At 47.7% G+C, this 141,602-nt stretch overlaps 31 pseudogenes; 1 reads left to right on the forward strand and 30 right to left on the reverse strand.

The window, feature by feature from the left end:
* Positions 1–13,193: 13,193 nt before the first annotated feature.
* Positions 13,194–13,312, reverse strand: LOC143953593 (5S ribosomal RNA; annotated as a pseudogene).
* A 317-nt stretch (positions 13,313–13,629) lies between these two features.
* On the reverse strand, positions 13,630–13,748 carry LOC143950797 (5S ribosomal RNA; annotated as a pseudogene).
* A 535-nt stretch (positions 13,749–14,283) lies between these two features.
* LOC143955266 (5S ribosomal RNA) lies at positions 14,284–14,402 on the reverse strand (annotated as a pseudogene).
* Positions 14,403–14,719: 317 nt separating this feature from the next.
* Positions 14,720–14,839, reverse strand: LOC143951493 (5S ribosomal RNA; annotated as a pseudogene).
* Positions 14,840–14,939: 100 nt separating this feature from the next.
* Positions 14,940–15,058, reverse strand: LOC143951064 (5S ribosomal RNA; annotated as a pseudogene).
* Positions 15,059–15,379: 321 nt separating this feature from the next.
* LOC143951295 (5S ribosomal RNA) lies at positions 15,380–15,498 on the reverse strand (annotated as a pseudogene).
* A 98-nt stretch (positions 15,499–15,596) lies between these two features.
* Positions 15,597–15,716, reverse strand: LOC143946343 (5S ribosomal RNA; annotated as a pseudogene).
* A 100-nt stretch (positions 15,717–15,816) lies between these two features.
* Positions 15,817–15,935, reverse strand: LOC143946673 (5S ribosomal RNA; annotated as a pseudogene).
* A 321-nt stretch (positions 15,936–16,256) lies between these two features.
* On the reverse strand, positions 16,257–16,375 carry LOC143955274 (5S ribosomal RNA; annotated as a pseudogene).
* A 100-nt stretch (positions 16,376–16,475) lies between these two features.
* On the reverse strand, positions 16,476–16,594 carry LOC143948089 (5S ribosomal RNA; annotated as a pseudogene).
* Positions 16,595–17,568: 974 nt separating this feature from the next.
* LOC143945889 (5S ribosomal RNA) lies at positions 17,569–17,687 on the reverse strand (annotated as a pseudogene).
* Positions 17,688–18,252: 565 nt separating this feature from the next.
* On the reverse strand, positions 18,253–18,371 carry LOC143954860 (5S ribosomal RNA; annotated as a pseudogene).
* Positions 18,372–19,040: 669 nt separating this feature from the next.
* Positions 19,041–19,159, reverse strand: LOC143956589 (5S ribosomal RNA; annotated as a pseudogene).
* Positions 19,160–60,572: 41,413 nt separating this feature from the next.
* On the reverse strand, positions 60,573–60,691 carry LOC143955289 (5S ribosomal RNA; annotated as a pseudogene).
* Positions 60,692–62,702: 2,011 nt separating this feature from the next.
* Positions 62,703–62,821, reverse strand: LOC143948851 (5S ribosomal RNA; annotated as a pseudogene).
* Positions 62,822–63,569: 748 nt separating this feature from the next.
* Positions 63,570–63,688, reverse strand: LOC143954530 (5S ribosomal RNA; annotated as a pseudogene).
* A 322-nt stretch (positions 63,689–64,010) lies between these two features.
* LOC143951306 (5S ribosomal RNA) lies at positions 64,011–64,129 on the reverse strand (annotated as a pseudogene).
* Positions 64,130–72,829: 8,700 nt separating this feature from the next.
* Positions 72,830–72,948, forward strand: LOC143943043 (5S ribosomal RNA; annotated as a pseudogene).
* A 25,342-nt stretch (positions 72,949–98,290) lies between these two features.
* Positions 98,291–98,409, reverse strand: LOC143953615 (5S ribosomal RNA; annotated as a pseudogene).
* Positions 98,410–98,726: 317 nt separating this feature from the next.
* On the reverse strand, positions 98,727–98,845 carry LOC143950808 (5S ribosomal RNA; annotated as a pseudogene).
* A 535-nt stretch (positions 98,846–99,380) lies between these two features.
* Positions 99,381–99,499, reverse strand: LOC143955297 (5S ribosomal RNA; annotated as a pseudogene).
* A 537-nt stretch (positions 99,500–100,036) lies between these two features.
* LOC143951075 (5S ribosomal RNA) lies at positions 100,037–100,155 on the reverse strand (annotated as a pseudogene).
* Positions 100,156–100,476: 321 nt separating this feature from the next.
* LOC143951317 (5S ribosomal RNA) lies at positions 100,477–100,595 on the reverse strand (annotated as a pseudogene).
* A 98-nt stretch (positions 100,596–100,693) lies between these two features.
* LOC143946354 (5S ribosomal RNA) lies at positions 100,694–100,813 on the reverse strand (annotated as a pseudogene).
* A 100-nt stretch (positions 100,814–100,913) lies between these two features.
* Positions 100,914–101,032, reverse strand: LOC143946685 (5S ribosomal RNA; annotated as a pseudogene).
* Positions 101,033–101,353: 321 nt separating this feature from the next.
* LOC143955305 (5S ribosomal RNA) lies at positions 101,354–101,472 on the reverse strand (annotated as a pseudogene).
* A 100-nt stretch (positions 101,473–101,572) lies between these two features.
* Positions 101,573–101,691, reverse strand: LOC143948100 (5S ribosomal RNA; annotated as a pseudogene).
* A 974-nt stretch (positions 101,692–102,665) lies between these two features.
* On the reverse strand, positions 102,666–102,784 carry LOC143945900 (5S ribosomal RNA; annotated as a pseudogene).
* A 565-nt stretch (positions 102,785–103,349) lies between these two features.
* Positions 103,350–103,468, reverse strand: LOC143954882 (5S ribosomal RNA; annotated as a pseudogene).
* A 670-nt stretch (positions 103,469–104,138) lies between these two features.
* LOC143956595 (5S ribosomal RNA) lies at positions 104,139–104,257 on the reverse strand (annotated as a pseudogene).
* A 33,696-nt stretch (positions 104,258–137,953) lies between these two features.
* LOC143953229 (5S ribosomal RNA) lies at positions 137,954–138,072 on the reverse strand (annotated as a pseudogene).
* Between the last annotated feature and the right edge of the window lie 3,530 nt (positions 138,073–141,602).

The following is a 141,602-nucleotide window of genomic DNA, read 5'->3' on the forward strand; positions in this document are numbered from 1 at the left end:
GTTGTAATACAAGACAGTTTGGTACATACAGAATATGACGGAGAGTCTAAGGCACCTCATTGGCCACAGATAGCTGACTCCATGTGCAGCAGGACAACTTGGAGTTAAAACATGCTACTCAGACAAACAACATTTCCACTGGTGCAGTTTCCAGTTTACTAGCAAAAGGTAACTTGTTAAGTAGGCTGCGGGTCAGAGGCTGTGGAGGCGTCGGCCAGCCAGCTGGACCAGACCTTGTCATATTTTTGCGGGCAACCCCTATTAACATAGCAGTCTTTGTAAAGAGGCATGCTGCCGTTGACCAATTTTTTCCACAGGGAGAGAGGAGGAGGAGTTGGCTTACGCCAGCTGAGGGCTATGACCTTGCGGGCATAGAACAGGAGAAGCCCAACCAGGGTGCGTCGCGCCACAGTGGGAATAATATGATCTATCAGGCCCAGTATGCAAATTTCTATGGAGGGCTGGAGCGATATGGAGGTGGCCTGTGCAATGACCCTCAGTATCTCCTTCCAATAGTCGACAATGGCCGGGCAGGTCCAAAAAATATCAGTGAAGTCCCCCGGTATTGTCCCACAACGCCAACACCCCGGGGGGGAAGCGGGGTTCATTTTGTGCAATCTATATGGGGTGAAATATGCTCGGTGGACCATCTTAAACTGTATTAGCCGGTCTCTCAGGGAGACCAGGGATCTGAAAGGGAAGTCCCACATGTCATCCCAATCATCATTATCAATGGTGGGAATGTCGCGCACCCATTTGTCTCTGAGTTTTCCCAAGGTAGGGAGCTAGGTCGTTATCAAATGGGAGTAAAGTTTCGAGGTGGGCTTATTTTCACATCTGGACGTGAGGAGGTCCGGACTGGACAACCTGGGGGGGAGACCCGGAGAACTGGCATCTGAAGGCATGGGAGAGTTGTAGATATCTAAAAAAATAGCTCTGCGGGACGTTGAAGTCAGAAATCAACTTGGGGAATGGGGCCAGCGATTGGTCGGAAATTATTTGGTCCGCTGTTTTAACGTTAAACTTAGTCCAAGCATGGGGTTCAGGTAGTTTGTAAAACTGCTCTAGGGTGAGGTTCAACCACAAGGGGGCAGCTGGAGAAAGTGCATTGGCAGGGTATTTTTCAAGTTTAAGTCCTGCCCCCCATGCACGCAACGTGGTGCGCATGGAGGGGGTCAGCGGGTATGTTGCTTTTGGGCCACGATACAGTAAAAATTTCAGCGCTTCCAGTGACTTCACCACCGCCGCCTCAACCAAGGTGGCAGGGTTCGTCCTATCAGGAGTGAGCCACCAAGCCGCAGTAACCAGCTGGGTGGCTAAAAAATATTTGTACAGGTCAGGGCACGCCAGTCCTCCCTGGGAGGACTGACGCGTAAGCGTTTACCATCCATACCTGGGGGACTGGCCCCCCCAGATAAAGGAGGTAAAAAGGCTATGCAGTCGGGAGAAAAATGATTTAGGGATCCATTGTGGGGATTGGCGAAGTAGGTAGAGAAATTTGGGCAGGATTTTCATTTTTATCAGGTTTATCCGCCCTAGCAATGATAGGGGTAGAGATTCCCATGCCTTCAGTCGCAGCCGTGTCTCCTGAACCACTGGGGATAGATTCAGAGGTAAGAAGTCCGAAGCCTGCCTCGAGACCACCACCCCAAGGTACTTGAAGCTCTCCACCCACTGTAGAGGTATATCGGGGGGGGGGGGGGGGGGCGGTGTCACTGGCTGCTGGGTCTATAGGGAAGAGAAGTGATTTTGACCAGTTAACCTTAAGGCCCGTGATCGTGGAGAATGAGTTCAGAATTTGTAATGCCCCTCTGAGAGAGGAGTCTGCGTCGTTAAGGAAGAGAAGGAGGTCGCCCGCATACAGGGTGACCCTCTCCTCCAGCCAGCCAACACGCAGGCCCCTAATGTGCAGGGAGGTACGTAAGGCCTCCGCCAGGGGTTCCATTGCGATGGCGAACAGGGCCGGAGAAAGAGGGCAGCCCTGTCTCGTGCCCCTGGACAGAGGGAAGGACCGTGAGAGACCCCCCCCCAGCTTAATGGCTGATGTGGGGTGCTGGTAGAGCGTCTGTAACCACGCAATAAATACCAAGGGGAACCCCATTCTACGGAGGACTTCCCACAGAAAAGGCCACTCCACAGTGTCGAAGGCCTTCTCTATGTCCAGGGAGGCCACCACCCGGGAACCCTCATTGAAGTGTTGTGCATGGATGTTGGTAAACAGGCGTCTTAAGTTGATGTCAGTGGCTCTATTAGGCATAAAACCGGTCTGGTCCGTCTCTATCACAGATGGCAGTAGGGGCTGTAGTCTCGTAGTGAGCAATTTGGTAAGGATTTTGAAGTCTGCATTTAGGAGGGCGATAGGCCTATATGAGGCGCAGGATGTGGGGTCCTTAGGGGCTTTATGGATTAGTATTATGTGTGCATGGCTCATGGAGGTGGGAAGGGTGCCCTCTGCCAGACAGTGAGTATAGAGCTGGGCCAGCTGGGGGGCAAGAAGGGCCCCGTGGGTTTTGTAGAACTCCATAGGGAGACCATCTGGACCCGGGGATTTTCCTGCAGGAAAGGAGCAAATTGCCCTCTGTACCTCCTCCGGGGTAATGGGCTTCACCAAATTTTCTCTCTCGGCGTCCGAGAGCCAGCCGAGTGCCAGGGGGTCCAGCCAAGGCGCCAGGTCCTGTGGCATGAGATCCGAGGGAAGCACAGAGGTATAAAGGGAACCATAGTATTGCTGAAATGCGTCCAATATGTCTGGGAGAGAGGAGACCGATTCACCCGAAGGGGACACCACACCCTAGTATCACCGTCATGGGCAGGTCGTGTTGAGCTAACATTGCCAGGAGGCGACCGTTCCGGTCCCCCTGCTCGAAAAATCTTTGCTTATTGCGGTAAAGATCCAGTCTGGTAAGCTCTGTGAGGTGGAGGTGTAATTCTCGTTTCGCCGCATTAAGGGCTTCAAAACTAGAGTCGGTGGGGTCAGCTGTGTAGGCCTCAGTCTGGGTATCTACCTTGCTCTGTAGCTCAGTCGTGGTGGCAGCTTGCTCTCTACGGATCCCAGCTATGGAGGAAATATAATGACCTCTACTGAAGGCCTTGAATGCGTCCCAAGTAACCCCTGGGGAGGAGGACCCTGCATTAATTTGCCAGTATTCGGCAAGGCGGGCGGGATAGTGTTGGTCAAATCGGCGTGGGAGAGCCAGTGGGTTCCCAGGCGCCAAAGGGCTGAGGTTCGGGAAGTGGGGGAGCGGACATTAAGGAGGAGGGGGCAGTGGTCCGACAGCCCGCTGGGCAAATACGTGGCGTCTAGCACGTATGATAGCATGGCTGGATTGGCAAAAGCTAAGTCGATGCGTGAGGACGTTTTATAGGTGGTGGAAAAGCAGGAGTAGGCCCTAGTCGAGGGGTGTTTCCACCTCCAGACCTCCGTCACTCCCATGGCCTGTGCCCAATTGGGTAGGTCTGAGGATCATTGTTTGGGGGGGACCGGCCTGTATAAGTCTGGGGCTAGAATAGCGTTAAAATCGCCCATAAGTAGCAGCCTAGCGGGGCAGTATGGAGTAACCTTTTCCAGGATAGTGTATAAGGTGGATGCTGAAAAGGGAGGAGGCAGGTATACATTTACCACAATATATCTCGTACCCCAAACTGTGAAAACTACTATCACGTATTTGCCCTGAGAGTCGGTGTGAATCTGCTCCACTGCACAGGGAAAGGATTTGCTGATCAGCACCGAGACCCCCCTGGCATAGGTAGAATAGGAGGCATGAAAGGCTCTCTGGATCCACGGCTTCTTTAGTGCCAACAGTTTGCTGCCCATGAGGTGTGTCTCCTGGAGCAGTATCATATGGGGGGAGTGCAATTTAAGATATTTAAACAGAACTGCTCTTTTAAATTTAGAATTGAGCTCCCGGACATTCCAGGATAGGATATTAAAAGAGGACATGTCACGTGTGGCCATCAGATGGTTCCGTTAATATTGCAAGGAGACGCCCATGGGTGTTAATATCATGTACCAAGAGCCGCCTAGACCCAGAGAGCCCATTGTAGAAAGAGTCATGACCAAACATTAACCATACAAACAAAAAAGTAAATACATAGACAAAAAACAAAAGTACCCTTGGTGACCGCCAGGGGTCAACCCTGCCCATATCTGGTGGCATCCCTGGAAACTGGGGAGCGATCAGATCGGGCCTATACCCAAAAAATAACAATTTAACCCCTTAAACTGTGCACGGCAACAGTGCAATGCCGCGTGTAAGAACGTGTAAAAGTCCTCCAGGGGGAAGTCCGCTGCAGGTTAGCAGCAACACTCCGTGCTAACCCGAGTACCTCGAGTGCGACTTAGAGAACAAAAAAAAAGGGAGAAGAAGGGGAACAGAAAACAAAATACAAAACCCCCCCAAAACAAGGGGGAAATATAGCTTCCACGGTGTATTCCAGCCGGGATGGAGAGGTATATCCCAGGCACAGCTACAATCGTCACCGAGACAAGCCAGAAGGGGGGGGAGCAACAACTTATCTTGTAAAGTTCCGTGTGGATAGCTCACTCAACATAGGAGTTCGCAGACATGTAAGGATGATGGGCCGATACTTGGGCCTGAAATAACATAAGAGTTCAGTGTGTCCATTCATGTTCATTGCCTTCCCCCAGTGAGCCCCAGACAACCCCCGGGCCCCCACGATGGAGTAATACACGCCACCTCAGCACAGCCCAGTAAGCCAGGCATCCGCCTCGGCCGGCGTGTCGAAAAATTTGACAGTGCCCTCGTGCTGGACCCGCAGGCGACTAGGATAGAGCATTCCATATTTAATGTTGCGGTCTCGTAGTCTGCGCCGAACATCAGTGAAGGTCTGTCGTCTTCTCTGTAGATCCGGGGAGAAATAGGGGAACAGCATGATGCGTGCATTACCATATTGCAGATTCGGGTGCTTCCTGGCCTCAGCGAGTATGCGATCTCGATCACGGTAGTTGAGGAAACGCACCAGGAAGGCACGTGGGGGTGCACCCGAGATAGGTCGACCCATCGGAACCCGATGAGCACGTTCTGCCACATACGTAGGGGGGATATCGGTCAGACCAAGTAGATCTTTGAAGAAGGTTTCTGCAAAGTCTGCCGGGTGGTCTCCCTCCGATCCTTCAGGAAGGCCCAGGACCAGAACATTGTTACGACGCATTCGGTTTTCGGCATCATCTGACTTCGCCACTAAAGCTTTAATCGTGTTGTGTAGGTCGGTGAGTTGGTCGGCATGTTGTCCCGTTCGATCCTCCACCTCCGAGATCCGGTGTTCAGATTCCGAGAGACGCCCCTGTATTTTATCCAGATCGTTGCGGATAAGGTTGCACTCCTCTGCCAGGTGATCGATCCGTACCAATACAGATGTCCTGCTGCTTTCGATTGCTGCTAAGATCATGTTGGTGTCACCTGTGGGAGGCTGGGGTGAGGAGGGCGTGGGAATGTCAGCCGGGGGACCGTCCTCCATGTCAACCAACAAGGCCTGCAGTTTCTGGAGTAAGGCGGGGTCCCCGCGGGGGGATGGGGCTGCAGCCGGTGTCCTGGGCTGTTGCACAGTCTTTGGAGGCTTCTTTGAAGGCATCATAGGGCTCTCGACCGGCAGCAGATCTCTGTAGCCGGAGCAAAGCAAGAGACGGGGACTGTGGAGACAGGAGGGCCAGCAGTTGGTATTATGGCGTAGTAATATGGCTGCTACGTGCAAGGCTGGCAGTGCGGACAATGTCCTGGTGAATCCAAAAAAAAGGGGGGCGGAGCCTCAGTTGTAGATGTTGCGGGCGGCAGTCCAGCCGGGGGGGCAGCTCTGGTGGCAGTGAGCTACAAGGGGAGGAGTCAGGGGGATCAGGATTGTGCACAGTACGGCTGGGTGGAGCAAGATGGACACTGCACGTGGCACCGGAGTCAGGGAGGAAGGCCACAAAAGGTCTGGAAGTGGAGGCTGATGCCCAGCACTGCGGGCAGGCCAGGGTGTCCTTAGAAGGAGTCCGGAGCAAGTGCAGAGGAGGCAGGAGATCCCCCGGGTGTAGCAAGATGGCCGCCAAGTGTCCGGCCGGAGCCACAGAGCGCTGTGCAGGAGGGCCAAAGCACGGGCTGCAGAGGGGTTATGGCACTGAGGGAGGCTAAGAAGCTGAGAACAGGCCCAGGGTGTCCAGGAGGCTAGGGGTGGATTCCAGGCCGCAGCCGGTTGTACCAAGATGGCTGCCGGACCGGGTGCAGGGCCCAAGACTAGGCCCAGCAAAACAGCGGTTGGAGCAGGAGGATGGAGGGTTGGCAGGGTGGCAGCGATCGTGTCCCAGCAACCGACGCCGGCCGCTGTCCGGCGGCCGGTGGTGTAGGAAAATCCGGTAGGCTGGAGGCTCTACTAGGCCGCACTAGGCCACACCAGGCCGCGGCCTTGACAGGCGGCACTGGGGGTCCCGCAGGCCACGAGGCCCCACCGGAGGTGCAGGGAAGCTGGCTGGAGGACAAGGGGGGGTCCCTTACCGCACCGCTGGTCCAGGAAAGGAGCTGCTTGCAGAGCACAGGCCTGGAAGATGGCGGCTGCCACTAGCACGCAGGCTCCCAGCCGATCGCGGGTCAGAATCCGCCCAATGGAGCCACGGACTGCAGCAGGCCACGGAGCAGAGCAAGGAGGTAGGGCCTCCGGCCGTTTTAGGGCTTTGAAAAAGAAGGATTGAGAAGGATTGAGTTCAGGATGTCAGGAGTTCTCCACTTAGACGTCCGTCGCCTTTCACATCCGGACACGCCCCCCTCTGTATACCCTTGGATGTCTTTTGTATACACTAGCTTCTCTTTATACATTAGCTCTCTGTATACCCAAGCCTCTCTATATACACTAGTCCGTCTGTATACACTAGCAAGTCTGCATAAACCACCCTCTCTGTGTAACCCAGCCTCGCTCTCTGTATACCCTAGCCTCCATCTCTGCATACCCAGGGCGTTCTTCTCTATAATCTAGCCTATTTGTATACACTAGCCTTTCTTTTGCACACATTAGCCTCTCTATATAAACTAGCCAGTCTTCTGTATACACTAGTTCGTCTGTATACACTAGCATACTCTAGCCTCTCTCTCTCTGTATACCCTAGCCTCCATCTCTGCATACCCAGGACGTTCTTCTGTATAATCTAGTCTATCTGTATACACTAGCTTGTCTATATATACTAGCCGGTCCTCTGTATACACTAGTACGTCTGTATACACTAGCAAGTCTGTGTAACCAAGCCTGTCTAGTGTATACATACGGACTAGTGTATACAGAGGACCTGCTAGTTGATACAGAGAGGCTAATGTGTACAAAAGACAGGCTAATGTATACAGATAGGCTAGATTATACAGAAGAACGTCCTGGGTATGCAGAGCGCTCAGATTCAAGGAATGGCCGACGTGAGTAATATGAGGGACACTCCTCACCCCCCCACCTACCACCTTTCATCCCCTTTCCCTCTCTGCCCCGGTCATCTGGTGGCAGTTTTATGCACTCCCTGGCCCCCACCCATTCATAATCCTTACCGACCTTTCCTTCCGCTGCTCACAGGAACATACTGGATGACTTGTCTAATTAACTAACTGTACAAGACAGCGCTATCCTCCTGGAGGAGGCTTTACCCCTCACTGTTTGGGTGGTCCCTGCCTCCCCCTGGATGCTCCACATATACCCCGACGACATTGTCGGAGGGGCACCACTTGACAGGACATGGGGCTGTCATGCCAGTGGCATCTCCCATTGGAGGAAGGGATGATGGCCCCAACCCCTTGGCAGCAGGTTCTTTCATGTACAGACCAGTTCCGCTCATCTTCCCTTCTGGAATCTTGACCTTAGAGGGGGGAGTTGCACTTTGGGGGGTCTGAGTGATACCTAGTGCGCTGTACTGGAAGGGCTTGACATTCCCGCATATGTGTCCCCTCCCCCTGGTTGCGCCCCTCTTCCCCCCCCTCTGGCCCCCACCTACTCTTTGCCGACATTGCCTTCTGCAGCTTTTGGGGACACCCTGGATGACTTATTTATTGAGCCTATTGGTACGAGACACTGCTTCCCTCCAGTTTGACTCTGGACCCCCCTGGAGGATTTACCCCTTACTGTTTGGGTGGTCCCAGCCTCCCTCTGGATGCTCTACACAGCCCCCAATGGGGATGCAGGAGAGACACTAATTGGCGGGCCCCAGGACTGCTGCTCGGGTGAAGTCTCCCATTGGATGGAGGGATGGTGGCCCAAGCCCCTTGCCTGCAGGATTTTCCATGCACCGACCAGGGCTGCTCCTCTTTCATCTTGATGTGGTGACCATGGAGGGGAGGAATTGAAATTTATGGGGTCCGGGTGGCTGCTGGTGTGAGTGCGCTAAAGGACTTGACATTTCCGTATGTTTGTCCCCTCTCCCTAGATGCCCCTCCTTCCCTCCCCCCTTCCCCCCCTTCCCTCCTTCCCTTCCCTCCCTCCTTTCCCCCTTCCCTCCCCCATTTCCCTCCCCCTTTTGCCCCTTCCTCCCTTTTTCCCCCCTTCCCTCCCCCTTATCCCCTGGGGTGTGGACGGGGGAGAGGGGGTAAGGAGAGGACAATCTGCCAAAGGGAGAAATGCATTTGTTCGGGGGCTGCATGTGTACTTTTGGGGTATCAGACGGGGGTTGGTGGATCCCATTCTGTGATGCCTTTTCTGTTGTGACGGGCTCCCTCATGCATGCCTACGTTTAGGGCAAGCCGAGGAGACCCCTCAGTGCTGATAGTTATATGCTCTACCTCGGTTTTGATTATACTATTGTTTTTTGGTTCTATGATGTTACTGATTGTCTTTTATTTGCATACCGGTATCAGACGTGACATTTACCACTGCCAGGACTGGGGGGACTGGGATCCGGGGGCTCCCTCTCTGACCTGTCTACCCACCAACCCAAGTAGGACGGCGCTTTAAACCCAGTGTACATCTGGTAAGCGCTATAGCATAATTGTGCTGTTTTAGTATACCCTTCCTGTACTGTTGAGTGCAGACAACCCTTAATTTCTCTCTCCCCCTGGGGTTGAGGTGCCCGGCCTCTTTTTCCCCTTACCTTTCCTTTCATTTGGCCTTCCTTTCTCCTCCTTAGTTCCCGCCATCCATTTCCTATCCAATACCTACCTTGGTTCAACTTTCTTTGCTTTTCTCTGACGTCCACCTCCCCCTCCCTGAGGAGCGATGGCAGACTCAGTCAAGGTCACCTCTCTAAACGTTAAGGGACTGAATTCCCCTGAAAAACGGCTGATCCTCCTGTGAGAACTGAAGACTTCCCGTACTGATGTGGCCTTTATGCAAGAAACACATTTTAATAATACTAGCCTCCCCTTTCTATGGTCGAGATCCTTCCCTAAGGTCTACCATTCTACTAACCCCTCCTCTAAGACCAAGGGAGTCTCCATTCTGATCTCTAGCAGGCTCCCCTGGGTTCTCCAGGATTCTCTGGGGGACCCTGGGGGTCGATATCTTTTTCTTAGGGGCCACATTGGAGAGCTCCTTTTTACATTTGCCACTGTGTACGCTCCCAATGATCACCAAGACACGTTCCTCAGAACTACCCTGCACAGATTATGTGACTTTCGGGAGGGCCAGTTTATATTAGGTGGGTTGACACTTCTGCCTCTTGCTCCTCGCTCCTCATTTCCTCTAGAAAGCGGATTACTAAGTGTTTACTGAATGACCAATTAGTTGATGTCTGGCGTCTGCAACACTCTGGGGAAAGGGACTACTCTTTTTGCTCTTCCCCTCACAAATCATACTTTAGGATAGACTTCTTCTTGATTCCACATGACCAACTGCACTTGGTGAGCTCTTTCTCCATCGGCCATATTACTTGGTCTGACCACGCTCCTGTAGCCCTTACCTACACCCTCTCTAGGAACCCCTCACCTTGGTCTCTCTTCTGGCACCTTAATGAAAGCCTCCTCCAGATACCGGAAGTTTTAGCAGATGTGACCAGGGAATTGGACTTTTATTTCCAAGAAAACTAAACGCAGGACTGCGACTCGGGGATAATTTGGGAGGCTCATAAGTCAGTATTCTGCAGGGTACTTATCAGGCATGGGGCGCGCATCAAACGAACACGGAAGGAACAGCTTGCTAATCTGTTTCGTGAACTTGCCTCTGTGGAAGCGAAACATAAACATGCCCCCTCATGGACCTTAGAGATTGAATTGGGGACACTCCATACCTAGATTACTGACCTACTCCATTATAAAGCGAAAGCGGCACTCCAGTTTTGTCGTAAACTGACGTAGGAGTCAGGGGACAAATGCGGAAAAATCTTAGCCAGGTCGGTAAAGGAGTTGAAATCTGCCTCTTACATACCACAGTTGAGAGATGAGAATGGCCAGAGGGCCTCTACCCCAACCCAAATAGCCGAAGTCTTTGAAAAATTTTACTCTGATCTCTACAACCTGCCCGATTCAGGGTCTGGACAGGACAATATAGACAGATATGTAACCGTTTCTGGTCTACCAACCCTCTCATCGGAATCACGGGAGTACTTGGAGGACCCGATTACACTGGAAGAACTCCAGACGGCCGTGGGACCTCCGAAGGTGGGTAAGCCTCCGGGCCCTGACGGATATACCGCACAATACTATAAGACCTTCCTCCCTATTCTCGGCCCGCGCTTGGTGAATTTATTTAATACTCTGAGCTCGAATGGGGATTTTCCTGAGGATACCCTTAGAGCCCACATCTCGTTGATACCTAAGGTGGGCAAAGACCCGGGCCTATGTGGGAGCTACAGACCCATTTCCCTCCTAAATTCGGTCCTAAAACTATTCTCTAAAATCCTCGCCACGTGATTGGCACAGCACTTGCAGTCCCTTATACAGATTGACCAGTTAGGTTTTATTCCCACCAGGGAAGATAGGGACAACACCATTAGGGTGCTTACCCTGGTCCATAAAGTAAAGTCATCTGGGACCCCTTGTCTTTTCGTGAGTACTGATGCCGAGAAGGCTTTTGATCGGGTCAAATGGACATTCATGTTCTCGGTCCTTCGCCATATAGGTCTGAGTGAACGGATGCTGGCATGGATAAGTAAGATATACTCACGCCCTTCAGCTCAAGTCAAAGCGAATGGGGTGCTCTCATCTCCCCTTGACATCGGGAATGGGACCAGACAGGTTTGCCCCCTGTCACCCCTATTATTCGCATTGTCATTGGAACCCTTTCTCTCCACAATTCGACAAAACTCAGACATAACGGGTACTTTTGAGTGCAAGGTATCTGCCTACGCGTATGACATGCTGTTCTCGCTGACGAATCCCAGAGTTTCCTTGCCAAATCTCCTTCGGGAATTCCAGATATACGGGATACTTCTTGAAATCAGAGGCCATGGGGGTTGCAGTCCCCCCGCAAACGTTACTAGACTTGCAGTCCAATTTTCATTTTAAATGGACCCATATTAGGTACTTACATTCCACCGGACATCGCGCGTACGTTTATGTTGAACTTCCTCCCACCCCTTGTCAGTAAGATCTGCAGTTTGCTTCACGGGTGGCATTCTGGCCTCCATTCCTGGTTCAGGAGATGCAATCTCATTAAAATGAACATACGCCCTAAATTTACCTATCTTTTCCAAGCTCTCCCGATCCAGATTCCAGTCCCATTTTTTAAGCAAGCTCAATCCCTGCTCACTCAATTTAACTGGGCCCAGAAAAATCCCAGACTTAAGCGGTCACAGCTGACATTGTCTAAACAACAGGGAGGGTTGGTTCTCCCTGACTTGCGACGCTACTACCTGGCCTCCCATCTGGGGCGTGTATTGGACTGGCATCGAAACAAACTTTCTAAGCTCTGGGTGCAACTAGAACAATCTCACTCCCGAATTCCGCTAAGAAGCGCCATGTGGTGCTATAAGGATTTACCCACAGAATTGACGTCACATCCCACTATAGGGGCTTCGTTGAAAGTCAGTCACCTGATCGCTACCCAAAACACACTCACGTCTTTGACTTCCCCCTTATTCCCTATATGTGGCCATCCGAACTTTGAACCGGGGACCCACTTAGAAATTCCAACCTAGACCATGCGTCTAAATTCGCCATTGATGGAAAATGGCCTTCTTTTTCAACCCTAAGAGATCCGACAGGGCTTTTCCAACAGCCTTTTTGGAGAGCGCGCAATGACATCATTTTCTCCATTCCATTCCCAATCCTCAAACTTTCGCCCGCCCTCAGATGGAGTTTGAGACTCTATGCAGGAGCGAAGGCCCTTTGGCCCACATTCTCTCTCAAACAGATCACCCACACTTAACCTGTCTGTCCAACTGGGAAAAAGACCTTAATTGCTCGTTTTCCCCAGCACAGAGACAACGCATTATCACTTTGGCTCTCAAAACCTCGCTGTGCACGAAGATACAGGAGACGAATTTTAAACTTCTCACCAGGTGGTATTTGACACCATCAAAGCTGCATAAATGTTTCCCCTCTTCCTCGAACATATGCTGGAGGTGTGGAGAAGAAGAGGGCACGTCGCTCCACATTTTTTGGTCCTGCCCCAGCTTGGTGGACTTCTGGACAGAGATCCGATGCATAACACAAAAATTCACAGACTTCTCCATCCCGGAAGAGGCTGCATTCTTTCTCTTGCACCATTCACAGATTCCCATTAAGAAGTACAAAAAATCAATTTTACAGCATGTGATAAATGTGGCAAAATCCTGCATCCCTCTCTATTGGAAAAAATGTTCCCCCCCCTTTCATTACATTTCAAACAAACCTGGGACATCTGGAATACCTTTATATTCTCGCTGGAAGGATGTCGCCTGCTATCGCCTTAGTGCTCTGAGCTTTCCTTGACTGGCCCCTTGGGCAGTGGCTGCCATCGTGTCTCGTCCCATTTTCTTCTTTCCTGATCTTTCACCCCTTCTCTTTTATGCCTTCCTCCCCTATCTCTCACCCCCTCTTTTGGAAAAAGTGGAAAATTGGCAATGACGGCCCCACACCCCCCTCTGGATGGATTATGCCGGAGGGACCTGGGGTTTGTGTGACCCTGGATCTTGGTACAGTACTTTATCCGTGCCTCGAATCATTATGATTGATGGAAGGCAGACTCACAGTTGCAAATATACCAGTATCAAGTATTGTTCAGCTGCTTTTTGCTTTGTATTTTTCTGTTGCATTATGTACTCGGGGGACCGCCTTCCCCTGTTTGGAGAAAAAATTATATTTGAAAAAATAAAAAGAAGCCTACGACACCTGGTATTCCCAGGTGGTCTCCCATCCAGGCATTAACCAGGCCCGACCCTGCTTAGCCTCCAAGATCAGATGAGAGGGAACAGATTCAGGGTGATGTGGCCGTAGCCAATATCTTCAGGCACTCTCAACTCTCTTGACAAACGCCAAGATGGTCACCTTGGGAACAAGCGGGAAAAAATAGGTCAACGGCAACAACATAAAAAGAAGACTACGGCATCTGGAAATCCCAGGCGGTCTCCCATCCAGGTACTAAACTGGTCCCAACCCTGCTTAGCCTCTGAGATCAGATGATATTGGGCTCTTTCAGGGTGATGTGGCCATAGGAGATTTCTTCAGGCACTCTCAACCCTCTTGACTAACGCCAAGATGGTCACCTTGGGAAACAAACAAAAAAAAACAAGTCAACGCCAACAACATAAGAAGAAGTCTACAGCACCTAGTATTCCCAGATGGCCTCCCATCCGGGTATTAACAAGGCCCGACCCTGTTTAGTCTCTGAGATCAGACGAGATCTGGTGCTTTCAGGGTTATGTGGCCATAGGCGAGCTCTTCAGGCACTCTCAACCCTCTTGCCAAACACCAAGATGGTCGCCTTGGTAAACAAACAAAACAAAAACAAGTCAACGCCAACAACATAAAAAGAAGCCTACTGCACCTAGTATTCCCAGGTGGTCTCCAATCCAGGTACTAGCAAGGCCCGACCCTGTTTAGCCTCTGAGATCAGAGGAGATCGGGCGCTTTCAGGGTTTTGTGCCCATAGGCAATCTCTTTGGGCACTCTCAACGCTCTTGACAAATACCAAGATAGTCACCTTGAGATACAAGCGAAAAAAAACAGGTAAATGTCAACAACATAAAGAGAAGAATACGGCACCTGGTATTCCAACGCCATCTCCTATCCAGGTACTAACTAGGCCCAACCCTTCTTAGCCTCCGAGATGAGAAGAGATAGGGCTCTTTCAGAGTGTTGCTGCTGTAAGCGATCTCTTTGGGCACTCTCAAGCCTCTTGACAAATGCCAAGATGGTCACCTTGGGAAACAAGCGAAAAAAACTAATCAACGCCAACAACATAAAAAGAAGCCTACAATAACTGGTATTCCCAGGTGGTCTCCCATCCAGGTACTAACCAGGCCTGACTCTTCTTAGCCTCCAAGATCAGACGAGATTGGGTGCTTTCAGAGTGATGTGGCCATAGGCAATCTCTTCAGGCACTCACAACCCTCTTGACAAACACCAAGATGGTCACCTTGGGAAACAAGCGAAATAAAAACAGGTCAACGCCAACAGCATAAAAAGAAGCCTACGACACCTGGAATTCCCAGGCGGTCTCCCATCCAGGTACTAACAAGGCCTGACTTTTCTTAGCCTCCAACATCAAACGAGATCGGGTGCTTTCAGGGTGATGTGCCCGTAGGCAATCTCTTCTGGCACTTTTAACCCTCTTGACAAACGCCAAGATGGTCACCTTGGGAAACTAACAAAAAAAACAAGTCAACGCCAACAACATAAGAAGAAGTCTACAGCACCTAGTATTCCCAGGTGATCTGCCATCCGGGTATTAACAAGGCCCAGACCCTGTTTAGCCTCTGAGATCAGACGAGATCTGGTGCTTTCAGGGTTATGTGGCCATAGGCGAGCTCTTCAGGCACTCTCAACCCTCTTGACAAAAACCAAGATGGTCAACTTGGTAAACAAACAAAACAAAAACAAGTCAACGCCAACAACATAGAAAGAAGCCTACGGCACCTAGTATTCCCAGGTGGTCTCCAATCCAGGTACTAGCAAGGCCCAACCCTGTTTAGCCTTTGAGATCAGAGGAGATCGGGCGCTTTCAGGGTTATGTGCCCATAGGCAATCTCTTTGTGCACTCTCAACCCTCTTGACAAATGCCAAGATAGTCACCTTGAGATACAAGCGAAAAAAAACAGGTCAATGTCAACAACATAAAAAGAAGAATACGGCACCTGGTATTCCAACGCCATATCCCATCCAGGTACTAACTAGGCCCAACCCTTCTTAGCCTCCGAGATGAGAAGAGATAGGGCTCTTTCAGGGTGTTGCTGCTGTAAGCGATCTCTTTGGGCACTCTCAACCCTCTTGACAAATGCCAAGATGGTCTCCTTGGGAAACAAGCGAAAAAAAACAAACGAATCAACGTCAACAACATAAAAAGAAGCCTACAATAACTGGTATTCCCAGGTGGTCTCCCATCCAGGTACTAACCAGGCCTGACTCTTCTTAGCCTCCAACATCAAACGAGATCGGGTGCTTTCAGGGTGATGTGCCCGTAGGCAATCTCTTCTGGCACTTTTAACCCTCTTGACAAACGCCAAGATGGTCACCTTGGGAAACTAACAAAAAAAACAAGTCAACGCCAACAACATAAGAAGAAGTCTACAGCACCTAGTCTTCCCAGGTGGTCTGCCATCCGGGTATTAACAAGGCCCAGACCCTGTTTAGCCTCTGAGATCAGACGAGATCTGGTGCTTTCAGGGTTATGTGGCCATAGGCGAGCTCTTCAGGCACTCTCAACCCTCTTGACAAACACCAAGATGGTCAACTTGGTAAACAAACAAAACAAAAACAAGTCAACGCCAACAACATAGAAAGAAGCCTACGGCACCTAGTATTCCCAGGTGGTCTCCAATCCAGGTACTAGCAAGGCCCAACCCTGTTTAGCCTCTGAGATCAGAGGAGATCGGGCGCTTTCAGGGTTATGTGCCCATAGGCAATCTCTTTGTGCACTCTCAACCCTCTTGACAAATGCCATGATAGTCACCTTGAGATACAAGCGGAAAAAAACAGGTCAATGTCAACAACATAAAAAGAAGAATACGGCACCTGGTATTCCAACGCCATCTACTATCCAAGTACTAACTAGGCCAAACCCTTCTTAGCCTCCGAGATGAGAAGAGATAGGGCTCTTTCAGGGTGTTGCTGCTGTAAGCGATCTCTTTGGGCACTCTCAACCCTCTTGACAAATGCCAAGATGGTCTCCTTAGGAAACAAGCGAAAAAAAACAAACGAATCAACGTCAACAACATAAAAAGAAGCCTACAATAACTGGTATTCCCAGGTGGTCTCCCATCCAGGTACTAACCAGGCCTGACTCTTCTTAGCCTCCAAGATCAGACGAGATTGGGTGCTTTCAGAGTGATGTGGCCATAGGCAATCTTTTCAGGCACTCTCAACCCTCTTGACAAACACCAAGATGGTCACCTTGGGAAACAAGCGAAATAAAAACAGGTCAACGCCAACAACATTAAAAGAAGCTTACGACACCTGGTATTCCCAGGCGGTCTCCCATCCAGGTACTAACAAGGCCCGACTCTTCTTAGCCTCCAACATCAAACGAGATCGGGTGCTTTTAGGGTGATGTGCCCGTAGGCAATGTCTTCAGGCACTTTCAACCCTCTTGACAAACGCCAAGATGGTCACCTTGGGAAACAAGCAAAAAAAAAATAAGTCAATGCCAACAACTTAAAAAAAAAGCCTATGGCATTGAGAAATCCCAGGCGGTCTCCCACCCAGGTACTAACCAGGTCCCAACCCTGCTTAGCCTCTGAGATCAAATGAGATTGGGCTCTTTCAGGGTGATGCGGCCATAGTAGATTTTTTTCAGGCACGCTCAACCCTCTTGACAAACGCCAAGATGGTCACCTTGGGAAACAAACAAAAAAAACAAGTCAACGCCAACAACATAAAAAGAAGCCTACAACACCTAATATTCCCAGGCGGTCTCCCATCCAGGTATTAACAAGGCGCGAACCTTTCTAGCCTCTGAGATCAGAGGAGATTGGGCACTTTCAGGGTGATGTGCTCATAGGCAATCTCTTTGGGCACTCTCATCCCTCTTGAAAAATGCCAAGATAGTCACCCTGGAAAACAAGCGAAAAAAAACAGGTCAACACCAACAACATAAAAAGAAGAATACGGCACCTGGTATTCCAAGCCCGTCTCCCATTCAAGTACTAACTAGGCCCAACCCTTCTTAGCCTCCGAGATCAGAAGAGATAGGATGCTTGCAGGGTGATGTGGCTGTAAGCGATCTCTTTAGGCACTCTCAACCCTCTTGACAAATGCCAAGATGATCACTTTGGGAAACAAGCGAAAAAAAACAGGTCAACACCAGCAACATAAAAAGAAGCCTGCGGCATCTGGAAAACCCATGCGGTCTCCCATCCAGGTACAAACCAGGCCCAACCCTGCTTAGCCTCTGAGACCAGACGAGATTGGGCGCTTTCAGGGTGTTGTGCCCATAAGCAATTTCTTTGTGCGCTCTCAACCCTCTTGACAAATGCCAAGATGGTCACCTTGGGAAACAAGGGAAAAAAAATAGGTCAACGCCGACAACATAATGAGAAGCCTACGGCACCTGGTATTCCCAGGCTATCTCCCATCCAGGTACTAACCAGGCCCATCGCTGCTTATCCTCTGAGATCAGATGAGATTGGGCTCTTTCAGGGTGATTTGGCCGTAGGCACTCTCTTTGGGCACTCTGAAGCCTCTTGACAAAGGCCAAGATGGTCACCTTGGGAAACAAGCTAAAAAAAGCAGGTCAAAGCCAACAATATAAAAAAAAGCCTACGGCATCCGGTATTCCCAGGCGATCTCCCAATCAAGACACTAACCAGGCCAGATCCTTCTATGGCACCTGGTCTTCCCAGGCAGTCTCCCATCCAGGTGCTAACCAGGCCTGACGCTGTTTAGCCTCTGAAATCAGACGAGATCGGGTGCTTTCAGGGTTATGTGGCCGTAAGTGTTCTCTTCAAGAAATGCCCAACCCTCTTGACAAACGCCAATATGGTCGCCTTGAGAAACAAGCGAAAAAAAACAGGTCAAAGCCAACAACATAAAAAGAAGCTAGGTACTAACCAGGCCCGACACTGTTTAGCCTCCCAGATCAGATGAGATTGGGCACTTTCAGGGTGATGGGGCCATAGGTGATCTCTTCGGGCACTCTCAACCCTCTTCACAAACGCCAAGATGGTCACCTTGGGAAACAAGTGAAAAAAAAAAACAGGTCAAGGCCAACAACATAAAAAGAAGCCTACGGCACCTGTTATTCCCAGACGTTCTCCCATCCTGGTACTAACCAGGCCCGACACTGCTTAGCCTCTGAGATCAGATGAGATCGGGTGCTTTCAGGGTGATGAGGCCATAGGTGATCTCTTTGGGATCTCTCAACCCTCTTGTTAAACACCAAGATGGTCACCTTGGGAAACAAGTGAAAATAAACAGGTCAATGCCAACAACATAAAAAGAAGCCTACGGGACCTGGTATTCACAGATGGTCTCCCATACAGGTATTAACCAGGCAGTACACTGCTAGGCCTCCGAGATCAGATGAGAGCTTTCAGGGTGATGTGGCCATAGGTGTTCTATTCAGACACTCTCAACCCTCTTGACAAATGCCAAGATGGTCATCTTGGGAAACAAGTAAAAAAAAAACAGGTCAACGCCAACAACATAGACCCTGGCGGTCTCACATCTGACCCTGACCCTGCTTAGCCTCTGAGATCGGGCGCTTTCAGGGTGATGTGGCCTTAGGCTAACGCTTCGGGACATACTCAAAACTCTTGACAGATGCTAAAATGGTCCCCTTGGGAAACAAGCGGAAAAAAAACATGTCAAAGCCAACAATATAAAAAGATTCCTATGGCACCTGTAATTATATACTATTTAGGCCGGACCCTGCTTAGCCTCTGAGATCAGTGATGTGGCCGTAGGAGATTTCTTTGGGCTCTCTCAGCCCTCTTGACAAATGCCAAGATGGTCACCTTGGGAAACAAGTGGGAAAAAAAAAAACATGTCAACGCCAACAACATAAAAAGAAGCCTACGGCACCTGGTATTCCCAGTCGATCTCCCATCCAGTTACTAATCAGGCCCGACAATGCTTAGCCTCCGAGATCAGACAAGATCGGGCACTTTACTTGTGATTTGGCCGTAGGCACTTTCTTTGGGCACTCTCAACCCTCTTGACAAACGCCAAGATGGTCATCTTGGGAAACAAGCGAAAAAAAACAGGTCAACGCCAACAACATAAAAAATAAGATTTTTATGTACAGCTTACCTGGAAAATCCTTTTCTTGAGAGTACATCACGGGACACAGGAGCTTTATTATATAGTGGGTTATATAGGCACCTCTGGTGATTGGACACTGGTTAACCCCCAATTAAGGAGAATTCCTCCCCTATATAACCCCTCCCATATGGGAGGCACCTCAGTTTTGTAGCAAAGCAATAGGAAACCACGTAAAACCCAAGAGGGGCGGGAGCTCTGTGTCCCGTGATGTACTCTCAAGAAAAGGATTTTACAGGTAAGCTGTATATAAAAATCCTATTTTCTTGATCATACATCACGGGACACAGGAGCTTCATTACATAGTGGGATGTCCCAAAGCAATGCTCAGATTGAGGGGAGGGAGACACAGATCATAATATATAGACCGCCAAGGACCGGAGGACCTAAACTGCAGCCTGCAGTACACTGCGCCCAAAGGCGATATCCTCTTGCCCTCTGACATCCACCTGATAGAATCTGGTGAATGTGTGGACTGATGACCAAGTTGCAGCCTTTCAGATCTGAGCCAGGGAGGCCTGGTGATGCACTGCCCAATAAGCACATACAGCCCTAGTTGAGTGCGCTTTCACTTGAAAAGGAGGGATCTTCCTTTTAACACTATAGGCCTGAGAAATAATCTGTCTAATCCACCTTGAGAGAGTGGAATTTGATGCCGCCTGGCCCTTCCTAGAGCCCTCCGGCAAAATAAATAAGCAATCAGTTTTCCTTATCTGAGCAGTTGCCTGATGATAGATACTGATTGCCCTTACCACATGCAAAGTGTGCAAAGATTCTTCTTCTGCGGACTGTTGGTCCTGAAAAAGTAATGGTAGGATTACATCTTGATTCAAATGGAATCCTGAAACCACCTTAGGCAGAAAGGACCTGTTGGGAGGCATTACCACCCGGTCCTTATGAATAATTAGATACGGCTCTTTGCTGGAGAGAGCTGCTAGTTCTGACACTCTTCTAGCCGTGGATATGGCTACCAAGAAAACCAATTTTTTAGTCAAAAGAACTAACGAAGGCTGATGCAAAGGTTCAAAAGGTTGCCCCTGCAAAGCTGAGAGAACCAAATTCAGATCCCATGGGCATACCGGAGGTTTGGCCGGCGGCCTTATCCGCATAGCCCCCTGGATGAAAGCCCGCACCAGGGAATGCGATGCCAGTGGCTTCTGAAAAAACACTGAGAACGCCGAAATCTGCACCTTGATAGTGCTTACGGCCAAATTAATTTCTAGGCCTGACTGGAGGAAGGCCAAGATCCTGCTAATGACATACTTTCTAGGATGCCATTCCCTGAGTTCACACCAGAAAACATATGCCCTCCAGATTTTGTAGTAAATAAGCCTGGAGGCCGGCTTTCTGGCATTGACCAGAGTAGAAAGGACTGGCCCCGAAAGCCCACGGTCTCTCAGAATGTGGGTCTCAGCAGCTAAACCATCAAATTCAGACTGTGTAAAGCAGGATGGTAAATTGGACCCTGTGAGAGCAGATCTGGCCGGAGAGGGAGGATTCACGGCCTGCCTACTGCCAACTTCATGATCTCTGCATACCACGGTCACCTGGGCCAAGCCGGGCTACCAAAAGAACCGACTTTGTCTCCCTCTTGACTCTTCCCAGGAACCGCGACAGAAGCGGGCACAGGGGAAAGGCATAAAACAAATTGTACTGATCCTAGGGAACTGTTAGAGCATCCGACTCCTGAGCGAGTGTATCTCTTGTCCTTGACACGAATTTGTCTAGTTTTCTGTTGAACCTGGACGCAAACAGATCTATGTCTGGAGTACCCCACCTGTGACATATGTTCCAAAACACGTCGGGGTGCAGAGCCCATTCTCCTGGGCACAACTGCTGGTGGCTCAGAAAATCCGCCTGCCAATTTTCCACTCCTGGAATGAAGACTTCAGAAAGGCATGGAACATGCCTTTCTGCCCAGACAAGTATGCGATTCACCTCTTTTTGCGCAACCAGACTCATGGTACCGCCCTGGTGCCACCTGCTGTGGCATTGTCAGACTGAACCTGAACAGGGAGACCCCGTAGTCTGAAAGACCAGTTTATGAGAGCCATATAAACTGCCCGGATCTCCAAGAAATTTATGGGCAATAGCTTCTCGATCGCAGACCATTTCCCCTGCGAGCACGTCTCCTCCAACACTGCTCCCCAGCCTGTCAGGCTGGCATCTGTTGTAATAATCTTCCATGGAAGAGGAAGAAAAGTTTTGCCTTTCAGCAAATTCTCGGTTTGTAACCACCAGATGAGACTCTTGCATGTCCCTGGGGATAGACGCATAGGAAGATCCAAGGACTGGGGCTTCCTGTTCCAAGCCGCAAGGATGCATCTTTGCAGAGGCCTTGAGTGCAACTGGGCGAATGGAACGGCCTTGAAGGAGGCGACCATTTTCCCTAACAGTCTCATGCACAACCGAATGGGGGAAGATCTTCTGCCCAGAATTAGGCGCACCAGATCCCCAATGGCCAAGGCTTTTGGCCTTGGTAGAAACACCTTGCCCTGAGCGGTATCGATAACCATACCCAGGTATTCCAACCTGGTAGCAGGCTGTAGGGACGACTTTTCTAGGTTTATAATCCAACCTAGTTGTTCCAGGTGTTCTAGCGTTCTGGTAACACTGTGGTTCAGGAGCGCTACTGTTTTCTCTATGAGAAGCAAATCGTCTAGATAAGCCATGACGGCTATACCCTGAGCTCTTAGGTTTGCCAAGAGAGGGTCCAGAATCTTTGTGAAGACTCGAGGGGCTGTAGCGAGCCCGAACGGCAAGGCCAGAAATTTAAAATGGCGCCGCTCTACCGCGAACCTTAGATAATTTTGGTGTGCGGGAAAAATTGGCACATGGAGATATGCATCCTTGATGTCTATTGATGCCATAAACTCTCCCCCTTGCAGGCAGGAGACCACAGTGCGAATTGACTGCATTCGGAAGGACCGGATGCGTAAAAACCGGTTCAGATCCTTCAGATCCAGGATAGGTCTGACACTTCCATTTGGCTTTGGAACGGTGAAGAGATTCGAGTAAAACCCTCAACCCTGTTCTTTTGGGTCCACGTCTACTATCACCCCCTGGGATAGTAAGTGATCTAAGGCCAGAAATAGCGGTCTTTGCTTTACTGGGTCCCTGGGGATCCTTGACCTTAGAAAGCGAGAAGGTGGAATCTCCTGAAATTCCAGCTTGTAGCCCAGAGATACTGAAGAGACCACCCACTTGTCCCGGATCTCTTCCCGCCAGGCTTCCACAAACTGCAGGAGCTTTCCTCCCACTCGGCCGAGTGGGGGCGCCCCTTCACAAGGAAGCTTTTGGGCTCTGCTTGGCAGGCTTTCGCCCCCAGGATTTCTTCTGCCCCTGAGCCCGGCATAGAGCCTTTCCTGTGGAGGGGGGTTGAGAAGGCCGTAGAAGAAACAGCCGCATCGACAAATGGGACCCCCCATTTCTTGGTGAAACTTTCCTCCAGAGGATAAAGCATAGAAAACCTTTTAGGAGGAGCAAACAGTTTATCAGGATGTTCCCAATCCTCATACAACAATTTATCCATTAAGGGATGAATTGGAAAGGAAAAGGCAGTCTGTGGGATTTTCCTGACTCCCAGGGAAGAAACAGAGGATGTAGCGATCTCAGCAGCAGGCATTCTGAATGTGGTACGCACCAATTCAGTATAATACTGCACCTGTTTTCTGAGCGCCTGGGAGGAGGGGACTCTCTCCTCTTCCTCTTATTCATCCGACTGCTCAAGATCCCTGTCCCAAGATAGGGATCTCTCCTCATTGTCAGAAGTGTCATCTGAAAGAGGAATCTCAGCAGAGGGAGGGGATCTACCCCATTTCCTGCTATCTTTCAGGGAAGCTGAAATAAAATTCATGATTCTCCCTTCAAAACCCTCCAATGTAGCCCTAAGGGAGTCCCCAGTGACGTATATCGGGGCTGAAAAATTAGGAGAGGCTGCAAAACCTGACAGGGGCACTGACTCATCCTGTGAGGCTGGCTCCAGTCTTGCAGGGGGGGATGGTAACCTACAGGCATTTTTAGAACCCCTAGACCTAGGCGGTGACTTACCAGTGCCCTTGTTACCTCCCACTGAGACCCTCTTACGAGGAGACATAGTCATAAGCTACAAAGCAGAGGTACTAGTACAAAGTGCAATCACTGTTGTGCTTAAAGTCTTACATAGTCTTATATATGCTTAAACTGCACAACCTGATGCTGAGTAGGTGTCTTAGATTTGCCTGGATCCAATCCCTTGGGATGCTTACTGCCCACAGCTCCTGTGTCTCCACTTACAGCCCCCTGACGCTCTGGGCTTTTTAAAACTGCCGCCTGGTGCCTGGTGCCACACCGACGTGCACGGCTCGCAACCACACTCCCCCTCCTCCATTAGCACGGGAGCGCGCTCAGCGCGCATGCACGATGACCGCCGCTATCCAGGGGGGAAGGGAATTGCCATCGGAGCTGCGTGGGACCCCTAGACTACGTGGGACCCCTGTATTACCTTCATTGTGGCAGAGATTGCAGTGGAGACGTGAATCATCTGGGAGAACCAGGCTTCGCTGAGCGTGTGTATCTGAAAGGCATGTAAGTATGCATCAGGCTGCTCTTACTCCCTCTAGTGGTGGAAACCAGGTAAGACATACAACTACTCAATGAAGAAATCCATAATATAATTTATAGAGGATTAACTTCCCTTACCTGTCCTCATCGCAGGAATTGCTGAAAACAGACAGATTCCAGCCTTCACCCATCACAGCGGGCAGAGTTGTGGAAAGCTTCAGGGTTTTTTTGGGGTTCCTTCTCAGAAGAACCTCCTACCTGGACCTTGTAAAAGACTCTGCCAGAAATTTTCGTGCCACTATGTAAATAGTACACCAAGTCTGGTTTTCCCAGAGCCCAGTCTTCCAATAGGAGAGGACTTACAGGCAAAACCTTGTTTCTTCGGATGATGAGGCCCGGGTACCATATCATCTTGGGAGTCAAAATATCGGCCCGAGATATGGATCCGGTTTGTTGTAGCCCTTAGGCCCCCGCAGGGACCTGCACAGAGCTTTCTTCATAGCACATGTTTTACGTGACCAACCACCATAGACACTGGCGAGAAAACTGAGGTGCCTCCCATATGGGAGGGGTTATATAGGGGAGGAATTCTCCTTAATTGGGGGTTAACCAATGTCCAATCACCAGAGGTGCCTATATAACCCACTATGTAATGAAGCTCCTGTGTCCCGTGATGTATGATCAAGAAATAAGCAAACGGCACCTGGTATTGCCAGTCGGTCTTCCATCCACTTACTAATCAGGCCCGACAATGCTTAGCCTCCGAGATCAGACAAGATCTGGCACTTTCAAGGTGATGGGGCCATAGACGATCTCTTCGGGCATTCTCAACCATCTTGACAAACGCCAATATGGTCATCTTGGGAAACAAACGAAAAAAAACAAGTCATTGCCAACATTGGAGGCTAAGCAGGGTTGGGCAATCAGTTTCCTTGCCTGAAATAGGCATCTCAGAACTGCCATCTGGCTGCTTCCCGGGTTTCCAACTCCTTCAACTAATCCCAGGAGACAATACTTTGCCTCCATGCTGGTGGAGGTTCCAAACACTCGATCAATGGTTCCTGTGACCTCCGTCCAGTAGCGGATCAACTTCGTGCATCTCCAAAACATGTGCATCATGTCTCCCCCCATGTTCCCGCACCGGGGGCAACTTGCGTCCGGCCGTTCGGCCAAATTGAAAAAGTGTACGAGGAGCATAATAAGTTCTATATAATAAGAACAGATGTGACATCCTCTGAGAGGAGAGCCACAATTGACCACAGGGAGGATTCCTGTGGCCAATTATATCTCAGGCGGCCTTGTATAGTGTATTGCGGCGGTCAGGGAAAGAGGACGATAGTCAGGGACAGTGTCTTTACTTCTTGGGAACCTGTTACAGTGGGTGTTATGTGCCTCCTGCACAGTACACACCTGAAGCTACCCTTTATTACTGGTGTTCAATTTCTGCAATACAGGCATCTGCGGTGCAGAAGTTAGAGTGGGTGTTGTGTGCCTCCTGCACAGTATAAACCTGAAGATACCCCTTATTGCTGGTGTTCTGGTTCTGTAATACAGGAACCTAGCACTGTTACAGTGGGTGTTGTGTGCCTCCCACTCTTGTCCTTATTTTCGGCAGCTGGACGTGTTGAGCCACATCATGCCGAACACTTGGTCGGATGTGGAAGACCAAGCCCTCCTAATGCTCCTCATCCTCTCTCACCCAGGCTCAGGGTACTAGCCTGTGTTCTGTATACACTAGGCTTTCTTCTGTATACCCTATCCTCTCTTTATACTCTAGCCATTCATTTATGTACACTACACTTCTTGTTTACCTCATAAATGGCAGTGTATATAGAAGGAAGGCTAGTTTATACAGAGAGGCTAAAGGTATACAGAAGGTAGGCTAGATTATACAGAAAACAGGTTGGGAATACAAAGTATGTATTTTATTTAGATGGCAGGCTATTGTATACAGAGAGGCTAGAGAATAAAGAAGACAGGCTAGTGTAAACAGGACACATTCTAATGTATACAGAAAACAGGCTTGGTTATAGAGAGAGACTGAGACTTTTATATTCAGAAGAAAAGCTAGTGTATATAGAGAGGCAGGCTGGGGTATACAGAGAGGCTAGTGAATACAGATAGAGGGATGCATACAGAAATGCTAGTGTATACAGAGATGCTAGAGTAAACAGTGAGGCTGGGGTACACAGAGAGGCTAGTTTAAAGAGAGGCTAGTATTTACAAAGATGTTAGTGTATATAGAGAGGTTAGTGTATAGAGAGAGTCAAGTGTATACAGAAAGGACAGTGCATATAGAGAAACTAGTGTATCCAGAAGACAGGCTTGGGTATACACCAAAGCTGTCAGTGTATACAGAAGACTGGGTAGTGTATACAGAGAGTCTAGTGGGTACAGAAGACAGGCTGGTGTATTCTAGCTAGTTTTTACAGTCTAGTGTATACAGAAGACAGGCTGTGGTATACAGAGGGTTTAGTGTATTCAGAGAGTCTAGTGTATACAGTCGGCGAGTGTATACATAAGACTGGCTAGTTTACACAGTGTTTACAGAGATGCAAGGGTGTACAGAGAAGCTGGTATATATAGAAGACTACAGCATACAGAAGAAAGGCTAGTGAATACAGAATACAGACTCATGTATGCAGATAGGCTTGAGTATACAGAGATGCTAGAGTAAACAGTGAGGCCGGGGTACACAGAGAGGCTAGTTTAAAGGGATGCTAGTATATACAAAGATGTTAGTAAATATAGAGAGGTTAGTGTATAGAGAGAGTCGAGTGTATACAGAAAGGACAGTGCATATAGAGAAACTAGTGTATACAGAAGACAGGCTTGGGTATACATCAAAGCTGACAGTGTATACAGAAGACTGGGTAGTGTATACAGAGAGTCTAGTGGGTACAGAAGACAGGCTGGTGTATTCTAGCTAGTTTTTACAGTCTAGTGTATACAGAAGACAGGCTGTGGTATACAGAGGGTTTAGTGTATTCAGAGAGTCTAGTGTATACAGTCGGCGAGTGTATACATAAGACTGGCTAGTTTACACAGTGATTACAGAGATGCAAGGGTGTACAGAGAAGCTGGTATATATAGAAGACCACAGCATACAGAAGAAAGGCTAGTGAATACAGAATACAGACTCATGTATGCAGATAGGCTTGAGTATACAGAGATGCTAGATTAAACAGTGAGGCTGGGGTACACAGAGAGGCTAGTTTAAAGAGAGGCTAGTATATACAAAGATGTTAGTGTATATAGAGAGGTTAGTGTATAGAGAGAGTCAAGTGTATACAGAAAGGACAGTGCATATAGAGAAACTATTGTATACAGAAGACAGGCTTGGGTATACATCAAAGCTGACAGTGTATACAGAAGACTGGGTAGTGTATACAGAGAGTCTAGTGTGTACAGAAGACAGGCTGGTGTATTCTAGCTAGTTTTTACAGTCTAGTGTATACAGAAGACAGGCTGTGGTATACAGAGGGTTTAGTGTATTCAGAGAGTCTAGTGTATACAGTCGGTGAGTGTATACATAAGACTGGCTAGTTTACACAGTGTTTACAGAGATGCAAGGGTGTACAGAGAAGCCGGTATACATAGAAGACTACAGCATACAGAAGAAAGGCTAGTGAATACAGAATACAGACTCATGTATGCAGATAGGCTTGAGTATACAGAGATGCTAGAGTAAACAGTATAGGCTGCGGTACACAGAGAGGCTAGTTTAAAGAGAGGCTAGTATATACAAAGATGTTAGTGTATACAGTCGGCGAGTGTATACATAAGACTGGCTAGTTTACACAGTGTTTACAGAGATGCAAGGGTGTACAGAGAAGCTAGTATATATAGAAGAGTAAAGCATACAGAAGAAAGGCTAGTGAATACAGAGTACAGACTCACGTATGCAGATAGGCTTGAGTATACAGAGATGCTAGAGTAAACAGTGAGGCTGGGGTACACAGAGAGGCTAGTTTAAAGAGAGGCTAGTATATACAAAGATGTTAGTGTATATAGAGAGGTTAGTGTATAGAGTGGGTCGAGTGTATACAGAAAGGACAGTGCATATAGAGAAACTAGTGTATAAAGAAGACAGGCTTGGGTATACATCAAAGCTGACAGTGTATACAGAAGACTGTAGTGTATACAGAGAGTATAGTGGGTACAGAAGACAAGCTGGTGTATTCTAGCTAGTTTTTACAGGCTAGTGTATACAGAAGACAGGCTGTGGTATACAGAGGGTCTAGTGTATTCAGAGAGTCTAGTGTATACAGTCGGCGAGTGTATACATAAGACTGGCTAATTTACACAGTGTTTACAGAGATGCAAGGGTATACAGAGAAGCTAGTATATATAGAAGACTACAGTATACAGAAGAAAGGCTAGTGAATACAGAATACAGACTCATGTATGCAGATAGGCTTGAGTAAACAGAGATGCTAGAGTAAAAAGTGAGGCTGGGGTATACAGATAGGACAGTGCATATAGAGAAACTAGTGTATACAGAAGACAGGCTTGGGTATACATCAAAGCTGACAGTGTATACAGAGAGTCTAGTGGGTACAGAAGACAGGATGGTGTATACAGAGATGCTAGTTTATACAGAGAGACTAATGTTCTAATGCTCTATTTTGCATATTTTTAATTCTCCACATCAACTGTCACATTAATATAACCACTGACGACACACCATCCTGACTTATTTTGCTTTATTTATTATTAGAAATACTATCTCAAAATCCGGTTAAATCTATTCACTTCGATGAGGTCTACCGCTAATTGTACGTTAATGTAAAATGTTCACAAAACCATCCAATTGCTACCAGACATGCTGCTAACGATGTAAACATTTTTTTTTGCTTTTCTGACATTAACCGAGTATCTCTGACATTAACTGAGTATCTCTCTGCACTAGGATTGTAATAATAATAATAATAATAATAATAATAGGATTGTGTAATGCAAAGATCAAACTAGTCTAATATAAGCTTTCTCAATGGTACCGGCATATCCTTTAAATTTAGACTAACGCAACTATTTTCTGCCATTCTCAAGCTAAGCTTTCAATCTCTTACCGTTGAAACAGCGATACTTTCTCCCTGCAACATTAAGCCATTTAAATGTCCTATTGGTCGCCTATATTATACAACTCTCTGAAAAGTATATATGTAGAGAAAACTAGTCTTACATCTTAATAAAACAGTTTTATTGCTCAACCAGTATCAGCTGTCATTACACAAGCAAATAAACGTTTCCACTGTTTGACTCTATTTTCTGTATTACAATTTTTCTCCACCTTAACTCTCACAGTTAAAACACAGTGACAAAACATTTCTTTTTACCGCAGCAAAATGTGAGAAAAGCAGTTTAAGCCGTCTTTCTGACATATGCTTCAGAAAAGTAATTAGCTTTTAAATCCATATCAATTCCACATCCTAATGTAAACCGTCTTACAATTTTAACATTTACTGATAGCAATAACTGATATTACATAATGATTATACCAGTGGAAAAGGACCGCGTAATTGAACTGTCAAATTAATCATAATCTCAGAGCTAACTTATCTGATAAATTTACGATTTACTCAAAGATTTAAACATAGATTTTTTCAAGCTAAATCAATTTAATCTTAAATAATTTATACTATATTCTACTGTACTCTTAAATTATGTACTGTTTTTCTGTATTTTAGCCGTGCTCATATTTCGTGTTATGTTGCAACCATTTAATCTCATTGCTATTCCGACATTCTGCCTTAATGAGGATATTACTTTGCAACTATCCCTTGATCCCTTTTGTGTATTCACTTTATCTCGACCTATATATACTGCCTCAATATTTTCCTAATTTGTTTTGCTATACTTATTATTATATTATAGAGATTGCTATTCCTAAATCATTGTAAAACTAACCATAGTTATAATGTCTACAGCTAATTTTACGTTAAAGCAAAATTCACACAAAACCATCTTTTTAAAACCTTTTACACACTGCACATTAAGAGTAATGCAACCATCTCTCGCTACCTCTATGCAATAGGATTGTCTTTCTGACTCTATTTTGTGTATTACTTCTTCTCCACATTAACTGTCACACTGATAACCTTTTGTAACACATAACACTGGCAACACATTTTTTAACAGCAGCAAAATGTGAGAAAAGCAGTGGGACGGTTTACTTGTTGTAGTAGTGGTTGCAGTAGCAAAGGATAGCAATAAAGTTTGATTACATTTAATAACACATAATGCAACTATTTTACATTCACATCAAGCATACATCATAATGTCTATCACTATTAATATTCAGGGTTACTGATACATTATGCCGATAACCAGTCAGTGTAAGCCGTCTTCGTGCGTAACAAAATTATATAGGATAATACAAAACCATCTTATTGCTGCTTTACACGCTGCACATATTAAGAGTAATACAATGCTACCGATGTGAACAGTTTAATTGCTCTTCTCACATTTAGCTCGTATCTCTCTGCTATAGGAAACTGAATTTGTACTACAACGATCACTGATCTAATATCAGTCCACTCAGTGCTACCGGGATTTTACATTTAGAGTAATGAAATTATTTCTCAGTCATTTTGAAGCAACTAACGCTTCCGATCTCTTTTCAACTGCAATACTTAATCTCTGAATATTAAGTAATATTTAGCTGCTTAGCTCACGCTTTGCTGTACGTAGCCGTGTTAACTGTAGTAATGGTTACCTGTAAGTAACCAATGGGGATTGACATTTCATCTCTAATTCACATTCACATTTCTAATGCAGTTTGTCTTTTTGCCATGTCATCCTCTGCCAGTTATTATCCTTTCTCATCCTTATCCTATATTTTGGGTATATTCACTACATGATTAAAGACACGTAATGAACCTGATTGATAAAAACCTACACACGTCGTTGCTGTTATTTCGTGTATTTCCACTTAAACCCGACCTGTATATACTGGTTCAATATTAATCTTTGTAATTTTGCTATATTTATTATTAGAATAAACACATTACTATCTCTAAATCCTGGTAAACCAACTCACACAAAACCATCTTATTTCTACCTTACACGCAGCAAATATTAAGATATTAGCCGGTATCTCTCTGCAATAGTAAACGAAATGTGTAGATCACTCATCTAATATCAGTCTTCTCAGTGCTACCAGAACAAAATAAACAATGTACTGCCAAACCAATAACGGCCAATTACTTAACGTCTATCAGTCAATGACTTAACAAAATAAACTTAGCACGCTTTTGCTCTATTTTGTATATTTGTAGTTCTCCACATTAACTGTCACATTGATATCACCACTGACAACACACCACTGACCTTTTAACAGCACCAAAGAATGAAAAAAGCACTGTAACGCTTTACATGATTCAGAAGTAGTTGCATTATCAAAAAATAAAGTCCTGTCTTCTTTTTTTTTTTAATTCTTTATTTATGGATTGCAGGTAATACAGAAGCAAACTGTAAAAGAAACAATAGACGCCCAGTCGTCTCATTACATCAAATAATACATTCAGTACATGGTGGGGAGCATTTGATAGTTTATCACAGTACATCTGTAGCAGACCTAGAGTAGCCAAGGCCCCAACCCTTACTGGGTTCTTTGAGTCTCCCGCTCGGTACTTCCTTTTATAGTAATGCGGCACATGGGGTGGTCCCTTCTAGGCCGACCCCGAGGGGTCTTCGTTAATAGCTTGGGGTCACTCGCAGAATGGGAAGCCCAGTCGGGGCCACTCCCACGGCCAGCAGCCATTTAGAAAGAAAACTGGGTAAATAGCGTGGTAAAGCCCTCGCAATCACTAGTTATTTTTATCGAGATTGTGGGGAGTGGAAGAGGGAATGGAAGTGGGGTGGGGGGCGGGGAGGCTAAGGAACAGGAAGAAAAGAGGGGGTGTTAAATTGGGTTAAAAGGTATAAGGGGAATAAGGGGGGGTGGTGTGGACCCTAACGGTCCTCAGGTGGAGGTACAGACTGTGGTGATCCCGGTGGTGAGCCCATACCGGAACTGTCTTTCTATTCCCATGCCAAGTATCACAAGTAAGTTCTGTATGCATCAGAATACCTAAACAGGCTCCAGGGCATCCATCGAGCGGTGTGTTCCTCCTCTCTATCATGCAGGGACGCTGTAAGCTGTTCCATTCGATAGATGTCGCAAACTCTCGCAAACCATTGAGACACCGTCGGGGCGGCCTGCTGCTTCCACATACTGGGTATGCATGCCCTGGCTGCGTTCAAAAGGTGTTTTAAAAGTGACTTACGAAACCTCTTACCAGAAAGTGGAGTCAGGTTAAGAAAGATTGCCGCTGGGTCATTCCTAAGATCGACAGCTGTGAGATCAAGTATAATCTTGAGAACTTGCCCACAGAAATGGGACAATTGCGGGCATTCCCAAAATATATGGAGCAGAGTACCTGCATGTGCACTGCATCTCCAACACCCAGGGCTATGTCCCGGGAACATGACTGCTAGGACTGTGGGAGTCCTGTACCAGCGGGTCAAGATCTTATATGTGATTTCCTGATACTTGCTGCACTTGTGTGCAAACAGAAGCACTCGAGCCTTTTGTTCCGTTGAGAACCTGACATCAAGGTCCCTCTTCCACTTTCCTATAAACGTCGGGTCTCCCCGAGATAGAAGGTCCATTAAGATCCCATACGATTGGGAAAGAGACCCACGGATCGGCCCCTCACCCAAGCACAGGTCTTTGAACGGAGTTAACGGTCTGCGAAAGCTCTCACTGTTGGGCAAGGACTTCAAAAAGTGAGAGAGTTGGGCCAGTTTCCACCTGCCCAGGGCAGTGTGCCCCAACTGCTCATCAACAGTCAGGACACTCTTCCATGCCCTCGGGCCCAAGAAGTGGGAAACTATGATCAGATCCTGGTCTGGAATGAGGCGAAAGGACTGGTCTACCATGCCTGGAGCAAATTGCGGGTGTCCAATAATTGGAGTCATTGGAGTCCGGTCTTCTTTACACGCTAGCCTTTCTGTATACATTAATCTCTCTGTGTACACCAGCCTCTCTATATAGACTAGCCTCTCTGTCTTCTGTATACACGTGCCCATAATCTATATACACTAGCCTGCCTTCTTTTTACAATAGTCTCGGTGTCCCAGCCTCTTTGCATACACTAGCCTCACTGAATTCCCCAGACTGTCTTCTGTATACACAAGCCTATCTGTACACACTAGCCTCTCTGTATACACTAGCCATTCTTCTGTATACACTAGGCTCAGGGGAATAACATTAGCCTATCTGTATTACCTTGTTTGACTTTTCTGTTTCTTTTCTAGGGTGTACCTCGCCGTATCACCCGAGCCAATCTTATTAATCCAGCCTCATTCCAATTATAATAGCCTCACCGTATACCCCAAGCGGTCTTATGTATACCCTAGCTTGTCTTTTATACACCTAGTCTCTCGGTATACCCAGGCCTTTATGTATACATCTTTATACACTAGCCTCTCTGTGTACCCTAGCCTCTCTGTATAATCTTACCTCTCATTATACCCCAGCCTGTATTCTGTTTACCCAATTTTGTCTTTTATATAAACTAGCCTGTCTACTGTATAACCTTTATACCCCAGCCTCACTGTCAGCTTGTCTCTGTACACTAGCCTCTCTGTTTTCCCTAGTCTCTCTGTATAAAATAGCCTCTCTGTATACACTAGTCTGTCTGTATACTCTAGCAAGTCTGCACACACTAGCCTCTCTGTGTAAAACAGCCTCTCCCTCTGTATAACCTAGCCTCCATCTCTGCATACCCAGGACGTTCTTCTATATAATCTAGCCTGTCTTTTGTACACATTAGCCTCACTGTATAAACTAGCCGGTCTTCTGTGTACACTATTCCGTCTGTATACACTAGCAAGTCCCCTAGCCTCCATATCTGCATACCCAGGAAGTTTTTCTGTATAATCTAGCCTATCTGTATAAACTAGCCTGTCTTTTGTACAAATTAGCCTCTCTGTAGCCGTTCCTCTGTATGCACGAGCCTCACTGTCTACTCTTGGTTGTCTTTTGTATACACTAGCATCTCTTTATACATTATCTCTCTGTATACCCAAGCCTCTCTGTATATACTAGTCCGCCTGCATACACTAGCAAGTCTGCATACACTAGCCTCTCTTTGTAACCCAGCCTCTCTCTCTGTATACCCTAGCCTCCATCTCTGCATACCCAGGACGTTCTTCTCTATTATCTATCCTATCTGTATACACTAGCCGGTCTTCTTTAGCCTCCCTGTATAAACTAGCTGGTCTACTGTATACACTAGTCCGTCAGTATACACTAGCAAGTCTGCATACACTAGCCTCTCTTTGTAACCCAGCCACTCTCTCTGTATACCCTAGCCTCCATCTCTGTATACCCAGGACGTTCTTATCTATAATCTAGCCTATTTGTATACACTAGGCTGTCTTTTGTACACATTACCTTCTCTGTATAAACTAGAAAGGTCTTCTGTATACACTAGTCCGTCTGTATACACTAGCAAGTATGCGTACTCTAGCCTCTCTCTCTGTATACCTTAGCCTCCATCTCTGCATACCCAGGACGTTCTTCTGTATAATCTAGCCTATCTATATACACTAGCCTGTGTTTTGTACACTTTAGCCTCTCTGTATAAACTAGCCCGTCTTCTGCATACACGAGCCTCTCTGTATACCCTTGAATGTCTTTTGTATACACTAGCTTCTCTTTATACATTAGCTCTCTGTATACCCAAGCCTCTCTGTATACACTAGTCCATCTGTATACACTAGCAAGTCTGCATAAACCAGCCTCCCTGTGTAAGGGGAGTTGCACTTTGGGGGGTCTGAGTGATACCTATCGCGCTGTACTGGAAGGGCTTGACATTCCCGCATATGTGTCCCCTCCCCCTGGTTGCGCCCCTCGTCCCCCCCCTCTGGCCTCCACCTACTCTTTGCCGACATTGCCTTCTGCAGCATTCGGGGACACCCTGGATGACTTATTTATTGAGCCTATTGGTACGAGACACTGCTTCCCTCCAGTTTGACTCTGGACCCCCCTGGAGGATTTATCCCTTACTGTTTGGGCGGTCCAAGCCTCTCTCTGGATGCTCTACACAGCCCCCGATGGGGATGCAGGAGAGACACTAATTGGTGGGCCCCAGGACTGCTGCTCGGGTGAAGTCTCCCATTGGATGGAGGGATGGTGGCCCCAGCCCCTTGCCTGCCTGATTTTCCATGCATCGACCAGGGCTGCTCCTCTTTCATCTTGATGTGGTGACCATGGAGGGGAGGAGTTGAAATGTATGGGGTCCGGGTGGCTGCTGGTGTGAGTGCGCTAAAGGACTTGACATTTCCGTATGTTTGTCCCCTCTCCCTAGATGCCCCTCCCCCCTTCCCCCTTCCCTCCTTCCCTTCCCTCCCCATTTCCCTCCCCCTTTTGCCCCTTCCTCCCTTTTTCCCCCCTTCCCTCCCCCTTTTCCCCTGGGGCGTGGACGGGGGAGAGGGGGTAAGGAGAGGACAATCTGCCAAAGGGAGAAATGCATTTGTTCGGGGGCTGCATGTGTACTTTTGGGGTATGGGACGGGGGGTGGTGGATCCCATTCTGTGATGCCTTTTCTGTTGTGACGGGCTCCCTCGTGCATGCCTACATTTAGGGCGAGCCGAGGAGACCCCTCAGTGCTGATAGTTATATGCTCTACCTCGGTTTTGATTATACTATTATTTTTTGGTTCTATGATGTTACTGATTGTCTTTTATTTGCACACCGGTATCAGACGTGACATTTACCACTGCCGGGACTGGGGGGACTGGGATCCGGGGGCTCCCTCTCCGACCTGTCTACCCACCAACCCAAGTAGGACGGCGCTTTAAACCCAGTGTACATCTGGTAAGCGCTATAGCATAATTGTGCTGTTTTAGTATACCTTTCCTGTACTGTTGAGTGCAGACAACCCTTAATTTCTCTCTCCCCCTGGGGTTGAGGTGCCCGGCCTCTTTTTCCCCTTACCTTTCCTTTCATTTGCCCTTCCTTTCTCCCCCTTAGTTCCCGCCATCCATTACCTACCCAATACCTCCCCGAGGAGCGATGGCAGACTCAGTCAAGGTCACCTCTCTAAACGTTAAGGGACTGAACTCCCCTGAAAAACGGTGGATCCTCCTGTGAGAACTGAAGACTTCCTGTACTGATGTGGCCTTTATACAAGAAACACATTTTAAAAATACTAGCCTCCCCTTTCTACAGTCGAGATCCTTCCCTGAGGTCTACCACTCTACTAACCACTCCTCTAAGACCAAGGTATTCTCCATTCTGATCTCTAGCAGGCTCCCCTGGGTTCTCCAGGATTCTCTGGTGGACCCTGGGGGTCGATATCTTTTTCTTAGGGGCCACATTGGAGAGCTCCTTTTTACATTTGCCACTGTGTACGCTCCCAATGATCACCAAGACACGTTCCTCAGAACTACCCTGCAAAGATTATGTGACTTTCGGGAGGGCCAGTTGATATTAGGTGGGGACTTTAATGTCCCCTTTCGCCATCGGTTGACACTTCTGCCTCTTGCTCCTCGCTCCTCATTTCCTCTAGAAAGCGGATTACTAAGTGTTTACTGAATGTCCAATTAGTTGATGTCTGGCGTCTGCAACACTCCGGGGAAAGGGACTACTCTTTTTGCTCTTCCCCTTACAAATCATACTTAAGGATAGACTTCTTCTTGATTCCACATGACCAACTGCACTTGGTGAGCTCTTTCTCCATCGGCCATATTACTTGGTCCGACCACGCTCCTGTAGCCCTTACCTACACCCTCTCTAGGAACCCCTCACCTGGGTCTCTATTCTGGCACCTTAATGAGAGCCTCCTCCAGATACCGGAAGTTTTAGCAGATGTGACCAGGGAATTGGACTTTTATTTCCAAGAAAACTAAACGCAGGACTGCGACCCGGGGATAATTTGGGAGGCTCACAAGTCAGTATTCCGCAGGGTACTTATCAGGCACGGGGCGCGCATCAAACGAACACGGAAGGAACAGCTTGCTAATCTGTTTCGTGAACTTGCCTCTGTGGAAGCGAAACATAAACATGCCCCCTCACGGACCTTAGAGATTGAATTGGGGACATTCCGTACCCAGATTACTGACCTACTCCACTATAAAGCGAAAGCGGCACTCCAGTTTTGTCGTAAACTGACGTAGGAGTCAGGGATCAAATGCGGAAAAATCTTAGCCAGGTCGGTAAAGGAGTTGAAATCTGCCTCTTACATACCACAGTTGATAGATGAGAATGGCCAGAGGGCCTCTACCCCAACCCAAATAGCCGAAGTCTTTGAAAAATTTTACTCTGATCTCTACAACCTGCCCGATTCAGGGTCCGGACAGGACAATATAGACAGATATGTAACCGTTTCTGGTCTACCAACCCTCTCATCGGAATCACGGGAGTACTTGGAGGACCCGATTACACTGGAAGAAGTCCAGACGGCCGTGGGACCTCCAAAGGTGGGTAAGCCTCCGGGCCTTGACGGATATATCGCACAATACTATAAGACCTTCCTCCCTATTCTCGGCCCGCGCTTGGTGAATTTATTTAATACTCTGAGCTCGAATGGGGATTTACCCTTAGAGCCCAGATCTCGTTGATACCTAAGGAGGGCAAAGACCCGGGCCTATGTGGGAGCTACAGACCCATTTCCCTCCTAAATTCGGTCCTAAAACTATTCTCTAAAATCCTCGCCACGTGATTGGCACAGCACTTGCAGTCCCTTATACAGATTGACCAGTTAGGTTTTATTCCCACCAGGGAAGATTGGGACAACACCATTAAGGTGCTTACCCTGGTCCATAAAGTAAAGTCATCTGGGACCCCTTGTCTTTTCGTGAGTACTGATGCCGAGAAGGCTTTTGATCCAAATGGATGTTCTCGGTCCTTCGTCATAAAGGTCTGAGTGAACGGATGCTGGCATGGATAAGTAAGATATACTCACGCCCTTCAGCTCAAGTCAAAGCGAATGGGGTGCTCTCATCTCCCCTTGACATCGGGAATGGGACCAGACAGGGTTGCCCCCTGTCGCCCCTATTATTCGCACTGTCATTGGAACCCTTTTTCTCCACAATTTGACAAAACTCAGACATAACGGGACTCCTAATGGGTACTATTGAGTGCAAGATATATCTGCCTACGTGGATGACATGCTGTTCTCGCTGACGAATCCCAGAGTTTCCTTGCCAAATCTCCTTCGGGAATTCCAGATATACGGGATACTTCTTGAAATTAGAGGCCAAGGGGTTTGCAGTCCCCCCGCAAACATTACTAGACTTGCAGTCCAATTTTCATTTTAAATGGACCCATACAGCCCTTAAGTACTTAGGTACTTACATTCCACTGGACATCACGCGTTCGTTTATGTTGAACTTCCCCCCACCCCTTGTCAGTAAGATCCGCAGTTTGCTTCCCGGGTGGCATTCTGGCCTCCATTCCTGGTTCAGGAGATGCAATCTCATTAAAATGAACATACTCCCTAAATTTACCTATTTTTTCCAAGCTCTCCCGATCCAGATTCCAGTCCCATTTTTTAAGCAAGCTCAATCCCTGCTCACTCAATTTAACTGGGCCCACAAAAATCCCAGACTTAAGCGGTCACAGCTGACATTGTCTAAACAACAGGGAGGGTTGGTTCTCCCTGACTTGCGACGCTACTACCTGGCCTCCCATCTGGGGCGTGTATTGGACTGGCATTGAAACAAACTTTCTAAGCTCTGGGTGCAACTAGAACAATCTCACTCCCGAATTCTGCTAAGAAGCGCCATGTGGTGCTATATGGATTTACCCACAGAATTGACGTCACATCCCACTATATGGGCTTCGTTGAAAGTCAGTCACCTGATCGCTACCCAAAACACACTCACGTCTTTGACTTTCCCCCTATTCCCTATACGTGGCCATCCGAACTTTGAACTGGGGACCCACTTAGAAATTCCAACCTAGACCATGCGTCTAAATTCGTCATTGATGGGAAATGGCCTTCTTTCTCAACCCTAAGAGATCCGACAGGGCTTTTCCAACTGCCTTTTTGGAGAGCGGCGCAACGACATCATTTTCTCCATTCCATCCCCAATCCTCAAACTTTCGCCCGCCCTCAGACGGAGTTTGAGACTCTATGCAGGAGCGAAGACCCTTTGGCCCACATTCTCTCTCAAACAGATCACCCACACTTAACCTGTCTGTCCAACTGGGAAAAGGACCTTAATTGCTCGTTTTCCCCAGCACAGAGACAACGCATTATCACTTTGGCTCTCAAAACCTCACTGTGCATGAAGATACAGGAGACAAATTTTAAACTTCTCACCGGGTGGTATTTGACACCATCAAAGCTGCATAAATGTTTCCCCTCTTCCTCGAACATATGCTGGAGGTTTGGAGAAGAAGAGGGCACGTTGCTCCACATTTTTGGTCCTGCCCCAGCTTGGTGGACTTCTGGACAGAGATCCGATGCATAACAAAAAAATTCACAGACTTCTCCATCCCGGAAGAGGCTGCATTCTTTCTCTTGCACCATTCACAGATTCCCATTAAGAAGTACAATTTTACGGCATGTGATAAATGCGGCGAAATCCTGAATCCCTCTCTATTGGAAAAAATGTTCCCCCCCTTTCATTACTCACTGGCTTAGGAAAATAGAGGACATTAAAAAAAATGGATGGGGGCGTGGCCAGCGGCGGACATGTAGACAGCGTGTCTTGAGAGCTCCTCCGGCACCAAAGAATCCTGCACAGCATCCGACCGCACCGACACTGTCCCTGTCTCGCAGACACCACCGGAACACCCACCGCCTTTGCCAGGACCCGTTAGAATGGGTCGGAATGGCCCGGCGAGTCATAAATCCGCCGCGGAGCGAGCGGCCTCACAGGCGGGGAACAAGGCCAAAGATGACGCCGGCGCATCCTCCTCTAATGGTAAGCCGCCGAAATGCAAGCCGCAGACGAATCCGGCCCCTCGGCCGGTACACAAACATCCTCTAGCAATGGCATTAAACCTAAGCCCCCGACGACCATTAAGGAACATTTTGCGGACTCCCCGCACAGTCAGCATACCCCTCCGCCGGTGATGCCACAGGCGGAGGAGGACATGGAGCCATGGGAGGAGGATGGGGCCTGGGAGAAGGATAGTGACCCTGGCGATCCCACACCATGGGCGGACCGGGGGATGGAGGCTGAGGGGACGGTGGAGGGAGAGGAAGAGCTTACTTTAAAACATGTGATGGAGGCTATACATCAATGCCAGACTACACTAACCACACAGATCGAAACAGTCAGACTGGATTTATCCATTGTTAAACATGACATGCAGAAGATTTGCTCTAGGATATCTACTGCAGAGCAAAGAATCAGTGATATGGAGGACAGTATACAACCTATGTCTGCTACTATCCGCATGCACCAACAGGAGCTTAAAGAGCATGCCACTAATTTGGGAGACCTTGAAGACCGAATGCGCAGGAACAATCTGCGATTCGTGGGGTTCCCGGAAGGCAGGGACACAGAGCAATTCCTGGAGCAATGGCTGGGTACTTTGCTGGGGCGGGAGGCCCTGTCACCCTTGTTTGCGATTGAACGGGCTCATAGGGTACCTATGCGCCCTATGCCCCCTGGAGCGCCCCCACGTCCCATCCTGGCAAAGTTGCTCCACTTTCGGGACAAAGAATGCATTATGCTTACTGCCTGGAACTTACAAGATATACAATATAACGGAAAGAAGATCTCCATTTTCCCTGATTTTTCTGCAAACACCCAAAAACAAAGAGCAGCTTTCCTCCACGTTAAGAAGCGTCTACGAGAGAAACACCTTCCTTAAAGCATGATGTATCCTGCTAAGCTGAGAGTGGTTAATGAAGGCAGAGTACAATTTTTTCTTTCACCCACAGAAGCTTCGGAATGGTTAGATGGACTGCAATAAACCTATCTTTCTAAGGCATTGCACAGACATCGCGGAGATTGCCCTTACCTATTATTACGGATGGATTTGTTGTTTACGGGCTGGGGCGAACATCGTGTGAGGTATCTCTGTGTTTTCCTACCCAGGAGTTATGTTTAATGCTGAGTTACCCTCACGTTTACCTGGCGGACCTAGATTTGGTGCCCATAACCCAACATAGGATGCGCACTTTTTCATTTTGTTACAACATCAGGTGCCTTTTATTTGCTATGATTTGCCGGGGGATGCCCAAGATTCCCCTTAACTGACCTGACAAGGTTTTACTACTAACTGAACCTGGGAGCTACGTCTGGTCACTCCCTAGACTGAACTGTTTTTCCTTTTTGGTTTTTGGGATGAAGCTCGTTACAGTTGGGGACAATGAGCAGGGAGGGGGGAGGGGGGAACCTGGATGGTTAAGGTTGGGTTGTTTGTTCTATTTTTCTTGCATAGACAATGCACGCACAAACTGGCAACGAAAATACTGGTGGAATAGACATGATCGATTTTTGAATTCCTTACACAATGTTCATGATATGTTGGTAGAGGGGGGGAGATGGGGGCTAGTTTTTTTCTGGCCTGTCCTCTCTCCCCTTTTCTGTTATATGGGCTCTACATCCCACCGATGAGTTTTAATTGTATTACTTGGAATGTCAGAGGACTAAATTCAAAGATTAAGAGATCACTCGTCTTTGATTACTTAAAGCGTACTAAGGCGCAAATACTTATGCTCCAAGAAACTCACCTGGTGGGATCACGGGTCATGGCCCTAAAAAAGAGATACATTGCACATGCTTTTCATGCAACTTATTCAAATTACTCTAGAGGTGTGTCTATACTTATACTGAGATCTCTACCAGTCCAGATACTGGAAGTCAAGACTGACCCGCAGGGCTGCTATGTTGTGGTAGTTTTACAATACCTAGGAGTGTTGTATACTTTAGTAAATATGTATATGCCGCCGCCGTTTGACTTGCAAAGGCTGAGGGCCTGTATGAAGGTGGTGCTTCCCATGTTACAAGGTCACCTCCTTATAGGAGGAGATTTTAACCAGGTTATGAGCGCAGATCGAGATAGGCTCCGATGCACTAGACCGTCGTCCACAGTGTTGAGTGATTGGGCCGCTTCCTATGACCTTAAGGAGGTATGGCGTTGGAAGCACCCGGAGTTGTGGGAGTTCTCTTGTGCATCGGCATCCTATAGATCTCTTTCTAGACTGGATATGTTTTTCCTCTCTGGGGCTGCGTTTCCCGGAGTAGAGGAGATTTCCTACTTACCGAGGGCAATATCGGATCACTCACCCCTGCAATTGACTATGAGAACATGCACTGCCTTGGGCGACCGGGTGTGGCGGATGAGCTCATATTGGCTGCAGGAGCCCATGGTGACATATACCTGCAAAGACGCAGTGACACACTTTTGGCAGGAAAACAGGGATGAGGTCCCCGAACTAATAACTTGGGATGCTTTTAAGGTGGTTTCTAGAGGGGCCTACATGAAGGGGGTACTGGATCTGAGGAGGGCAAATGGGGAGCGCCTACGAAAGTTGGCCTCTCAGCTAAAGTTGGCGGAGGATTCCTATGTCAGGGATCCCTCTCCCCTCTGTTATCAGAACTTACAGAGCATTAGTAGAGAATATGAACTTGCACTTCTTTCAAAGACCCAAAAAAAAGCCCTATACCAACGTCAGCGGATTTTTGAAATGGGCGATAGGAGCGGGAAACTGCTGGCGTTTTTGGCTGCACCGCTCCCTGACCCCATTTTCATCCCTTGTGTCTATGATACTTTGAATACACTCAAAGATACACAGGATGAGATTATGGAGATTTTCCAAAGCTTCTACACAAACTTATATCGTTCCCAGGCCCACTATACCATTCCTGAACTATATGAATATGTTGATACGATTGACTTCCCAGTGTTGCCCCTAGAACAGAAGATGTCCCTGGAATCGCCCATTTCTGCTGAGGAGATAACGCTCACCATTAAAAACTTTGCTAAACACAAGACCCCGGGTCCAGATGGATTCCCCATTGAATGGTATCTAGAATATCAGGATATCCTAGTGCCCAGACTGTGTAAACTTTTTTCAACCATTTTTGCACAGCGCTGCCTACCCCCATCCATGAAAGAAGCACTTATTGTATTAATTCCCAAACCCAACAAAGACCCGCATTACTGTGAATCATACAGACCAATCTCGTTAATTAATACGGACCTGAAAATTTTATCTAAAATTCTAGCCACTCGATTAAATTCTATAATTAGCACCCTAATTAACCCGGATCAGACCGGCTTTATCTCCGGAAGATCTACCTATAGTAACGTTCGCAGATTATATACCAATCTACAGACCCCCAATCCACTAAAGCCCCGTACACACGAGAGGACTTATGTCCGACAGACTTCCGAAGGAGTTCTGCCGGAGTTCCGACAGAGTTCTGACGGACTTTTCGAATGAGCGGACTTGGCCACACACAATCACACTAAACTCCGACGGATTCGAACGTGATGACGTACGACTGGACTCGAATAAGGAAGTTCATAGCCAGTAGCCAATAGCTGCCCTAGTGTCGGTTTTAGTCCGTCGGAATAGCATACACACGAGCAAATTTTTTGAAGGGACCGGGTCCGGCGGAGTTCCGTCTGAAAAATTTGAAGCATGTTCCATATTCTAAAGTCCGTCAGACTTTGGCGAATCAAAAGTCCGTTGCAGCCCACACACGATCGAATAGTCTGACGGAATCAGTCCGCCGGACTTTGGATGTTGAAAAGTCCGCTCGTGTGTACGCAGCATAACAGTCCCTAGAGCAATTGTGTCTCTGGATGCCCATAAGGCGTTTGATTCAGTGGAATGGCCTTATCTCCTATATGTTACGGAAAAATTTGGCTTCGGACACAATGTTATTACCTGGATTAGAATATTGTATGACCAACCCATAGCACGCCTTCGGCTTAATGGTGTAATTTCTAAACCCTTTAGAATTCATAGAGGCACCCGGCAGGGTTGTCCTCTGTCACCCCTTCTATATGCGTTGGCAGTGCAGCCTCTGGCAAGGTTGTTAAGGGGTTCCGCGGAGCTACAGGGCATGTGGATAGGGCTGTTGGAAGAGCGTATATCACTATATGCCGTGCTGCTTTATTTGTCGAATCCTAAATGTACGATTCCCAGGTTGCTGCAGTTGATCACTGCTTTTGGCGCATATTCAGGGCTGAAGATTAATTGGATCAAATCCATTATATTCCCAATAGACTCAGATTCCCCTGATCAATTACCACAAAACTGTCCTCTGCAGATTGCCACAAAGTTTAAATACTTAGGGGTGGTGGTTCGGCTACCAATCTCAAAGTACATCCCAGATAATCTTCTCCCTTGTATAGCTTCCCTTAAGGTTAAACTTAATAACTGGGTTAACTTACCCCTTACGTTGATGGGGAGGGCTAATTTATTTAAAATGGTGTTTTTTCCCAAACTATTATACATCTTAGCAAACTGCCCGGTATATGTGCCCAAGGCGATTTTTCAAGAGATTGACTCTTTAGTATCCACATTTCTGTGGTCTCCTAAAAACCCACGGATAGCAATGACTACTCTGCAATTACCCATAAATAAGGGGGGGGCTGGCACTACCAAACCTGAGACTGTACTACTATGCCTCACAATTGGTATATGTACATTGGTGGCTGTTCCCACAATTGAATAATGCTGCGACTGCGGCAGAGGCAGCATTGCTTTCCTCCTATGAGGCACTATCGAACGTTGTATTTAGGGGGGGAGTTGCTGGGAGGAGTGGTACAGACATGATCAAGGTCTCTCTCAAAATCTTTAAAGTATGTCAGACACTGGTGCCTGAAGCCCACCCTACGATATCACCCAATCAGCCCATATGGAACAACCCTTCATTCCCACACTTTCGAGATTTACCTGCTGCAGGCAGATGGGCTGAAAGAGGCTTAAAATACGTTCACCAACTGTACGAGGAGGGGGGCTTTAAAACATTCCCAACGTTGCGACAGGAGCTGGATATACCTGAGTCCTGGAGATTTAGATATTTACAACTGAAACACGCATCTGATTCTCAGTTTGGACTCAGGGATGTTTTCTTTCAGAATTCTACATTAGAGGGAGCGCTAGCACGACCAGAGCATGTTAAACTTGTTTCCACTTATTACAAGGTACTGAATGAACCTAGAGCTACTAGATTACAAATCCTGAAACAACAATGGACGAGGGATATACCTGAGCTTTCAGAGGGTAACTGGGAGGAACTCCTGGATACGTATTTTAGCACTGCTATCTCCGCCAGAGATAGAATGATACAGATACGTATTTTTCACAGGATATACTACACTCCTCTACGTCTTTTTCGTATGCGGAAAATACCTACCCCAGTGTGTCATAAGTGTGGTAGAGGGGAGGGAAACTTGTTACATATGCTATGGGACTGTGAGAAGATAAGACCATTTTGGTCTCAGATGACCCACTTTGCTGCGGTCACTTTTGACCTGCCCAATATATGTAGTCCTAAATGGTGTCTCCTCTCGGTATTTGAGGAGGTAGATCTTAGTAGTTACCGTAAGCAATTTTTGCGCTTTCTGCTATATTATGCTAGGAAGACTGTACTCTTACAATGGACACAAACCGCAATGATCTCCTTAAACAGATGGAAAGCCTTGATTAATCAGGACATACCGATATACAAAATAACATATGAGGCAAGGGGAAGGGCAGGAAAGTTTCTTAAAATATGGGGAGATTGGGTGGAAAAGGTAGAAACATGTGGAACTGCTGAATTGTGAACCTAACATTATATGAGAATACTACCATGAGACTCTCTTGACCTCAGAGGAATGGGTTTGTGCTTCGAACTTTTTGCCACCTGACTATCTTACATATGCGTGCAACAGTTTGTTTGTATGTTTGTTTATTGTTGTTGGGGTTTAGGGGGGGGGAGAAAAAGTACACACTTACTGAATAAATGAAGCACAGGGAAGCTAAAAACGTAAGACTTGATACTATACATGATGTCCTGTTTGTATTACACCCTGATGTACAATGTCTGTTATATCATACCTGTCTGTACCAATTACTAATAATAAAAAAAAAGAAGTTTAAAAAAAAAAAAAATAGGGGGCGTGTCCGGCAGCCGACCTGGAAGGACGCACAGTGTGAGTGCTCTCCTCCAGCCCGCCGCTACAAGGCCTTGAATCGGGGACCCCACCTGCACCTCATGGGGAGATCACGGGCCACTCGTTCCTCCTCACTCCGGGGAACGCCTCAGCCTCCGCCGGGACCCGCCGCGGCCTTCAAAAGCTACTTCCAGCCGCCCGAGGCCTTGCCGGGCGGAGGAAGCAAGATGGCACCGGACGGCGCGGAGCCTCACAGACGGCCTCCTTCGGCGCCCTCTGACCTCCGGACGGATGTCGCATATCAGCCCCTGCTCCCCCCGGAGATTGCGGGGGAGCGGGATGCCTTCTACCACCCCCCGGACCCTGCTTTGGACTGCCAGGAGGCCCCGGATGGGCCGGCCAGGGATCCTCTCCTTGCGCTAGGCCGCAACGGCAAGATGGCGCGGATCGGGCGCCCAGCGTCCTCTCAGGTATGCCAGCCCTCCCCCCTGCCTGCAACTGCACAGCCCCTGTCCCTGTCTGCCTTCTCCCAGGACCTTTTGCAGGGCAGGCAACCTTCTGGAGAGGCCACCCAGGGTTCCCCATCTCCCTCCCCCCCTCTGTGCTCTGGGAGGAGCAGGCCATGGATCCACCACCTTCCCTGCTGCATACCCAGTGCTCAGAGGCCTTCCCCCGCCTTCTCCGCTCAGCTCCTCTCCCGAGCAAGGCCCTCAGCTCTTCCTTGTCCCCCACATCCTTGGGCGTTATGGAGGACTCTCGGGAGCGCTCGGACTGTCTCCCTAGTGGGGATGCTGGAACGCCCCTGGCGGCTGTGGGGGGGCTCCGGTGGCATGGCCGCAGCCTGCCTCCCCTAAGGCGCAGAGGCCCCCCCGTTCTCGGGACTCTAGTGAAGTCAGGGACCGCTCAGATGCCATCCCCTCCTATGCCCAGGTGGCCCGGGCCCCTGGCCGCCTCCGAGGAACTGCCCAACTGGACCCCTCACCCTGCCCCCCCCATGCTACCTCCTGGGCTGACCCCAGGGGACCTTTGCCATCGTGGCCCCCCTCCCCTACCCGATGCCATGAGGCCGTTCGCCCTGACTGGCAGATGTACCTGCAATCTATGCAGACGAAAGAGGACTTTAAACAGCTTATCACGGAGGTACAGGCCACTTGCCGCGCTGAGATCCAGTCCCTGCACACTGGCCTCAAACATCTATCTGACCGTGTGGAGATGGTGGAAGAGGAGGTCCAGGAGACCAAGCTGGCGGTCCATCGTGCTCAGGTGGAGACCTCTGACCACCGCCTCTTGCTACGGGATATGCAACGCCACGTGGAAGACCTCGACAATAGAGGTCGCAGAAACAACATCCGCATTCGCGGTCTGCCTGAGTCGGAGGGCGCCGAGGACCTTCAGTCTTCACTGCAAACGCTATTCAACGAGATGTTGGGGGAAGATCCGGACAAGCACATTGAAATGGATAGAGCCCATCGGGCCCTGAGACCCAAAGGCCCGGCCTCCAAACCCAGGGACGTTATTTGCAGAATTCACTCCTTCCCGCTTAAGGAAGACATTATGCGCAAGTCCCGCGCCATCCGAAATCTGGCCTTCGATAACTCACCGATTCAGCTTTACCCGGACCTTTCCTGGATCACGCTTCAGAAACGGAGGCTGTTGCAGCCTCTTCTCCGAGCCCTGCAAGATAAGCACGTTCTCTACAGATGGGGCTTCCCCTTCAGCCTGACCGCGAGACATCAAGGAAAGTCGGCAACTCTCCGCTACCCGGAAGATCTTGTCCCCTTTTGTGACACTCTTGACATTCCTGTCCCTCAGCTGCCTGATTGGGATCTGGTCGCCTCTCCCCCTCCGATGCCGGTGCTCTGGCAGAAAGTCCCTTCAGCCAAATGGCGCAGAGGCCCGGATCCCCACCGCGGGTCACCCAAGCGTGACTGAAGCACTGGCCCTGTCCAACGGACGTCTCCCCTCTACAGTTTTTTCTTTTCCCCTATTTTTGGGGTTTTGTTACTTTTTTTCCCCCCGATTGCCGGAGCTACATATTTTACCAGTTTTTCTTCCTCGGGCTGGCCTAGGTTGAGTCTCGAACCGGATCGACTCCCGGGTTACTGCCCCCCCTGTGGTTTTGCACTTGTTGGTTCCTTTGGTGGAGTGGACTGTTGGTGCCTCCCTAACCCGATTTTTTTTTTTTCTTTTTGGGTTGGGGAGTCGATAAGGAACCGTACAGATCCGGTGTCCCTATAGGACCTCCGGACCTGTTACTTGATAATGTTTTCTTTTATCTTGTACTGTGTTTTTGTTTCTCTTTTTTCCTCTCTTTCTAGGCTTTTTCCTCTTCTTGCCTCCTCAGAAGTGCTATGCCAGTGGTTCTCCCGGTTGCCGTATCTCCTCCAGTGGTCGCTGCTCCTCCCGAGGCACCTGGGCCTCCAATGGACCGAGCTAAGTATGCCCTATGCTCCACCCCTACTTGACCATGGCTAGGATCCTGTCCCTTAACGTTCATGGCCTAAACTCCAACAAAAAGCGGCACCTGGCACTTAGGGAGTTCCGACAGGCGGGGGCGGATATAGTAATGGTTCAGGAGACACATTTCAACCGGGGAGACTCCTTTGCGTTTGCCTCCAGGCATTTCCCTCAGGTTTATCAGGCCTTCAACCCACGGAAGAGAGCGGGAGTGGCCATTCTTTTCCGGCGGGGAGTCCCCTTTACTTGTACCTCCGTGCACCTAGATCCACGGGGCCACTACATTATACTCCGTGGTCTGTGGCGTACGCAGGCACTGACCTTATGCGTCCTCTATGCCCCCAATGTCCATCAACATAAATTCTTGTCTAAGGTGTTTTCCCGTTTGTTTAAGACGCCCCCCGGGCTCCTGGTGATAGGGGGAGATTTTAACCTTACTCAGTCCACACTCCGAGATCGCCTAGCAGTGGGCCTCCGGATGCCTCAGGCTAGGACCTTGAGAGACTCCAGGCTCTTCCGCCAAATTACCAGAAGGCGGGGTCTTTTTGACGCCTGGCGAGCTCTGCACCCGCAAGACCGCCAGTACACCTTCTTCTCCGCTCCCCACGGCACACACTCGCGCATCGATCACTTTTTGTTAACAACGCGACACTGCGGGCGGTCCAATCTGCAAATATACTCCCCATCTCCTGGTCAGATCACGCCCCCATAACTCTAACTCTAGCACTGGACTCCCCCCTTTATAAGCCCTGCACCTGGAGGCTGAATAACTATCTCCTGCAGCATGCTCCGGCAAAGGCGGAGCTGGAGTCTTCGCTCCGGCACTATTTTGTTGAGAACGACACTCCAGACGTCTCCCTCACTACCCTCTGGGCCGCCCACAAGGCTGTCATCCGGGGGCGCTGTATAGCTCTGTCTTCAGCCTTAAAGTGGGACGCACGGACCGCCAGGTTACTGGCTGAAAAACGACTTAAGACCCTTGAGGCCCGTCTCTTGGTCTCCCCCTCCGTCCCCACCCTTAAGCGAATCGTCCAGACTAGGCAGACACTTCGGGACCTGGCGTTGGGATCGGTTGAGAAAGCTCTAGTCCGCTTACGACAACTGTACTATGACAAAGGGAACAAAGCACAGTCACTATTGGCCCGGAAACTGGCGGACCGTACGGCGACCTCTGCCCCCGCCCAAATTAAAAATAAGGGGGGGACCTTTTGACCCACCCCCAAGCGATGGTGGATGCGTTCGCGGACTATTATACTGACTTGTACAACAGACCGGACATCCCCCACAATCCCCCAACCTCGGACCAGTCCGCCCGCATTACCCAGTACTTGGACAATATAGTTCTACCCCGACTGCAAGACGCGGACCTCCGAGAACTGAACGCCTCTGTCACTGAAGAGGAGCTCTTGGAGACTGTGAGGACCCTCCTTGCCCACAAGTCCTCGGGACCAGACGGGCTCCCCTACGAATACTACAAGGCGTTTATACCCCTCTTAAGCCCGCACATGACCAAGCTTTTTAACTCCTTTCTCCAACAGACCCCGGTCCCGACCGACATGCTAGGCTCGTTTATTTCCCTTATTCCCAAGCCAGACAAAGACCCGACTGTTTGCGCTAGTTACCGACCTATAACCTAAAATTTTTTACGAAGCTGCTAGCGAATCGCCTTAACACAATCCTCCCTTCCCTAATACACAAGGATCAAGTGGGATTTGTCCCCTTGAGACAGGCAGGGGATAACACTAGAAAGATCATTGATCTTATTGACGTGGCGAATAGGGATAACCTAGGATCTTTGGTTCTCAGTTTAGACGCCGAGAAGGCGTTTGACCGCCTCAGCTGGCCCTTTATGGAGGCCACGTTACACCGCATGGGCTTCCGGGGCCCATATCTGCGAGCGGTGCGGCACCTCTACACCACCCCCTCCTCGCAGGTTAAAACCCCCTTCGCCACGTCCTCAACTTTCTCTATCACTAATGGCACCCGCCAGGGCTGTCCGCTCTCTCCTCTCCTTTTTGCTCTATGTGTGGAGCCTCTGGCGGCTGCCGTTAGAAGCAACCCCGATATTCGGGCGATCCCGGTCAGGGGCAAGGAATTCAAGATTTCGCTCTTCGCAGATGACGTTATCCTCACCTTGGCTCAGCCCGGGATCTCACTCCCCAACCTCCACTCCAAGCTAGACCGATATGGGGAACTTTCCGGCTACAAAATTAACCCGTCCAAATCGGTGGTCCTCCCACTAAACATGGGGGCGACTGAGACGACCCGCCTACGCGCCGCTTTCCCATACAAATGGGAAAGCTCTTCCCTTAAATATTTGGGGGTCCTCCTTACGCCATCATTCCACTCCCTATATCAGGCTAATTTCCCCCCTCTCTTTCGGGCGATTAGGGAATTACTACGTAAATGGAAGGCCCACCACATATCACTCATAGGACGGATCACGTCTATTAAAATGGTGATCCTCCCCAAGCTCCTGTATCTGTTCCAGGCACTGCCAATCCCGGTCCCGTATGCACAGTTACGCGGGCTCCAGAAGGATCTGTTGAAATTCGTATGGAACTACAGAAAACACCGGGTCCCGAGCTCTGTCCTGACGGCCTTGCGCTCTGACGGCGGTTTGGCGTTCCCCGACTTAGTCCGCTACTACCAAGCTGGTCAGCTGCGGGCCATAGCCTCCTGGTTTCCGCAGAAGTCTTATAATAGATGGTCAGAGATTGAAAAGATCTGGCTGGCTCCTGTACACCCGAACAGTTTCTTATGGGGAGCGAAGTTCGATATAGATTCGGGTCGACTACTGGGGCTGATGGCCCAGCTTCGTCTCCTCTGGCGGAAGCTCTCCCGCGACCACAGTCTCCACTCTGAGTTCTCCCTACTGACCTCCTTCCTCTACAACCCGACTCTACCGACCAGCTTGACCCACCAGATGTCCTGGCCTTGGGCCTCGCGTGACCTGTTCCACTTGGGGCACCTGGTGGACCCCAGAACACGACGGCTGTTGTCCTTCTCGGAGCTCCAGGCTAAGCATGACCTCCCCCATCAGACGTTCTACAGCTACCTACAAATTAGGCACTTTGCACAATCTAGGGCCCCTCACCTACGGTTCTCCCCGCCCTCTCCCTTTGAACTGATAATCCTGGCAGGATGGAATCGCAGAGGGTTGATTTCAGACATTTATCGCGTCCTCAACGCATACCACTTTCAAACGAAGGGGAAGCACTCCTACATGAAACGCTGGGAGGGGGAATTGGGTGAGGAGCTCCCCCTTGAGACCTGGCAGGGGGTGTGGCGCCAGGCAGCCAAATCTTCTCTGTGTACATTGTACAAAGAGAATTTCTACAAAATTCTTTTCTTCTGGTACCAGACCCCGGATATTCTCCACAGGATATACCCCTCTACCTCGGATCGCTGCTGGCGATGTCTGAGGGAGCGGGGCTCCCTGTTCCATATCTACTGGGCCTGTCCCCTGATTGCCCCATACTGGCTTACGACTCGTAGGCTGCTCCAGCGTCTATTCGACGTTCCTGTGCCCCACTCCCCCAAATTTTTCTTGATGGGCCGGTCCCAACCCGCTCTGACTAGGCCGGGCCGGAAGCTCCTTAGGCACATCCTGACAGCGGCCCGCTGCCTGATAGCCCTTAACTGGAAAAATCCATTGCCCCCGTCTAGGGAGGCCCTTTACTCCAGGATCAAGGATGTTGAGCTCATGGAGAAAATGACTGCCAGGGTGAGGGACAGGCTTGAGGAGCATGACCTGGTCTGGGGGAGATGGCGGCTGCTGGAGGACTGATGGTGAACCGGTGTGGACATGGTGATGTGGACCGTTGGCACTCTATTCCCTTTTCTATGTCTTTCCCTCTTTCTTTCCTTCTCTCTCCTCTTCTCTTTTCCACTCTTCTCGCTCATACTACTGATGGTCCTTGTTTTGTTTTAAGTTTGGCATATAAGCTAGGCAGCAGGCCCTGGGTGGCCTTTTGGTTTCCAGCACGGATAACTGACTTTTGGTGTCTTCCGTCCTGCTGTGCACCCTGGGTCGGTTGGTCTGATCCCGCTGCATTTCCCGGTACTGTATTCTTCTGCACTGTCTATTTACAATGGGCCTCCTGTGTTTTGGAAGCCATGTTACCACTGCTGTATGCCTGTGCTATTACTTTTGTTATGCGACCACGAAAACCAAATAAATTGTTATTTGAAAAAAAATAAAAAAAATAAAAATGGAGGACTCACATCACAAGGTAAACAAGAATTTTTTAAACAAACCTGGGACATCTGGAATACCTTTATATTCTCGCTGGAAGGATGTAGCCTGCTATCGCCTTAGTGCTCTGAGCTTTCTTTGACTGGCCCCTTGGGCAGTGGCTGCCATCGTGTCTTGTCCCCTCTTCTCCTTTCCTGATCTTTCACCCCTTCTCTTTTCTGCCTTCCTCCCCTATCTCTCACCCCCTCCACCCCCTCTCTCTTTTGGAAAAAGTGGAAAATTGGGAATGACGGCCCCACACCCCCCTCTGGATGGATTATGCCGGAGGGACCTGGGGTTTGTGTGACCCTGGATCTTGGTACAGTACTTCATCCGTGCCTCGAATCATTATGATTGATGGAAGGCAGACTCACAGTTGCAAATATACCAGTATCAAGTATTGTTCAGCTGCTTTTTGCTCTGTATTTCTCTGTTGCATTATGTACTCGGGGGACCATCTTCCCGTTTGGAGAAAAAATTATATTTGAAAAAAAAAAGAAGCCTACGACACCTGGTATTCCCAGGCGGTCTCCCATCCAGGCATTAACCAGGCCCGAACCTTAGCCTCCAAGATCAGACGAGATGGAACAGATTCAGGGTGATGTGGCCGTAGACAATATCTTCAAGCACTCTCAACTCTCTTGACAAACGCCAAGATGGTCACCTTGGGAACAAGCGGAAAAAAATAGGTCAACGACAACAACATAAAAAGAAGACTGGGGGCGTGGCTTGGCCAGCAGCGAGGATGGCGGCGCACTAGCTGAGCTCCGGGGAGAGAGTCGGCAAAAAGCACAGTCTGTCCCACACCAGCAGCTCGAGATGGGCAAGAAAACACAGCTCACCCCTCACTCGAGTGCCCGGCGGAACCCAAGTGGCGGAGCAGCCAGGAATATCACCGAAATCTTCAAATCTCAATCCATGCTGAGGACCGGCGGCCCAGACAAGATGGCGCGGGCGCATGGCGAGGAGGAAGATTTTAGCGAGGACTCTCAGTCCGCTCCGGAGGACACAGGTAGGAGTCGTTTTCACTCCTCCAAACCCCTCACATACGACCACATGTCGGGCTTTGCTGCAGACATTAAGTCCACATTTTCAGCGGCCATTACGGACTTAAAAACCAACCTGCTGGTTCTCACAGAGAATATCACAGCAGCAGAGGCGGCAGGGAAACGGAGAGACAAAGACATCCGTGCACTGGAATCAGTGGCGGTGGCCCACTCTTCACATTTCATAGAAATGAACCGTCATTTAGAGGACCTGGACAATAGGGGGAGGAGGAATAACATTAGGGTACGGGGGATCCCAGAGTCGGTGGAACCGGATCAAATAGTCCCTGCTCTACGAAGACTTTTTAATAGCCTCTTGGATAGACAGGAAGACACCGCCATAGATTTTGTACGGGCCCACAGAGCACTCAGAGCGAAGGGACCGGACTCTGCCCCCCCCAGGGACATAATCTGCTGTCTTCAGAGCTTCCCCCTTAAGGAGGATATAATGAGAAGAGCCAGGAGGAATGACTGCATTGTCTTTAACGGAGCAGCCATCATGCTTTTCCAAGACCTATCACAAATCACACTGCGCAATAGGAGAGCCCTGCGCCCTCTATTAGATGTCCTCAGGATGAGGGAGATTCGCTATACCTGGCGCTTCCCATTCGCTTTGGTAGTCACACACGGAGGTAAGCAGCTTTCCCTGCGTACCCCGCAAGACCTTCCGGAATTCTGCGAGGCCCTGCACATAGAACCACTGTCACTACCGGACTGGTACCAGGAGTTCTTGCCATCGGTAGGGCCCCAGGAGCCCCCTGGTTCAGCTTGTTCAACGCCGGAAAAACACCTCCCGAAGCGCATGAGGAACAACCCAGGGAATCACTCAGCCATGGGAACCCCTGACTCCCGCCGTGCCCCTTCTAGAGCTAGAGAGGGGGACCAGGGTTAGATTGATTTGTTCTATCCCACAGTGTGCTCTACGTGGGAATTCTTTGGGTCACCCCTGCAAAACGTATGGCTTCGAGGGGTATGTCTTGGGCGGGCTAGAGATTGATGTTATGGAAGACACACATTAGCCCACCCCTGGTAATGAACACCTCGCCTTTCATACTGTGAAATACTAACTCTCTTGTTTTGTGGTTGGGGTGCAACTAGTGGGTAGGTAATGACTCGATAAGACGATATTAGAAATTTCCACTACCCAAGCAGTGTTATTGTGTCCATGTACCTAGAGCGCAACCTTGCAGAGCCAGTTATTTGAAGGATTTGGCATGGCACAGGAGTCTGGGGGAGGATTGCTGCACTTTCTGTCTTAGGCGGGTAAAGCTTGGACACGCTTCACACTCATCAGCCCCCTCGAGGATTGCATGAACTTTGTTTCCCGGCTAACTCTGTGCATCTGGCTTTTTTAGTGTGCATCTCCTTCACTGTTTGCCCCCAGCATACCCACAGACTGGTCTATCCTCGTGCTCAGTGAGCAATTACTTTGTACAGCTTCTATCAGGGCAGTGATGGTCCAACAAGAGGTGGCCGTGACCCTACCCGGTATTGTAATGTAAGTTCATACCCCAGAGGAGACAATGTCAGACGAAGGATGACCCACGGACTCTTGCCTAGATGGCCTTAATGTATTCTCCTTTTATAGGTTAAGAAGAACGAAGATGACAGACTTTTTTTTTTTGCTTTTTCTTTTACAAATAATTGGTTTATTATTGCTGACTCTCTATCCCATTTCAGCGTGCTGTTTAATTGATTGTTCTTAGACACTGTGTTCTTTATTTTCTTCTGTTTTGATTTTTCTGTTTTTTTTTACAGTGTCCTGGTTAGTCGCTTATTCAGGTCAGCACTCCAGAAAAAGCGATACGCTTTCTGGACTGACCCACGACCCTACCAAGCCCTCCAGGATCGGGCGCTTTGCCGGATTCAGCGAGAGGCTAATTTGTAATCCTGTGGGCTGAGTACAGCTCACAGAGGTTAAATATCTGTTCACTTACACTCGGGGACAGCTATCTTCTGTCTGCTGTTCCCTACCTCTTTTTCATTCCTTTCAGCTCTTCATTCATTCCTCCCTCTCCTTCTTTCTCCACTGTTCTTTCCTATCTGTTACTAGATTCTAATACCTCCCACGCGTTGACTTGCTTTATTAAAGGGTACAACAGTTTCGTACTTTGTCCATAACCCGAGGGTTTTTTTTTTCTTTTCTTTTTCTTTTAGTTCTACCTTTATTTTATTGATTTCCTAGATCTCCAGACCACAGAGGGCGAGACCAGTCTGAACACAAGCCTGGGGTTATAGGCCTAAGGAATTTCTTGAATGGCATACTCAACGTTGGGCTCCACGCCCCTGGTGGTCTCCCACAATATACAGGGATTGAACATTCCGGAAAAAAGAACCACGGTCCTCAGAGAACTGCAAAAAGGTAGGCCACAATGCGTTTTCCTTCAGGAGACGCATTTTCTCTCGCGCCAGACGCACAGACTGACTAATAGATTCTTTAAAAGAGCTTTCCATGCTACTAATCCCTTATCCAAGACAAAGGGGGTTTCAATTCTTCTGGGTAAAGATACTCCATTTGAAGTATCCGAGACGGTCTCCGACCCGGGGGGACGTTATATTTTCCTAAAAGGCTCCTACAAGGGCAGGCCTCTTACCCTGGCCAACACTTACTTTCCCAATAGGAACCACTTACAATTTTGCAAAAAACTAATGCAGGAATTACAGGGTTTCGTGTCAGGTTGCATCATTTTGGGCGGGGATTTTAATATCCCCTTAGACCCACTAGCGGATACCTCGACGGGGAAGTCATGTGTCCAGTTTCAGGTACTGAGACAGATCAAGAAGCTTCTGCAATCCTTACAACTCGTAGATTCGTGGCGTTTATTGAATCCAGAGGGTAGAGACTACACACACTTCTCTGCACCTCATAAAAAATATTCCCGCATAGATTACCTGTTTGTGTCCCAACGCGATTTATCAGTCATCAGTGCCGCCAAAATAGGCACACAAGTTATCTCAGACCATGCTCCAATAGCGGTGACCCTGGACCTTAATTTGCATAGACAGAAATCCGACACCTGGAGATTAAATTCATCCCTCCTGACAGACCCCCACACTCTACCTCAAATTGAGGAAGCGATTAAATAATATTTCTTGACCAACGACTTACCCGACACGGACCCACTGGTACTCTGGGAAGCACATAAATGCACTGTTAGGGGGGTACTAATCAAATTAGGTTTGAGACGCAAGCGAGCTCAGGAAGAGGAGACGAGGGGCCTATTGGAAAAAATAAATAGACTTGAAACTTTGCACAAACGCACACTATGCGAACGAACGGCCACAGACTTGTTGGAAACCAGGAAACACCTACATGACTTGCTTCTCATTAAATCCAAACGTATGTTATTTTTCAAAAAAAATATTTATTATGAAGGGGGCAACAAATCTGGCCGACTGCTTGCCACAGCCCTTCGGGAACACCACTCAGGACAGACCATCAATGGGATTCGGAATGCGGACGGTTCCTTAGTGGTCAACAACGAAACTATAGCTGCACACTTTCACGACTACTATATGGGGTTATATAACCTACCCCACAACATAGACCACCCGACCTGGACGGCAACAGATCCCAAATTATCACGGACTTCTTACTAAAAAGTGGACTCCCATCTCTTGGGGACCAAGACCTAGCTCTCCTTGACGAACAGATTTCTGATGAAGAGATTAAAAGGGCTGTTAACGAACTGAAGACTGGGAAGAGCCCTGGGCCAGATGGCTACATGGCCATTTATTATAAAACATTCCTGAATATCCTTTCGGTTCCCCTTAAGAAAGCCTTGAACTCCCTGTCCATACCCAGACAGGTCACCCCCGACTTCCTATCAGCACATATAGCGGTGCTGCCCAAACCCAATAAAGACCCTTCCCTATGCTCGAGCTACAGGCCGATATCGCTACTAAATTTAGATCTAAAAATACTGACAAAAATCCTAGCTTGCAGACTGTGCCCCCTACTATCGGACCTGATTGGTCCGGAGCAGGTAGGCTTCATGCAGGGGAGGGAGGAAAAAGACAACATTATTAAAACGCTTCTGCTGACTCAGGCCGCTCGTGCAGGGCAGCTCGGAGGCCTTCTCCTGTCCACGGATGCGGAGAAGGCCTTCGACCGAGTTGCGTGGGATTACATGCTGGCCTCATGCAGATGGGTAGGAATGGGAGAGCGGATGATGTCGTGGCTCTCGGCGATATACCAAAATCCCTTGGCTAGAGTCAGGGTTAATGGTTCCTTGTCGGATCCGGTGACTATCGCAAATGGGACCAGACAGGGATGCCCCCTGTCCCCACTTTTATTCATACTCTCCCTTGAGCCGTTTATTAGAACGATCAAAGGGGAGGACTCGATCAGAGGGTTCAGGGTTCGAGATAGGGAGTTTAAAGTAGCGGCTTACGCCGATGACCTGATGTTTTACCTAGTGGACCCACACACGCCGATCCCCAATTTACTTAAGGCCTTTACGAACTTTGGTTACATATCAAATTTAAAAATCAACTTCTCCAAATCTGAAGCTTTAAATATAAACTTAAACCCTGAAGACCTAACTAGATTTGAAGGGAACTGCCCGTTCCGCTGGGAGAAGGTAGCGCTTAAATACCTAGGGGTGTGGGTGGCGCCAGACATTGGTAAAGTTTTTGATCTTAACTTTCCCCCGTTGCTAAAAACAATTGAAGAAGACTTGCGTTCATGGGGTGCGCGGTGGTTCTCCTGGTTTGGACGGGCCGCTATTCTGAAGATGTCAATATTACCTAGACTGATTTACCTATTCAGGACGCTACCGGTCCGGATTCCGAGAAGCTTCTTCCATAAATTAAATTCACTGGTGTTGAATTTCTTATGGAACAAAAAGAGGGCGAGGATTAGATTCGCCCTTCTGACGAAACCCAAGGTCAAGGGAGGGCTGGGGCTTCCGGACTTCAAGAAATACCAGTTAGCGGCCCACCTGACCAGGATAGTCGATTGGCAATGCCATAAGAGCGATAAGGACTGGGTGGGATTGGAAGACATGCTGTCTGAGAATAGATTAAGATTCTCTCCATTGATTCCCCTGAACAGACTAAAAGAAGAGATTAGCCTGAACCCCCTGACTGAGACAACACTGGCACTGCTACACGCGACGACAAAATATTTTGCTGTAACAACCCCATATGGCCCCCTGACTCCACTACGAGACAACCCGGACTTTATTCCGGGGACGGGAAACACTTTCTTCTATAACGCGACTTCCGAAGCCCCGAGGCTGGTGAAGGACTGTTTCACCCATGGCAGAATGAAAGACCTGAACACACTTAGGAGAGACTGGGAAGCCCCCAAAATCCCCCTTTGGACGTACTTCGTACTCAGGAGCTTTGTTAATTCCCCGAGACATAAGGAAGCATTTCATAGACCCTTGACGGATTTTGAGTCGGTCTGTGCGTCTGGTGAGTGACAGATTAAGACTACCTCTGTAGCGTATTCCTGGCTGCAGAATCTAACTAAGCACTCTGAGGACAACTGTAAGATTAAGTGGTCTCTGGAACTCCAAAGAAATATTACGGACTCGCAGTGGGGGGACGCTTGTGCATTGGCCCATAAATGTTCAATTAGCGCTTCCACCCAAGAGTTATGCTACAAACTACTGATAAAATGGTACCACACTCCAGACAAACTTCACAGATGGTTCCCACAGGTGTCGGAGATGTGTTGGAGATGCCAAAGCGATGTGGGGACACTTACACATATCTGGTGGAGCTGCCCCAAGTTAACTCCCTACTGGGATGAGGTGAGATCATTAATCACTCAAATGACACGTACCTCCATTACATTGGACGTGGCTTGTTGTCTCCTGCACATCACCGACATACCTCGGAAGAGGTATAAAAATTCGTTGCTCAAACATCTGCTGAATGCTGCTAAAGCACTGGTGCCGCTGCACTGGCGTTCCCCCAGAGTCCCCACGGTGAAAGAATGGTTGATTAAGGTAGCTGATACCTATGCAATGGAAGAAACGGTGGCTCAGGCCCATGAGGTGGTGGACCAATTTCATGACACCTGGACACCTTGGGTAGTGTTCAGATATTCTAAGAGACATGCCGATATCCTCCAGACCATCTGAGGCATGGTATACTTGCATAGACTACTCACCTCTGTTCTCTGGTTTTTTTTTTTCTTTTTTCTTCTCTTTCTTTTTTCCTCTTTTCCTCTTTTATCTTTCCTCTCTGCTCCCTTCAACTCTGAATGATCTTTCTTTCAGTTATTAATCACAGATTTTATCTGGAGGATTAGTTCATTTTGCTGTATGGTACAGGCGGTTTAGGCACCTGCGAGCTTACTCACATTCTTTCCTCACTGGTTAAGAATACTAGACGAAGGGGGTTTGCTTTAGACGATCGAGTAGCTTTTATTGTACAAGCTATAGCCTCTGGCAAATAGGTGTACCAAGAGGACAAGATTTCGCTGATTCTTAAAGTATTTTTTATGTACCACCAAACGCAATTGTAATGTTATAACTCCTGTTATTGTTTCACCTTTATTTTCAATAAATGCTATTGATGTGAAAAAAAAAAAAAAGAAGACTACGGCATCTGGAAATCCCAGGCGGTCTCCCATCCAAGTACTAAACTGGTCCCAACCCTGCTTAACCTCTCAGATCACATGAGATTGGGCTCTTTCAGGGTGATGTGGCCGTAGGAGATTTCTTCAGGCACTCTCAACCCTCTTGACTAACGCCAAGATGGTCACCTTGGGAAACAAACAAAAAAAACAAGTCAACGCCAACAATATAAAAAGAAGCCTACAGCACCTAGTATTCCCAGGTGGTCTCCCATCCAGGTATTAACAAGGCGCGACCCTTTCTAGCCTCTGAGATCAGAGGAGATTGGGTGCTTTCAGGGTGATGTGCCCAGCGAAAAAAAATAAACGAATCAATGTCAACAACATAAAAAGAAGCCTACAATAACTGGTATTCCCAGGTGGTCTCCCATCCAGGTACTAACCAGGCCTGACTCTTCTTAGCCTCCAAGATCAGACGAGATTGGGTGCTTTCAGAGTGATGTGGCCATAGGCAATCTCTTCAGGCACTCTCAACCCTCTTGACAAACACCAAGATGGTCACCTTGGTAAACAAACAAAATGCTTTCGGACCATCGTGCAACAATTTTGGCCTTTATTACAGGCCGACCCTATTGTAAATCAATACATAACTGACTCACCTGCAATTACTTTTAAGAGATCCCAATCTCTAAAAGATTGTTTAGTTAAAAGTCATTTTATTGACAATCCATTATCCACTTCTTTGAAACAATTCGGCACATATTCCTGTGGTCAATGCGACACGTGTCCGTATATTAATAACTCTTGTAAAGTGAAACTACCCAATGGTAGTTGTTTTTTTCCTAAGTTTCATGTTACGTGTTCCACCCCCGGCATCGTATTTCTAGCGCAATGCCGATGCGGAGGCTTCTATGTTGGTAAGACTAAACGACTGTTTTCAATCCGCATTAAGGATTATATTAAACCTATACTAAATAAGTCACAGCCATAAGTAGGCATATTGGGACTTACCATTCCTTTGACCCTGATTGGATTCGTTTTACAGCTTTGGCACATATACCCTTGAATTCACGAGGTGGTTCTGTTGACAAGTTTCTTTTACAAACCGAGGCCAAATGGATTTTCACTTTAAAAGATACCCAGTACCCGGGGTTCAATGAAAATATCAGTTTTAGATCATTTTTATAACAGTGTTCTTTTCCACTTTTTCCCCTAACCCCCATTCTGGGTTTTCCCTGACAACAGGACTTAGATGAAGAAATTTCCTTCTTTTTTTCTCCCCCTCCTCCCCTCCCCCCATTCCCCCTTTTTTTTTTTTTTTTATTATTTCATTATTGGATTTGTTATAACACCATATGAATTGACTTGATCATTGCTGTAATTATAATTGATATTTTTTTCTCCTTTTGTGTCTAATAATAAACTAGTTATCATGGTACCCTGGTTTGTTTGTATCTGTGTTCGCGGATCATGCTGCACAAACATTGGGATCTCTGTTGTTCACTATGACTCTCGTTCACAGGGCGGCGCTCCACAGATCGCTAGCGCCGTGTCCGGGATTAATCGATACCTTTTTTTTTGCATCGCTGGGACAAATCAGTGGGTCCATTAGCCTTTTCCTTTTGGTTGGGGGGCATACGGACACCCAGGGTGCCTCTTGAGTCATTGACTTTGGGGACACCCGTTATGGTGGATCACTGGCTGTTACCCCTATTATGGGGATAGGGCTAGTTTGCATACAGGCTTGTCTACTTCCGTCTCTATAACACCAGAGACCCATTATGGCCATCTCTCTATTGTTAACCCTGTTGGCAACTGCCCAGCTGGAAGCTCCACCTCCAGCTTAGTGGCATGATGGGAAATGTAGTCTGGCAGTCAGCGTAACTGGCTCTGCACATGCGCGGTGTTCTCTCCAGAATGTCCGCATCGAGCCGGTGACGTCAGACGCCGGTGACGCCGGTGACACCGGTGACGCCGGTTGCACATATCTTCATCTAGTGTTGATTCCTGGTTTGCGGTTGCTGGTCGATAGGTGGTAAGCGCCATTTTGTTTAGATCACATATGCCTGGGTTGCTATATATATCTATATTTATCTATGTATCTTTGTAATTACATTGTAGATTTATGTTACTTTGTATATTAATTCTATATTATATTTATCGTTAGTTGCACATTCCCCTGAAGAAGCTTGTTGCGAAACATGTTGGGAACGAGTGCTATCAGTCTTTCAACTTGCATTTCCGGGATCCCTCTAGTCCAGTAAAAATGCGTACATTGTTCTTTGTATTTCTACGTACTATATTTGACACTATAGTGCTTTTTAATGTATATGAATAAATTAATTTTTATTATATTTCGTTCTATTAGTGTTTATAATTGCACCGCTTAAAAATCTCCCTTGTTTCCCCTTCCCATCCCCCTTCCCCGTTTTGTAATTTTCATATTTATTAGGAGATGATGTGCCTATCTCTGCACGGTGTCACTGGATAGGTTGGACCATATTGTTTCTATAACATAAGAAGAAGTCTACAGCACCTAGTATTCCCAGGTGGCCTCCCATCCGGGTATTAACAAGGCCTGACCCTGTTTAGTCTCTGAGATCAGACGAGATCTGGTGCTTTCAGGGTTATGTGGCCATAGGCGAACTCTTCAGGCACTCTCAACCCTCTTGACAAACAACAAGATGGTCACCTTGGTAAACAAACAAAACAAAAACAAGTCAACGCCAACAACATAAAAATAAGCATGCGGCACCTGGTATTCCCAGTCGGTCTTCCATCCAGTTACTAATCAGGCCCGACAATGCTTAGCCTCAGAGATCAGACACGATCGGGCACTTTCAAGGTGATGGGGCTGTAGGCGATCTCTTCAGGCACTCTCAACCCTCTTGACAAACACCAAGATGGTCACCTTGGGAAACAAGCGAAACAAAAACAAGTCAATGCCAACAACATAAAAAGAAGCCTACGGCACCTAGTATTCCCAGGTGGTCTCCAATCCAGGTACTAGCAAGGCCCAACCCTGTTTAGCCTCTGAGATCAGAAGAGATTGTGCGCTTTCAGGGTTATGTGCCCATAGGCAATCTCTTTGGGCACTCTGAACCCTCTTGACAAATCACCTTGAGATACAAGCGAAAAAAAAACAGGTCAATGTCAACAACATAAAAAGAAGAATACGGCACCTGGTATTCCAACGCCATCTCCTATCCAGGTACTATCTAGGCCCAACCCTTCTTAGCCTCAGAGATGAGAAGAGATAGGGCTCTTTCAGGGTGTTGCTGCTGTAAGCGATCTCTTTGGGCACTCTCAACTCTCTTGACAAATGCCAAGATGGTCACCTTGGGAAACAAGTGAAAAAAACAAACGAATCAACGCCAACAACATAAAAAGAAGCCTACAATAACTGGTATTCCCAGGTGGTCTCCCATCCAGGTACTAACCAGGCCTGACTCTTCTTAGCCTCCAAGATCAGATGAGATTGGGTGCTTTCAGAGTGATGTGGCCATAGGCAATCTCTTCAGGCACTCTCAACCCTCTTGACAAACACCAAGATGGTCACCTTGGGAAACAAGCGAAAAAAAAACAGGTCAACGCCAACAACATAAAAAGAAGCCTACGACACCTGGTATTCCCAGGCGGTCTCCCATCCAGGTACTATCTAGGCCCAACCCTTCTTAGCCTCAGAGATGAGAAGAGATAGGGCTCTTTCAGGGTGTTGCTGCTGTAAGCGATCTCTTTGGGCACTCTCAACCCTCTTGACAAATGCCAAGATGGTCACCTTGGGAAACAAGTGAAAAAAAACAAACAAATCAACGCCAACAACATAAAAAGAAGCCTACAATAACTGGTATTCCCAGGTGGTCTCCCATCCAGGTACTAACCAGGCCTGACTCTTCTTAGCCTCCAACATCAAACGAGATCGGGTGCTTTCAGGGTGATGTGCCCGTAGGCAATCTCTTCAGGCACTTTTTCACCCTCTTGACAAACGCCCAGATGGTCACCTTGGGAAACAAAAAAAACAAGTCAACGCCAACAACATAAGAAGAAGTCTACCACACCTAGTATTCCCAGGTGGTCCCCCATCCGGGTATTAACAAGGCCCGACCCTGTTTAGCCTCTGAGATCAGATGAGAACTGGGATCCCAGTTGAAGTCATTGGATGACGTAACGCGTAGGAAACCGGAAGTGACGTTTACATCCGAGCAAGGCGCTCGCCGGTCCATTGTTATAACTGTGTACTGTTCCGTTTTTCTTGTGAGTAGACAAGTTTTATCTTAAATAAAAGTGTTGGTTTGAAATACTACACCATGGTGGACCTTTCTGACTTATCCCTTTGAGCTTGCCTGTCATTTATAACCCACGAGGAAATCGGAGGAGTTTGTGGTATCTCCAGAAGTCCGCTCTGCAGCCATCCCTTTGATCATTCTCTGTAATTTAGTTGCTTTGTTTCTCGCTGCATACCTTGCAGCTGCGAGGTAATTATATAGCATAAGCATCACTGGCACGGAATATCACCAGAAGAGAGTTGGTTTGGCACATTGCACTTTAATTTTTGGATTGTGATTATTGCATTCAAATTGCACGATTGGACTATGTATGGGACACTTTAGTGTGATTCACTGATGTTATCGTAACTCACTAATTTGCTGCTATTGATTCCCGTTGGAATTAGTCTATTTTTTGCGTGTTTTAATTAATTTTATATACACTGCAATTTTACACTGTTTTTTTTTTTTATTTTTTATTTGGTGATATGTGTTTTATTGCATTTAGCAATGTACCCTGAATTTTTGACACCTGAATGATGCACAGAGACACCTTTAAATAGTTAATTTATGTATAAATGCATGTATGCACTTTTCATATAACTTTTAAGCACTTGGCACTGTTTTAGTTTACAAACTCAGTTGCACCGATACTCGTTTTTGCTAGTATTAATGATTTATTTTTATTTTTTCATATTATTTGGTTTTCAAGGTAGCGCAACACAACCCCCCCTGTTTTAAGTATATATAGCATTGAGAGCCAACTCATACAGTGATTGCTGCTCCTGTTGTTATTTTGCCTTCTGACCTTATTTGCCATAGAGCGCGGAAGCCTCTTGATATACAAGGGCACTGGTAAGTCACTTCCTAGGTCTAGGGGGTTATAAAAATGCCTGTAGGTTACCACCCCCCCCCCCCCCTGCAAGACTGGAGCCAGCCTCACAGGATGAGTCAGTGCCCCTGTCAGGTTTTGCAGCCTCTCCTAATATTTCAGCCCCGATATACGTCACTGAGGACTCCCTTAGGGCTACATTGGAGGGTTTTGAAGGGAGAAACATATTGTTTCAGCTTCCCTGAAAGACAGCAGGAAAAGGGGTAGACCCCCTCCCTCTGCTGAGATTCCTCTTTCAGATGACACTTCTGACAATGAGGAGAGATCCCTAGCTTGGGACAGGGATCTTGAGCAGTTGGATGAACCAGAGGAAGAGGAGAGAGTCCCCTCCTCCAAGGCGCTCAGAAAACAGGTGCAGTATTATACTGAATTGGTGCGTACCACATTCAGAATGTCTGCTGCTGAGATCGCTACGTCCTCTGTTTCTTCCCTGGGAGTCAGGAAAATCCCACAGACTGCCTTTTCCTTTCCAATTCATCCCTTAATGGATAAATTGTTGCATGAGGATTGGGAACATCCCGATAAACTGTTTGCTCCTCCTAAAAGGTTTTCTATGCTTTATTCTCTGGAGGAAAGTTTCACCAAGAAATGGGAGGTCCCATCTGTCGATACGGCTGTTTCTTGCGTGAATAGAAACCTGACCTGTCCTTTGGATAATGCTCAGGTATTTAAAGATCCAACTGATAAAAAGCTGGAAACATTATTAAAAGCCTCCTTTTCCATGACTGGCGCTGTAGTGCAACCTACAGTCGCAGCTGTGGGGTTGTGTCAGTTCCTCAAGGAACAGGTTAAGCAGATGCTTGGCCTCCTTCCCAGTGAGGAAGTGGAGAATTATGCAGAAATACCTCAAATTCTGTGTTTCATGATTGATGCGATTTTGGATTCTGTCCAACAAGCATCTCGTTTGTCTCTCCTGTTGGTACACATGTGAAGGGCCCTATGGCTAAAGAATTGGACAGCTGAGCTATCATGCAAGAAGCATTTGATTGGGTTCCCGTTTAAAGGGGAAAGTTTGTTTGGAGAAGAATTAGACAAATTCGTCCAAAAAATTTCATGGGGTAAATCTACTCTCCTTGCAGTCAAAACGTCCATCATTTAGGCGTTCTCTCTCTCCCGGAGCATCAAGCTCTAAGCAGTGGCGACGGTCTTCTCAACCCCCCTCTACAGGAAAGGCTCAAGGCCGGGCCCAGGCGCAGAAGAAATCCGGGGGGCAAAAGCCTGCCAAGCAGAGCCCAAAAGCTTCCTTGAGAAGGGGCGCCCCCGCTCGGCCGAGTGGGAGGAAGGCTCCTGCAGTTTGCGGAAGCCTGGCGGGAAGAGATCCGGGACAAGTGGGTGGTCTCTTCGGTATCTCTGGGCTACAAGCTGGAGTTTCAGGAGATTCCACCTTCTCGCTTTCTAAGGTCAAGGATCCCCAGGGACCCAGTAAAGCAAAGACCGCTATTTCTGGCCTTAGATCACTTACTATCCCAGGGGGTGATAGTAGAAGTGGACCCAAAAGAACAGGGTTCAGGGTTTTACTCGCATCTCTTCACTGTTCCAAAGCCAAATGGAAGTGTCAGACCTATCCAGGATCTGAAGGATCTGAACAGTTTTTTACGCATCCAGTCCTTCCGAATGCAGTCAATTCGCACTGTGGTCTCCTCCCTGCAAGGGGGAGAGTTTATGGCATCAATAGACATCAAGGATGCATATCTCCATGTGCCAATTTTTGTGTGTCATGTGGCTTATCTAGATGATTTGCTTCTCATAGAGAAAACAGTAGCGCTCCTGAACCACGGTGTTACCAGAACGCTAGAACACCTGGAACGTCTAGGTTGGATTATAAAAAGTCATCCCTACAGCCTGCTACCAGGTTGGAATACCTGGGTATGGTTATCGACACCGCTCAGGGCAAGGTGTTTCTACCAAGGCCAAAAGCCTTGGCCATTGGGGATCTGGTGCGCCTAATTCTGGGCAGATGATCTTCCCCCATTCGGTTGTGCATGAGACTGTTAGGGAAAATGGTCGCCTCCTTCGAGGCCGTTCCATTCGCCCAGTTCCACTGAAGGCCTCTGCAAAGATGCATCCTTGCGGCTTGGAACAGGAAGCCCCAGTCGTTGGATCTTCCTATGCGTCTATCCCCAGGGACACGCAAGAGTGTCGTCTGGTGGTTACAAACGAGAATTCGCTGAAAAGCAAAACTTTTCTTCCTCTTCCATGGAAGATTATTACGACAGATGCCAGCCTGACAGGCTGGGGAGCAGTGTTGGAGGAGACGTGCTCGCAGGGGAAATGGTCTGCGATCGAGAATCTATTGCCCATAAATGTCTTGGAGATCCGGGCAGTTTATATGGCTCTCATAAACTGGTCTTTCAGACTACGGGGTCTCCCTGTTCGGGTTCAGTCTGACAATGCCACTGCAGTGGCCTATATCAATCACCAGGGCGGTACCAGGAGTCTGGTTGCTCAAAAAGAGGTGAATCGCATACTTGTCTGGGCAGAAAGGCATGTACCATGCCTTTCTGCAGTCTTCATTCCAGGAGTGGAAAATTGGCAGGCGGATTTTCTGAGCCACCAGCAGTTGTGCCCAGAAGAATGGGATCTGCACCGCGCCGTATTTTGGAACATATGTCGCAGGTGGGGTACTCCAGACGTAGATCTGTTTGCGTCCAGGTTCAACAGAAAACTGGACAAGGTCGTGTCAAGGACAAGAGATACACTCGCTCAGGGGTCGGATGCTCTGACAGTTCCCTGGGGTAAGTACAATTTGATTTATGCCTTCCCCCCGTGTCCGCTTCTGTCGCGGTTCCTGGGAAGAGTCAAGAGGGAGACAAAGTTGGTTCTTTTGGTAGCCCCGGCTTGGCCCAGGCGACCGTGGTACGCAGAGATCATGAAGTTGGCAGTAGGCAGGCCGTGGATCCTCCCTCTCCGGCCAGATCTGCTCTCACATGGTCCAATTTACCATCCTGCTTTACACAGTCTGAATTTGACGGTTTGGCTGCTGAGACCCACATTCTGAGAGACCGTGGGCTTTGGGGGCCAGTCCTTTCTACTCTGGTCAATGCCAGAAAGCCGGCCTCCAGGCTTATTTACTACAAAATCTGGAGGGCATATGTTTCCTGGTGTGAACTCAGGGAATGGCATCCTAGAAAGTATGTCATTAGCAGGATCTTGGCCTTCCTCCAGTCAGGCCTAGAAATGAATTTGGCCGTAAGCACTATCAAGGTGCAGATTTCGGCCTTGTCAGTGTTTTTTCAGAAGCCACTTGCATCGCATTCCCTGGTGCAGGCTTTCATCCAGGGGGCTATGCGGATAAGGCCGCCAGTCAAACCTCCGGTGTGCTCATGGGTTCTGAATTTGGTTTTCTCAGCTTTGCAGGGGCAACCTTTTGAACCTTTGCATCAGGCTTCGTTAGTTCTTTTGACTAAAAAATTGGTTTTCTTGGTAGCCATATCCACGACTAGAAGAGTGTCAGAACTAGCAGCTCTCTCCAGCAAAGAGCCGTATCTAATTATTCATAAGGACCGGGTGGTAATGCGTCCCAACAGGTCCTTTCTGCCTAAGGTGGTTTCAGGATTCCATTTGAATCAAGATGTAATCCTACCATCCTTTTTTCCGGACCCACAGTCCGCAGAATAAGAATCTTTGCACACTTTGCATGTGGTAAGGGCAATCAGTATCTATCATCAGGCAACTGCTCAGATAAGGAAAACTGATTGCTTATTTATTTTGCCGGAAGGCCCTAGGAAGGGCCAGGAGGCATCAAAATCCACTCTCTCAAGGTGGATTAGACAGATTATTTCTCAGGCCTATAGTGTTAAAGGGAAGATCCCTCCTTTTCAAGTGAAAGCGCACTCAACTAGGGCTGTAAGTGCTTCTTGGGCAGTGCATCACCAGGCCTCCCTGGCTCAGATCTGTAAGGCTGCAACTTGGTCATCAGTCCACACATTCACCAGATTCTATCAGGTGGATGTCAGAGGGCAAGAGGATATCACCTTTGGGTGCAGTGTACTGCAGGCTGCAGTTTAGGTCCACCAGTCCTTGGCGGTCTACAGGGGCGGGCTGGGCCGGGGGGCAGGGTGGCAATTTCCCCCTAGGCTGCCCTAACAATATATGCATAATGGCTGGCGGCCACTGCTCACGATTTTTTTTCCTTTTCGGGTCAGGGCAGGGGCTGCAAGCTGAGGCAGAGGGAGGGGCACGGAAACTCAAGAGACACTCACACTCACTTATGTAGTGGAGGCCGCTCTGTTCCTGCACCTCCCGTCGGTCGCACTCACTAATCCACTGACAGTGGAGTGAGAGACAACCTGACCTGTCAGTTCGTGTTGGGGATTCCCCCCCCCTCCTCTCCTCCGAACACTGCAGCCTGTGTGAGCGTCCGCCCACTCTGTTCCCTCCCCTGCTTCCTCATTGGTAGAGGGAGGGAGCCCATCAGAGCCTCCAGCAGCTGCAAAGCATTGTGGGACATGTAGTCCCGGTGGCCTAATAGCAATTCCTGGGCGCAAAAAATTCCCTAGCCTGACCACAGGAAGAGAACAAACGAGAGGCTGCGGGGGAGCAGACTGTCACCCCATGAGGCTGATCCTGAGGACAGAGCAGAGATAATGTAAGTTTTTTGGTGAATGTGTTTTTTTTATTTTTTCTTAAAAAGAAAAGTCTTACACTATGAAGATTTCTCACTTCTTTCCCATTGTTTCAAGCTGGGAGCTGATATTATTAACCCCTTCATGCCTAAACCTTTTTTGACACTATATATATAATTTTTTTTTTTTTTTTTAGCAGAGACCCTAGAGAATAAAATGCCAATTGTTGCAATATTTTACGTCACACTGTATTTATGTAGCTGTTTTTCAAATACAATTTTTTTTGGAAGAAATACACTACCGGCATTTTCATCCCTTCCTGCCCAGGTCAGTTTTCATTGTGCGGTCATGCAACATTGTACCCAAATAAATTTTTTCCCACAAATAGAGCTTTCTTTTGGTGGTATTTGATCACCTCTGCGGTTTTTATTATTTGCACTTTAAACAAAAAAAGAGTGCCAACTTTAACCACTTCAGCCCCGGACCATTTTACTGGCCAAAGACCAGACCACTTTTTGCGATTCGGCACTGCATCGCTTTAACTGACAATTGCGCGGTCGTGCGACGTGGCTCCCAAACTAAATTGACGTTCTCTTTTTCCTACAAATAGAGCTTTCTTTTGGTGGTATTTGATCACCCCTGCGGTTTTTATTTTTTGCGCTATAAACAAAAATAGAGCGACAATTTTGAAAAAAACGCATTATTTTTTACTTTTTGTTATAATAAATATCCCCCAAAAATATATAAAAAAAAAATGTTTTCCCTCAGTTTAGGCCGATACGTATTCTTCTACATATTTTTGGTAAAAAAAATCGCAATAAGCGATTATTGATTTGTTTGCGCAAAAGTTATAGCGTTTACAAAATAGGGGATAGTTTTATGGCATTTTTAGTAATATTTTTTTTTTACTAGTAATGGCAGCGATTAGTGATTTTTATTGTGACTGCGACATTACGGCGGACACATCGGACATTTTTGACACATTTTTGGGACCATTGTCATTTATACAGCAATCACTGCTATATAAATGCAGTGATTCCTGTGTAAATGGCACTGGCAGTGGAGGGGTTAACCAGGGGGTGGCAGTGTAGGGGTTAAGTGTTCCTAGGGGTGTGTTACTAACTGTGGGGGGGGGGGGGGGGCTGGGCTTTCATTTAGTGAACACTGATCTCTGCTCCAATCACACGGAGCAGAGATCAGCGTAATTTGTTGCTAGGCAGAACGGGGAGATGCTGTTTACAACGGCATCTCTCCGTTCAGCCGCCCCGTGAGACGATCGCAGATATGCCCGCGGCGATTGAGTCCGCGGGACCCATGACCGGACTCACAGGGGTCCCAACCAGATTGGACGTACCTGTACGCCAATATGCCTGCCTGTGCCATTGTGCCGATGTACATCGGCGTGCGCTGGTCGGGAACTGGTTAAAAAAAACACAATATTTTTTACTTTTTGCTATAATATGCCAACTTAAGCCTTAACAGTTTAGGCTGATGTGTAATTTTCTACATATTTTTGGTAAAAAAAATTGCGATAAGCAGTAATAAGTTATTGATTTATGGAATTTTTATTATTTTTTTCTTTTTACTAGTAATGCTGCAATTTTTATTGTGACTGTGACATTGCGGTGGACAGATCGGACACTTTTGACACTATTTTGGGACGAGTGACTTTTATACAGCGATCAGTGCTATAAAAATGCACTGATTACTGTATAAATATCACTGGCAGGGAAGGGGTTAATCAAGGGGTTAAATGTGTTACCTAGGGAGTGATTCTAACTGTGGGGGAGATGGGACTGACTAGGGAGGAGACCAATCCTATATACTAGGAACATACGATCTGTCTCCTCTCCCCTGACAGGATGTGGATCTGTGTATTTACACACACAGATCCACATTCCTGCTCTGTCATGAGCGATTGCGGGTGCCCGGCAGACATCACAGCAACTGGGTACGTGCATCGGCTCCTCGTGACGTGTACCTCAGTGTACCGCCAGGAAGCCAAGGATGTCCTATGATAAAGAGCACACTGGTGACATCTATCATAGAACCTGGTCCAGGAGGCACGACTTCGTATGACAGAAGCCGCACTGGGTAAGCGGGAGATCTCCGCTCTGTGTTATCCAGCAGCTTTTCTCTCTCTAATCCCCATGCACTGAACATTGATGGGCTATGGTGAGGCTGCATTGATGGGCACTGACAAGGCTGAGCTGATGGGCACTGGTGAGGCTGCATTGATGAGCAATGATGAGGCTGCATTGATAGACACTAGTAAGGCTGCATTGATGGACATTGGTGAGGCTGCATTGATGGGCATTGGTGAGGCTGCATTGATGGGCACTGTTGATGGTGAGCTGATTCGTGGATTAATGGGCCACTTGACTAGACTTGCCCCCCAGGCCTAAGGCTGCCAGCCCTCCCCTGGCGGTCTATATATTATGATCTCTGTCTCCCTCCCCTCAATCTGAGCATTGCTTTGGGACATCCCACTATGTAATGAAGCTCCTGTGTCCCGTGATGTATGATCAAGAAAATAGGATTTTTATATACAACTTACCTGTAAAATCCTTTTCTTGAGAGTACATCACGGGACACAGGGCTCCCGTCCCTCTTGGATTTTACGTGGTTTCCTATTGCTTTGCTACAAAACTGAGGTGCCGCCCATATGGGAGGGGTTATATAGGGGAGGAATTCTCCTTAATTGGGGGCTAACCAGTGTCCAATCACCAGAGGTGCCTATATAACCCACTATGTAATGAAGCTCCTGTGTCCCGTGATGTACTCTCAAGTAAAGGATTTAACAGGTAAGCTGTATATAAAAATCCTATTTTTAATGTTGTTGGCGTTGACCTGTTTTTTTTTTTTTGCTTTTTTCCCAAGATGACCATCTTGGCGTTTGTCAAGAGGGTTGAGAGTGCCCAAAGAAAGTGCCTACGGCCAAATCACCCTGAAAGCGCCCGATCTTGTCTGATCTCGGAGGCTAAGCATTGTCGGGCCTGATTAGTAACTGGATGCGAGAACGACTGGGAATACCAGGTGCCGTAGGCTTCTTTTTATGTTGTTGGCGTTGACATGGTTTTTTTTTCCGCTTGTTTCCCAAGGTGACCATCTTGGCATTTGTCAAGAGGGCTGAGAGAGCCCAAAGAAATCTCCTACGGCCACATCACCCTGAAAGCGCCCGATCTCATCTGATCTCAGAGGCTAAGCAGGGTCCGGCCTGGATAGTACCTAATTACAGGTGCTATAGGAATCTTTTTATATTGTTGGCTTTGACCTGTTTTTTTTTCGCTTGTTTCCCAAGGTGACCATTTTAGCATCTGTCAAGAGTTTTGAGTATGTCCGAAGCGGTCGCCTAAGGCCACATCACCCTGAAAGCGCCCGATCTCAGAGGCTAAGCAGGGTTAGGGCCAGATGGGAGACCGCCAGGGTCTATGTTGTTGGCTTTGACCTGTTTTTTTTTCACTTGTTTCCCAAGATGACCATCATTTGTCAAGAGGGTTGAGAGTGTCTGAATAGAACACCTTTGGCCACATCACCCTGAAAGCGTACAATCTCATCTGATCTCAGAGGCCTAGCAGCGTACGGCCTGGTTAATACCTGTATGGGAGACCATCTGTGTATGTTGTTGGCGTTGACCTGTTTATTTTCGCTTGTTTCCCAAGGTGACCATCTTGGTGTTTAACAAGAGGGTTGAGAGTGCCCAAAGAGATCACCTATGGCCCTATAGAGGGTGTAGGTAAGGGCTACAAGAGCGTGGTCAGACCAAGTAATATGGCCGATGGAGGAAGAGCTCACCAAGTGCAGTTGGTCATGTGGAATCAAGAAGAAGTCTATCCTAAAGTATGATTTGTGAGGGGAAGAGCAAAAAGAGTAGTCCCTTTCCCCGGAGTGTTGCAGACGCCAGACATCAACTAATTGGTCATTCAATAAACACTTAGTAATCTGCTTTCTAGAGGAAATGGGGAGCGAGGAGCAAGAGGCAGAAGTGTCAACCCACCTAATATCAACTGGCCCTCCCGAAAGTCACATAATCTGTGCAGGGTAGTTCTGAGGAACGTGTCTTGGTGATCATTGGGAGCGTACACAGTGGCAAATGTAAAAAGGAGCTCTCCAATGTGGCCCCTAAGAAAAAGATATCGACCCCCAGGGTCCACCAGAGAATCCTGGAGAACCCAGGGGAGCCTGCTAGAGATCAGAATGGAGACTCCCTTGGTCTTAGAGGAGGGGTTAGTAGAATGGTAGACCTTAGGCCGCGTACACACGCGGGGACTGTTCGCTCAACTTTGTCCGTCAAACAGCGGACAGTCCGCTCAAAATTAGCATGGACGGACTTGGCCACACACGACGAACGAACAGTCCGCTGAAACCGTGCGCGATGACGTGAACGGCACGTACGACGGGACTAGAAAACGACGTCCTATACACTGCAATGCAAACTTCTGCGTGTAAATCCTTTCTGAGCATGCGCGGAACTTAGTTTGACGAACAAGCCTACACACGAGGGGACTGGACAGTTTTTCGGAATTTCCGAAAAACTTTGTTCAGCAGACTGTCCGCTGAAACTGTCCACTGAAAGCCCACACACGAGCGGACTGTGCGCCGAAACACTGTTCAGCGGACAAAGTTGAGCGAACAGTCCCCGCGTGTGTACGCGGCCTGAGGGAAGGATCTCGACCATAGAAAGGGGAGGCTAGTATTTTTAAAATGTGTTTCTTGTATAAAGGCCACATCAGTACGGAAAGTCTTCAGTTCTCACAGGAGGATCCGCCGTTTTTCAGGGGAGTTCAGTCCCTTAACGTTTAGAGAGGTGACCTTGACTGAGTCTGCCATCGCTCCTCGGGGAGGGGGAGGTGGACGTCAGAGAAAAGCAAAGAAAGTTGAACCAAGGTAGGTATTGGGTAGGTAATGGATGGTGGGAACTAAGGGGGAGAAAGGAAGGGCAAATGGAAGGAAAGGTAAGGGGAAAAAGAGGCTGGGCACCTCAACCCCAGGGGGAGAGGGAAATTAAGGGTTGTCTGCACTCAACAGTACAGGAAGGGTATACTAAAACAGCACAATTATGCTATAGCGCTTACCAGATGTACACTGGGTTTAAAGCGCCGTCCTACTTGGGTTGGTGGGTAGACAGGTCGGAGAGGGAGCCCCCGGATCCCAGTCCCCCCAGTCCTGGCAGTGGTAAATGTCACGTCTGATACCGGTATGCAAATAAAAGACAATCAGTAACATCATAGAACCAAAAAACAATAGTATAATCAAAACCGAGGTTGAGCAGATAACTATCAGCACTGAGGGGTCTCCTTGGCTCGCCCTAAACGTAGGCATGCACGAGGGAGCCCGTCACAACAGAAAAGGCATCACAGAATGGGATACACCACCCCCGTCCCATACCCCAAAAGTACATGCAGCCCCCGAACAAATGCATTTCTCCCTTTGGCAGATTGTCCTCTCCTTACCCCCTCTCCCCCGTCCATGCCCCGGGGGGAAAAGGGGGAGGCAAGGGGGGAAAACGGGGGGAAGGGGTGAAAGGGGGTGGGAAAGGGGGGAGGGAAGGGGGAAAGGAGGGAGGGGAGGGAATGGAAGGAGGGAAGGGGGGGAAGAGGGGGAGGGGGGGAAGGGGGGAGGGAAGGCGGGGAAGCTAGGGAGAGGGGACAAACATGCGGAAATGTCAAGTCCTTTAGCGCACTCACACCAGCAGCCACCCGGACCCCATAAATTTTAACTCCTCCCCTCCATGGTCACCACATCAAGATGAAAGAGGAGCAGCCCTGGTTAGTGCATGGAAAATCCGGCAGGCAAGGGGCTGGGGCCACCGTCCCTCCATCCAATGGGAGACTTCACCCGAGCAGCAGTCCTGGGGCCCGCCAATTAGTGTCTCTCCTGCATCGCCATCGGGGGCTGTGTAGAGCATCCAGAGGGAGGCTGGGACCGCCCAAACAGTAAGGGGTAAATCCTCCAGGGGGGTCCAGAGTCAAACTGGAGGGAAGCAGTGTCTCGTACCAATAGGCTCAATAAATAAGTCATCCAGGGTGTTCCCGAAAGCTGCAGAAGGCAATGTCGGCAAAGAGTAGGTGGGGGCCAGAGGGGGGGAGGGGCGCAAACCGGGGTTGGGGACACATATGCGGGAATGTCAAGCCCTTCCAGTACAGCGCACTAAGTATCACTCAGACCCCCCAAAGTGCAACCCCCCCTCTAAGGTCAAGATTCCAGAAGGGAAGATGAGCCGCCCTGGTCTGTACATGAAAGAACCTGCAGCTAAGGGGTTGGGGCCATCATCCCTTCTTACAATGGGAGATGCCATTGGCATGACAGCCCCATGTCCTGTCAAGTGGTGCCCCTCCGACAATGTCGTCGGGGTATATGTGGAGCATCCAGGGGGAGGAAGGGACCACCCAAACAGTGAGGGGTAAAGCCTCCTCCAGGATGATAGCGCTGTCTTGTACAGTTGGTTAATTAGACAAGTCATCCAGTGTGTTCCTGTGAGCAGCGGAAGGAAAGGTTGGTAAGGATTATGAATGGGTGGGGGCAAGGGAGTCCATAAAACTGCCACCAGATGACCGGGGCAGAGAGGGAAAGGGGATGAAAATCAGATCTAGTAGATGTGGGGGGGGGGTGAGTAGTGTCCCTTATATTACTCACGTTGGCCATCCCTTAAAGCTGAGCGCTCTGCATACCCAGGAAGTTCTTCTGTATAATCTAGCCTATCTGTATACATTAGCCTGTCTTTTGTACACATTAGCCTCTCTGTACCAACTAGCCGGCCCTCTGTATACTCTAGTCCGTCTGTATACACTAGAGAGGCTTGGTTACACAGACGGCTAAAAAAGGGTTTAAGAGGCTTGTGAATGCAGAAGACGGGCTAGTTTATACAGAGAGGCTAAAGTGTACAAAACACAGGCTAGTGTATACAGATAGGCTAGATTAATACAGAAGAACGTCTTGGGTATGCAGAGATGGAGGCTAAGGTATACAGAGAGAGAGGCTAGAGTACGCATACTTGCTAGTGTATGCAGACGGACTAGTGTATACAGAAGACCTTTCTAGTTTATACAGAGAGGCTAATGTGTACAAAAGACAGGCTAGTGTATACAAATAGGCTAGATGATAGATAAGAACGTGCTGGGTATGCAGAGATGGAACCTAGGGTATACAGAGAGGCTAGTGTATGCAGACTTGCTAGTGTATACAGACGGACTAGTGTATACAGTAGACCAGCTAGTTTATACAGGGAGGCTAATGTCTATAGAAGACCGGCTAGTGTATACAGATAGGATAGATAATAGAGAAGAACGTCCTGGGTATGCAGAGATGGAGGCTAGGGTATACAGAGAGAGAGGCTGGGTTACAAAGAGAGGCTAGTGTATGCAGACTTGCTAGTGTATGCAGGCGGACTAGTATATACAGAGAGGCTTGGGTATACAGAGAGATAATGTATAAAGAGATGCTAGTGTGTACAAAAGACAACCAAGAGTAGACAGTGAGGCTCGTGCGCGGAAGCCGCGGAACGGCTACAGAGAGGCTAATTTGTACAAAAGACAGGCTAGTGTATACAGATAGGCTAGATTATACAGAGGAAGGTCCTGGGTATGCACAGATGGAGGCTAGGGTACCCAGAGAGAGACTGTGTTACACAGAGTGGCTAGAGTATGCAGTATACACTAATACGTCTGTATACACTAGCAAGTCTGTGTAACCAAGCCTCTCTAGTGTATACAGACGGACTAGAGTATACAGAGGACCGGCTAGTTTATACAGAGAGGCTAATGAGTACAAAAGACAGGCTAGTGTATACAGATAGGATAGATAATAGAGCCTAGTTTATACAAAAGAATGGCTAGTGTATACAGAGAGGCTAGATGATAGATAAGAACGTGCTGGGTATGCAGAGAGGCTAGTGTATGCAGACTTGCTAGTGTATACAGACGGACTAGTGTATACAGTAGACCAGCTAGTTTATACAGGGAGGCTAATGTCTACAGAAGACCGGCTAGTGTATACAGATAGGATAGATAATAGAGCCTAGTGTATACAGAAGAATGGCTAGTGTATACAGAGAGGCTAATGTGTACAGATAGGCTTGTGTATACAGAAGACAGTCTGGGGAATTCAGTGAGGCTATTGTATGCAGAGAGGCTGGGACAACGAAACTATTTGTAAAAAAGAAGGCAGGCTAGTGTATATAGATTATGGGCACGGAGAGATTAATGTATACAGAAAAGCTAGCGTGTAAAGAAGACAGGACTTTATTTTTTGCTAATGCAACTACTTCTGAATCATGTAAAGCGCTTTTTTCATTCATGCTTTTTTCATTCTTTGGTGCTGTTAAAAGGTCAGTGGTGTGTTGTCAGTGGTGATATCAATGTGACAGTTAATGTGGAGAACTACAAATATGCAAAATAGAGCAAAAGAGTGCTAAGTTTATTTTGTTAAGTCATTGACTGATAGACGTTAAGTAATTGGCCGTTATTGGTTTGGCAGTACATTGTTTTTTTTGTTCTGCTAGCACTGAGAAGACTGATATTAGATGAGTGATCTACACATTACGTTTACTTTTGCAGAGAGATACCGGCTAATATCTTAATATGTGCTGCGTGTAAGGTAGAAATAAGATGATTTTGTGTGAGTTGGTTTACCAGGATTTAGAGATAGTAATGTGTTTATTCTAATAATAAATATAGCAAAATTACTCAGATTAATATTGAGACAGTATATACAGGTCGGGTTTAAGTGGAAGTACACGAAATAACAGCAACGACGTGTTTAGGTTTTTATCAATCAGGTTCATTACGTGTCTTTAATCATGTAGTGAATATACCCCAAATAGAGCATAAGGATGAGAAAGGATAATAACTGGCATTAGAAATGTGAATGTGAATTAGAGATGAAATGTCAATCCCCATTGGTTACTTGCAGGTAACTATTAATACAGTTAACACGGCTACGTACAGCAAAGTGTGAGCTAAGCAGCAAAATATTACTTAATATTGCAGAGATTAAGTATTGCAGTTAAAAAGAGATCAACAAGTTATCCCGGTAGCACAGAGTGGACTGATATTAGATGAGTGATCGTTGTAGTACAAATTCAGTTTCCTATAGCAGAGAGATACCAGATAAAGGTGAGAAGAGCAATTAAACTGTTCACATCGGTAGCATTGTATTACTCCTAATATGTGCGGCGTGTAAAGAAGCAATAAGATTGTTTTGTATTATCTTAAAATTTGCAGAATACGTAATAAAGGTGAGTAGGTAACCTGGATTTAGACATAGCAAACTCTATAATCGAATTTAGCAAAATTAGAAAGGATAATATTGAGACAGTATATACAGGTCGAGTTTAAGTGGAAATATACAAAGTATCTAGCTTACCTTTACATTGTTCAATAGAGCGTTGCAAAGTGATACCAAGGTAGAATGTCGGAATAGCAATTAGATGAGATGATTGCTGTAATCATGAAATATCAGCAACGACGTGACTAGGTTTCTATCTTTTTTCAGGATCCTTACGTGTCTTTAAGGATGAGAAAGTGTAATAACTGGCAAAGTATGACATGGCAAAGAGACAAATTGCATTAGAGATGTGAGATAGACTTGAAATGTCAATCCCCATTGGTTACTTACATGTAACCATTAATACAGTTAACGTGGCTACATACAGCAAAGCGTGAGCTAAGCAGCTAAAGGGTATACATTGTTTAAGAGTCAATTGTTGTAGCTTGAAAATTCCAACGTGTAAATCGTTCCATAAATTTTGTTACGCACGAAGACGGCTTACACTGACTGTTTTCCGTTTCTAATGGTTATCGGCATATCAGTAACCCTGAACATTAATAGTGATAGACATTAGGATGTATGCTTGATGTGAATGTAAAATAGTTGCATTATGTGTTATTAAATGTAATCAAGCTTTATTGCTATCCTTTGCTACTGCAACCACTACTACATCAAGTAAACCGTCCCACTGCTTTTCTCACATTTTGCTGCTGTTAAAAAATATATTGCCAGTGTTATGTGTTACAAAAAGTTATCAGTGTGACAGTTAATGTGGAGAAGAAGTAATACACAAAATAGAGTCAGAAAGAGAATCCCATTTCATAGAGGTAACGAGAGATGGATGCATTACTCTTAATGTGCAGTGTGTAAAACGTTTTTAAAAGATGGTTTTGTGTGAATTTTGCGTTAACGTAAAATTAGCTGTAGACATTGTAACTATGGTTAGGTTTACAACGATTTAGAGATAGTAATCTCTATAATAGAATAATAAGTATAGCAAAACAAATTAGGAAAATATTGAGGCAGTATATATATATGTCGAGATAAAGTGAATACACAAAAGGGATCAAGGGATAGTTGCAAAGTATCATTAAGGCAGAATGTCGGAATAGCAATGAGATTAGATGGTTGCAACATAACACGAAATATGAGCACGGCTAAAATACAGAAAAACAGTACATTATTTAAGAGTACAGTAGAATATAGTATAAATTATTTAAGATTAAATTGATTTAGCTTGAAAAAATCTAAGTTTAAATCGTTGAGTAAATCGTTGAGAAAATCGTAAATTTATCAGATGTGTCATCTCGTCTGATTGATGAGATTATTAATCAATGAGATTATGATTAATTTGACAGTTCCATTATACGGTCCTTTTCCACTAGTATAATCGTAATCTAATATCAGTAAATGTTAAAATTGTATGATGGTTTACATTAGTATGTGGCATTGATATGGATTTTAAAGCGGTACATTAATTTTCTGAAGCATATGGCAGAAAGACGGCTTACACTGCTTTTCTCAGATTTTGCTGCGGTAAAAAGGAATGTTTTGTCACTGTGTTTTAACTGTGACAGTTAGGGTGGAGAAAAAGAAGTAATACAGAAAAGAGAGTCAAACAGTGAAATAAAAACGTTTATTTGCTTGTGTCATGACAGCTGATACTGGTTGAGCAATAAAACTGTTTTATTAAGATGTAAGACTAGTTTTATTCGCTATATATATGCTTTTCAGAGAGTTGTATAATATAGGCGACCAATAGGACATTTAAATGGCTTAATGTTGCAGGGAGGAAGTATCGCTGTTTCAACGGTAGGAGATTGAAAGCTTAGCTTGAGCATGGCCGAAAATTGTTTCGTTAGTCTAAATTTAAAGGATAAGTCGGTACCATTGAGAAAGCTTATATTAGACTAGTTGATCTTTGCATTACACAATTCTATTATTATTATTATTATTACAATCCTAGTGCAGAGAGATACTCAGTTAAAGTCAGAGATACTCAGTTAATGTCAGAAAAGCCATAAAACTGTTTAGCGAGCGATATTTACATTGCTCTTCGTATGTACAGCTTGTCTGGTAGCAAATGGATAGTTTTGTGAAAATTTTGCATTACCGTACAATTAGCGGTAGACCTCATCAAAGTGAATAGATTTAACCGGATTTTGAGATAGTATTTCTAATAATAAATAAAGCAAAATAAGTCAGAATGGTGTGTGGTCAGTGGTTATATCAATGTGACAGTTGATGTGGAGAATTACAAATATGCAAAATAGAGCACTAGAACAATAGTCTCTCTGTATAAACTAACACCTCTGTATACACCAGCCTGTCTTCTGTACCCACTAGACTCTCTGTATACTACTGTATACTTCTGTATACAGTCTGTAGTCTTTGATTTATACCCAAGCCTGTTTTATGTACACACTAGTTTCTCTATATGCACTGTCCTATCTGTATACACTAACATCTTGGTATATACTAGCCTCTCTTTAAACTAGCCTCTCTGTGTATACTCAAGCCTATCTGCATACATGAGTCTGTATTCTGTATTCACTAGCCTTTCTTCTGTATGCTGTAGTCTTCTATATATACCAGCTTCTCTGTACACCCTTGCATTTCTGTAATAAAGCATCAAGCATACATCCTAATGTCTATCACTATTAATGTTCAGGGTTACTGTTACATTATGCCGATAACCAGTAGAAACGGAAAACAGTCTCTGCTATAGGAAACTGAATTTGTACTACAACGATCACTCATCTAATATCAGTCCAATCAGTGCTACCGGGATAACTTTTACATTTTAGAGTAATGAAATGATTTCTCAGTCATTTTGAGGCTACTAACGCTTCAAATCTCTTTTCAACTTCAATACTTAATCTCTGTAATATTAAGTAATATTTAGCTGCTTAGCTCACACTTTTCTGTACGTAGCCGTGTTAACTGTATTAATGGTTACCTGTAAGTAACCAATGGGGATTGACATTTCATCTCTAATTCACTTTCACATTTCTAATGCAGTTTGTCTTTTTGCCATGTCATCCTCTGCCAGTTATTATCCTTTCTCATTCTCATGCTATATGTGGGGGATATTCACTACATGATTAAAGACACGTAATGAACCTGATTGATAAAAACCTACACACGTCGTTGCTGTTATTTCGTGTATTTCCACTTAAACCCGACCTGTATATCTGTCTCAATATTAATCTGAGTAATTTTGCTATATTTATTATTAGAATAAACACATTACTATCTCTAAATCCTGGTAAACCAACTCACACAAAACCATCTTATTTCTACCTTACACGCAGCACATATTAAGATATTAGCCGGTATCTCTGCAATAGTATCACTCATCTAACATCTTCTCAGTGCTACCAGAACAACAAAAAACAATGTACTGCCAAACCAATAATGGCCAATCACTTAACGTCTATCAGTCAATGACTTAACAAAATAAACTTAGCACTTTTTTGCTCTATTTTGTATATTTGTAGTTCTCCACATTAACTGTCACATTGATATCACCACTGACAACACACCACTGAACTTTTAACAGCACCAAAGAATGAAAAAAGCACTGTAACGCTTTACATGATTCAGAAGTAGTTGCATTAGCAAAAAATAAAGTCATGTCTTCTTTACACGCTAGCCTTTCTGTATACAATAATCTCTCCGTGCCCATAATCTATATACACTAGCCTGCCTTCTTTTTACAATAGTCTCGGTGTCCCAGCCTCTCTGCATACACTAGCCTCACTGAATTCCCCAGACTGTCTTCTGTATACACAAGCCTATCTGTACACACTAGCCTCTCTGTATACACTAGGCTCAGGGGAATAACATTAGCCTATCTGTATTACCTTGTTTGACTTTTCTGTTTTCTGTTTCTTTTCTAGGCTGTACTTCGCCGTATACCCGAACCATTCTTATTACCCCAGCCTCATTCCAATTATAATAGCCTCACTGTATACCCCAGGCGGTCTAGCTTGTCTTTTATACACCTAGTCTCTCGGTATACCCAGGTCTCGTGTATACGTCTTTATACACTAGCCTCTCTGTGTACCCTATCCTCTCTGTATAATCTTGCCTCTCATTATACCCCAGCCTGTATTCTGTTTACCCAATTTTGTCGTTTATATAAACTAGCCTGTCTACTGTATAACCTAGCTTCTCTTTATACCCCAGCCTCACTGTCAGCTTGTCTCTGTACACTAGCCTCTCTGTTTTCCCTAGTCTCTCTGTATAAAATAGCCTCTCTGTATACACTAGTCTGTCTGTATACTCTAGCAAGTCTGCATACACTAGCCTCTCTGTGTAAAAAAGCCTCTACCTCTGTTTAACCTTCCTGTCTTGTGTACACATTAGCCTCTCTGAATAAACTAGCCGGTCTTCTGTATACACTATTCCGTCTGTATACACTAGCAAGTCTGTGTAACTCAGCCTCTCTCTCTGTATACCCTAGCCTCCATATCTGCATACCCAGGAAGTTTTTCTGTATAATCTAGCCTATCTGTATAAACTAACCTGTCTTTTGTACAAATTAGCCTCTCTGTAGCCGTTCCTCTGTATGCACGAGCCTCACTGTCTACTCTTGGTTGTCTTTTGTATACACTAGCATCTCTTTATACATTATCTAGTCTTAACTAGTCCGTCTGTATACACTAGCAAGTCTGCATACACTAGCCTTTGTGTAACCCAGCCTCTCTCTCTGTATACCCTAGCCTCCATCTCTGCATACCCAGGACTTTCTTATCTATAATCTAGCCTATTTGTATAAACTAGCCTGTCTTTTGTACACATTAGCCTCTCTGTATAAACTAGAAAGGTCTTCTGTATACACTAGTCCGTCTGTATACACTAGCAAGTATGCATACTCTAGCCTCTCTCTCTGTATACCTTAGCCTCCATCTCTGCATACCTAGGACGTTGTTCTGTATAATCTAGCCTATCTATATACACTAGCCTGTGTTTTGTACACTTTAGCCTCTCTGTATAAACAAGCCCGTCTTCTGCATTCACGAGCCTCTCTGTATACCCTTTTTTTTTTTTTGCAAATCTTTTTATTAAGATTTAGGCAGTAAACAACAGCAAGCAAACTAACAAACAAAAAAGAACACATACATTGGTCACGACTACAGTTACAGGCGTGGTGTATACAGAGTTGTAATACAAGACAGTTTGGTACATACAGAATATGACGGAGAGTCTAAGGCACCTCATTGGCCACAGATAGCTGACTCCATGTGCAGCAGGACAACTTGGAGTTAAAACATGCTACTCAGACAAACAACATTTCCACTGGTGCAGTTTCCAGTTTACTAGCAAAAGGTAACTTGTTAAGTAGGTTGCGGGTCAGAGGCTGTGGAGGCGTCGGCCAGCCAGCTGGACCAGACCTTGTCATATTTTTGCGGGCAACCCCTATTAACATAGCAGTCTTTGTAAAGAGGCATGCTGCCGTTGACCAATTTTTTCCACAGGGAGAGAGGAGGAGGAGTTGGCTTACGCCAGCTGAGGGCTATGACCTTGCGGGCATAGAACAGGAGAAGCCCAACCAGGGTGCGTCGCGCCACAGTGGGAATAATATGATCTATCAGGCCCAGTATGCAAATTTCTATGGAGGGCTGGAGCGATATGGAGGTGGCCTGTGCAATGACCCTCAGTATCTCCTTCCAATAGTCGACAATGGCCGGGCAGGTCCAAAAAATATCAGTGAAGTCCCCCGGTATTGTCCCACAACGCCAACACCCCAGGGGGGAAGCGGGGTTCATTTTGTGCAATCTATATGGGGTGAAATACGCTCGGTGGACCATCTTAAACTGTATTAGCCGGTCTCTCAGGGAGACCAGGGATCTGAAAGGGAAGTCCCACATGTCATCCCAATCATCATTATCAATGGTGGGAATGTCACGCACCCATTTGTCTCTGAGTTTTCCCAAGGTAGGGAGCTAGGTCGTTATCAAATGGGAGTAAAGTTTCGAGGTGGGCTTATTTTCACATCTGGACGTGAGGAGGTCCGGACTGGACAACCTGGGGGGGAGACCCGGAGAACTGGCATCTGAAGGCATGGGAGAGTTGTAGATATCTAAAAAAATGCGGGACGTTGAAGTCAGAAATCAACTTGGGGAATGGGGCCAGCGATTGGTCGGAAATTATTTGGTCCGCTGTTTTAACGTTAAACTTAGTCCAAGCATGGGGTTCAGGTAGTTTGTAAAACTGCTCTAGGGTGAGGTTCAACCACAAGGGGGCAGCTGGAGAAAGTGCATTGGCAGGGTATTTTTCAAGTTTAAGTCCTGCCCCCCATGCACGCAACGTGGTGCGCATGGAGGGGGTCAGCGGGTATGTTGCTTTTGGGCCACGATACAGTAAAAATTTCAGCGCTTCCAGTGACTTCACCACCGCCGCCTCAACCAAGGTGGCAGGGTTCGTCCTATCAGGAGTGAGCCACCAAGCCGCAGTAACCAGCTGGGTGGCTAAAAAATATTTGTACAGGTCAGGGCACGCCAGTCCTCCCTGGGAGGACTGACGCGTAAGCGTTTACCATCCATACCTGGGGGACTGGCCCCCCCAGATAAAGGAGGTAAAAAGGCTATGCAGTCGGGAGAAAAATGATTTAGGGATCCATTGTGGGGATTGGCGAAGTAGGTAGAGAAATTTGGGCAGGATTTTCATTTTTATCAGGTTTATCCGCCCTAGCAATGATAGGGGTAGAGATTCCCATGCCTTCAGTCGCAGCCGTGTCTCCTGAACCACTGGGGATAGATTCAGAGGTAAGAAGTCCGAAGCCTCGAGACCACCACCCCAAGGTACTTGAAGCTCTCCACCCACTGTAGAGGTATATCGGGGGGGGGGGGGGGGGCGGTGTCACTGGCTGCTGGGTCTATAGGGAACAGAAGTGATTTTGACCAGTTAACCTTAAGGCCCGTGATCGTGGAGAATGAGTTCAGAATTTGTAATGCCCCTCTGAGAGAGGAGTCTGCGTCGTTAAGGAAGAGAAGGAGGTCGCCCGCATACAGGGTGACCCTCTCCTCCAGCCAGCCAACACGCAGGCCCCTAATGTGCAGGGAGGTACGTAAGGCCTCCGCCAGGGGTTCCATTGCGATGGCAAACAGGGCCGGAGAAAGAGGGCAGCCCTGTCTCGTGCCCCTGGACAGAGGGAAGGACCGTGAGAGACCCCCCCCCAGCTTAATGGCTGATGTGGGGTGCTGGTAGAGCGTCTGTAACCACGCAATAAATACCAAGGGGAACCCCATTCTACGGAGGACTTCCCACAGAAAAGGCCACTCCACAGTGTCGAAGGCCTTCTCTATGTCCAGGGAGGCCACCACCCGGGAACCCTCATTGAAGTGTTGTGCATGGATGTTGGTAAACAGGCGTCTTAAGTTGATGTCAGTGGCTCTATTAGGCATAAAACCGGTCTGCCATTTCTTGGTTTATTTCACGAACATATTAAAGCAGCCTCTGAGTTGGGGGAAGTGGCAGAAATGATGGTGTAGCAGAAAGCGACATTCTTCTCCACACCTTAAGGTTGTACCATCCTACTCTTTTATGTTTGCCCCTGAGTGCGTGCAGGCTTCCCCCCTCCCCCCCCCCCCCTTTTTTTTTTTTTTTTTCTTTCTCTCTTTCCTTCTCTCCCCTCTTCTACCTCCAATCCTTTGCCTACCCCCTCCCTTCACCTATCCCACACTTAGTCATTCCTGAGAATATGGAAACGTGCATCTCACTGTGTAAAATACGGAAACCGGATACATTTCTATATTAAGTACGTCTGAAGAACTCTAAGGTGATAGCTTATCAGGAGTAGTTTAGGTAGTGTACTCTATACCATGATACTATTTACTCTTTACCTGTCACCATTAGACCGGGCTTCTTTGAAAGTTGTCTGGGGAAGATATTCCAACTACGTAAAGAGATTAGACTTACCCCTCCCCGAGTACCACACACGATCTGGCTACACCACACCTACTAAGTAATTGAGGTCTGTTTTTTTTTTTTTTTTCTCGATTGTGCATGTAAGTGTTCATTTGTTAACTTTGATAACTGTTCATGTTATTTGTTGCTTTACGGCCTCTAGATATGTGTTTCCGTAAGATATGATGGAATGTCCTGTACTTTCTTGTATGCCTATGTTACTTCCCTTGTTTCCCCCAATAAAATGTTTTAAAAAAAAAAAAAAAAAAAAATAAAACCGGTCTGGTCCGTCTCTATCACAGATGGCAGTAGGGGCTGTAGTCTCGTAGTGAGCAATTTGGTAAGGATTTTGAAGTCTGCATTTAGGAGGGCGATAGGCCTATATGAGGCGCAGGATGTGGGGTCCTTAGGGGCTTTATGGATTAGTATTATGTGTGCATGGCTCATGGAGGTGGGAAGGGTGCCCTCTGCCAGACAGTGAGTATAGAGCTGGGCCAGCTGGGGGGCAAGAAGGGCCCCGTGGGTTTTGTAGAACTCCATAGGGAGACCATCTGGACCCGGGGATTTTCCTGCAGGAAAGGAGCAAATTGCCCTCTGTACCTCCTCCGGGGTAATGGGCTTCACCAAATTTTTTCTCTCGGCGTCCGAGAGCCAGCCGAGTGCCAGGGGGTCCAGCCAAGGCGCCAGGTCCTGTGGCATGAGATCCGAGGGAAGCACAGAGGTATAAAGGGAACCATAGTATTGCCGAAATGCGTCCAATATGTCTGGGAGAGAGGAGACCGATTCACCCGAAGGGGACACCACACCCTAGTATCACCGTCATGGGCAGGTCGTGTTGAGCTAACATTGCCAGGAGGCGACCGTTCCGGTCCCCCTGCTCGAAAAATCTTTGCTTATTGCGGTAAAGATCCAGTCTGGTAAGCTCTGTGAGGTGGAGGTGTAATTCTCGTTTCGCCGCATTAAGGGCTTCAAAACTAGAGTCGGTGGGGTCAGCTGTGTAGGCCTCAGTCTGGGTATCTACCTTGCTCTGTAGCTCAGTCGTGGTGGCAGCTTGCTCTCTACGGATCCCAGCTATGGAGGAAATATAATGACCTCTACTGAAGGCCTTGAATGCGTCCCAAGTAACCCCTGGGGAGGAGGACCCTGCATTAATTTGCCAGTATTCGGCAAGGCGGGCGGGATAGTGTTGGTCAAATCGGCGTGGGAGAGCCAGTGGGTTCCCAGGCGCCAAAGGGCTGAGGTTCGGGAAGTGGGGGAGCGGACATTAAGGAGGAGGGGGCAGTGGTCCGACAGCCCGCTGGGCAAATACGTGGCGTCTAGCATGTATGATAGCATGGCTGGATTGGCAAAAGCTAAGTCGATGCGTGAGGACGTTTTATAGGTGGTGGAAAAGCAGGAGTAGGCCCTAGTCGAGGGGTGTTTCCACCTCCAGACCTCCGTCACTCCCATGGCCTGTGCCCAATTGGGTAGGTCTGAGGATCATTGTTTGGGGGGGACCGGCCTGTATAAGTCTGGGGCTAGAATAGCGTTAAAATCGCCCATAAGTAGCAGCCTAGCGGGGCAGTATGGAGTAACCTTTTCCAGGATAGTGTATAAGGTGGATGCTGAAAAGGGAGGAGGCAGGTATACATTTACCACAATATATCTCGTACCCCAAACTGTGAAAACTACTATCACGTATTTGCCCTGAGAGTCGGTGTGAATCTGCTCCACTGCACAGGGAAAGGATTTGCTGATCAGCACCGAGACCCCCCTGGCATAGGTAGAATAGGAGGCATGAAAGGCTCTCTGGATCCACGGCTTCTTTAGTGCCAACAGTTTGCTGCCCATGAGGTGTGTCTCCTGGAGCAGTATCATATGGGGGGAGTGCAATTTAAGATATTTAAACAGAACTGCTCTTTTAAATTTAGAATTGAGCTCCCGGACATTCCAGGATAGGATATTAAAAGAGGACATGTCACGTGTGGCCATCAGATGGTTCCGTTAATATTGCAAGGAGACGCCCATGTGTGTTAATATCATGTACCAAGAGCCGCCTAGACCCAGAGAGCCCATTGTAGAAAGAGTCATGACCAAACATTAACCATACAAACAAAAAAGTAAATACATAGACAAAAAACAAAAGTACCCTTGGTGACCGCCAGGGGTCAACCCTGCCCATATCTGGTGGCATCCCTGGAAACTGGGGAGCGATCAGATCGGGCCTATACCCAAAAAATAACAATTTAACCCCTTAAACTGTGCACGGCAACAGTGCAATGCCGCGTGTAAGAACGTGTAAAAGTCCTCCAGGGGGAAGTCCGCTGCAGGTTAGCAGCAACACTCCGTGCTAACCCGAGTACCTCGAGTGCGACTTAGAGAACAAAAAAAAAGGGAGAAGAAGGGGAACAGAAAACAAAATACAAAACCCCCCCAAAACAAGGGGGAAATATAGCTTCCACGGTGTATTCCAGCCGGGATGGAGAGGTATATCCCAGGCACAGCTACAATCGTCACCGAGACAAGCCAGAAGGGGGGGGAGCAACAACTTATCTTGTAAAGTTCCGTGTGGATAGCTCACTCAACATAGGAGTTCGCAGACATGTAAGGATGATGGGCCGATACTTGGGCCTGAAATAACATAAGAGTTCAGTGTGTCCATTCATGTTCATTGCCTTCCCCCAGTGAGCCCCAGACAACCCCCGGGCCCCCACGATGGAGTAATACACGCCACCTCAGCACTGCCCAGTAAGCCAGGCATCCGCCTCGGCCGGCGTGTCGAAAAATTTGACAGTGCCCTCGTGCTGGACCCGCAGGCGACTAGGATAGAGCATTCCATATTTAATGTTGCGGTCTCGTAGTCTGCGCCGAACATCAGTGAAGGTCTGTCGTCTTCTCTGTAGATCCGGGGAGAAATCGGGGAACAGCATGATGCGTGCATTACCATATTGCAGATTCGGGTGCTTCCTGGCCTCAGCGAGTATGCGATCTCGATCACGGTAGTTGAGGAAACGCACCAGGAAGGCACGTGGGGGTGCACCCGAGATAGGTCGACCCATCGGAACCCGATGAGCACGTTCTGCCACATACGTAGGGGGGATATCGGTCAGACCAAGTAGATCTTTGAAGAAGGTTTCTGCAAAGTCTGCCGGGTGGTCTCCCTCCGATCCTTCAGGAAGGCCCAGGACCAGAACATTGTTACGACGCATTCGGTTTTCGGCATCATCTGACTTCGCCACTAAAGCTTTAATCGTGTTGTGTAGGTCGGTGAGTTGGTCGGCATGTTGTCCCGTTCGATCCTCCACCTCCGAGATCCGGTGTTCAGATTCCGAGAGACGCCCCCGTATTTTATCCAGATCGTTGCGGATAAGGTTGCACTCCTCTGCCAGGTGATCGATCCGTACCAATACAGATGTCCTGCTGCTTTCGATTGCTGCTAAGATCATGTTGGTGTCACCTGTGGGAGGCTGGGGTGAGGAGGGCGTGGGAATGTCAGCCAGGGGACCGTCCTCCATGTCAACCAACAAGGCCTGCAGTTTCTGGAGTAAGGCGGGGTCCCCGCGGGGGGATGGGGCTGCAGCCGGTGTCCTGGGCTGTTGCACAGTCTTTGGAGGCTTCTTTGAAGGCATCATAGGGCTCTCGACCGGCAGCAGATCTCTGTAGCCGGAGCAAAGCAAGAGACGGGGACTGTGGAGACAGGAGGGCCAGCAGTTGGTATTATGGCGTAGTAATATGGCTGCTACGTGCAAGGCTGGCAGTGCGGACAATGTCCTGGTGAATCCAAAAAAAAGGGGGGCGGAGCCTCAGTTGTAGATGTTGCGGGCGGCAGTCCAGCCGGGGGGGCAGCTCTGGTGGCAGTGAGCTACAAGGGGAGGAGTCAGGGGGATCAGGATTGTGCACAGTACGGCTGGGTGGAGCAAGATGGACACTGCACGTGGCACCGGAGTCAGGGAGGAAGGCCACAAAAGGTCTGGAAGTGGAGGCTGATGCCCAGCACTGCGGGCAGGCCAGGGTGTCCTTAGAAGGAGTCCGGAGCAAGTGCAGAGGAGGCAGGAGATCCCCCGGGTGTAGCAAGATGGCCGCCAAGTGTCCGGCCGGAGCCACAGAGCGCTGTGCAGGAGGGCCAAAGCACGGGCTGCAGAGGGGTTATGGCACTGAGGGAGGCTAAGAAGCTGAGAACAGGCCCAGGGTGTCCAGGAGGCTAGGGGTGGATTCCAGGCCGCAGCCGGTTGTACCAAGATGGCTGCCGGACCGGGTGCAGGGCCCAAGACTAGGCCCAGCAAAACAGCGGTTGGAGCAGGAGGATGGAGGGTTGGCAGGGTGGCAGCGATCGTGTCCCAGCAACCGACGCCGGCCGCTGTCCGGCGGCCGGTGGTGTAGGAAAATCCGGTAGGCTGGAGGCTCTACTAGGCCGCACTAGGCCCCACCAGGCCGCGGCCTTGACAGGCGGCACTGGGGGTCCCGCAGGCCACGAGGCCCCACCGGAGGTGCAGGGAAGCTGGCTGGAGGACAAGGGGGGGTCCCTTACCGCACCGCTGGTCCAGGAAAGGAGCTGCTTGCAGAGCACAGGCCTGGAAGATGGCGGCTGCCACTAGCACGCAGGCTCCCAGCCGATCGCGGGTCAGAATCCGCCCAATGGAGCCACGGACTGCAGCAGGCCACGGAGCAGAGCAAGGAGGTAGGGCCTCCGGCCGTTTTAGGGCTTTGAAAAAGAAGGATTGAGAAGGATTGAGTTCAGGATGTCAGGAGTTCTCCACTTAGACGTCCGTCGCCTTTCGCATCCGGACACGCCCCCCTCTGTATACCCTTGGATGTCTTTTGTATACACTAGCTTCTCTTTATACATTAGCTCTCTGTATACCCAAGCCTCTCTATATACACTAGTCCGTCTGTATACACTAGCAAGTCTGCATAAACCACCCTCTCTGTGTAACCCAGCCTCGCTCTCTGTATACCCTAGCCTCCATCTCTGCATACCCAGGGCGTTCTTCTCTATAATCTAGCCTATTTGTATACACTAGCCTTTCTTTTGCACACATTAGCCTCTCTATATAAACTAGCCAGTCTTCTGTATACACTAGTTCGTCTGTATACACTAGCATACTCTAGCCTCTCTCTCTCTGTATACCCTAGCCTCCATCTCTGCATACCCAGGACGTTCTTCTGTATAATCTAGTCTATCTGTATACACTAGCTTGTCTATATATACTAGCCGGTCCTCTGTATACACTAGTACGTCTGTATACACTAGCAAGTCTGTGTAACCAAGCCTGTCTAGTGTATACATACGGACTAGTGTATACAGAGGACCTGCTAGTTGATACAGAGAGGCTAATGTGTACAAAAGACAGGCTAATGTATACAGATAGGCTAGATTATACAGAAGAACGTCCTGGGTATGCAGAGCGCTCAGATTCAAGGAATGGCCGACGTGAGTAATATGAGGGACACTCCTCACCCCCCCACCTACCACCTTTCATCCCCTTTCCCTCTCTGCCCCGGTCATCTGGTGGCAGTTTTATGCACTCCCTGGCCCCCACCCATTCATAATCCTTACCGACCTTTCCTTCCGCTGCTCACAGGAATATACTGGATGACTTGTCTAATTAACTAACTGTACAAGACAGCGCTATCCTCCTGGAGGAGGCTTTACCCCTCACTGTTTGGGTGGTCCCTGCCTCCCCCTGGATGCTCCACATATACCCCGACGACATTGTCGGAGGGGCACCACTTGACAGGACATGGGGCTGTCATGCCAGTGGCATCTCCCATTGGAGGAAGGGATTATGGCCCCAACCCCTTGGCAGCAGGTTCTTTCATGTACAGACCAGTTCCGCTCATCTTCCCTTCTGGAATCTTGACCTTAGAGGGGGGAGTTGCACTTTGGGGGGTCTGAGTGATACCTAGTGCGCTGTACTGGAAGGGCTTGACATTCCCGCATATGTGTCCCCTCCCCCTGGTTGCGCCCCTCTTCCCCCCCCTCTGGCCCCCACCTACTCTTTGCCGACATTGCCTTCTGCAGCTTTTGGGGACACCCTGGATGACTTATTTATTGAGCCTATTGGTACGAGACACTGCTTCCCTCCAGTTTGACTCTGGACCCCCCTGGAGGATTTACCCCTTACTGTTTGGGTGGTCCCAGCCTCCCTCTGGATGCTCTACACAGCCCCCAATGGGGATGCAGGAGAGACACTAATTGGCGGGCCCCAGGACTGCTGCTCGGGTGAAGTCTCCCATTGGATGGAGGGATGGTGGCCCCAGCCCCTTGCCTGCCGGATTTTCCATGCACCGACCAGGGCTGCTCCTCTTTCATCTTGATGTGGTGACCATGGAGGGGAGGAATTGAAATTTATGGGGTCCGGGTGGCTGCTGGTGTGAGTGCGCTAAAGGACTTGACATTTCCGTATGTTTGTCCCCTCTCCCTAGATGCCCCTCCTTCCCTCCCCCCTTCCCCCCCTTCCCTCCTTCCCTTCCCTCCCTCCTTTCCCCCTTCCCTCCCCCATTTCCCTCCCCCTTTTGCCCCTTCCTCCCTTTTTCCCCCCTTCCCTCCCCCTTATCCCCTGGGGTGTGGACGGGGGAGAGGGGGTAAGGAGAGGACAATCTGCCAAAGGGAGAAATGCATTTGTTCGGGGGCTGCATGTGTACTTTTGGGGTATCAGACGGGGGGTGGTGGATCCCATTCTGTGATGCCTTTTCTGTTGTGACGGGCTCCCTCATGCATGCCTACGTTTAGGGCGAGCCGAGGAGACCCCTCAGTGCTGATAGTTATATGCTCTACCTCGGTTTTGATTATACTATTGTTTTTTGGTTCTATGATGTTACTGATTGTCTTTTATTTGCATACCGGTATCAGACGTGACATTTACCACTGCCAGGACTGGGGGGACTGGGATCCGGGGGCTCCCTCTCTGACCTGTCTACCCACCAACCCAAGTAGGACGGCGCTTTAAACCCAGTGTACATCTGGTAAGCGCTATAGCATAATTGTGCTGTTTTAGTATACCCTTCCTGTACTGTTGAGTGCAGACAACCCTTAATTTCTCTCTCCCCCTGGGGTTGAGGTGCCCGGCCTCTTTTTCCCCTTACCTTTCCTTTCATTTGGCCTTCCTTTCTCCTCCTTAGTTCCCGCCATCCATTTCCTATCCAATACCTACCTTGGTTCAACTTTCTTTGCTTTTCTCTGACGTCCACCTCCCCCTCCCTGAGGAGCGATGGCAGACTCAGTCAAGGTCACCTCTCTAAACGTTAAGGGACTGAATTCCCCTGAAAAACGGCTGATCCTCCTGTGAGAACTGAAGACTTCCCGTACTGATGTGGCCTTTATGCAAGAAACACATTTTAATAATACTAGCCTCCCCTTTCTATGGTCGAGATCCTTCCCTAAGGTCTACCACTCTACTAACCCCTCCTCTAAGACCAAGGGAGTCTCCATTCTGATCTCTAGCAGGCTCCCCTGGGTTCTCCAGGATTCTCTGGGGGACCCTGGGGGTCGATATCTTTTTCTTAGGGGCCACATTGGAGAGCTCCTTTTTACATTTGCCACTGTGTACGCTCCCAATGATCACCAAGACACGTTCCTCAGAACTACCCTGCACAGATTATGTGACTTTCGGGAGGGCCAGTTTATATTAGGTGGGTTGACACTTCTGCCTCTTGCTCCTCGCTCCTCATTTCCTCTAGAAAGCGGATTACTAAGTGTTTACTGAATGACCAATTAGTTGATGTCTGGCGTCTGCAACACTCTGGGGAAAGGGACTACTCTTTTTGCTCTTCCCCTCACAAATCATACTTTAGGATAGACTTCTTCTTGATTCCACATGACCAACTGCACTTGGTGAGCTCTTTCTCCATCGGCCATATTACTTGGTCTGACCACGCTCCTGTAGCCCTTACCTACACCCTCTCTAGGAACCCCTCACCTTGGTCTCTCTTCTGGCACCTTAATGAAAGCCTCCTCCAGATACCGGAAGTTTTAGCAGATGTGACCAGGGAATTGGACTTTTATTTCCAAGAAAACTAAACGCAGGACTGCGACTCGGGGATAATTTGGGAGGCTCATAAGTCAGTATTCTGCAGGGTACTTATCAGGCATGGGGCGCGCATCAAACAAACACGGAAGGAACAGCTTGCTAATCTGTTTCGTGAACTTGCCTCTGTGGAAGCGAAACATAAACATGCCCCCTCATGGACCTTAGAGATTGAATTGGGGACACTCCATACCTAGATTACTGACCTACTCCATTATAAAGCGAAAGCGGCACTCCAGTTTTGTCGTAAACTGACGTAGGAGTCAGGGGACAAATGCGGAAAAATCTTAGCCAGGTCGGTAAAGGAGTTGAAATCTGCCTCTTACATACCACAGTTGAGAGATGAGAATGGCCAGAGGGCCTCTACCCCAACCCAAATAGCCGAAGTCTTTGAAAAATTTTACTCTGATCTCTACAACCTGCCCGATTCAGGGTCTGGACAGGACAATATAGACAGATATGTAACCGTTTCTGGTCTACCAACCCTCTCATCGGAATCACGGGAGTACTTGGAGGACCCGATTACACTGGAAGAACTCCAGACGGCCGTGGGACCTCCGAAGGTGGGTAAGCCTCCGGGCCCTGACGGATATACCGCACAATACTATAAGACCTTCCTCCCTATTCTCGGCCCGCGCTTGGTGAATTTATTTAATACTCTGAGCTCGAATGGGGATTTTCCTGAGGATACCCTTAGAGCCCACATCTCGTTGATACCTAAGGTGGGCAAAGACCCGGGCCTATGTGGGAGCTACAGACCCATTTCCCTCCTAAATTCGGTCCTAAAACTATTCTCTAAAATCCTCGCCACGTGATTGGGACAGCACTTGCAGTCCCTTATACAGATTGACCAGTTAGGTTTTATTCCCACCAGGGAAGATAGGGACAACACCATTAGGGTGCTTACCCTGGTCCATAAAGTAAAGTCATCTGGGACCCCTTGTCTTTTCGTGAGTACTGATGCCGAGAAGGCTTTTGATCGGGTCAAATGGACATTCATGTTCTCGGTCCTTCGCCATATAGGTCTGAGTGAACGGATGCTGGCATGGATAAGTAAGATATACTCACGCCCTTCAGCTCAAGTCAAAGCGAATGGGGTGCTCTCATCTCCCCTTGACATCGGGAATGGGACCAGACAGGTTTGCCCCCTGTCACCCCTATTATTCGCATTGTCATTGGAACCCTTTCTCTCCACAATTCGACAAAACTCAGACATAACGGGTACTTTTGAGTGCAAGGTATCTGCCTACGCGTATGACATGCTGTTCTCGCTGACGAATCCCAGAGTTTCCTTGCCAAATCTCCTTCGGGAATTCCAGATATACGGGATACTTCTTGAAATCAGAGGCCATGGGGGTTGCAGTCCCCCCGCAAACGTTACTAGACTTGCAGTCCAATTTTCATTTTAAATGGACCCATATTAGGTACTTACATTCCACCGGACATCGCGCGTACGTTTATGTTGAACGTCCTCCCACCCCTTGTCAGTAAGATCTGCAGTTTGCTTCACGGGTGGCATTCTGGCCTCCATTCCTGGTTCAGGAGATGCAATCTCATTAAAATGAACATACGCCCTAAATTTACCTATCTTTTCCAAGCTCTCCCGATCCAGATTCCAGTCCCATTTTTTAAGCAAGCTCAATCCCTGCTCACTCAATTTAACTGGGCCCAGAAAAATCCCAGACTTAAGCGGTCACAGCTGACATTGTCTAAACAACAGGGAGGGTTGGTTCTCCCTGACTTGCGACGCTACTACCTGGCCTCCCATCTGGGGCGTGTATTGGACTGGCATCGAAACAAACTTTCTAAGCTCTGGGTGCAACTAGAACAATCTCACTCCCGAATTCCGCTAAGAAGCGCCATGTGGTGCTATAAGGATTTACCCACAGAATTGACGTCACATCCCACTATAGGGGCTTCGTTGAAAGTCAGTCACCTGATCGCTACCCAAAACACACTCACGTCTTTGACTTCCCCCTTATTCCCTATATGTGGCCATCCGAACTTTGAACCGGGGACCCACTTAGAAATTCCAACCTAGACCATGCGTCTAAATTCGCCATTGATGGAAAATGGCCTTCTTTTTCAACCCTAAGAGATCCGACAGGGCTTTTCCAACAGCCTTTTTGGAGAGCGCGCAATGACATCATTTTCTCCATTCCATTCCCAATCCTCAAACTTTCGCCCGCCCTCAGATGGAGTTTGAGACTCTATGCAGGAGCGAAGGCCCTTTGGCCCACATTCTCTCTCAAACAGATCACCCACACTTAACCTGTCTGTCCAACTGGGAAAAAGACCTTAATTGCTCGTTTTCCCCAGCACAGAGACAACGCATTATCACTTTGGCTCTCAAAACCTCGCTGTGCACGAAGATACAGGAGACGAATTTTAAACTTCTCACCAGGTGGTATTTGACACCATCAAAGCTGCATAAATGTTTCCCCTCTTCCTCGAACATATGCTGGAGGTGTGGAGAAGAAGAGGGCACGTTGCTCCACATTTTTTGGTCCTGCCCCAGCTTGGTGGACTTCTGGACAGAGATCCGATGCATAACACAAAAATTCACAGACTTCTCCATCCCGGAAGAGGCTGCATTCTTTCTCTTGCACCATTCACAGATTCCCATTAAGAAGTACAAAAAATCAATTTTACAGCATGTGATAAATGTGGCAAAATCCTGCATCCCTCTCTATTGGAAAAAATGTTCCCCCCCCTTTCATTACATTTCAAACAAACCTGGGACATCTGGAATACCTTTATATTCTCGCTGGAAGGATGTCGCCTGCTATCGCCTTAGTGCTCTGAGCTTTCCTTGACTGGCCCCTTGGGCAGTGGCTGCCATCGTGTCTCGTCCCATTTTCTTCTTTCCTGATCTTTCACCCCTTCTCTTTTATGCCTTCCTCCCCTATCTCTCACCCCCTCTTTTGGAAAAAGTGGAAAATTGGCAATGACGGCCCCACACCCCCCTCTGGATGGATTATGCCGGAGGGACCTGGGGTTTGTGTGACCCTGGATCTTGGTACAGTACTTTATCCGTGCCTCGAATCATTATGATTGATGGAAGGCAGACTCACAGTTGCAAATATACCAGTATCAAGTATTGTTCAGCTGCTTTTTGCTTTGTATTTTTCTGTTGCATTATGTACTCGGGGGACCGCCTTCCCCTGTTTGGAGAAAAAATTATATTTGAAAAAATAAAAAGAAGCCTACGACACCTGGTATTCCCAGGTGGTCTCCCATCCAGGCATTAACCAGGCCCGACCCTGCTTAGCCTCCAAGATCAGATGAGAGGGAACAGATTCAGGGTGATGTGGCCGTAGCCAATATCTTCAGGCACTCTCAACTCTCTTGACAAACGCCAAGATGGTCACCTTGGGAACAAGCGGGAAAAAATAGGTCAACGGCAACAACATAAAAAGAAGACTACGGCATCTGGAAATCCCAGGCGGTCTCCCATCCAGGTACTAAACTGGTCCCAACCCTGCTTAGCCTCTGAGATCAGATGATATTGGGCTCTTTCAGGGTGATGTGGCCATAGGAGATTTCTTCAGGCACTCTCAACCCTCTTGACTAACGCCAAGATGATCACCTTGGGAAACAAACAAAAAAAAACAAGTCAACGCCAACAACATAAGAAGAAGTCTACAGCACCTAGTATTCCCAGATGGCCTCCCATCCGGGTATTAACAAGGCCCGACCCTGTTTAGTCTCTGAGATCAGACGAGATCTGGTGCTTTCAGGGTTATGTGGCCATAGGCGAGCTCTTCAGGCACTCTCAACCCTCTTGCCAAACACCAAGATGGTCGCCTTGGTAAACAAACAAAACAAAAACAAGTCAACGCCAACAACATAAAAAGAAGCCTACTGCACCTAGTATTCCCAGGTGGTCTCCAATCCAGGTACTAGCAAGGCCCGACCCTGTTTAGCCTCTGAGATCAGAGGAGATCGGGCGCTTTCAGGGTTTTGTGCCCATAGGCAATCTCTTTGGGCACTCTCAACCCTCTTGACAAATACCAAGATAGTCACCTTGAGATACAAGCGAAAAAAAACAGGTAAATGTCAACAACATAAAGAGAAGAATACGGCACCTGGTATTCTAACGCCATCTCCTATCCAGGTACTAACTAGGCCCAACCCTTCTTAGCCTCCGAGATGAGAAGAGATAGGGCTCTTTCAGAGTGTTGCTGCTGTAAGCGATCTCTTTGGGCACTCTCAAGCCTCTTGACAAATGCCAAGATGGTCACCTTGGGAAACAAGCGAAAAAAACTAATCAACGCCAACAACATAAAAAGAAGCCTACAATAACTGGTATTCCCAGGTGGTCTCCCATCCAGGTACTAACCAGGCCTGACTCTTCTTAGCCTCCAAGATCAGACGAGATTGGGTGCTTTCAGAGTGATGTGGCCATAGGCAATCTCTTCAGGCACTCACAACCCTCTTGACAAACACCAAGATGGTCACCTTGGGAAACAAGCGAAATAAAAACAGGTCAACGCCAACAGCATAAAAAGAAGCCTACGACACCTGGAATTCCCAGGCGGTCTCCCATCCAGGTACTAACAAGGCCTGACTTTTCTTAGCCTCCAACATCAAACGAGATCGGGTGCTTTCAGGGTGATGTGCCCGTAGGCAATCTCTTCTGGCACTTTTAACCCTCTTGACAAACGCCAAGATGGTCACCTTGGGAAACTAACAAAAAAAACAAGTCAACGCCAACAACATAAGAAGAAGTCTACAGCACCTAGTATTCCCAGGTGATCTGCCATCCGGGTATTAACAAGGCCCAGACCCTGTTTAGCCTCTGAGATCAGACAAGATCTGGTGCTTTCAGGGTTATGTGGCCATAGGCGAGCTCTTCAGGCACTCTCAACCCTCTTGACAAAAACCAAGATGGTCAACTTGGTAAACAAACAAAACAAAAACAAGTCAACGCCAACAACATAGAAAGAAGCCTACGGCACCTAGTATTCCCAGGTGGTCTCCAATCCAGGTACTAGCAAGGCCCAACCCTGTTTAGCCTTTGAGATCAGAGGAGATCGGGCGCTTTCAGGGTTATGTGCCCATAGGCAATCTCTTTGTGCACTCTCAACCCTCTTGACAAATGCCAAGATAGTCACCTTGAGATACAAGCGAAAAAAAACAGGTCAATGTCAACAACATAAAAAGAAGAATACGGCACCTGGTATTCCAACGCCATATCCCATCCAGGTACTAACTAGGCCCAACCCTTCTTAGCCTCCGAGATGAGAAGAGATAGGGCTCTTTCAGGGTGTTGCTGCTGTAAGCGATCTCTTTGGGCACTCTCAACCCTCTTGACAAATGCCAAGATGGTCTCCTTGGGAAACAAGCGAAAAAAAACAAACGAATCAACGTCAACAACATAAAAAGAAGCCTACAATAACTGGTATTCCCAGGTGGTCTCCCATCCAGGTACTAACCAGGCCTGACTCTTCTTAGCCTCCAACATCAAACGAGATCGGGTGCTTTCAGGGTGATGTGCCCGTAGGCAATCTCTTCTGGCACTTTTAACCCTCTTGACAAACGCCAAGATGGTCACCTTGGGAAACTAACAAAAAAAACAAGTCAACGCCAACAACATAAGAAGAAGTCTACAGCACCTAGTCTTCCCAGGTGGTCTGCCATCCGGGTATTAACAAGGCCCAGACCCTGTTTAGCCTCTGAGATCAGACGAGATCTGGTGCTTTCAGGGTTATGTGGCCATAGGCGAGCTCTTCAGGCACTCTCAACCCTCTTGACAAACACCAAGATGGTCAACTTGGTAAACAAACAAAACAAAAACAAGTCAACGCCAACAACATAGAAAGAAGCCTACGGCACCTAGTATTCCCAGGTGGTCTCCAATCCAGGTACTAGCAAGGCCCAACCCTGTTTAGCCTCTGAGATCAGAGGAGATCGGGCGCTTTCAGGGTTATGTGCCCATAGGCAATCTCTTTGTGCACTCTCAACCCTCTTGACAAATGCCATGATAGTCACCTTGAGATACAAGCGGAAAAAAACAGGTCAATGTCAACAACATAAAAAGAAGAATACGGCACCTGGTATTCCAACGCCATCTACTATCCAAGTACTAACTAGGCCAAACCCTTCTTAGCCTCCGAGATGAGAAGAGATAGGGCTCTTTCAGGGTGTTGCTGCTGTAAGCGATCTCTTTGGGCACTCTCAACCCTCTTGACAAATGCCAAGATGGTCTCCTTAGGAAACAAGCGAAAAAAAACAAACGAATCAACGTCAACAACATAAAAAGAAGCCTACAATAACTGGTATTCCCAGGTGGTCTCCCATCCAGGTACTAACCAGGCCTGACTCTTCTTAGCCTCCAAGATCAGACGAGATTGGGTGCTTTCAGAGTGATGTGGCCATAGGCAATCTTTTCAGGCACTCTCAACCCTCTTGACAAACACCAAGATGGTCACCTTGGGAAACAAGCGAAATAAAAACAGGTCAACGCCAACAACATTAAAAGAAGCTTACGACACCTGGTATTCCCAGGCGGTCTCCCATCCAGGTACTAACAAGGCCCGACTCTTCTTAGCCTCCAACATCAAACGAGATCGGGTGCTTTTAGGGTGATGTGCCCGTAGGCAATGTCTTCAGGCACTTTCAACCCTCTTGACAAACGCCAAGATGGTCACCTTGGGAAACAAGCAAAAAAAAAATAAGTCAATGCCAACAACTTAAAAAAAAAGCCTATGGCATTGAGAAATCCCAGGCGGTCTCCCACCCAGGTACTAACCAGGTCCCAACCCTGCTTAGCCTCTGAGATCAAATGAGATTGGGCTCTTTCAGGGTGATGCGGCCATAGTAGATTTTTTTCAGGCACGCTCAACCCTCTTGACAAACGCCAAGATGGTCACCTTGGGAAACAAACAAAAAAAACAAGTCAACGCCAACAACATAAAAAGAAGCCTACAACACCTAATATTCCCAGGCGGTCTCCCATCCAGGTATTAACAAGGCGCGAACCTTTCTAGCCTCTGAGATCAGAGGAGATTGGGCACTTTCAGGGTGATGTGCTCATAGGCAATCTCTTTGGGCACTCTCATCCCTCTTGAAAAATGCCAAGATAGTCACCCTGGAAAACAAGCGAAAAAAAACAGGTCAACGCCAACAACATAAAAAGAAGAATACGGCACCTGGTATTCCAAGCCCGTCTCCCATTCAAGTACTAACTAGGCCCAACCCTTCTTAGCCTCCGAGATCAGAAGAGATAGGATGCTTGCAGGGTGATGTGGCTGTAAGCGATCTCTTTAGGCACTCTCAACCCTCTTGACAAATGCCAAGATGATCACTTTGGGAAACAAGCGAAAAAAAACAGGTCAACACCAGCAACATAAAAAGAAGCCTGCGGCATCTGGAAAACCCATGCGGTCTCCCATCCAGGTACAAACCAGGCCCAACCCTGCTTAGCCTCTGAGACCAGACGAGATTGGGCGCTTTCAGGGTGTTGTGCCCATAAGCAATTTCTTTGTGCGCTCTCAACCCTCTTGACAAATGCCAAGATGGTCACCTTGGGAAACAAGGGAAAAAAAATAGGTCAACGCCGACAACATAATGAGAAGCCTACGGCACCTGGTATTCCCAGGCTATCTCCCATCCAGGTACTAACCAGGCCCATCGCTGCTTATCCTCTGAGATCAGATGAGATTGGGCTCTTTCAGGGTGATTTGGCCGTAGGCACTCTCTTTGGGCACTCTGAAGCCTCTTGACAAAGGCCAAGATGGTCACCTTGGGAAACAAGCTAAAAAAAGCAGGTCAAAGCCAACAATATAAAAAAAAGCCTACGGCATCCGGTATTCCCAGGCGATCTCCCAATCAAGACACTAACCAGGCCAGATCCTTCTATGGCACCTGGTCTTCCCAGGCAGTCTCCCATCCAGGTGCTAACCAGGCCTGACGCTGTTTAGCCTCTGAAATCAGACGAGATCGGGTGCTTTCAGGGTTATGTGGCCGTAAGTGTTCTCTTCAAGAAATGCCCAACCCTCTTGACAAACGCCAATATGGTCGCCTTGAGAAACAAGCGAAAAAAAACAGGTCAAAGCCAACAACATAAAAAGAAGCTAGGTACTAACCAGGCCCGACACTGTTTAGCCTCCCAGATCAGATGAGATTGGGCACTTTCAGGGTGATGGGGCCATAGGTGATCTCTTGGGGCACTCTCAACCCTCTTCACAAACGCCAAGATGGTCACCTTGGGAAACAAGTGAAAAAAAAAAACAGGTCAAGGCCAACAACATAAAAAGAAGCCTACGGCACCTGTTATTCCCAGACGTTCTCCCATCCTGGTACTAACCAGGCCCGACACTGCTTAGCCTCTGAGATCAGATGAGATCGGGTGCTTTCAGGGTGATGAGGCCATAGGTGATCTCTTTGGGATCTCTCAACCCTCTTGTTAAACACCAAGATGGTCACCTTGGGAAACAAGTGAAAATAAACAGGTCAATGCCAACAACATAAAAAGAAGCCTACGGGACCTGGTATTCACAGATGGTCTCCCATACAGGTATTAACCAGGCAGTACACTGCTAGGCCTCCGAGATCAGATGAGAGCTTTCAGGGTGATGTGGCCATAGGTGTTCTATTCAGACACTCTCAACCCTCTTGACAAATGCCAAGATGGTCATCTTGGGAAACAAGTGAAAAAAAAACAGGTCAACGCCAACAACATAGACCCTGGCGGTCTCACATCTGACCCTGACCCTGCTTAGCCTCTGAGATCGGGCGCTTTCAGGGTGATGTGGCCTTAGGCTAACGCTTCGGGACATACTCAAAACTCTTGACAGATGCTAAAATGGTCCCCTTGGGAAACAAGCGGAAAAAAAAACATGTCAAAGCCAACAATATAAAAAGATTCCTATGGCACCTGTAATTATATACTATTTAGGCCGGACCCTGCTTAGCCTCTGAGATCAGTGATGTGGCAGTAGGAGATTTCTTTGGGCTCTCTCAGCCCTCTTGACAAATGCCAAGATGGTCACCTTGGGAAACAAGTGGGAAAAAAAAAAACATGTCAACGCCAACAACATAAAAAGAAGCCTACGGCACCTGGTATTCCCAGTCGATCTCCCATCCAGTTACTAATCAGGCCCGACAATGCTTAGCCTCCGAGATCAGACAAGATCGGGCACTTTACTTGTGATTTGGCCGTAGGCACTTTCTTTGGGCACTCTCAACCCTCTTGACAAACGCCAAGATGGTCATCTTGGGAAACAAGCGAAAAAAAACAGGTCAACGCCAACAACATAAAAAATAAGATTTTTATGTACAGCTTACCTGGAAAATCCTTTTCTTGAGAGTACATCACGGGACACAGGAGCTTTATTATATAGTGGGTTATATAGGCACCTCTGGTGATTGGACACTGGTTAACCCCCAATTAAGGAGAATTCCTCCCCTATATAACCCCTCCCATATGGGAGGCACCTCAGTTTTGTAGCAAAGCAATAGGAAACCACGTAAAACCCAAGAGGGGCGGGAGCTCTGTGTCCCGTGATGTACTCTCAAGAAAAGGATTTTACAGGTAAGCTGTATATAAAAATCCTATTTTCTTGATCATACATCACGGGACACAGGAGCTTCATTACATAGTGGGATGTCCCAAAGCAATGCTCAGATTGAGGGGAGGGAGACACAGATCATAATATATAGACCGCCAAGGACCGGAGGACCTAAACTGCAGCCTGCAGTACACTGCGCCCAAAGGCGATATCCTCTTGCCCTCTGACATCCACCTGATAGAATCTGGTGAATGTGTGGACTGATGACCAAGTTGCAGCCTTTCAGATCTGAGCCAGGGAGGCCTGGTGATGCACTGCCCAATAAGCACATACAGCCCTAGTTGAGTGCGCTTTCACTTGAAAAGGAGGGATCTTCCTTTTAACACTATAGGCCTGAGAAATAATCTGTCTAATCCACCTTGAGAGAGTGGAATTTGATGCCGCCTGGCCCTTCCTAGAGCCTTCCGGCAAAATAAATAAGCAATCAGTTTTCCTTATCTGAGCAGTTGCCTGATGATAGATACTGATTGCCCTTACCACATGCAAAGTGTGCAAAGATTCTTCTTCTGCGGACTGTTGGTCCTGAAAAAGTAATGGTAGGATTACATCTTGATTCAAATGGAATCCTGAAACCACCTTAGGCAGAAAGGACCTGTTGGGAGGCATTACCACCCGGTCCTTATGAATAATTAGATACGGCTCTTTGCTGGAGAGAGCTGCTAGTTCTGACACTCTTCTAGCCGTGGATATGGCTACCAAGAAAACCAATTTTTTAGTCAAAAGAACTAACGAAGGCTGATGCAAAGGTTCAAAAGGTTGCCCCTGCAAAGCTGAGAGAACCAAATTCAGATCCCATGGGCATACCGGAGGTTTGGCCGGCGGCCTTATCCGCATAGCCCCCTGGATGAAAGCCCGCACCAGGGAATGCGATGCCAGTGGCTTCTGAAAAAACACTGAGAACGCCGAAATCTGCACCTTGATAGTGCTTACGGCCAAATTAATTTCTAGGCCTGACTGGAGGAAGGCCAAGATCCTGCTAATGACATACTTTCTAGGATGCCATTCCCTGAGTTCACACCAGAAAACATATGCCCTCCAGATTTTGTAGTAAATAAGCCTGGAGGCCGGCTTTCTGGCATTGACCAGAGTAGAAAGGACTGGCCCCGAAAGCCCACGGTCTCTCAGAATGTGGGTCTCAGCAGCTAAACCATCAAATTCAGACTGTGTAAAGCAGGATGGTAAATTGGACCCTGTGAGAGCAGATCTGGCCGGAGAGGGAGGATCCACGGCCTGCCTACTGCCAACTTCATGATCTCTGCATACCACGGTCACCTGGGCCAAGCCGGGCTACCAAAAGAACCGACTTTGTCTCCCTCTTGACTCTTCCCAGGAACCGCGACAGAAGCGGGCACAGGGGAAAGGCATAAAACAAATTGTACTGATCCTAGGGAACTGTTAGAGCATCCGACTCCTGAGCGAGTGTATCTCTTGTCCTTGACACGAATTTGTCTAGTTTTCTGTTGAACCTGGACGCAAACAGATCTATGTCTGGAGTACCCCACCTGTGACATATGTTCCAAAACACGTCGGGGTGCAGAGCCCATTCTCCTGGGCACAACTGCTGGTGGCTCAGAAAATCCGCCTGCCAATTTTCCACTCCTGGAATGAAGACTTCATAAAGGCATGGAACATGCCTTTCTGCCCAGACAAGTATGCGATTCACCTCTTTTTGCGCAACCAGACTCATGGTACCGCCCTGGTGATTGATATAGGCACCTGCTGTGGCATTGTCAGACTGAACCTGAACAGGGAGACCCCGTAGTCTGAAAGACCAGTTTATGAGAGCCATATAAACTGCCCGGATCTCTAAGAAATTTATGGGCAATAGCTTCTCGATCGCAGACCATTTCCCCTGCAAGCACGTCTCCTCCAACACTGCTCCCCAGCCTGTCAGGCTGGCATCTGTTGTAATAATCTTCCATGGAAGAGGAAGAAAAGTTTTGCCTTTCAGCAAATTCTCGGTTTGTAACCACCAGATGAGACTCTTGCATGTCCCTGGGGATAGACGCATAGGAAGATCCAAGGACTGGGGCTTCCTGTTCCAAGCCGCAAGGATGCATCTTTGCAGAGGCCTTGAGTGCAACTGGGCGAATGGAACGGCCTTGAAGGAGGCGACCATTTTCCCTAACAGTCTCATGCACAACCGAATGGGGGAAGATCTTCTGCCCAGAATTAGGCGCACCAGATCCCCAATGGCCAAGGCTTTTGGCCTTGGTAGAAACACCTTGCCCTGAGCGGTATCGATAACCATACCCAGGTATTCCAACCTGGTAGCAGGCTGTAGGGACGACTTTTCTAGGTTTATAATCCAACCTAGTTGTTCCAGGTGTTCTAGCGTTCTGGTAACACTGTGGTTCAGGAGCGCTACTGTTTTCTCTATGAGAAGCAAATCGTCTAGATAAGCCATGACGGCTATACCCTGAGCTCTTAGGTTTGCCAAGAGAGGGTCCAGAATCTTTGTGAAGACTCGAGGGGCTGTAGCGAGCCCGAACGGCAAGGCCAGAAATTTAAAATGGCGCCGCTCTACCGCGAACCTTAGATAATTTTGGTGTGCGGGAAAAATTGGCACATGGAGATATGCATCCTTGATGTCTATTGATGCCATAAACTCTCCCCCTTGCAGGCAGGAGACCACAGTGCGAATTGACTGCATTCGGAAGGACCGGATGCGTAAAAACCGGTTCAGATCCTTCAGATCCAGGATAGGTCTGACACTTCCATTTGGCTTTGGAACGGTGAAGAGATTCGAGTAAAACCCTCAACCCTGTTCTTTTGGGTCCACGTCTACTATCACCCCCTGGGATAGTAAGTGATCTAAGGCCAGAAATAGCGGTCTTTGCTTTACTGGGTCCCTGGGGATCCTTGACCTTAGAAAGCGAGAAGGTGGAATCTCCTGAAATTCCAGCTTGTAGCCCAGAGATACTGAAGAGACCACCCACTTGTCCCGGATCTCTTCCCGCCAGGCTTCCGCAAACTGCAGGAGCTTTCCTCCCACTCGGCCGAGTGGGGGCGCCCCTTCACAAGGAAGCTTTTGGGCTCTGCTTGGCAGGCTTTCGCCCCCAGGATTTCTTCTGCCCCTGAGCCCGGCATAGAGCCTTTCCTGTGGAGGGGGGTTGAGAAGGCCGTAGAAGAAACAGCCGCATCGACAAATGGGACCCCCCATTTCTTGGTGAAACTTTCCTCCAGAGGATAAAGCATAGAAAACCTTTTAGGAGGAGCAAACAGTTTATCAGGATGTTCCCAATCCTCATACAACAATTTATCCATTAAGGGATGAATTGGAAAGGAAAAGGCAGTCTGTGGGATTTTCCTGACTCCCAGGGAAGAAACAGAGGATGTAGCGATCTCAGCAGCAGGCATTCTGAATGTGGTCCGCACCAATTCAGTATAATACTGCACCTGTTTTCTGAGCGCCTGGGAGGAGGGGACTCTCTCCTCTTCCTCTTATTCATCCGACTGCTCAAGATCCCTGTCCCAAGATAGGGATCTCTCCTCATTGTCAGAAGTGTCATCTGAAAGAGGAATCTCAGCAGAGGGAGGGGATCTACCCCATTTCCTGCTATCTTTCAGGGAAGCTGAAATAAAATTCATGATTCTCCCTTCAAAACCCTCCAATGTAGCCCTAAGGGAGTCCCCAGTGACGTATATCGGGGCTGAAAAATTAGGAGAGGCTGCAAAACCTGACAGGGGCACTGACTCATCCTGTGAGGCTGGCTCCAGTCTTGCAGGGGGGGATGGTAACCTACAGGCATTTTTAGAACCCCTAGACCTAGGCGGTGACTTACCAGTGCCCTTGTTACCTCCCACTGAGACCCTCTTACGAGGAGACATAGTCATAAGCTACAAAGCAGAGGTACTAGTACAAAGTGCAATCACTGTTGTGCTTAAAGTCTTACAATAAATATATATGCTTAAACTGCACAACCTGATGCTGAGTAGGTGTCTTAGATTTGCCTGGATCCAATCCCTTGGGATGCTTACTGCCCACAGCTCCTGTGTCTCCACTTACAGCCCCCTGACGCTCTGGGCTTTTTAAAACTGCCGCCTGGTGCCTGGTGCCACACCGACGTGCACGGCTCGCAACCACACTCCCCCTCCTCCATTAGCACGGGAGCGCGCTCAGCGCGCATGCACGATGACCGCCGCTATCCAGGGGGGAAGGGAATTGCCATCGGAGCTGCGTGGGACCCCTAGACTACGTGGGACCCCTGTATTACCTTCATTGTGGCAGAGATTGCAGTGGAGACGTGAATCATCTGGGAGAACCAGGCTTCACTGAGCGTGTGTATCTGAAAGGCATGTAAGTATGCATCAGGCTGCTCTTACTCCCTCTAGTGGTGGAAACCAGGTAAGACATACAACTACTCAATGAAGAAATCCATAATATAATTTATAGAGGATTAACTTCCCTTACCTGTCCTCATCGCAGGAATTGCTGAAAACAGACAGATTCCAGCCTTCACCCATCACAGCGGGCAGAGTTGTGGAAAGCTTCAGGGTTTTTTTGGGGTTCCTTCTCAGAAGAACCTCCTACCTGGACCTTGTAAAAGACTCTGCCAGAAATTTTCGTGCCACTATGTAAATAGTACACCAAGTCTGGTTTTCCCAGAGCCCAGTCTTCCAATAGGAGAGGACTTACAGGCAAAACCTTGTTTCTTCGGATGATGAGGCCCGGGTACCATATCATCTTGGGAGTCAAAATATCGGCCCGAGATATGGATCCGGTTTGTTGTAGCCCTTAGGCCCCCGCAGGGACCTGCACAGAGCTTTCTTCATAGCACATGTTTTACGTGACCAACCACCATAGACACTGGCGAGAAAACTGAGGTGCCTCCCATATGGGAGGGGTTATATAGGGGAGGAATTCTCCTTAATTGGGGGTTAACCAATGTCCAATCACCAGAGGTGCCTATATAACCCACTATGTAATGAAGCTCCTGTGTCCCGTGATGTATGATCAAGAAATAAGCAAACGGCACCTGGTATTGCCAGTCGGTCTTCCATCCACTTACTAATCAGGCCCGACAATGCTTAGCCTCCGAGATCAGACAAGATCTGGCACTTTCAAGGTGATGGGGCCATAGACGATCTCTTCGGGCATTCTCAACCATCTTGACAAACGCCAATATGGTCATCTTGGGAAACAAACGAAAAAAAACAAGTCATTGCCAACATTGGAGGCTAAGCAGGGTTGGGCAATCAGTTTCCTTGCCTGAAATAGGCATCTCAGAACTGCCATCTGGCTGCTTCCCGGGTTTCCAACTCCTTCAACTAATCCCAGGAGACAATACTTTGCCTCCATGCTGGTGGAGGTTCCAAACACTCGATCAATGGTTCCTGTGACCTCCGTCCAGTAGCGGATCAACTTCGTGCATCTCCAAAACATGTGCATCATGTCTCCCCCCATGTTCCCGCACCGGGGGCAACTTGCGTCCGGCCGTTCGGCCAAATTGAAAAAGTGTACGAGGAGCATAATAAGTTCTATATAATAAGAACAGATGTGACATCCTCTGAGAGGAGAGCCACAATTGACCACAGGGAGGATTCCTGTGGCCAATTATATCTCAGGCGGCCTTGTATAGTGTATTGCGGCGGTCAGGGAAAGAGGACGATAGTCAGGGACAGTGTCTTTACTTCTTGGAAACCTGTTACAGTGGGTGTTATGTGCCTCCTGCACAGTACACACCTGAAGCTACCCTTTATTACTGGTGTTCAATTTCTGCAATACAGGCATCTGCGGTGCAGAAGTTAGAGTGGGTGTTGTGTGCCTCCTGCACAGTATAAACCTGAAGATACCCCTTATTGCTGGTGTTCTGGTTCTGTAATACAGGAACCTAGCACTGTTACAGTGGGTGTTGTGTGCCTCCCACTCTTGTCCTTATTTTCGGCAGCTGGACGTGTTGAGCCACATCATGCCGAACACTTGGTCGGATGTGGAAGACCAAGCCCTCCTAATGCTCCTCATCCTCTCTCACCCAGGCTCAGGGTACTAGCCTGTGTTCTGTATACACTAGGCTTTCTTCTGTATACCCTATCCTCTCTTTATACTCTAGCCATTCATTTATGTACACTACACTTCTTGTTTACCTCATAAATGGCAGTGTATATAGAAGGAAGGCTAGTTTATACAGAGAGGCTAAAGGTATACAGAAGGTAGGCTAGATTATACAGAAAACAGGTTGGGAATACAAAGTATGTATTTTATTTAGATGGCAGGCTATTGTATACAGAGAGGCTAGAGAATAAAGAAGACAGGCTAGTGTATACAGGACACATTCTAATGTATACAGAAAACAGGCTTGGTTATAGAGAGAGACTGAGACTTTTATATTCAGAAGAAAAGCTAGTGTATATAGAGAGGCAGGCTGGGGTATACAGAGAGGTTAGTGAATACAGATAGGGGGATGCATACAGAAATGCTAGTGTATACAGAGATGCTAGAGTAAACAGTGAGGCTGGGGTACACAGAGAGGCTAGTTTAAAGAGAGGCTAGTATTTACAAAGATGTTAGTGTATATAGAGAGGTTAGTGTATAGAGAGAGTCAAGTGTATACAGAAAGGACAGTGCATATAGAGAAACTAGTGTATCCAGAAGACAGGCTTGGGTATACACCAAAGCTGTCAGTGTATACAGAAGACTGGGTAGTGTATACAGAGAGTCTAGTGGGTACAGAAGACAGGCTGGTGTATTCTAGCTAGTTTTTACAGTCTAGTGTATACAGAAGACAGGCTGTGGTATACAGAGGGTTTAGTGTATTCAGAGAGTCTAGTGTATACAGTCGGCGAGTGTATACATAAGACTGGCTAGTTTACACAGTGTTTACAGAGATGCAAGGGTGTACAGAGAAGCTGGTATATATAGAAGACTACAGCATACAGAAGAAAGGCTAGTGAATACAGAATACAGACTCATGTATGCAGATAGGCTTGAGTATACAGAGATGCTAGAGTAAACAGTGAGGCCGGGGTACACAGAGAGGCTAGTTTAAAGGGATGCTAGTATATACAAAGATGTTAGTAAATATAGAGAGGTTAGTGTATAGAGAGAGTCGAGTGTATACAGAAAGGACAGTGCATATAGAGAAACTAGTGTATACAGAAGACAGGCTTGGGTATACATCAAAGCTGACAGTGTATACAGAAGACTGGGTAGTGTATACAGAGAGTCTAGTGGGTACAGAAGACAGGCTGGTGTATTCTAGCTAGTTTTTACAGTCTAGTGTATACAGAAGACAGGCTGTGGTATACAGAGGGTTTAGTGTATTCAGAGAGTCTAGTGTATACAGTCGGCGAGTGTATACATAAGACTGGCTAGTTTACACAGTGATTACAGAGATGCAAGGGTGTACAGAGAAGCTGGTATATATAGAAGACCACAGCATACAGAAGAAAGGCTAGTGAATACAGAATACAGACTCATGTATGCAGATAGGCTTGAGTATACAGAGATGCTAGATTAAACCGTGAGGCTGGGGTACACAGAGAGGCTAGTTTAAAGAGAGGCTAGTATATACAAAGATGTTAGTGTATATAGAGAGGTTAGTGTATAGAGAGAGTCAAGTGTATACAGAAAGGACAATGCATATAGAGAAACTATTGTATACAGAAGACAGGCTTGGGTATACATCAAAGCTGACAGTGTATACAGAAGACTGGGTAGTGTATACAGAGAGTCTAGTGTGTACAGAAGACAGGCTGGTGTATTCTAGCTAGTTTTTACAGTCTAGTGTATACAGAAGACAGGCTGTGGTATACAGAGGGTTTAGTGTATTCAGAGAGTCTAGTGTATACAGTCGGTGAGTGTATACATAAGACTGGCTAGTTTACACAGTGTTTACAGAGATGCAAGGGTGTACAGAGAAGCCGGTATACATAGAAGACTACAGCATACAGAAGAAAGGCTAGTGAATACAGAATACAGACTCATGTATGCATAGGCTTGAGTATACAGAGATGCTAGAGTAAACAGTATAGGCTGCGGTACACAGAGAGGCTAGTTTAAAGAGAGGCTAGTATATACAAAGATGTTAGTGTATATAGAGAGGTTAGTGTATAGAGTGGGTCGAGTGTATACAGAAAGGACAGTGCATATAGAGAAACTAGTGTATAAAGAAGACAGGCTTGGGTATACATCAAAGCTGACAGTGTATACAGAAGACTGGGTAGTGTATACAGAGAGTATAGTGGGTACAGAAGACAAGCTGGTGTATTCTAGCTAGTTTTTACAGGCTAGTGTATACAGAAGACAGGCTGTGGTATACAGAGGGTCTAGTGTATTCAGAGAGTCTAGTGTATACAGTCGGCGAGTGTATACATAAGACTGGCTAATTTACACAGTGTTTACAGAGATGCAAGGGTATACAGAGAAGCTAGTATATATAGAAGACTACAGTATACAGAAGAAAGGCTAGTGAATACAGAATACAGACTCATGTATGCAGATAGGCTTGAGTAAACAGAGATGCTAGAGTAAAAAGTGAGGCTGGGGTATACAGATAGGACAGTGCATATAGAGAAACTAGTGTATACAGAAGACAGGCTTGGGTATACATCAAAGCTGACAGTGTATACAGAGAGTCTAGTGGGTACAGAAGACAGGATGGTGTATACAGAGATGCTAGTTTATACAGAGAGACTAATGTTCTAATGCTCTATTTTGCATATTTTTAATTCTCCACATCAACTGTCACATTAATATAACCACTGACGACACACCATCCTGACTTATTTTGCTTTATTTATTATTAGAAATACTATCTCAAAATCCGGTTAAATCTATTCACTTCGATGAGGTCTACCGCTAATTGTACGTTAATGTAAAATGTTCACAAAACCATCCAATTGCTACCAGACATGCTGCTAACGATGTAAACATTTTTTTTTGCTTTTCTGACATTAACCGAGTATCTCTGACATTAACTGAGTATCTCTCTGCACTAGGATTGTAATAATAATAATAATAATAATAATAATAGGATTGTGTAATGCAAAGATCAAACTAGTCTAATATAAGCTTTCTCAATGGTACCGGCATATCCTTTAAATTTAGACTAACGCAACTATTTTCTGCCATTCTCAAGCTAAGCTTTCAATCTCTTACCGTTGAAACAGCGATACTTTCTCCCTGCAACATTAAGCCATTTAAATGTCCTGTTGGTCGCCTATATTATACAACTCTCTGAAAAGTATATATGTAGAGAAAACTAGTCTTACATCTTAATAAAACAGTTTTATTGCTCAACCAGTATCAGCTGTCATTACACAAGCAAATAAACGTTTCCACTGTTTGACTCTATTTTCTGTATTACAATTTTTCTCCACCTTAACTCTCACAGTTAAAACACAGTGACAAAACATTTCTTTTTACCGCAGCAAAATGTGAGAAAAGCAGTTTAAGCCGTCTTTCTGACATATGCTTCAGAAAAGTAATTAGCTTTTAAATCCATATCAATTCCACATCCTAATGTAAACCGTCTTACAATTTTAACATTTACTGATAGCAATAACTGATATTACATAATGATTATACCAGTGGAAAAGGACCGCGTAATTGAACTGTCAAATTAATCATAATCTCAGAGCTAACTTATCTGATAAATGTACGATTTACTCAAAGATTTAAACATAGATTTTTTCAAGCTAAATCAATTTAATCTTAAATAATTTATACTATATTCTACTGTACTCTTAAATTATGTACTGTTTTTCTGTATTTTAGCCGTGCTCATATTTCGTGTTATGTTGCAACCATTTAATCTCATTGCTATTCCGACATTCTGCCTTAATGAGGATATTACTTTGCAACTATCCCTTGATCCCTTTTGTGTATTCACTTTATCTCGACCTATATATACTGCCTCAATATTTTCCTAATTTGTTTTGCTATACTTATTATTATATTATAGAGATTGCTATTCCTAAATCATTGTAAAACTAACCATAGTTATAATGTCTACAGCTAATTTTACGTTAAAGCAAAATTCACACAAAACCATCTTTTTAAAACCTTTTACACACTGCACATTAAGAGTAATGCAACCATCTCTCGCTACCTCTATGCAATAGGATTGTCTTTCTGACTCTATTTTGTGTATTACTTCTTCTCCACATTAACTGTCACACTGATAACCTTTTGTAACACATAACACTGGCAACACATTTTTTAACAGCAGCAAAATGTGAGAAAAGCAGTGGGACGGTTTACTTGTTGTAGTAGTGGTTGCAGTAGCAAAGGATAGCAATAAAGTTTGATTACATTTAATAACACATAATGCAACTATTTTACATTCACATCAAGCATACATCATAATGTCTATCACTATTAATATTCAGGGTTACTGATACATTATGCCGATAACCAGTCAGTGTAAGCCGTCTTCGTGCGTAACAAAATTATATAGGATAATACAAAACCATCTTATTGCTGCTTTACACGCTGCACATATTAAGAGTAATACAATGCTACCGATGTGAACAGTTTAATTGCTCTTCTCACATTTAGCTCGTATCTCTCTGCTATAGGAAACTGAATTTGTACTACAACGATCACTGATCATCAGTCCACTCAGTGCTACCGGGATTTTACATTTAGAGTAATGAAATGATTTCTCAGTCATTTTGAAGCAACTAACGCTTCCGATCTCTTTTCAACTGCAATACTTAATCTCTGAATATTAAGTAATATTTAGCTGCTTAGCTCACGCTTTGCTGTACGTAGCCGTGTTAACTGTAGTAATGGTTACCTGTAAGTAACCAATGGGGATTGACATTTCATCTCTAATTCACATTCACATTTCTAATGCAGTTTGTCTTTTTGCCATGTCATCCTCTGCCAGTTATTATCCTTTCTCATCCTTATCCTATATTTTGGGTATATTCACTACATGATTAAAGACACGTAATGAACCTGATTGATAAAAACCTACACACGTCGTTGCTGTTATTTCGTGTATTTCCACTTAAACCCGACCTGTATATACTGGTTCAATATTAATCTTTGTAATTTTGCTATATTTATTATTAGAATAAACACATTACTATCTCTAAATCCTGGTAAACCAACTCACACAAAACCATCTTATTTCTACCTTACACGCAGCAAATATTAAGATATTAGCCGGTATCTCTCTGCAATAGTAAACGAAATGTGTAGATCACTCATCTAATATCAGTCTTCTCAGTGCTACCAGAACAAAATAAACAATGTACTGCCAAACCAATAACGGCCAATTACTTAACGTCTATCAGTCAATGACTTAACAAAATAAACTTAGCACGCTTTTGCTCTATTTTGTATATTTGTAGTTCTCCACATTAACTGTCACATTGATATCACCACTGACAACACACCACTGACCTTTTAACAGCACCAAAGAATGAAAAAAGCACTGTAACGCTTTACATGATTCAGAAGTAGTTGCATTATCAAAAAATAAAGTCCTGTCTTCTTTTTTTTTTTTAATTCTTTATTTATGGATTGCAGGTAATACAGAAGCAAACTGTAAAAGAAACAATAGACGCCCAGTCGTCTCATTACATCAAATAATACATTCAGTACATGGTGGGGAGCATTTGATAGTTTATCACAGTACATCTGTAGCAGACCTAGAGTAGCCAAGGCCCCAACCCTTACTGGGTTCTTTGAGTCTCCCGCTCGGTACTTCCTTTTATAGTAATGCGGCACATGGGGTGGTCCCTTCTAGGCCGACCCCGAGGGGTCTTCGTTAATAGCTTGGGGTCACTCGCAGAATGGGAAGCCCAGTCGGGGCCACTCCCACGGCCAGCAGCCATTTAGAAAGAAAACTGGGTAAATAGCGTGGTAAAGCCCTCGCAATCACTAGTTATTTTTATCGAGATTGTGGGGAGTGGAAGAGGGAATGGAAGTGGGGTGGGGGGCGGGGAGGCTAAGGAACAGGAAGAAAAGAGGGGGTGTTAAATTGGGTTAAAAGGTATAAGGGGAATAAGGGGGGGTGGTGTGGACCCTAACGGTCCTCAGGTGGAGGTACAGACTGTGGTGATCCCGGTGGTGAGCCCATACCGGAACTGTCTTTCTATTCCCATGCCAAGTATCACAAGTAAGTTCTGTATGCATCAGAATACCTAAACAGGCTCCAGGGCATCCATCGAGCGGTGTGTTCCTCCTCTCTATCATGCAGGGACGCTGTAAGCTGTTCCATTCGATAGATGTCGCAAACTCTCGCAAACCATTGAGACACCGTCGGGGCGGCCTGCTGCTTCCACATACTGGGTATGCATGCCCTGGCTGCGTTCAAAAGGTGTTTTAAAAGTGACTTACGAAACCTCTTACCAGAAAGTGGAGTCAGGTTAAGAAAGATTGCCGCTGGGTCATTCCTAAGATCGACAGCTGTGAGATCAAGTATAATCTTGAGAACTTGCCCACAGAAATGGGACAATTGCGGGCATTCCCAAAATATATGGAGCAGAGTACCTGCATGTGCACTGCATCTCCAACACCCAGGGCTATGTCCCGGGAACATGACTGCTAGGACTGTGGGAGTCCTGTACCAGCGGGTCAAGATCTTATATGTGATTTCCTGATACTTGCTGCACTTGTGTGCAAACAGAAGCACTCGAGCCTTTTGTTCCGTTGAGAACCTGACATCAAGGTCCCTCTTCCACTTTCCTATAAACGTCGGGTCTCCCCGAGATAGAAGGTCCATTAAGATCCCATACGATTGGGAAAGAGACCCACGGATCGGCCCCTCACCCAAGCACAGGTCTTTGAACGGAGTTAACGGTCTGCGAAAGCTCTCACTGTTGGGCAAGGACTTCAAAAAGTGAGAGAGTTGGGCCAGTTTCCACCTGCCCAGGGCAGTGTGCCCCAACTGCTCATCAACAGTCAGGACACTCTTCCATGCCCTCGGGCCCAAGAAGTGGGAAACTATGATCAGATCCTGGTCTGGAATGAGGCGAAAGGACTGGTCTACCATGCCTGGAGCAAATTGCGGGTGTCCAATAATTGGAGTCATTGGAGTCCGGTCTTCTTTACACGCTAGCCTTTCTGTATACATTAATCTCTCTGTGTACACCAGCCTCTCTATATAGACTAGCCTCTCTGTCTTCTGTATACACGTGCCCATAATCTATATACACTAGCCTGCCTTCTTTTTACAATAGTCTCGGTGTCCCAGCCTCTTTGCATACACTAGCCTCACTGAATTCCCCAGACTGTCTTCTGTATACACAAGCCTATCTGTACACACTAGCCTCTCTGTATACACTAGCCATTCTTCTGTATACACTAGGCTCAGGGGAATAACATTAGCCTATCTGTATTACCTTGTTTGACTTTTCTGTTTCTTTTCTAGGGTGTACCTCGCCGTATCACCCGAGCCAATCTTATTAATCCAGCCTCATTCCAATTATAATAGCCTCACCGTATACCCCAAGCGGTCTTATGTATACCCTAGCTTGTCTTTTATACACCTAGTCTCTCGGTATACCCAGGCCTTTATGTATACATCTTTATACACTAGCCTCTCTGTGTACCCTAGCCTCTCTGTATAATCTTACCTCTCATTATACCCCAGCCTGTATTCTGTTTACCCAATTTTGTCTTTTATATAAACTAGCCTGTCTACTGTATAACCTTTATACCCCAGCCTCACTGTCAGCTTGTCTCTGTACACTAGCCTCTCTGTTTTCCCTAGTCTCTCTGTATAAAATAGCCTCTCTGTATACACTAGTCTGTCTGTATACTCTAGCAAGTCTGCACACACTAGCCTCTCTGTGTAAAACAGCCTCTCCCTCTGTATAACCTAGCCTCCATCTCTGCATACCCAGGACGTTCTTCTATATAATCTAGCCTGTCTTTTGTACACATTAGCCTCACTGTATAAACTAGCCGGTCTTCTGTGTACACTATTCCGTCTGTATACACTAGCAAGTCCCCTAGCCTCCATATCTGCATACCCAGGAAGTTTTTCTGTATAATCTAGCCTATCTGTATAAACTAGCCTATCTTTTGTACAAATTAGCCTCTCTGTAGCCGTTCCTCTGTATGCACGAGCCTCACTGTCTACTCTTGGTTGTCTTTTGTATACACTAGCATCTCTTTATACATTATCTCTCTGTATACCCAAGCCTCTCTGTTTATACTAGTCCGCCTGCATACACTAGCAAGTCTGCATACACTAGCCTCTCTTTGTAACCCAGCCTCTCTCTCTGTATACCCTAGCCTCCATCTCTGCATACCCAGGACGTTCTTCTCTATTATCTATCCTATCTGTATACACTAGCCGGTCTTCTTTAGCCTCCCTGTATAAACTAGCTGGTCTACTGTATACACTAGTCCGTCAGTATACACTAGCAAGTCTGCATACACTAGCCTCTCTTTGTAACCCAGCCACTCTCTCTGTATACCCTAGCCTCCATCTCTGTATACCCAGGACGTTCTTATCTATAATCTAGCCTATTTGTATACACTAGGCTGTCTTTTGTACACATTACCTTCTCTGTATAAACTAGAAAGGTCTTCTGTATACACTAGTCCGTCTGTATACACTAGCAAGTATGCGTACTCTAGCCTCTCTCTCTGTATACCTTAGCCTCCATCTCTGCATACCCAGGACGTTCTTCTGTATAATCTAGCCTATCTATATACACTAGCCTGTGTTTTGTACACTTTAGCCTCTCTGTATAAACTAGCCCGTCTTCTGCATACACGAGCCTCTCTGTATACCCTTGAATGTCTTTTGTATACACTAGCTTCTCTTTATACATTAGCTCTCTGTATACCCAAGCCTCTCTGTATACACTAGTCCATCTGTATACACTAGCAAGTCTGCATAAACCAGCCTCTCTGTGTAAGGGGAGTTGCACTTTGGGGGGTCTGAGTGATACCTATCGCGCTGTACTGGAAGGGCTTGACATTCCCGCATATGTGTCCCCTCCCCCTGGTTGCGCCCCTCGTCCCCCCCCTCTGGCCTCCACCTACTCTTTGCCGACATTGCCTTCTGCAGCATTCGGGGACACCCTGGATGACTTATTTATTGAGCCTATTGGTACGAGACACTGCTTCCCTCCAGTTTGACTCTGGACCCCCCTGGAGGATTTACCCCTTACTGTTTGGGCGGTCCAAGCCTCTCTCTGGATGCTCTACACAGCCCCCGATGGGGATGCAGGAGAGACACTAATTGGTGGGCCCCAGGACTGCTGCTCGGGTGAAGTCTCCCATTGGATGGAGGGATGGTGGCCCCAGCCCCTTGCCTGCCTGATTTTCCATGCATCGACCAGGGCTGCTCCTCTTTCATCTTGATGTGGTGACCATGGAGGGGAGGAGTTGAAATTTATGGGGTCCGGGTGGCTGCTGGTGTGAGTGCGCTAAAGGACTTGACATTTCCGTATGTTTGTCCCCTCTCCCTAGATGCCCCTCCCCCCTTCCCCCTTCCCTCCTTCCCTTCCCTCCCCATTTCCCTCCCCCTTTTGCCCCTTCCTCCCTTTTTCCCCCCTTCCCTCCCCCTTTTCCCCTGGGGCGTGGACGGGGGAGAGGGGGTAAGGAGAGGACAATCTGCCAAAGGGAGAAATGCATTTGTTCGGGGGCTGCATGTGTACTTTTGGGGTATGGGACGGGGGGTGGTGGATCCCATTCTGTGATGCCTTTTCTGTTGTGACGGGCTCCCTCGTGCATGCCTACATTTAGGGCGAGCCGAGGAGACCCCTCAGTGCTGATAGTTATATGCTCTACCTCGGTTTTGATTATACTATTATTTTTTGGTTCTATGATGTTACTGATTGTCTTTTATTTGCACACCGGTATCAGACGTGACATTTACCACTGCCGGGACTGGGGGGACTGGGATCCGGGGGCTCCCTCTCCGACCTGTCTACCCACCAACCCAAGTAGGACGGCGCTTTAAACCCAGTGTACATCTGGTAAGCGCTATAGCATAATTGTGCTGTTTTAGTATACCTTTCCTGTACTGTTGAGTGCAGACAACCCTTAATTTCTCTCTCCCCCTGGGGTTGAGGTGCCCGGCCTCTTTTTCCCCTTACCTTTCCTTTCATTTGCCCTTCCTTTCTCCCCCTTAGTTCCCGCCATCCATTACCTACCCAATACCTCCCCGAGGAGCGATGGCAGACTCAGTCAAGGTCACCTCTCTAAACGTTAAGGGACTGAACTCCCCTGAAAAACGGTGGATCCTCCTGTGAGAACTGAAGACTTCCTGTACTGATGTGGCCTTTATACAAGAAACACATTTTAAAAATACTAGCCTCCCCTTTCTACAGTCGAGATCCTTCCCTGAGGTCTACCACTCTACTAACCACTCCTCTAAGACCAAGGTATTCTCCATTCTGATCTCTAGCAGGCTCCCCTGGGTTCTCCAGGATTCTCTGGTGGACCCTGGGGGTCGATATCTTTTTCTTAGGGGCCACATTGGAGAGCTCCTTTTTACATTTGCCACTGTGTACGCTCCCAATGATCACCAAGACACGTTCCTCAGAACTACCCTGCAAAGATTATGTGACTTTCGGGAGGGCCAGTTGATATTAGGTGGGGACTTTAATGTCCCCTTTCGCCATCGGTTGACACTTCTGCCTCTTGCTCCTCGCTCCTCATTTCCTCTAGAAAGCGGATTACTAAGTGTTTACTGAATGTCCAATTAGTTGATGTCTGGCGTCTGCAACACTCCGGGGAAAGGGACTACTCTTTTTGCTCTTCCCCTTACAAATCATACTTAAGGATAGACTTCTTCTTGATTCCACATGACCAACTGCACTTGGTGAGCTCTTTCTCCTTTGGCCATATTACTTGGTCCGACCACGCTCCTGTAGCCCTTACCTACACCCTCTCTAGGAACCCCTCACCTGGGTCTCTATTCTGGCACCTTAATGAGAGCCTCCTCCAGATACCGGAAGTTTTAGCAGATGTGACCAGGGAATTGGACTTTTATTTCCAAGAAAACTAAACGCAGGACTGCGACCCGGGGATAATTTGGGAGGCTCACAAGTCAGTATTCCGCAGGGTACTTATCAGGCACGGGGCGCGCATCAAACGAACACGGAAGGAACAGCTTGCTAATCTGTTTCGTGAACTTGCCTCTGTGGAAGCGAAACATAAACATGCCCCCTCACGGACCTTAGAGATTGAATTGGGGACATTCTGTACCCAGATTACTGACCTACTCCACTATAAAGCGAAAGCGGCACTCCAGTTTTGTCGTAAACTGACGTAGGAGTCAGGGATCAAATGCGGAAAAATCTTAGCCAGGTCGGTAAAGGAGTTGAAATCTGCCTCTTACATACCACAGTTGATAGATGAGAATGGCCAGAGGGCCTCTACCCCAACCCAAATAGCCGAAGTCTTTGAAAAATTTTACTCTGATCTCTACAACCTGCCCGATTCAGGGTCCGGACAGGACAATATAGACAGATATGTAACCGTTTCTGGTCTACCAACCCTCTCATCGGAATCACGGGAGTACTTGGAGGACCCGATTACACTGGAAGAAGTCCAGACGGCCGTGGGACCTCCAAAGGTGGGTAAGCCTCCGGGCCTTGACGGATATATCGCACAATACTATAAGACCTTCCTCCCTATTCTCGGCCCGCGCTTGGTGAATTTATTTAATACTCTGAGCTCGAATGGGGATTTACCCTTAGAGCCCAGATCTCGTTGATACCTAAGGAGGGCAAAGACCCGGGCCTATGTGGGAGCTACAGACCCATTTCCCTCCTAAATTCGGTCCTAAAACTATTCTCTAAAATCCTCGCCACGTGATTGGCACAGCACTTGCAGTCCCTTATACAGATTGACCAGTTAGGTTTTATTCCCACCAGGGAAGATTGGGACAACACCATTAAGGTGCTTACCCTGGTCCATAAAGTAAAGTCATCTGGGACCCCTTGTCTTTTCGTGAGTACTGATGCCGAGAAGGCTTTTGATCCAAATGGATGTTCTCGGTCCTTCGTCATAAAGGTCTGAGTGAACGGATGCTGGCATGGATAAGTAAGATATACTCACGCCCTTCAGCTCAAGTCAAAGCGAATGGGGTGCTCTCATCTCCCCTTGACATCGGGAATGGGACCAGACAGGGTTGCCCCCTGTCGCCCCTATTATTCGCACTGTCATTGGAACCCTTTTTCTCCACAATTTGACAAAACTCAGACATAACGGGACTCCTAATGGGTACTATTGAGTGCAAGATATATCTGCCTACGTGGATGACATGCTGTTCTCGCTGACGAATCCCAGAGTTTCCTTGCCAAATCTCCTTCGGGAATTCCAGATATACGGGATACTTCTTGAAATTAGAGGCCAAGGGGTTTGCAGTCCCCCCGCAAACATTACTAGACTTGCAGTCCAATTTTCATTTTAAATGGACCCATACAGCCCTTAAGTACTTAGGTACTTACATTCCACTGGACATCACGCGTTCGTTTATGTTGAACTTCCCCCCACCCCTTGTCAGTAAGATCCGCAGTTTGCTTCCCGGGTGGCATTCTGGCCTCCATTCCTGGTTCAGGAGATGCAATCTCATTAAAATGAACATACTCCCTAAATTTACCTATTTTTTCCAAGCTCTCCCGATCCAGATTCCAGTCCCATTTTTTAAGCAAGCTCAATCCCTGCTCACTCAATTTAACTGGGCCCACAAAAATCCCAGACTTAAGCGGTCACAGCTGACATTGTCTAAACAACAGGGAGGGTTGGTTCTCCCTGACTTGCGACGCTACTACCTGGCCTCCCATCTGGGGCGTGTATTGGACTGGCATTGAAACAAACTTTCTAAGCTCTGGGTGCAACTAGGACAATCTCACTCCCGAATTCTGCTAAGAAGCGCCATGTGGTGCTATATGGATTTACCCACAGAATTGACGTCACATCCCACTATATGGGCTTCGTTGAAAGTCAGTCACCTGATCGCTACCCAAAACACACTCACGTCTTTGACTTTCCCCCTATTCCCTATACGTGGCCATCCGAACTTTGAACTGGGGACCCACTTAGAAATTCCAACCTAGACCATGCGTCTAAATTCGTCATTGATGGGAAATGGCCTTCTTTCTCAACCCTAAGAGATCCGACAGGGCTTTTCCAACTGCCTTTTTGGAGAGCGGCGCAACGACATCATTTTCTCCATTCCATCCCCAATCCTCAAACTTTCGCCCGCCCTCAGACGGAGTTTGAGACTCTATGCAGGAGCGAAGACCCTTTGGCCCACATTCTCTCTCAAACAGATCACCCACACTTAACCTGTCTGTCCAACTGGGAAAAGGACCTTAATTGCTCGTTTTCCCCAGCACAGAGACAACGCATTATCACTTTGGCTCTCAAAACCTCACTGTGCATGAAGATACAGGAGACAAATTTTAAACTTCTCACCGGGTGGTATTTGACACCATCAAAGCTGCATAAATGTTTCCCCTCTTCCTCGAACATATGCTGGAGGTTTGGAGAAGAAGAGGGCACGTTGCTCCACATTTTTGGTCCTGCCCCAGCTTGGTGGACTTCTGGACAGAGATCCGATGCATAACAAAAAAATTCACAGACTTCTCCATCCCGGAAGAGGCTGCATTCTTTCTCTTGCACCATTCACAGATTCCCATTAAGAAGTACAATTTTACGGCATGTGATAAATGCGGCGAAATCCTGAATCCCTCTCTATTGGAAAAAATGTCCCCCCCCTTTCATTACTCACTGGCTTAGGAAAATAGAGGACATTAAAAAAAATGGATGGGGGCGTGGCCAGCGGCGGACATGTAGACAGCGTGTCTTGAGAGCTCCTCCGGCACCAAAGAATCCTGCACAGCATCCGACCACACCGACACTGTCCCTGTCTCGCAGACACCACCGGAACACCCACCGCCTTCGCCAGGACCCGTTAGAATGGGTCGGAATGGCCCGGCGAGTCATAAATCCGCCGCGGAGCGAGCGGCCTCACAGGCGGGGAACAAGGCCAAAGATGACGCCGGCGCATCCTCCTCTAATGGTAAGCCGCCGAAATGCAAGCCGCAGACGAATCCGGCCCCTCGGCCGGTACACAAACATCCTCTAGCAATGGCATTAAACCTAAGCCCCCGACGACCATTAAGGAACATTTTGCGGACTCCCCGCACAGTCAGCATACCCCTCCGCCGGTGATGCCACAGGCGGAGGAGGACATGGAGCCATGGGAGGAGGATGGGGCCTGGAAAAAGGATAGTGACCCTGGCGATCCCACACCATGGGCGGACCGGGGGATGGAGGCTGAGGGGACGGTGGAGGGAGAGGAAGAGCTTACTTTAAAACATGTGATGGAGGCTATACATCAATGCCAGACTACACTAACCACACAGATCGAAACAGTCAGACTGGATTTATCCATTGTTAAACATGACATGCAGAAGATTTGCTCTAGGATATCTACTGCAGAGCAAAGAATCAGTGATATGGAGGACAGTATACAACCTATGTCTGCTACTATCCGCATGCACCAACAGGAGCTTAAAGAGCATGCCACTAATTTGGGAGACCTTGAAGACCGAATGCGCAGGAACAATCTGCGATTCGTGGGGTTCCCGGAAGGCAGGGACACAGAGCAATTCCTGGAGCAATGGCTGGGTACTTTGCTGGGGCGGGAGGCCCTGTCACCCTTGTTTGCGATTGAACGGGCTCATAGGGTACCTATGCGCCCTATGCCCCCTGGAGCGCCCCCACGTCCCATCCTGGCAAAGTTGCTCCACTTTCGGGACAAAGAATGCATTATGCTTACTGCCTGGAACTTACAAGATATACAATATAACGGAAAGAAGATCTCCATTTTCCCTGATTTTTCTGCAAACACCCAAAAACAAAGAGCAGCTTTCCTCCACGTTAAGAAGCGTCTACGAGAGAAACACCTTCCTTAAAGCATGATGTATCCTGCTAAGCTGAGAGTGGTTAATGAAGGCAGAGTACAATTTTTTCTTTCACCCACAGAAGCTTCGGAATGGTTAGATGGACTGCAATAAACCTATCTTTCTAAGGCATTGCACAGACATCGCGGAGATTGCCCTTACCTATTATTACGGATGGATTTGTTGTTTACGGGCTGGGGCGAACATCGTGTGAGGTATCTCTGTGTTTTCCTACCCAGGAGTTATGTTTAATGCTGAGTTACCCTCACGTTTACCTGGCGGACCTAGATTTGGTGCCCATAACCCAACATAGGATGCGCACTTTTTCATTTTGTTACAACATCAGGTGCCTTTTATTTGCTATGATTTGCCGGGGGATGCCCAAGATTCCCCTTAACTGACCTGACAAGGTTTTACTACTAACTGAACCTGGGAGCTACGTCTGGTCACTCCCTAGACTGAACTGTTTTTCCTTTTTGGTTTTTGGGATGAAGCTCGTTACAGTTGGGGACAATGAGCAGGGAGGGGGGAGGGGGGAACCTGGATGGTTAAGGTTGGGTTGTTTGTTCTGTTTTTCTTGCATAGACAATGCACGCACAAACTGGCAACGAAAATACTGGTGGAATAGACATGATCGATTTTTGAATTCCTTACACAATGTTCATGATATGTTGGTAGAGGGGGGGAGATGGGGGCTAGTTTTTTTCTGGCCTGTCCTCTCTCCCCTTTTCTGTTATATGGGCTCTACATCCCACCGATGAGTTTTAATTGTATTACTTGGAATGTCAGAGGACTAAATTCAAAGATTAAGAGATCACTCGTCTTTGATTACTTAAAGCGTACTAAGGCGCAAATACTTATGCTCCAAGAAACTCACCTGGTGGGATCACGGGTCATGGCCCTAAAAAAGAGATACATTGCACATGCTTTTCATGCAACTTATTCAAATTACTCTAGAGGTGTGTCTATACTTATACTGAGATCTCTACCAGTCCAGATACTGGAAGTCAAGACTGACCCGCAGGGCTGCTATGTTGTGGTAGTTTTACAATACCTAGGAGTGTTGTATACTTTAGTAAATATGTATATGCCGCCGCCGTTTGACTTGCAAAGGCTGAGGGCCTGTATGAAGGTGGTGCTTCCCATGTTACAAGGTCACCTCCTTATAGGAGGAGATTTTAACCAGGTTATGAGCGCAGATCGAGATAGGCTCCGATGCACTAGACCGTCGTCCACAGTGTTGAGTGATTGGGCCGCTTCCTATGACCTTAAGGAGGTATGGCGTTGGAAGCACCCGGAGTTGTGGGAGTTCTCTTGTGCATCGGCATCCTATAGATCTCTTTCTAGACTGGATATGTTTTTCCTCTCTGGGGCTGCGTTTCCCGGAGTAGAGGAGATTTCCTACTTACCGAGGGCAATATCGGATCACTCACCCCTGCAATTGACTATGAGAACATGCACTGCCTTGGGCGACCGGGTGTGGCGGATGAGCTCATATTGGCTGCAGGAGCCCATGGTGACATATACCTGCAAAGACGCAGTGACACACTTTTGGCAGGAAAACAGGGATGAGGTCCCCGAACTAATAACTTGGGATGCTTTTAAGGTGGTTTCTAGAGGGGCCTACATGAAGGGGGTACTGGATCTGAGGAGGGCAAATGGGGAGCGCCTACGAAAGTTGGCCTCTCAGCTAAAGTTGGCGGAGGATTCCTATGTCAGGGATCCCTCTCCCCTCTGTTATCAGAACTTACAGAGCATTAGTAGAGAATATGAACTTGCACTTCTTTCAAAGACCCAAAAAAAAGCCCTATACCAACGTCAGCGGATTTTTGAAATGGGCGATAGGAGCGGGAAACTGCTGGCGTTTTTGGCTGCACCGCTCCCTGACCCCATTTTCATCCCTTGTGTCTATGATACTTTGAATACACTCAAAGATACACAGGATGAGATTATGGAGATTTTCCAAAGCTTCTACACAAACTTATATCGTTCCCAGGCCCACTATACCATTCCTGAACTATATGAATATGTTGATACGATTGACTTCCCAGTGTTGCCCCTAGAACAGAAGATGTCCCTGGAATCGCCCATTTCTGCTGAGGAGATAACGCTCACCATTAAAAACTTTGCTAAACACAAGACCCCGGGTCCAGATGGATTCCCCATTGAATGGTATCTAGAATATCAGGATATCCAGTGCCCAGACTGTGTAAACTTTTTTCAACCATTTTTGCACAGCGCTGCCTACCCCCATCCATGAAAGAAGCACTTATTGTATTAATTCCCAAACCCAACAAAGACCCGCATTACTGTGAATCATACAGACCAATCTCGTTAATTAATACGGACCTGAAAATTTTATCTAAAATTCTAGCCACTCGATTAAATTCTATAATTAGCACCCTAATTAACCCGGATCAGACCGGCTTTATCTCCGGAAGATCTACCTATAGTAACGTTCGCAGATTATATACCAATCTACAGACCCCCAATCCACTAAAGCCCCGTACACACGAGAGGACTTATGTCCGACAGACTTCCGAAGGAGTTCTGCCAGAGTTCCGACAGAGTTCTGACGGACTTTTCGAATGAGCGGACTTGGCCACACACAATCACACTAAACTCCGACGGATTCGAACGTGATGACGTACGACTGGACTCGAATAAGGAAGTTCATAGCCAGTAGCCAATAGCTGCCCTAGTGTCGGTTTTAGTCCGTCGGAATAGCATACACACGAGCAAATTTTTTGAAGGGACCGGGTCCGGCGGAGTTCCGTCTGAAAAATTTGAAGCATGTTCCATATTCTAAAGTCCGTCAGACTTTGGCGAATCAAAAGTCCGTTGCAGCCCACACACGATCGAATAGTCTGACGGAATCAGTCCGCCGGACTTTGGATGTTGAAAAGTCCGCTCGTGTGTACGCAGCATAACAGTCCCTAGAGCAATTGTGTCTCTGGATGCCCATAAGGCGTTTGATTCAGTGGAATGGCCTTATCTCCTATATGTTACGGAAAAATTTGGCTTCGGACACAATGTTATTACCTGGATTAGAATATTGTATGACCAACCCATAGCACGCCTTCGGCTTAATGGTGTAATTTCTAAACCCTTTAGAATTCATAGAGGCACCCGGCAGGGTTGTCCTCTGTCACCCCTTCTATATGCGTTGGCAGTGCAGCCTCTGGCAAGGTTGTTAAGGGGTTCCGCGGAGCTACAGGGCATGTGGATAGGGCTGTTGGAAGAGCGTATATCACTATATGCCGTGCTGCTTTATTTGTCGAATCCTAAATGTACGATTCCCAGGTTGCTGCAGTTGATCACTGCTTTTGGCGCATATTCAGGGCTGAAGATTAATTGGATCAAATCCATTATATTCCCAATAGACTCAGATTCCCCTGATCAATTACCACAAAACTGTCCTCTGCAGATTGCCACAAAGTTTAAATACTTAGGGGTGGTGGTTCGGCTACCAATCTCAAAGTACATCCCAGATAATCTTCTCCCTTGTATAGCTTCCCTTAAGGTTAAACTTAATAACTGGGTTAACTTACCCCTTACGTTGATGGGGAGGGCTAATTTATTTAAAATGGTGTTTTTTCCCAAACTATTATACATCTTAGCAAACTGCCCGGTATATGTGCCCAAGGCGATTTTTCAAGAGATTGACTCTTTAGTATCCACATTTCTGTGGTCTCCTAAAAACCCACGGATAGCAATGACTACTCTGCAATTACCCATAAATAAGGGGGGGCTGGCACTACCAAACCTGAGACTGTACTACTATGCCTCACAATTGGTATATGTACATTGGTGGCTGTTCCCACAATTGAATAATGCTGCGACTGCGGCAGAGGCAGCATTGCTTTCCTCCTATGAGGCACTATCGAACGTTGTATTTAGGGGGGGAGTTGCTGGGAGGAGTGGTACAGACATGATCAAGGTCTCTCTCAAAATCTTTAAAGTATGTCAGACACTGGTGCCTGAAGCCCACCCTACGATATCACCCAATCAGCCCATATGGAACAACCCTTCATTCCCACACTTTCGAGATTTACCTGCTGCAGGCAGATGGGCTGAAAGAGGCTTAAAATACGTTCACCAACTGTACGAGGAGGGGGGCTTTAAAACATTCCCAACGTTGCGACAGGAGCTGGATATACCTGAGTCCTGGAGATTTAGATATTTACAACTGAAACACGCATCTGATTCTCAGTTTGGACTCAGGGATGTTTTCTTTCAGAATTCTACATTAGAGGGAGCGCTAGCACGACCAGAGCATGTTAAACTTGTTTCCACTTATTACAAGGTACTGAATGAACCTAGAGCTACTAGATTACAAATCCTGAAACAACAATGGACGAGGGATATACCTGAGCTTTCAGAGGGTAACTGGGAGGAACTCCTGGATACGTATTTTAGCACTGCTATCTCCGCCAGAGATAGAATGATACAGATACGTATTTTTCACAGGATATACTACACTCCTCTACGTCTTTTTCGTATGCGGAAAATACCTACCCCAGTGTGTCATAAGTGTGGTAGAGGGGAGGGAAACTTGTTACATATGCTATGGGACTGTGAGAAGATAAGACCATTTTGGTCTCAGATGACCCACTTTGCTGCGGTCACTTTTGACCTGCCCAATATATGTAGTCCTAAATGGTGTCTCCTCTCGGTATTTGAGGAGGTAGATCTTAGTAGTTACCGTAAGCAATTTTTGCGCTTTCTGCTATATTATGCTAGGAAGACTGTACTCTTACAATGGACACAAACCGCAATGATCTCCTTAAACAGATGGAAAGCCTTGATTAATCAGGACATACCGATATACAAAATAACATATGAGGCAAGGGGAAGGGCAGGAAAGTTTCTTAAAATATGGGGAGATTGGGTGGAAAAGGTAGAAACATGTGGAACTGCTGAATTGTGAACCTAACATTATATGAGAATACTACCATGAGACTCTCTTGACCTCAGAGGAATGGGTTTGTGCTTCGAACTTTTTGCCACCTGACTATCTTACATATGCGTGCAACAGTTTGTTTGTATGTTTGTTTATTGTTGTTGGGGTTTAGGGGGGGGGAGAAAAAGTACACACTTACTGAATAAATGAAGCACAGGGAAGCTAAAAACGTAAGACTTGATACTATACATGATGTCCTGTTTGTATTACACCCTGATGTACAATGTCTGTTATATCATACCTGTCTGTACCAATTACTAATAATAAAAAAAAAGAAGTTTAAAAAAAAAAAAAATAGGGGGCGTGTCCGGCAGCCGACCTGGAAGGACGCACAGTGTGAGTGCTCTCCTCCAGCCCGCCGCTACAAGGCCTTGAATCGGGGACCCCACCTGCACCTCATGGGGAGATCACGGGCCACTCGTTCCTCCTCACTCCGGGGAACGCCTCAGCCTCCGCCGGGACCCGCCGCGGCCTTCAAAAGCTACTTCCAGCCGCCCGAGGCCTTGCCGGGCGGAGGAAGCAAGATGGCACCGGACGGCGCGGAGCCTCACAGACGGCCTCCTTCGGCGCCCTCTGACCTCCGGACGGATGTCGCATATCAGCCCCTGCTCCCCCCGGAGATTGCGGGGGAGCGGGATGCCTTCTACCACCCCCCGGACCCTGCTTTGGACTGCCAGGAGGCCCCGGATGGGCCGGCCAGGGATCCTCTCCTTGCGCTAGGCCGCAACGGCAAGATGGCGCGGATCGGGCGCCCAGCGTCCTCTCAGGTATGCCAGCCCTCCCCCCTGCCTGCAACTGCACAGCCCCTGTCCCTGTCTGCCTTCTCCCAGGACCTTTTGCAGGGCAGGCAACCTTCTGGAGAGGCCACCCAGGGTTCCCCATCTCCCTCCCCCCCTCTGTGCTCTGGGGGGAGCAGGCCATGGATCCACCACCTTCCCTGCTGCATACCCAGTGCTCAGAGACCTTCCCCCGCCTTCTCCGCTCAGCTCCTCTCCCGAGCAAGGCCCTCAGCTCTTCCTTGTCCCCCACATCCTTGGGCGTTATGGAGGACTCTCGGGAGCGCTCGGACTGTCTCCCTAGTGGGGATGCTGGAACGCCCCTGGCGGCTGTGGGGGGGCTCCGGTGGCATGGCCGCAGCCTGCCTCCCCTAAGGCGCAGAGGCCCCCCCGTTCTCGGGACTCTAGTGAAGTCAGGGACCGCTCAGATGCCATCCCCTCCTATGCCCAGGTGGCCCGGGCCCCTGGCCGCCTCCGAGGAACTGCCCAACTGGACCCCTCACCCTGCCCCCCCATGCTACCTCCTGGGCTGACCCCAGGGGACCTTTGCCATCGTGGCCCCCCTCCCCTACCCGATGCCATGAGGCCGTTCGCCCTGACTGGCAGATGTACCTGCAATCTATGCAGACGAAAGAGGACTTTAAACAGCTTATCACGGAGGTACAGGCCACTTGCCGCGCTGAGATCCAGTCCCTGCACACTGGCCTCAAACATCTATCTGACCGTGTGGAGATGGTGGAAGAGGAGGTCCAGGAGACCAAGCTGGCGGTCCATCGTGCTCAGGTGGAGACCTCTGACCACCGCCTCTTGCTACGGGATATGCAACGCCACGTGGAAGACCTCGACAATAGAGGTCGCAGAAACAACATCCGCATTCGCGGTCTGCCTGAGTCGGAGGGCGCCGAGGACCTTCAGTCTTCACTGCAAACGCTATTCAACGAGATGTTGGGGGAAGATCCGGACAAGCACATTGAAATGGATAGAGCCCATCGGGCCCTGAGACCCAAAGGCCCGGCCTCCAAACCCAGGGACGTTATTTGCAGAATTCACTCCTTCCCGCTTAAGGAAGACATTATGCGCAAGTCCCGCGCCATCCGAAATCTGGCCTTCGATAACTCACCGATTCAGCTTTACCCGGACCTTTCCTGGATCACGCTTCAGAAACGGAGGCTGTTGCAGCCTCTTCTCCGAGCCCTGCAAGATAAGCACGTTCTCTACAGATGGGGCTTCCCCTTCAGCCTGACCGCGAGACATCAAGGAAAGTCGGCAACTCTCCGCTACCCGGAAGATCTTGTCCCCTTTTGTGACACTCTTGACATTCCTGTCCCTCAGCTGCCTGATTGGGATCTGGTCGCCTCTCCCCCTCCGATGCCGGTGCTCTGGCAGAAAGTCCCTTCAGCCAAATGGCGCAGAGGCCCGGATCCCCACCGCGGGTCACCCAAGCGTGACTGAAGCACTGGCCCTGTCCAACGGACGTCTCCCCTCTACAGTTTTTTCTTTTCCCCTATTTTTGGGGTTTTGTTACTTTTTTTCCCCCCGATTGCCGGAGCTACATATTTTACCAGTTTTTCTTCCTCGGGCTGGCCTAGGTTGAGTCTCGAACCTGATCGACTCCCGGGTTACTGCCCCCCCTGTGGTTTTGCACTTGTTGGTTCCTTTGGTGGAGTGGACTGTTGGTGCCTCCCTAACCCGATTTTTTTTTTTTTCTTTTTGGGTTGGGGAGTCGATAAGGAACCGTACAGATCCGGTGTCCCTATAGGACCTCCGGACCTGTTACTTGATAATGTTTTCTTTTATCTTGTACTGTGTTTTTGTTTCTCTTTTTTCCTCTCTTTCTAGGCTTTTTCCTCTTCTTGCCTCCTCAGAAGTGCTATGCCAGTGGTTCTCCCGGTTGCCGTATCTCCTCCAGTGGTCGCTGCTCCTCCCGAGGCACCTGGGCCTCCAATGGACCGAGCTAAGTATGCCCTATGCTCCACCCCTACTTGACCATGGCTAGGATCCTGTCCCTTAACGTTCATGGCCTAAACTCCAACAAAAAGCGGCACCTGGCACTTAGGGAGTTCCGACAGGCGGGGGCGGATATAGTAATGGTTCAGGAGACACATTTCAACCGGGGAGACTCCTTTGCGTTTGCCTCCAGGCATTTCCCTCAGGTTTATCAGGCCTTCAACCCACGGAAGAGAGCGGGAGTGGCCATTCTTTTCCGGCGGGGAGTCCCCTTTACTTGTACCTCCGTGCACCTAGATCCACGGGGCCACTACATTATACTCCGTGGTCTGTGGCGTACGCAGGCACTGACCTTATGCGTCCTCTATGCCCCCAATGTCCATCAACATAAATTCTTGTCTAAGGTGTTTTCCCGTTTGTTTAAGACGCCCCCCGGGCTCCTGGTGATAGGGGGAGATTTTAACCTTACTCAGTCCACACTCCGAGATCGCCTAGCAGTGGGCCTCCGGATGCCTCAGGCTAGGACCTTGAGAGACTCCAGGCTCTTCCGCCAAATTACCAGAAGGCGGGGTCTTTTTGACGCCTGGCGAGCTCTGCACCCGCAAGACCGCCAGTACACCTTCTTCTCCGCTCCCCACGGCACACACTCGCGCATCGATCACTTTTTGTTAACAACGCGACACTGCGGGCGGTCCAATCTGCAAATATACTCCCCATCTCCTGGTCAGATCACGCCCCCATAACTCTAACTCTAGCACTGGACTCCCCCCTTTATAAGCCCTGCACCTGGAGGCTGAATAACTATCTCCTGCAGCATGCTCCGGCAAAGGCGGAGCTGGAGTCTTCGCTCCGGCACTATTTTGTTGAGAACGACACTCCAGACGTCTCCCTCACTACCCTCTGGGCCGCCCACAAGGCTGTCATCTGGGGGCGCTGTATAGCTCTGTCTTCAGCCTTAAAGTGGGACGCACGGACCGCCAGGTTACTGGCTGAAAAACGACTTAAGACCCTTGAGGCCCGTCTCTTGGTCTCCCCCTCCGTCCCCACCCTTAAGCAAATCGTCCAGACTAGGCAGACACTTCGGGACCTGGCGTTGGGATCGGTTGAGAAAGCTCTAGTCTGCTTACGACAACTGTACTATGACAAAGGGAACAAAGCACAGTCACTATTGGCCCGGAAACTGGCGGACCGTACGGCGACCTCTGCCCCCGCCCAAATTAAAAATAAGGGGGGGACCTTTTGACCCACCCCCAAGCGATGGTGGATGCGTTCGCGGACTATTATACTGACTTGTACAACAGACCGGACATCCCCCACAATCCCCCAACCTCGGACCAGTCCGCCCGCATTACCCAGTACTTGGACAATATAGTTCTACCCCGACTGCAAGACGCGGACCTCCGAGAACTGAACGCCTCTGTCACTGAAGAGGAGCTCTTGGAGACTGTGAGGACCCTCCTTGCCCACAAGTCCTCGGGACCAGACGGGCTCCCCTACGAATACTACAAGGCGTTTATACCCCTCTTAAGCCCGCACATGACCAAGCTTTTTAACTCCTTTCTCCAACAGACCCCGGTCCCGACCGACATGCTAGGCTCGTTTATTTCCCTTATTCCCAAGCCAGACAAAGACCCGACTGTTTGCGCTAGTTACCGACCTATAACCTAAAATTTTTTACGAAGCTGCTAGCGAATCGCCTTAACACAATCCTCCCTTCCCTAATACACAAGGATCAAGTGGGATTTGTCCCCTTGAGACAGGCAGGGGATAACACTAGAAAGATCATTGATCTTATTGACGTGGCGAATAGGGATAACCTAGGATCTTTGGTTCTCAGTTTAGACGCCGAGAAGGCGTTTGACCGCCTCAGCTGGCCCTTTATGGAGGCCACGTTACACCGCATGGGCTTCCGGGGCCCATATCTGCGAGCGGTGCGGCACCTCTACACCACCCCCTCCTCGCAGGTTAAAACCCCCTTCGCCACGTCCTCAACTTTCTCTATCACTAATGGCACCCGCCAGGGCTGTCCGCTCTCTCCTCTCCTTTTTGCTCTATGTGTGGAGCCTCTGGCGGCTGCCGTTAGAAGCAACCCCGATATTCGGGCGATCCCGGTCAGGGGCAAGGAATTCAAGATTTCGCTCTTCGCAGATGACGTTATCCTCACCTTGGCTCAGCCCGGGATCTCACTCCCCAACCTCCACTCCAAGCTAGACCGATATGGGGAACTTTCCGGCTACAAAATTAACCCGTCCAAATCGGTGGTCCTCCCACTAAACATGGGGGCGACTGAGACGACCCGCCTACGCGCCGCTTTCCCATACAAATGGGAAAGCTCTTCCCTTAAATATTTGGGGGTCCTCCTTACGCCATCATTCCACTCCCTATATCAGGCTAATTTCCCCCCTCTCTTTCGGGCGATTAGGGAATTACTACGTAAATGGAAGGCCTACCACATATCACTCATAGGACGGATCACGTCTATTAAAATGGTGATCCTCCCCAAGCTCCTGTATCTGTTCCAGGCACTGCCAATCCCGGTCCCGTATGCACAGTTACGCGGGCTCCAGAAGGATCTGTTGAAATTCGTATGGAACTACAGAAAACACCGGGTCCCGAGCTCTGTCCTGACGGCCTTGCGCTCTGACGGCGGTTTGGCGTTCCCCGACTTAGTCCGCTACTACCAGGCTGGTCAGCTGCGGGCCATAGCCTCCAGGTTTCCGCAGAAGTCTTATAATAGATGGTCAGAGATTGAAAAGATCTGGCTGGCTCCTGTACACCCGAACAGTTTCTTATGGGAAGCGAAGTTCGATATAGATTCGGGTCGACTACTGGGGCTGATGGCCCAGCTTCGTCTCCTCTGGCGGAAGCTCTCCCGCGACCACAGTCTCCACTCTGAGTTCTCCCTACTGACCTCCTTCCTCTACAACCCGACTCTACCGACCAGCTTGACCCACCAGATGTCCTGGCCTTGGGCCTCGCGTGACCTGTTCCACTTGGGGCACCTGGTGGACCCCAGAACACGACGGCTGTTGTCCTTCTCGGAGCTCCAGGCTAAGCATGACCTCCCCCATCAGACGTTCTACAGCTACCTACAAATTAGGCACTTTGCACAATCTAGGGCCCCTCACCTACGGTTCTCCCCGCCCTCTCCCTTTGAACTGATAATCCTGGCAGGATGGAATCGCAGAGGGTTGATTTCAGACATTTATCGCGTCCTCAACGCATACCACTTTCAAACGAAGGGGAAGCACTCCTACATGAAACGCTGGGAGGGGGAATTGGGTGAGGAGCTCCCCCTTGAGACCTGGCAGGGGGTGTGGCGCCAGGCAGCCAAATCTTCTCTGTGTACATTGTACAAAGAGAATTTCTACAAAATTATTTTCTTCTGGTACCAGACCCCGGATATTCTCCACAGGATATACCCCTCTACCTCGGATCGCTGCTGGCGATGTCTGAGGGAGCGGGGCTCCCTGTTCCATATCTACTGGGCCTGTCCCCTGATTGCCCCATACTGGCTTACGACTCGTAGGCTGCTCCAGCGTCTATTCGACGTTCCTGTGCCCCACTCCCCCAAATTTTTCTTGATGGGCCGGTCCCAACCCGCTCTGACTAGGCCGGGCCGGAAGCTCCTTAGGCACATCCTGACAGCGGCCCGCTGCCTGATAGCCCTTAACTGGAAAAATCCATTGCCCCCGTCTAGGGAGGCCCTTTACTCCAGGATCAAGGATGTTGAGCTCATGGAGAAAATGACTGCCAGGGTGAGGGACAGGCTTGAGGAGCATGACCTGGTCTGGGGGAGATGGCGGCTGCTGGAGGACTGATGGTGAACCGGTGTGGACATGGTGATGTGGACCGTTGGCACTCTATTCCCTTTTCTATGTCTTTCCCTCTTTCTTTCCTTCTCTCTCCTCTTCTCTTTTCCACTCTTCTCGCTCATACTACTGATGGTCCTTGTTTTGTTTTAAGTTTGGCATATAAGCTAGGCAGCAGGCCCTGGGTGGCCTTTTGGTTTCCAGCACGGATAACTGACTTTTGGTGTCTTCCGTCCTGCTGTGCACCCTGGGTCGGTTGGTCTGATCCCGCTGCATTTCCCGGTACTGTATTCTTCTGCACTGTCTATTTACAATGGGCCTCCTGTGTTTTGGAAGCCATGTTACCACTGCTGTATGCCTGTGCTATTACTTTTGTTATGCGACCACGAAAACCAAATAAATTGTTATTTGAAAAAAAATAAAAAAAATAAAAATGGAGGACTCACATCACAAGGTAAACAAGAATTTTTTAAACAAACCTGGGACATCTGGAATACCTTTATATTCTCGCTGGAAGGATGTAGCCTGCTATCGCCTTAGTGCTCTGAGCTTTCTTTGACTGGCCCCTTGGGCAGTGGCTGCCATCGTGTCTTGTCCCCTCTTCTCCTTTCCTGATCTTTCACCCCTTCTCTTTTCTGCCTTCCTCCCCTATCTCTCACCCCCTCCACCCCCTCTCTCTTTTGGAAAAAGTGGAAAATTGGGAATGACGGCCCCACACCCCCCTCTGGATGGATTATGCCGGAGGGACCTGGGGTTTGTGTGACCCTGGATCTTGGTACAGTACTTCATCCGTGCCTCGAATCATTATGATTGATGGAAGGCAGACTCACAGTTGCAAATATACCAGTATCAAGTATTGTTCAGCTGCTTTTTGCTCTGTATTTCTCTGTTGCATTATGTACTCGGGGGACCATCTTCCCGTTTGGAGAAAAAATTATATTTGAAAAAAAAAAGAAGCCTACGACACCTGGTATTCCCAGGCGGTCTCCCATCCAGGCATTAACCAGGCCCGAACCTGCTTAGCCTCCAAGATCAGACGAGATGGAACAGATTCAGGGTGATGTGGCCGTAGACAATATCTTCAAGCACTCTCAACTCTCTTGACAAACGCCAAGATGGTCACCTTGGGAACAAGCGGAAAAAAATAGGTCAACGACAACAACATAAAAAGAAGACTGGGGGCGTGGCTTGGCCAGCAGCGAGGATGGCGGCGCACTAGCTGAGCTCCGGGGAGAGAGTCGGCAAAAAGCACAGTCTGTCCCACACCAGCAGCTCGAGATGGGCAAGAAAACACAGCTCACCCCTCACTCGAGTGCCCGGCGGAACCCAAGTGGCGGAGCAGCCAGGAATATCACCGAAATCTTCAAATCTCAATCCATGCTGAGGACCGGCGGCCCAGACAAGATGGCGCGGGCGCATGGCGAGGAGGAAGATTTTAGCGAGGACTCTCAGTCCGCTCCGGAGGACACAGGTAGGAGTCGTTTTCACTCCTCCAAACCCCTCACATACGACCACATGTCGGGCTTTGCTGCAGACATTAAGTCCACATTTTCAGCGGCCATTACGGACTTAAAAACCAACCTGCTGGTTCTCACAGAGAATATCACAGCAGCAGAGGCGGCAGGGAAACGGAGAGACAAAGACATCCGTGCACTGGAATCAGTGGCGGTGGCCCACTCTTCACATTTCATAGAAATGAACCGTCATTTAGAGGACCTGGACAATAGGGGGAGGAGGAATAACATTAGGGTACGGGGGATCCCAGAGTCGGTGGAACCGGATCAAATAGTCCCTGCTCTACGAAGACTTTTTAATAGCCTCTTGGATAGACAGGAAGACACCGCCATAGATTTTGTACGGGCCCACAGAGCACTCAGAGCGAAGGGACCGGACTCTGCCCCCCCCAGGGACATAATCTGCTGTCTTCAGAGCTTCCCCCTTAAGGAGGATATAATGAGAAGAGCCAGGAGGAATGACTGCATTGTCTTTAACGGAGCAGCCATCATGCTTTTCCAAGACCTATCACAAATCACACTGCGCAATAGGAGAGCCCTGCGCCCTCTATTAGATGTCCTCAGGATGAGGGAGATTCGCTATACCTGGCGCTTCCCATTCGCTTTGGTAGTCACACACGGAGGTAAGAAGCTTTCCCTGCGTACCCCGCAAGACCTTCCGGAATTCTGCGAGGCCCTGCACATAGAACCACTGTCACTACCGGACTGGTACCAGGAGTTCTTGCCATCGGTAGGGCCCCAGGAGCCCCCTGGTTCAGCTTGTTCAACGCCGGAAAAACACCTCCCGAAGCACATGAGGAACAACCCAGGGAATCACTCAGCCATGGGAACCCCTGACTCCCGCCGTGCCCCTTCTAGAGCTAGAGAGGGGGACCAGGGTTAGATTGATTTGTTCTATCCCACAGTGTGCTCTACGTGGGAATTCTTTGGGTCACCCCTGCAAAACGTATGGCTTCGAGGGGTATGTCTTGGGCGGGCTAGAGATTGATGTTATGGAAGACACACATTAGCCCACCCCTGGTAATGAACACCTCGCCTTTCATACTGTGAAATACTAACTCTCTTGTTTTGTGGTTGGGGTGCAACTAGTGGGTAGGTAATGACTCGATAAGACGATATTAGAAATTTCCACTACCCAAGCAGTGTTATTGTGTCCATGTACCTAGAGCGCAACCTTGCAGAGCCAGTTATTTGAAGGATTTGGCATGGCACAGGAGTCTGGGGGAGGATTGCTGCACTTTCTGTCTTAGGCGGGTAAAGCTTGGACACGCTTCACACTCATCAGCCCCCTCGAGGATTGCATGAACTTTGTTTCCCGGCTAACTCTGTGCATCTGGCTTTTTTAGTGTGCATCTCCTTCACTGTTTGCCCCCAGCATACCCACAGACTGGTCTATCCTCATGCTCAGTGAGCAATTACTTTGTACAGCTTCTATCAGGGCAGTGATGGTCCAACAAGAGGTGGCCGTGACCCTACCCGGTATTGTAATGTAAGTTCATACCCCAGAGGAGACAATGTCAGACGAAGGATGACCCACGGACTCTTGCCTAGATGGCCTTAATGTATTCTCCTTTTATAGGTTAAGAAGAACGAAGATGACAGACTTTTTTTTTTTGCTTTTTCTTTTACAAATAATTGGTTTATTATTGCTGACTCTCTATCCCATTTCAGCGTGCTGTTTAATTGATTGTTCTTAGACACTGTGTTCTTTATTTTCTTCTGTTTTGATTTTTCTGTTTTTTTTTACAGTGTCCTGGTTAGTCGCTTATTCAGGTCAGCACTCCAGAAAAAGCGATACGCTTTCTGGACTGACCCACGACCCTACCAAGCCCTCCAGGATCGGGCGCTTTGCCGGATTCAGCGAGAGGCTAATTTGTAATCCTGTGGGCTGAGTACAGCTCACAGAGGTTAAATATCTGTTCACTTACACTCGGGGACAGCTATCTTCTGTCTGCTGTTCCCTACCTCTTTTTCATTCCTTTCAGCTCTTCATTCATTCCTCCCTCTCCTTCTTTCTCCACTGTTCTTTCCTATCTGTTACTAGATTCTAATACCTCCCACGCGTTGACTTGCTTTATTAAAGGGTACAACAGTTTCGTACTTTGTCCATAACCCGAGGGTTTTTTTTTTCTTTTCTTTTTCTTTTAGTTCTACCTTTATTTTATTGATTTCCTAGATCTCCAGACCACAGAGGGCGAGACCAGTCTGAACACAAGCCTGGGGTTATAGGCCTAAGGAATTTCTTGAATGGCATACTCAACGTTGGGCTCCACGCCCCTGGTGGTCTCCCACAATATACAGGGATTGAACATTCCGGAAAAAAGAACCACGGTCCTCAGAGAACTGCAAAAAGGTAGGCCACAATGCGTTTTCCTTCAGGAGACGCATTTTCTCTCGCGCCAGACGCACAGACTGACTAATAGATTCTTTAAAAGAGCTTTCCATGCTACTAATCCCTTATCCAAGACAAAGGGGGTTTCAATTCTTCTGGGTAAAGATACTCCATTTGAAGTATCCGAGACGGTCTCCGACCCGGGGGGACGTTATATTTTCCTAAAAGGCTCCTACAAGGGCAGGCCTCTTACCCTGGCCAACACTTACTTTCCCAATAGGAACCACTTACAATTTTGCAAAAAACTAATGCAGGAATTACAGGGTTTCGTGTCAGGTTGCATCATTTTGGGCGGGGATTTTAATATCCCCTTAGACCCACTAGCGGATACCTCGACGGGGAAGTCATGTGTCCAGTTTCAGGTACTGAGACAGATCAAGAAGCTTCTGCAATCCTTACAACTCGTAGATTCGTGGCGTTTATTGAATCCAGAGGGTAGAGACTACACACACTTCTCTGCACCTCATAAAAAATATTCCCGCATAGATTACCTGTTTGTGTCCCAACGCGATTTATCAGTCATCAGTGCCGCCAAAATAGGCACACAAGTTATCTCAGACCATGCTCCAATAGCGGTGACCCTGGACCTTAATTTGCATAGACAGAAATCCGACACCTGGAGATTAAATTCATCCCTCCTGACAGACCCCCACACTCTACCTCAAATTGAGGAAGCGATTAAATAATATTTCTTGACC

The sequence above is a fragment of the Lithobates pipiens genome, unplaced genomic scaffold, assembly GCF_037356315.1.
Source record: "Lithobates pipiens isolate NorthernLeopardFrog02 unplaced genomic scaffold, aLitPip1_a1.2 Scaffold_10, whole genome shotgun sequence".
Classification (NCBI taxonomy): Eukaryota; Metazoa; Chordata; class Amphibia; order Anura; family Ranidae; genus Lithobates; species Lithobates pipiens.